The sequence below is a fragment of the Cnephaeus nilssonii genome (genome assembly GCF_951640355.1).
Source record: "Cnephaeus nilssonii genome assembly, chromosome: 7".
Lineage (NCBI taxonomy): Eukaryota > Metazoa > Chordata > Mammalia > Chiroptera > Vespertilionidae > Cnephaeus > Cnephaeus nilssonii.
Window position 1 is genome coordinate 72,228,142 of NC_137078.1, and position 113,630 is coordinate 72,341,771.

Sequence of the window (113,630 nt, forward strand, 5' to 3'; positions counted from 1 at the left end):
GGATCTCAGCGGAATATTCATTAGCTTTCCAGGTGTGTCCCCCTCAGGCTCCCGGCTTCCACTGATTGGTCCGTGCTAGGAGGGAGACAACAGTCAATGCAGCTGGTCCTGACGTCAGCTATGCTGTAGCTCCCTCTGGTTTTGCCGCTTTTCTGGGCCTGGAGCTGAAACACAGCTGAGGCCTAGATGTCATCTCTAGGGCTTAACCTTTTGCACTCGGATGTCGAGTGTGACTCGACACGGTTAGCATTAGAATAAAGGAATCGAGAAAAAAGCAAGCGAGTGCAAAGGGTTAATGCTTAAGACCAGGGGTCCTCAAACTTTTTAAACAGGGGGCCAGTTCACTGTCCCTCAGACCATTGGAGGGCCGGACTATGGTTTAAAAAAAACTATGAACAAATTCTTGTGCACACTGCACATATCTTATTTTGAAGTAAAAAAACAAAATGGCAAAAACACCCGCATGTGGCCCACGGGTCGTAGTTTGAGGACGCCTGCTTAAGGGAGTGGTTGTGCAAGGGCAGGGGGGTCCCCACGAGGCTACTTCCGGGCCCCCTTGTTCCTCCTCTAAGGGGATCTACCACGTGACATGGGGGGGGGCGAGGGGAGGAGAGGGTCAGGGGAGAGTCTAGACTGCATGACCAGCGATATGCCTGGGAGAAAAGGTTACCTTGGGGCAAGTTCTTTGTTTTCCCAGTTTTGCCCATTGCTAGGCACTCAGGGCTTTCCAACTGGTGACCTTCTGTGTGTAGCTGGCCCATCATCCTTGCTGTGCTCATGTCTGCCTAACAGCCTGCCACACAGCCTGGAGTGACGGGAGCCTTCCCCTGTGAGATAAGCAGGCGTTAAGCAGAAAACCAGGGCCCCAAATAACGTCACTCATGCTGGAAGTCCTAGATTTAATACCTGACATAACTATAATTTCAACCTTTCCCAGAAACATTAAATCTTCATCAACCAGTATGGAATTTTCTGGTCAAGCACCTGTAAGGTCATCTGTCCCCTGGGCCCTCTCCATTCCCATAGTAAGAGGCAGTCTGCTTGGATAAAAACCCTTCCCTTCTCTTTCCTCAAAGAAAAGGCATCACAGTCCCAACATAATCCTTTCTTTTCTTTTCTTAATAGCTCCCATTCCCCACCCTGCTGCCGATAAAAACTTCCTAATAAGATTTCCTGCCTTCCCCTAAGAAAAGGGGACTTTGCCTGAAATAATCCACTCTTCTAACGTCTGAGGCCCACCCTTTTTCTGCCCATAAAAACCTTCCATTTTGTACAACCCCTCGGAGCTCCCTTCTCTAATTGCTTGATGGGCTGCAGCTGATTCACGAATTGCTTAATCAAGCTAATTAGATCTTCGAGTATACGCGGTTAGGTGGAATTCATCTTTTTTTTTTTTTAATTTCTTTATTGATTAAGGTGTCACATATTTGTCCTCATCCCCCCATTCCCATCCCACACCCCTCCCCACGGATGCCCCAACCCCCTGTTGAACTTAACCATTGGTTAGGCTCATATGCATGCACACAAGTCCTTTGGTTGATCTCTCCCCCCTCCCCCCACCCTCCCCTATCCTCCCTCTGAGGCCCGATAGTCCGATCGATGCCTCCTTGTTTCTGGCTCTGTTCTTGTTCATCAGTCTATGTTGTTCATCATTTCCCCTAGATGAGCGAGATCATGTGTCACTAGAGATATACTTATAAGAACTGAATGTGAGACGAGCAATAATAGTTATGCTGACAGGCAAATGAATCAGTCTGTAGTGAGTTTCTTTCTGGACCAACAGTTCTTTTGAGGCCCAATATCAATGTCTACCAGTTCCTTATGTGTACATGTTGGCACTGACCTCTCAGCTCTGGATGGTGGACAAATGGTGGTAATGCAGGTCCGACTCCCTCTGGTTTGGTCTCGGCCGGACCCAGGAGCACGGCTTCACCCGGACTCAGGGGCACATGGCCTCACCCGGACCCAGGTGCACGCGGCCTCACCCGGACCCGGGACCCAGCCTCACCCGGATCCAGGGGCACACGGCCTCACCCAGGAACCGGGATCCAGCTTCACCCGGACCCAGGGGCACATGGCCTCACCCGGACCCAGGTGCGCGCGGCCTCACCCGGACCCGGGACCCAGCCTCACCCGGATCCAGGGGCACACTGCCTCACCCAGGAACCGGGATCCAGCTTCACCCGGACCCAGGGGCACATGGCCTCACCCGGACCCAGGGGCGCGTGGCCTCACCCGGACCCAGGGGCGCGTGGCCTCTCCCAGACCCAGGGGCGCGTGGCCTCACCCGGATCCAGGTGCGCGCGGCCTCACCCGGACCCGGGACCCAGCCTCACCCGGATCCAGGGGCACACGGCCTCACCCGGACCCGGGATCCAGCTTCACCCGGACCCAGGGGTGCGTGGCCTCTCCCAGGGAATTCATCTTTTGACATGAGACGCACTCAGCTTTGCCTTTTGGAGGGTGATTCCTGAAGCTGGCATTGAAAATGGCTTGAGAAGGCCCAACTTTTTCTAGCACCTGGGCCATCCTGTTTTAGCGCTGCCCAACCCCAGGCCCCGACAGAGCCACATGCCTTCCCACACCATTCTGCTCAGAACAACCAAATGCTCAATGATGAGAGAATCCCCAGGATCTGTTACCTGGGTTACTTTGCTCACCCATCCCCTGACAGACAGGGAGGTTGTCAGGAAGCACCAATATCTCAGATGTGGAGCAGCCTCCAGGGCTGGTGCTGCAGGAGGTTCTGCCCACTGGGCCTGCCCACTGGCTTCTGTGAGGCAGCATCCCCTCCAGTCCCCTCTCCATAGGGAAGCCCACGAGTATGGGGGAAAGCTGCCTAGAATGATCTCAGGAGAAATGGTTGTTCCTTATTCCAGCTTATGAACATTCGGCACCCACTAGCTGGGGTCTGCTCCCCAGAGTCGGACCCTGGCCAAGGCAGCTGGGAGGCAGGCATGTGAACTGGACCTTGAAGGATGGGTAGGATCTCTTACGACAGTGGTCGGCAAACTCATTAGTCAACAGAGCCAAATATCAACAGTACAACGATTGAAGATTCTTTTAAAAAATATATATATTTTATTGATCTTTTTACAGAGAGGAAGGGAGAGGGATAGAGAGTTAGAAACATTGATGAGAGAGAAACATCAATCAGCTGCCTCCTGCACACTCCCCACTGGGTATGTGCCCACAACCAATGTACGTGCCTTTGACCGGAATTGAACCTGGGACCCTTCAGTCTGCAGGCCGATGCTCTATCCACTGAGCCAAACCAGTCAGGGCTGAAATTTCTTTTGAGAGCCAAATTTTTTAAACTTAAACTTCTTCTAACGCCACTTCTTCAAAATAGACTCGCCCAGGCTGTGGTATTTTGTGGAAGAGCCACACTCGAGGGGCCAAAGAGCCGCATGTGGCTTGAGAGCCACAGTTTGCCGACCACGGTCTTAGGGGGAAAAATAAAAGCTCCTCATCTTTTCCCCTTATAAAAGTGGTACAAAAAATATGGGAAAATTCAGAAAAATGGGGAAAAGGAAGTATCATGGTTTTAAATTTATATTTATTAAAGTACATTTTTATTGATTTCAGAGAGGAAGGGACCTTTTTGTCTGGTGGGGAAACTAGATACTGTGAGCCTTGGCTGGTTTGGCTCAGTGGCTAGAGCACCGGCCTGCGGACTGAAGGGTCCCAGGTTCGGTTCCGGTCAGGGCACATGCCTGGGTTTCAGGCTCGATCCCCAGTGGCAGGCCGGTTCTCTTCTGGCTCTTCCACAGCCTTACTGGCCCAAATCTTAGCACCATGGATTCCGGAAGCGGCCATAAAGACAGACACTCGGCAGATAAATGGAGCCTCTTTGGACCAAAATCCCTCCACAAGTCTGATTCTGGAGGCTTTGCCACCCAGCCCTACCGAGGAGCCCAGAAGCCTCTCCAATGGAACTGAAGCGCATGCAGGCCGCCCGATGGCCCAAGATCCAGCAACCTTCACGCCGCCCACGACGGACCTCCCAGTGACGGAAGGGAAGAAACAACCGCCATGGACCCATGATCTCAAACCCCATGGCTTCAATGTGCTCACACCCACCGGCTTCTAGAGCTTTCTCTTCCAATGACACTGAATAGAGGGTGTCTTGCACCCACTTCCTTTATTACGCTGGCTCTGACCTGGGAATGGTTTGGGTTTGTTGTTTTTCAACCTCTTAACCTGGGGCTACCTAGAACTGGAGGCATAGTTGGTTGTTTTTAAAAATATATATATATTTTATTGATTTTTTACAGAGAGGAAGGGAGAGGGATAGAGAGTTAGAAACATCGATGAGAGAGAAGCATCGATCAGCTGCCTCCTGCACACCCCCTACTGGGGATGTGCCCACAACCAAGGTACATGCCCTTGACCGGGAATCGAACCCGGGACCCTTCAGTCCGCAGGCCGATGCTCTATCCACTGAGCCAAATCGGCTAGGACCATAGTTGTTTTTTGAGAAACATTAGTGCAAGGCTTGTCCTTGTGTGGAAGAAGCCATTGTGTATTGCTTTAATTTAGACTACATACTCTCAGCAGTGATGTTTGGGGGGGCCTCCTCACCAATTTTTGCATTATTTAGCCTAGACAAGAACTTGATCATTGCTTGTGAGGTAGACAATGTTTATGTTGCTCCCAAACCAAGGCTTCCTCCCCCTCCCCCAAACCTAGGCTTCTTGATTCCTTTACCAGGGTCAGCGAGGGCATGGACCAGTCGGGGAGCAGAGGTGCTCACTGACTAGTCTCTGGCCTTCTCGGCGGCTGGTGCTGTGCGCTCCAGCCTTGTTGGTGCGGGGACCTACAATCTGCTTGAGATCTGGGCGTGAAGAAAGCCACGCTTGGCAGGGACCCTTCTCCTGCGTGGAGGCCGGAGCCCTGGCTATGGCTGTTGGGCAGAGCTGGTTCTTTTTAAAAAAACATATTTTTATTGATTTCAGAGAGGAAGGGAGAGGGAGAGAGAGAATAGAAACATCAATGATGAGAGAATCATTGACTGGCTGCCTCCTGCACGTCCCACATGGGGGATCGAGCCCACAATCCTAGGTATGTGCCCTGATTGGGAATCAAACCTCAACCACCAGGCCACGCTGGCTGGGCAAGAGGCAGTTCTTACTGTGGTGCCTCCGGGGCAGTTCTGCTGGGCAGGGCTTCCCTTTCACGTGTCCACAAACACAAGTCTGGCCTATCTTTTGCTGCATGTAAAGTGAGATTAACTCCAATTTGGTGGACAAGTTTCTCAGGGAGATAATTCGGCCTACTGCTTTGGTACAGATAAATGGATGTGAAGCTTTTTGAAAATAAAGATGGTGGTAACTATACATGGATTCTAGTCCAGACTTTCATGTGAAACAAGGGTCACCAGGACCGGAAACTTTTCCTAAGAGCCATGTGGGAGGATGAAAAAAAATGCTCTAGAGGCAACCATTTCCCCCAAAATGAGCCTCATACCTGCATAAACACAGCGCTTACTGGGGACAGGACTCAGATAAAGCACCTGTTCATTCCTCCTGGCCGTGGGCATGTTCGGTCCTTGTCCTCACACTCTCAACCCTGCTGTGCTTGCTTTGGAGGGGTTGTGTCTGCATAGGGAGCTGGGCTGGGCCTTCCACAGAGAGGCCCTGAGTCTCGAAGGATGAGAACAATTAATTTATTTGTGTCTTCTGTTATGCTCATATCTCTTACTTGTTTTGACAATAAAATTCCTTACTACTTTCTTAAAAAAAAAAGAGAGAGAGAGAACAAATAAACTTAACTATCCTGTAATCCAGTCCTACCTTGCCTTCCCCAATCTTCCTTACATTCTCTCCTTAATTTCAAATTCATAAGAGAAACTGTGAACTGTTATTCTCTGGAGCATTTGAGATCTTGCTCCCCAGCGTATGTCACCATGTTGGGCTCAGGTAAACTCTTATAACCTTTTTCTACAGGTTCGGACATTTCTTACATCTAACCTGTCAAACGCTGAGGTGCCCAGTGGTGGGGACTTCGTGTGGCTAAGTGGATTTCTGGGCTGAAGAGCTCAGAATTTTACATGACGTACCCAGACTACCCTGAGATGTCATGACTGGGTGACTGGGAATAAAACTTAGTGGACAATTACATTATTGTTTTGGGTGGTGCCAGTGACATTTTTGTTGTTGTTGTTAATCCTCACCCGAGGATGTTTTTTTCCATTGAATTTTTAGAAAGAATGGAAGGAGGGGAGAGGGGAGAGAGAGAAACATCAATGTGAGAGAGACACATCAATTGGTTGTCTCCTGCACTTACCCTGGCTCCCAACCAGGGCCTGGGATTGAACCTGCAACCCAGGTTTGTGACCTTGACAGGGACTCAACCATGTGACTTCATTGCTCTGGTGGGTGCTCCAATCACTGAGCCACACTGGCCAGGGCCCCAGTGACGTTTTCCTAAGATTATCTAGTCATAGGTAATCTTAATTAGCTTAGTTATTGCTCATCCTTATCATGAAATCTAGGTTTCACTTCTGAGTCTCCCGGCCCGCCCTCATTCCCTTCCTGCTCCACCTTTACCAGTGCAGGGTTCGGGGAAGCAGGGTGGAGGAGGAGGGAGGTAAGGCACCCCAGCAGTGTCCTAGCTTTTGACTTTGGGCCAGTCCTTTCCCTCTGTGGGTCTGTTACCTCCTCACAGACTCCCTGGTTGGGAAGCTCTTTGCCCTCACCACACTGTGCATGGGACTCCAGCTCAGGTACCTGCACCCCAAACCCTCATGTTCCAGAGACCCAGGCAAACAGAGGCATAAAGTCAGCGGGGCTTTTGTGGAGAGGCTTTGGCACAGGCCAAGGAATTCTGTCTTCATTTGAGTGAAGTCCATTTCCAGGCAGTGGTGGAGGGTCTGGAGATAGATCCTTCTTTGGAAGTGTAACCAGTGATGTTGGTGGTGAAACTGTACCTCGGTTCTTTTTAAAAATATATATATATATTTATTGATTTCAGAGAGGAAGGGAGAGGGAGATAGAGATAGAAACATCAGTGATGAGAGGGAATCATTGATCAGCTGCATCCTGAACACCGCCTCCTGGGGATGGAGCCTGCCACCCAGGCATGTGCCCTTGACCAGAATTGAACCCGGGACCCTTCAGTCTGCAAGCCGACGCTCTATCCACTGAGCTAAACCAGCTAGGGTCTCAGTTCTTTTTTTAAAAATATATTTTTATTGACTTCAGAGAGGAAAGGAGAGTAAGAGGGAGAGAGAGATAGACACATCAATTGGTTGCCTCCTGCAGGCACCCTGACTGGGGCCCGGGGTTTGAGCCTGCAACCAATGGAGCTTGGTTCGTGAGTTCTGCAAAGAAAGATTCAGAGCCAGGAACTCAAATGATAAGAAAGAGTTTATTTAGAAAGTTACAGAGGTAGAAGGGAGCCACAGAAGAAATGGACTCAGGAAACAAGTTACAGAAGCAAAAGAAGGACCCTTGAAGCTAGGAGAGGGAGAGAAAAAGGCAACATGCCTGAGGGCAAGAACAGGGGGCCCAGAAGGTGCAGGTGTGTCCTGGGGGGAGAGCGTGCTGGATCCTTCCTCTTGAGTTTTTTTTATTTTTTTTAAGTATGGAAAATTTTACAAATTTGTGTGTCATCCTTGCTAATCTCTGTATCGTTCCAATTTTAGTATATGTGCTGCTGAAGTGAGAACTTGAGGGTTTTAAGCTGGGAGTTGCCCTAGCTCCGTGGTCGGCAAACTGCGGCTCGAGAGCCACATGCGGCTCTTTGGCCCCTCGAGTGTGGCTCTTCCACAAAATACCACGGCCTGGGCGATTCTATTTTGAAGAAGTGGCGTTAGAAGAAGTTTAAGTTAAAAAATTTGGCTCTCAAAAGAAATTTCAATCGTTGTGCTGTTGATATTTGGGTCTGTTGACTAATGAGTTTGCTGACCACTGCCCTAGCTGGTTTGGCTTAGTGGATAGAGCGTAGGCCTACGGACTGAAGGGTCCCGTGTTTGATTCTGGTCAAGGGCACATGCCCGGGTTGTGGGCTTGATCCCCAGTAGGGGGCGTGCAGGAGGTAGCCAATCAATGATTCTTATCATTGATGTTTCTATTTCTCTCTTTCTCTCCCTTCCTCTCTGAAATCTATTATATCCTATATAATAAAAGGCTAATATGCCAATAGACCAAATGGCGGAGCAACTGAACAACCGGTCGCTATGATGTGCACTGACCATCAGGGGGTGTGTGCAGAACACGGCGGGCGTTGGCTGTGGCAGGATGGTGGAGCAGGTGAGCTGGGGTGCCAGACCAAGGTGGGGCACTGGTCACTGTCATTGGGGCAAGCCTCTGGTGGTTACTGAAAATTCTTTGCTCCTGTGCACTGCAGTCCCACCCGGCGCTCGCACCTGCTGCCCGAGCCGGCCCTGCTCGTACCCGCTGCCAGCGCCAATGCCGCCGCTCGCACCCACTTCCAGTGCCGACCCTGCTCACACCTGCTGCCAGTGCCCGGCCCCAGTACCGACCACTTGGCACCATCAATGGGTGTGAGCGGTGGCTGCTGGCCCTGATTGCTCCTGAGGGCTTCTCCACCTCCCCCTGCTCCTGAGGGGCGATCAGGGCAGCAGCCGCTGCTCACACTTGCTGACGGTGCCGGCCCTGCTTGCACCTGCTGCTGGCGCTGACCCCAATTGCTCCAGCGGAGCTGGCGCCATCAGTGCATGGGAGCAGAGGCGGCGGCAGCGGGAGTGGGGCTGCTGGCAGACAGGGGACTGGGACCACAGCGGGAGGGGCCGGGCGGGGGCACGGAGGATGGGCCAAGACCTTACAGCCTTGTGACCCACAGTTTCTTTCAAGGTGCACGCATTTGTGCACTGGGACCCTAGTCTATACATATAAAAGCCTAAGTGACCTGCCAACCGGCTGACCATCCGGTAGCTATGATGCACACTGACCACCAGGGGGCAGATGCTCAATGCAGAAGAAGAAACCACAGGCATGGAAACATGAAACAGACTGATGAATCTCAGAGGGAAGGGGGGAGAGGGGAGGGTGGGAAGAGATTAACCAAAGATCTTAGATGTATACTAGAGGCCTGATGCATGGATTCATGCACCAGTGGGGTTCCTCGGCTTGGTTTGCGGGGATCGGGCCGAAATCAGCAGTCTGACATCCCAGAGGGGTCCCCGATTGTGAGAGGGTGCAGGCCAGGCTGAGGGATCCCACTGGTGCACTAATCCGTGCACCAGGCCTCAGTCTACATATATATAAAAGGCTAATATGCTAAGTGTCTGACTATCTGACTGGTCGCTATGACACACACTGACCACCAGGGGGAAGACGCTCAACGCTGGAGCTGCCAAGCTGCAGTGACTTGGCAGCAGTGGTTCTCAGGTGATGCACCCTGAAAACAGAGAGGAGGGAGCCCGATCCCTTGAGGGGCTGCACGATTCCACCTTCAGCCGTGGGTTATGTTGTTGCTGGGGCACTGTTGGCCCCGAATCTGGTTTACTGCACACTTGCATTTGCATTCCACACCCTGTATGACAGCAACTTTGCACAGTGCCCTCTTGAACTCTGGGACCCCTCGGGGGAAGTTGGAGAGTCGGTTTCGGCCCCATCCCCACAGGCCAGGCCGAGGGACCCCACCTGCCAGAGAGATCCCACTTACTCTGCAGAAGCATTTTGAGCAATGGTGCCACCCCAGGTGTGGCCGGAGGTTGGCTGTGGGACAAAACTGGGTGAGACAGTCGGGCCACCTTCTAATTAATTCCCTTTCAATGTGCACGAATCCGTGCACCAGGTCACTAGTACATATATAATAGAGGAGATCTTAGGGGCTGATCTCAATAGAATATTCATCAGCTTTATGCTGATGGGGCAAAATGAGATTTATTCCCTTGTCCTTGGGTGTGGTTGGCAGAAATGGCACTAATTGGATATCTGCTATCTATCTCCCTGAGTACTTTAAGCTATTTATCCTCTGGTTGGGAGGAGAGGTGTAAACCATTTACTCTTAAGTGTCCTTGGTTAGGAAAGATAGGATTTTGTGATTTACTAGATGGTTGTAAAACGCTTGGCCCTTTAACTATGTCTGTTTCCCTATTCCACTTGCCTGGCTCACAGCCTGTCTCAGAAGAACACCTAACTGCTTCTCCCTGCAGTGCCGGGGCCCTATTGGCTGGGAACTCCTGAGTCCTGGTGACCTCACAAAGACTGTAACACCGGCCTGGGCTCGGGGAGCCTAGGTAAGCTGAGAGGTGGCTCTGGGACCAGAGTCCCCGGGGTGGGGGCCTTCACAGTCCAAGGGTTACCACCTAGACCCCACCCCCTGGGTAGACCTCTCTCTCTGGCTGTAATTCCACAGTTAGAACTTCATACCTTTGGCTTACAGCTAAATTTTCTGTTGCCATGTGGATGCCCCAGGTGGAGGTAACACATTGAACTTTCCATCAGCAGCTCAAGGCTCATGGAGACAGTTTAGACTTTCAAGTTCTGAGAGCGTGGTGGGTGGGAATTGGAGGCAGGTGAAGAAGAAGAGAGCGAGACGACCAGGAAGGGAGTATCATAGACTGGGGGAAAGAAGGCAGATGACCCGGAAGCACCATACATAGTTATCGCAATATTATTAACTACCTTTCTTAGGCTTTACTTTACATCCCATGACTATTTTGTAACTACCAGTTTGTGTTGAATGAAATTTTAAAGGAAGATCTTTGTGGCTCAATTTGGGACCATTGTCAAGAGGGGAGAGGGCAATTCCAAAACCAGCTCCGAGGCAATGGGGGCTTCACTGGGGTCTGATAGAGACATGGGAAGATTAGATCTATCTATAGGTCATCTATCATCTATCTGTCATTTATCATCTGTCTGTCTATCTATCTATCTGTCATCTATCACTTATCAACTGTCTGTCTATCTATCTATCTACTATCATCTATCATCTATTTGTCATCTATCATTTATCAATTGTCTATCTATCTATCTATCTATCTATCTATCTATCTATCTATCATCTATCATCTTTTATCATTTATCACCTTTCTTTCTTTCTTCCTTTCTTTCTTCCTTTCTTTCTTTCTTTCTTTCTTTCTTTCTTTCTTTCTTTCTTTCTTTCCTTCCTTCCTTCCTTCCTTCCTTCCTTCCTTCCTTCCTTCCTTCCTTCCTTTCTTTCTTTCTTTCTTTCTTTCTTTCTTTCCTTCCTTCCTTCCTTCCTTCCTTCCTTCCTTCCTTCCTTTCTTTCTTTCTTTCTTTCTTTCTTTCTTTCTTTCTTTCTTTCTTTCTACATGGGAAGATATTTAGGAGCTTTTCTGGAGCCAGAATGAGCAGAGCTTGGCTAAATTGAAAGCAGCAAGTGAGGGAGAGAGCTGTCAAGGATGATACTGTTTTTGGCTTGGATAGTGGTGCCAGTTTCTTTCAATGGAAGAGAATAGAAGGATCCAATTTGGGGAAAGATGGCACGTTCTGGTTTAGATCGTCTAGATCTGAGGTGTCCTAATGCCAGATGTATGTGTGCACTGGCATGCGTGTGTGTACACATTCTCACATGAGTGCCTAACATTCTGGGCCCATACATCTCATAATCGTGTTCTCAGCGAGGAACTGGAAGACCCACTGAGAGTGCCTCCTCCTGAGGGCACCAGCAAGGGGCTGGCAGGGCTCACTGAGGTGGGGAAGACACGATGGGAATCAGTCAATGATTCTCCAGTCGTGGACAGGACTAGCTGTTTTATGGCCGTCCTCTGCCCTCCCTGTTTGCGGCTCCAGCTTTGGAGCAAAGGCCGAAAGGTAGCATGTGGCTGTCAAGATAGTAGTGAGTTCCTTTAGCTCCCCTGGATGGGCCCACCTAAGTCCCTCAAGAAACATCACTCTTCAATACACAATGGCCTTAAAAAAATCTTTTAAAATGTTTTTATTGATTTTTAGAGAGAGAAAAGGAGAGGGTGAGAGAGATAGAAACATCGATGAGAGAGAAACATCATCCATCAGCTGCCTCCTGCATGCCCCCTACTGGAGATTGAACCAGAAACCCTGGCATGTGCCCTGACCAGGAATCGAACTAGTGACCTTTTGGTGCAGGGGACCATGCTCAACCAACTGAACCACACTGGTTGGGCCTTTTTAATTGATGAGAGAGAGAGAGAGGGGGGGGGGGGGGGGGAGAGAGAGAGAGAGAGAGAGAGAGAGAGAGAGAGAGAGAGAAAGAGAGAGAGAGAGATCAATTGATTATGGTTGCCTCCTGAACCTGCCACCTTCTGGTACACAGGACGACACTCCAACCAGCTGAGCCACACCTGTCAGGGCATGCAATGGCCCTTTAATGGAGGGCAAATGTGGGCTGCCTCAGTAATTGTCAGGCAGCTCTGAAGTCATTGCAGGATGGAGGAGGGTTGCAGGAATAGGAGAAAGTGTGTGTGTGTGTGTGGGGGGAGATCTGCTCTTTTCTCATGGAAGAGGGAGAGTCAGCCAGGGCTGAGACCTGCAGTTTTCCGCCCAGTGACCTGATATTGTGCATCTGCTGAGTCAGAGGGGTACAGGTCACTCTCTTCCACAGCCCGCACCAGCGAGGCTTTCCAACACCTTACTCACTGCTTCAGGCTGGCTCTGACTCCTATTTTTTCTAGGTTGAAAATGCCTCTCTTTAATAACCATGGTGGGTGTGGGTGTGTGTATACACAGGTGGAAGGGGAGATCAAGGGAAGATCCAGGGCTTTTTGGAGCCTAAAGTTTTTTTTTTTATAATTTTGAGGCTCCTCTTTAAGTTAAAGAAGACAAAATTGTGAACGCAAAATTAAGTACAGTTGCTTTGTAAAGGGACTGCAAGCAAGGAGCCCTGGCATTTTAAACCGAATCAGCTTCAGGGTAAAATTGCTTCCGGTGCCGATGGTGAGTGAGCCTTTCCCGCTTCCGAGGCAGGATGCAAGGCTGTGCGCGAGCTGCTTGCTGGGAATGGAGGCAGCTCCCACTGTGCTCTGCCTCACTTTCCCCGCTGCACAACCGCTTCCTCCTCTCTGCCCCAGTGCCTGGCAGGGAGGAATAGAACACAGCAACCATTTATAGAAGGCCTTCGGTGGGCTGTGTGCAAAGGCCCCAGGTAGCAGGCTTTCTGCTCCTATTAGAGACAGGGAAGAGGGGGTTAGAGGGGAAAAGTCTCTTATTACCCAAGTTCGCTAATATTAGTAAGAGGATGAGTTGGGATTTGAACCTGGGACAGCATGACTCCAAATCTATGGCCTTTCCAAAGCCAAGTTATAAAGATGCACAGCAAAGTTTGTGGATCAAATGATTTAGTAAGTGAGTGCATGAATTAATAAATAAGTGATCAAATCAGCTAGGGAAAGAATGGGTGGGCGAATGAAGAAGAGATAAAAAGATGAAACAACAAGCTTATTTATTAAACATTCACGGTGTGCCAGACTCTTAGGGATCTTACTGTCTAGTTGGGGAGCCAGATCCCGTGTGCCGAGAAGGGGGAAGGGGACCAGATGCCTTGGGAACTCACAAGTGGACCTCACTTGTCTGGGGGGCCTGGAAGGCTTTTACCATTTGAGCTGAAATCTGAGGTGGTGAAGCTGTGGGTGCCAGCCAGGGAAGGAGGCTGGAGAAAGGGGTGCCCAATGTTAGAAGGCCCAGACTTAACCCAGGAGCCTGACTCCTTGGAAAAACTAAAGGGGTTGAGGGATGGTGGAAAGGAGTGGGGCAGGGAGTATGGATGGGCAAGAAGGGTGAAAAGGGAGTTGGATTGAGGATGCTGTCCTGAAGACAATGGGAAGCGATGGGGGGTAGGCAGACGGGTGGCATAAACAGACGGTCTTGGCTGCCCTGAGGGTCATTGGGGTGGGTGACCCTCCTCTCCTTGACCGCCACTTCAAGTGTATAACGCAGCAATAATGTCTAACTTCTGGGACTCTGTGTGTGTGTGTCTGCCTGCCCTGTAGGCTTTGCTCAGTAAGTACTGAAAAAGCCACTCTTCACCTGACTTGACCTCCTTCTGTGTCTCCTCCCAGGGGCCCACTCCTGCCTAAGAACACCATGCATGCAGGTGAGCTGTGGTCTCGGGGAGGGGCTGGAGTAGGGCGGGGGGATTAGGGAGGTGGCCCAGCAGTCAGCCTGCTGGCCTGAGGCAAGGCCGTGCTTTTGACGATGATCTCAGGGTCTCTTCTCTGTAGCCTGCCCCACTCGGAACAGGCACACTTTTAGGGGGCGTGGGCAGCTCTGCCAAGGCTGCTTTGGGGACCTCGGGCCACAGCCATTTGCAGAGTAGTTTTAGCAAGTTGGGGGTCGGCTGGAAGTAGTGTGACCAATAAGGCGGCTCCTCCTCCCCTTTTTCTACCCTCAGGCGGGAGAGTTCCTCCTCTGTCTGTGTTTGTGGACTTCCGACCGTGTCCTTGGCACAGTGCTAGGTGCTGGGGGTGCCCCAGGGACTAAGATTTGCACAGTTCTTGCCCACGTGAAGTTCATGTCTGGCAGGGGCTAGACCACTAATTGAGTCATTGGAATAAAGTGCATGGAATATTTTGTCGTGTAGGATGGGGCTGGGCAGGTGGGCTGGGCATGGGCATGGAGAGCCTTGTAAGTGACACAGGGGCCTCATTTTAAAGAGAGTGGGGGTCCTTGGGAAGATTGTAACAGGTGAGGCCTGGCTGAATTCGCCTTCTCTCTCTCTCAGGAACACTGCAGGGAGCCCAAGAGTCAGCTGTCGGAGAGAAGGGGGCAGTGGCATTGACAGACGTCTAGAAAGGCATGGCTCTGAGTCAGAGGGCTAGTCTGGTCCTCGGTGAAGACCCAAAGAAGACACCCAGCTTCAACTCCACTGGGGGCCCCGGTTTAGGCTCTGGCACCATCCCTGGGCCAAACCCAGACACAGACCTCGTCCCTGCCTTGAATCCACCCCCGAGTCCTGGCTTGGCTCTTGTTCCAGACCTTCATCCAATTCTGAGTCCTGTCTCCGAGGAGGCCCCTGGCCTCGTGTCTGAGAACACCCCCAGACCTGATGAGAGCGGGGCCGTGGCTCCAGCCGCTCTCCAGACCACCACTTCCCCCTCCGGCGAGGCCCTGGGCCTGGAGCTGAATCACAGCTCGAGGCCTAGCTCACAGGGGGCCCTACGTCCAGCCTCGCAGCTCGTTCTGAGCCCTGACTCCGCCGAGGCCCAGGGTCCGAGCTCGGACAACCACTCTGGGCTGAATTCTGAGGAGGCCCTCCAGCCCCACTCAAGCAAGTCTTTTGAGTTGGGTCAGAATAACTCCAATCCTTCCAGGTCTGAATCCGATCCATTTTTAAGGACCTTTTCAAGGGAAGCCCTCGTGCTGGGCCACTGCCTCTCCCGGCCATGCTCCAAAGCGCTCCTTATCCCTGCCTCAGGCTCCTTGGAGTCCAACTCCAATCACCGGCTCAGCGTGGGCTCCAGAACCGTCTCCAAGCTGGACCTGAAAGGGGCTCCCGGTTCCTGTGGGAACCTAAGCCCCAGCACCAACGAGACCATTGCTTTGGTCTCTCAGGACATCGCTGGGTCTGTTTCAAAAGGAGCCTTTGGTGCCGCCTGGAACACGAGTTCCAAGGCAAACATCAACGTGGCTTTAAATAGCAATTCCAGGTCTGATTTGAACATGACCGTCACCCAGGCCTCCTGCTTGACCCTGATTCCTGGCTTCCAGGATGATATCAGCCTGCGCTCCAGCACCCTCAGACCCAACTCGGCCCTTTCTCCAGCCTCGTGCATGACCCTGATCATGGGCTCCAAGGAGACCCTGAGCCTGAGCTCTAGCCTCATCTTTAGTGACACGTCCACCCTGACCCTGAGCAGCCAGCAGGATGATTCCGAGGACAACACCGTCCACACCGTGCCCCTGGAGGAAAGTCAGAGCTGGAGCGAGATGGCCAACGCCGAGATGAGCCGGTTCCCGCTGGTGTTCCCCACCTGCAACATCGCAGACAAGGGCACCGCAGCTTTCCACAGCGCCCCTGAGCGTGAGTATGGCCAGGGCGACAGCCCGAGAGAGGGCACTGTCCCGGGAGAACCTTGTATTCAGACTTGTGGGGCGGGGAGGGGGGAGAGAGAGAGGAAGGGGACAGCATTCAGTGGGTAACATGCAACATATTCATTATGCCCAGGGGACCCGGTGCTCAGCCTCCGCTTGTTGGGTGACTTGGGACAGGCTTTTGGGGTATCTCTGCGTTTCCCTAGTGGCTCCATCTTCCAGCAGCCTCTGGTAGCCAAGATGGCCCTGAAGTTCCAGCCTCATCAGAAGGAGAGAGATACACTCTCTTAAATAAAGAGCTCTGTTGCCCTGCTCACCCAGGAGCCCATCCTTGGACAAACCACTGTGGCTGAGGGCACGGGACTCTATTGGCCACGCTTGGGTTGCACACCCACCCCTATGTGAAGAGGGGTGATGGGTGGGGCTTGAAAATTCCGCTTCACCTAGCTTCATGGAATGGGTAACCCACAGGGAAGGCAGGAATTCTGTCCCCAAGAGAAAGAGGAGGAAATCTGGGGCTGACAAAACAGCAGGTATCATTTTAATTATAAAATGTGATAACGGTTGAAAAGAGAGAGTACGATGACGCACAAGAGGATCACACTGGGTCCCCTGTTAGCCTGAAGGTTAAGGGAAGCCTCTTTGAGAAGCCACAAGCAAGCTTAGACGTGAAGGGCAGGCACGAGACCTGGGTGAGGGGGCGTGGCAGTGGATTGGCCCAGGCAGAGGAAGATGCCTGCGCAAAGGCCGTGGGGAGGAAGTGTGTCTGGGCCTGGAAGCCTGTGGCCAATGTGGCCAGAGCATGGTGAGTGAGGGGAGAGCAGAGGGGCAGGGACCAGATGGGGAGGGGAGGCTGACCTGGCAGGGCCCTGACAAGGATGCTCAGTGAAATGAGGTGCCACCGACGGGTTTTAGGGAAGGGAGCTCAGTCTGGCTGCTGGGGGAGTTGGGATCGGAGAAGCCCAGCTGGGGAGGAGAGATGGGACTATGGCACCCTAGGTATACTGTATCTTTCTACCCCCTTCTCTTCTATTGAAACTATGACATGCAGGAGCCTTTGATGAAGAGACCTCATGCCTGGTGAACGTACCAGGGAAGAGAGCGGATGGCAACAAAATGACTCTGGTATGCTTCCTGCCCAACCAGCAGTGGACTTCCTGGGATGCCCCTTTCCTCCCCAGCCCCCACTCTCCAGCCCCAGCCCCGACATGCCCCGTTTCTCCCCCGGCTCCTCTTTTCTCCATGGTGCTCATCACCATCTGACACATAGTGTGCTTTGCTTCTCCATTTTCTTTCCTGTTAGTCTCTCCCACTGTAACGTTCCCCCTGTGAATCGGGGATGTCTGTCTGTCTTCTTCACATCTGTTTTCCCAGGGCACTGCCTGGCGCACCATAGGTGCTCAGTAGGATTTCTAAGCAACTGAATGAATTGTGAGAGGGTCTCTAACGGAGATAGAAAGGCCGGACACAGGCCGGACCCAGGTCTTGGCCATGTAGCAGACCTCGGGAGGCCAGAGAAAGCCAGTGTCTGCAGCACTTGGTGAGGGCCAGTGGGGCAGACTGGACAGGCTGGTGGGCATGAGTATGACACACAGAGTGTGGGCAAGACTGGTTGATGGACAGTCCGGAGGTTGGGGATCCATCCAGGCCAGGACTCCCAGGAGGGAGGCCTGCCCCCAGGCAGCTTCGAGGCCAGCTCCCGTCTCTGAGGCAATGCAGGGTGAGGGTGGGGGTGGGGAGGTGGTGACAGGACTAAGAACAGGTCTTGCATTTGGGGAGCATCTGTCCTTATCCCAGGATACTCTCCCAGTTGTTCACCTTGCTCTGGCCACACTACCTTCTTCTGTTTCTCACCCATGCCAAACCCATTCTTACTACAGGGCCTTTGCATTTGTTGTTACTTCTGCCAGGAAGGTTCTTCTACCTACAAGATAGGCATAATAAAGCCAAAGTGAGGTCTATATATCTATTTATCTATCTAAAAGCCTAACCAACAGTCCGACCAGCTGACTGTCCGACTGGTAGCTATGACGTGCACTGACCACCAGGGGGCAGACGCTCAACACAGGAGCTGTGGAGCTGCAGTGACTTGGCAGCTGTGTTTCTCGGGTGACGCACCTGGAACCAGAGAGGAGAGAGCCTGATTCCAGGGTGTGTCACCCAAGAACTGCCCTCTTGCAATCTGGGGCCACTCAGGGGATGTCAGAGAGCCGGTTTGGACCCAATCCCCGCAGGCCAGGCCAAGGGACCCCACCAGTGCACAAATCTGTGCACCAGGCCTCTAGTATTACAGTCCCTGCACAGAAAGGGTTTATTACTGCAACCACTCAACACATTTAACTGAGTCCCTACTATGTGCTAGGCACTGTTTCAGGCACCAGAGACTCAACAGTGAAGTGACATTCTAGTTTGGGGAGACAAGGTAAACCCTCCTTCTAGTTCTGCAAATGGCTATCTCTTTCTTGTCATTCAGGAATCAGCTTAAATGTTATCTCCTCTGAGAGGCCTTCCCTGACCGTTCATTCTGAATGAGCCATCTCTCTCCCATCACTTTTGCAGTTGAAGTTATCAACCTCTATAAAACAAACCACCCCAAAACTGGGGAAGTAAGGATGGAAAGGGCCCAATTTCTCATGATTCTAAAATTTGACTGGGCTTAGCAGGTGGTTCTTCTGCCCTGCATGGTGTAGACTGAGATCACTGGGGGGCGGGGTGGGGGCATCCAAAATGACTCCATATTCCAGTGTCTCTCTCCACGTGGTGTCATCATTCCATGGCAGCTGGGTTCCAGAGGGGAAGAGTTGCCAGTTCCTTTAAAGATTAGGCCAGGAACTGCATAGCATCACCTCCATAGCATTCTGTTGGTCCAAACAAGTGGTGAGATGAACCCAGATTCAAGGGCCATCTGTCCTGTTGGTAGGAGTGGGAAAGAACTTGTGGTATCTTTAACCTACCACACTGTCCATCTGATTACTTTGTTTTGCTTTCTTTATTATATGAAGTTATTTTATTTCATGTTTTCTTTCTTCTGCTTTAAGATAAGGAGAATGAATAGTTTACCTGGCATTGGTTAATGTATTCCCTCTCTCAGGTAGCAGAATACCTTAATCTGACTAGGACTTGCCCTTAAGAAGGTAGATAGCAGAGGCCCTTAAGAGGTCTTACTGCCCCTGTGTGGCTCCGTTGGTTGAGCATCATCTAATGCAACGAGTTCCTGGTCAGGGCACATGCCCGGGTTGCAGGCTCCAGTAGGGGGCATGCAGGAGGCAGTTGATGAATGTTTCTCTCTCACAGATGTTTCTCTCACTCTCTCTCTGAAATAAATAAAAGCATGTTTTATAAAAAGAGGTATTACTCATGGTGAGATTTCAGCTTGAGATATTGGGACCCTTTCTGTCCCCCCAGCTGGGCCCTTTCTGTCCCCCCAGTTGACTGGGGAGAGTTTAGCAGTTCCTCATATCTGTCCTCCCCCAAATGCTGTTCTTCAAGGATTATCCACACCCTCTTGCTGTCACCTTCTCAAATCTCACCCTGCCCCCCAGAGGTTCCCCCTGTCTTGTCTCATTTCCCTGGAGTGATGCTGGGGGCTGGCAGCTGGGGAGGAGCGGCCGGCATGCCTGCAGGTGGTGGGCAGCTGATGCAGGTGTGGGGACAGCCCCTGGAAGCCGGGTTCAGTGTGGCTCTCACCCTGTGGCTTTGCCCTCTGCTGCCCCCGAGGTCGAGAATGCCGTCACCCTCCAGAAGAGCCAGGATGTGCCGGAAGGTGAAGGAGAGAAGAAGACCATGATGAAGAAGATGATGGTGTGGGAGCCGCATCCTATCTGTGGCATTGGGGTGGGGAGGGAGCGGAAGTCCCGAGTCCACCCGCTGATGAGATGGGGGCTGAGGTGGTGAGAGGACAGATGGGGAGGCAGGAACTTGGGCTTGAGTCCCAGCTGCACCTCTCGCTACCCTCTGCCTGTGTAGAGGGAGCTCAGGCAAGTCATTCCCCTCCTCTGAGCCTCCCTCTTCTCATCCTGATCACACCTGCGTCACTGCTTGTTGGGAGGACACAAGCCAATGGTTAGTTCCCTGGAAGCATTATACGCCCGGGAGCAGTTATTATTTAATGCCAGCAATTCCTCCTGGTGGGGAGGGAATTTCCTTGTCGTTTTGCAAAATACAATCACTTCTCAGTTATCCACAGAACGGACAGGGTGGGGATAACCACGGAGGTTTCCAAAATTGCATTTAGCTTTGGGCCCCTTAAAGAGAGAAAACACCCTTGCCCTTGGTACCTTCGTTTAACTAGCATCAATTGCGCACCTACTGTGTGCAGGTACTAGATCAAAAGTGAGACGTCATTAGACCATCTCCAAAGGAATTCAACGGGATTTCTTTCAGGAGCCCTTCGCTATGTTTTTGCTTTGGGCCAGTCCATGATTTAAATACACCTCCCCACCATGAGGCTTCGGAAACAGTTCTTGCTGAGCCCCCATGCGTGTGGCTAAGTGGATTTCTGGGTGCAGCTGGTTAGAGCGCGGGTGGTTTTGGTGGCATTGAACTGCGCGCGCAGGGCAGTGAGCAGGCTCCCCTCACGGGAGGCCTAAGGGAGTGGAGGCGGGGAGTTCTGCCCAGGCGAGAGGCTCTGCCGCCCGCTCCCGGTAAGGAGGGTGGCCGCAGCCCTGTGGTCTGCAGCGGCCTGCCCCCCTCAACGGCCCAACTGTGGTCCCCGGTCCAGAGGCAGATCCAGGAGGAGCCGCTGGATTCCCTCTCCAGCTCCATCCGCCAGCAGGCCATGGAGACCCTGACGCAGCTGAGGTGTCCACACCCCCTTCCCAACCCCCATGCCCTTCTTCCCATGGGCTCTGCCTCTCTCTTTTGGGGCCTCTCTGCTGTGCCCCAACCCCACTCCCATGTCTTCTTCTCTCCCCTTGCCCAGTCCCTCCTCCCCACCTCATCTCACCCTTTGTGGGTCTGAATCTCAGGGCCACCCCTACACCTCCATCATCCCAGCCCTGCCTTCCTAGCCCCAGCCTCCGGCCACAGGGTCCCCCCCCCCCCCGCCCCCACTCCACGCCTTTGCTCTCTGTCTCTTCACCAGCCACACCCAGCCGGCCCTGGGTGTTCGGGAGCGGTCCGAGCTGGTGAACACGTGCGTGCGGAGCGTGTTCTCCCTGCCCTCGGTGCAGGCCATGCAGGAGAAGGATGAGGCCAAGGCTGAGAGCATACAGGTGAGCAGGGCCCTCCCACCAGGTCCTGGGCTGCCCAGGCCCTCGGAGTGAGGCACGTTCCAGGTGATGAGGATGTCCACCTCCTGCTCAAGCGGCGGGGCCTTGGGCAGTTTGCTGACCCTCTCTCGGCCTGAGAGGGATGTTTGGTGAATGAATGAATCTTTGGAATAGGGATCAACCCCTCCTCTGGAGTGTTCTGTCCACTCTGGGCCCGGCCCTGCCCTGCCCTATGAGAGGGATGTGGGCAGACGCTGGCCTGGCCAGAGGAGGCGGCCAGGGTTGAGAGGAGGAGGGCTGAGGACTGGGCCACGACGAAGAAAGGTTGGGCTGAGGCCTGGAGAAGTAGAACCTCCAGGAGCTCATCCCCACGAGCTCTTTACGCCTCTGCAGGGCTGTCCTAGGAGGCGTGGGCAGAGGTGACCCTCAGGGTAGGACGTAGGGTCAGTGGGGGAAGTTAAGGGGAAGGCGTTTCAGCTCAGGGTAAGGCACATTCCTTCATCCTTTCGTCCATCTAATATTAACCGAGGGCCTACTCCTGAAGTGCAGGGGTGAGATTCAGTAGGGGCAAGGGCAGGGGGGAGATAGACATGATCAGGGAATCTTACAATTAATGCAAAATTACAGTACCAGCAAATGTTGCAAGCAAGAAATACTTGGTGCTATAAGAGTCCAGAATGGGGGAACCTGGCCTAGATGTGGGTCAGGGGTCATGGTGCTGGAGCTGAGGTTAAAGAAGAGTTAATTAGACAAAGGGAATGGGGCTGGCACACCAGGCAGAGGCCTGAGGACAGAGAGAACATGGTGTCTGCAAGGGTGACACTGAGGCAGTGTGGCTGGAGCCCGGAGGGCCAGGCTAGAGTGCGGGGAAGCAAGGCAAGAGAGCTGTGGGAGCCAGACCAGGTGGCAGTAGGAGGGCTCTGGGTTTAAGATGTGTGTGTGTGTGTGTGTGTGTGTGTGTGTGTGTGTGTGTAGGGGGTGGGGGGTGGGGGGTGGGGGGAAGAGAGCAGTCTCCTTGTAGTACCAGCCCCAGCCAGCAGAGGTCAGCACTGCACAGTGATAGGTTGCAGATGAGAGGGAAGGAGGAGGAAGTTGGCGAGTGAGGTTTGCTTGGTGGCTTCGTTGTAACCATGAACAATGACAACATGAGAGACAGACACAGTGACTTGGCAGGACAAGGGAAAACAGGGGAGAGAGGGCCTTCCCAGCATGGCTCGAATCCACTGCTCAGCCTTGTGCATGTATAATGCACGCACTTACTAAAACCATTCCAGGGCTGTGGTGCAGCTGACAGAGGCCTGGGCAGGGTAGAGATGGCCCCTGAAGAGGCGACTTGGAAAATCTACTTAGGTCTAGGAATAGCAATTAAAAGAAGGATCAGAGACAATGATAAAGTTTATCTAGCTCTTACAGCTCTGGAGCATTTTTCCACCCACTCCTCATTGCTTACCTGGCCTATAGTAGATTCTCAGTAAATGTTGGGTTTCTGCTTTCTCCCCCTTTAAGGTAAGAAGTGGATGGATAATAATGATCAATTTGTTGATAAGGAAACTGTAACCCATGGAGGGGAAGGAATGTGTGCAATATCATACATCAAGTTAGTCTCAGAGGAGGGACCAGAGAGCAGCTTTCCTGGCCCTCCCCCTCCCCCTCCCCCCCAACACACACACACACAGGGGTTGCCCGGGGCTGGGGTCTGCATGTTGTCATTGTCCAGTGGCCTCCTAGTGGCTTGGTCCCCCTCCTGTCCACAGATACTCTACCGCCAGACCGTGGATGCCCTGCAGACACTGCTCAACGCTCTCTTTGTTGAGGACCCCACTCCTGCTGGGCTGAAGAGCATTTTGGAGGTGTGGGGACCAGGAAGAGAGGAAGGGAAGGGTGGAGGAGGAAGCAGAAATGGCTCAGGAGGGTGGGGGGAGCAGGGGGGAAGGGGGGCGGGGGGTGTGGTGCTAGATCCAGAAGGAGTGATTTGACTTCCGGATGTCATCTTGTGCCAGTGTTCTGCCTCCCTGTCTTTTACAGCCCGTCCCAGACTCCTGCCCCTCCACCCTCTCCCCATCTCTCATACTCCAGCTGCAGCCGCCCCCATGCCTTTGCTGCCTCTATTATTGCCCCTGTCTTTCTCTCTCATCCTCATGACTCTCCACCTTTCATCTCTCTCCTCATTGGTCTTCCAGCCTCATTCTCAGCTTCTGAACCCATGAGTCCGTAAGCTTTAAGAAGAGGAGAAGAACTGTGGGGAGTGGTCTTTTTCTTTTTTTTAATCCTCACTTGAGGCTGTTTTTCCATTGATTTTTAGAGAGAGTGGAAGAGAGAGGGAAAGAGAGAGAGAACTATCAATGTGAGAGAAACTCATCAATTGGTTGCTTCCTGAATGTGCCCCAACCAGGGCCTGGGCCGGGAAGGAGTCTGCAACCGCAGTATGTGCCCTTGACCGGAATTGAACCTGGAACCCTTTGGTCCTCAAGCCGATGCTCTATCCACTGAGGCTAGGGCGGGAGTGGTCTTTCTGCCCTCCCCAGAAGCTGGTCAATGGAGGCTGGCAGCCGGCCTGTAGCTCTGGGTCTTGCCCTTGTCCTCACAGCCCCTGGGGCCCTGGATGAACTCTGGAAAGGCCCATGAACGAGCACGCGCTGTGAACAGCAATGTCTCTTTGTTGAACCATACGCTTCTCACCCTGCCTTTCTTTGTGAGTGTCCCCTGGGAGGCGGGGGGCCCTTCTGGGGAGAGTCTTCCCAGCTCTGAGGGTGCCTGTGCATCTGTCCAGAGATTCCCAGGTGACCCTTACCACCCTCAGAGGGCTCTGCTCTCAGGGACAGGTATTCCAGCTCCGTTCACCATTTGCTGTATAGCATTATTGAACCTGTCAGACTCAGTCCCTAAGATTACAACGCAAACAGATGTCTTCGGGATTCCCTGCGCTGGGGCTTCTGTTGGGGAGACTCATCCTTCGCATCGGGGATCCTGAGGAGGACATTGGCCGGGAGGCTTTGGATGGCATCGCCGTCCTCTACACCATCCTGGAGCTCCAGAAACGTAAGCCTGGAGCACCTCCGAAGCCTGGCTTCTGCGCAGGCACCTGGCCAGGGACTCTCCTGGAGCTTTAGCTACAAGGCACTGGTGGGAGATCGTGGAGACCAGCAAAGGGTCTGATGGGGTCTGCAGAGGCACAAACACAGTCCCCACAGGACCAGGGGACAAAGGCTACAAACAAACCTATTTTGATTTAAGCATTCCTTCTATCTCGGCTTTTCCTCATCCTCCCAAGTTTAATTGGTGACTCGTTTTCACGTTCCCATGGAACCATATACACCCAGGCATGATAGCCCTAATATCTGGTCTGTCTTTCCCACTAGACTATATCCCCGTTTGAGGGCAGGGCAGGGCTGTGTCTGGTTCACCACTGAATCCCCAAGGGCCAGCACATGGTGGGTGCTCAGTGACTGTTTATTGAATGAACAGAAAACAGACTCTATCTTAGAATTGCGAGTGGTTCAAACCTGTTGGTGGAGAACATCCCTGGATTCAGCTTCAGGGAGCTAGAGATGCGGTATGGGCTGGCACAGGTGCCCCGATGGCACAGTGTCACCTGTTCCTTGCATCCTTCTTTAGTCCCAACATTGCCCCAAACCAAGGGACCTGGGCATATGGTTTAAACTTCCCTGGCTCCGGAGGCGGAGTAACCTAGGTACAAGATCAGCTCTACACCTTCCTAGCTGTGTGACCGTAGGCAAGTACTTCTCTCGTCCAGGCCTAGGTTTCCTCATCCGTAAAAAAGGGTGTAATAGGATATAACTCACAAGATTGTTGAAAGCTCAAATGAGATCATATATGTAAGAGACCAGCTCATTGCCACACACAGACATTTGTCAAATAGTTTTGTTTTCCCCATGCCTACAAGGATGATCAGTTTCAGCCTTTTGGGATCTGTCTGGCGTCCTTGCTTTTCTTGACCTCTAGCTTTTGGGACAAAGATCTGGCCCCTGGGCGACGTCCCCTGCTGCCCAGGAACCACTCAGACCTCCTGAGTGATGGGTGAAAGTGGTCTAAGTCATGTTCACCGTCAGCCTTAGGGGCAGGAATAGCATAGACCAAGTTAGTACACATGGCTAGAGTTAGCAAATGAAAGGGTAGGACACCCACTTAGCTGTGAGTTTCAGATAAACAATGAATAATTTGATTGAATATATATTTGAGATATACTTTCACTAAAAATTATTTGTTTCCCTGAAATTCACATTTAACTGGGTATCCTGTATTTTATCTGGCAACCTGAGGCCAAACCCACTCTGTTAGATTCTCCAGGAGCAAAGTGGTTTGTCCAGGCGCCTTCCCCCTGTAGGAAGCAGCCAAGCTAGGATATGAACCTGCGTGTGCCTGATTCTAGGTCGCAAGCTCCTTCCCTTTACATACAACCCACACACTTGGTCCATGTGGCCACTCCACCCTGACGGACCTTTCTTATGCCCATGTCTTGCCTATGCTGGGGGATCCAGGTAGGACCCAGGCCAGGCCACAGTAAGGGCTCAGAACATGCACCGGAAATGTGTTTCCTTCAATAGAAAAAACAGAGCCATCATGTGCCAGAGACTATTCTAGGCCCTGGGACACAGCAGTGAAGAAAAATATAAAATTAATGAATTAAAGGATCCTCCCTGTTGAGCTTGCCTCCTTGTTGTCAGGAGACAATAAAATAAAAAAGTAGTGCATATAGTAAGTTAGATGATGATAAATCCTAAAGAAAAAAGGGCATAAAAGGGGGGTTGGGAATGCCAGGGGGAGGGCGATTGCCAATTAAAAGAGGTATTGCCACACACCCACCAGAATGGCAAAAATGAAACATACAGACAGTACACATGCTGGTGAGACGCGAAGCCACTGGAACTCTCGTGCCCTGCGGGTGGGAGCACACGGTCCCCGCCGTGGAGAACTGTCAGGATCCCCTCACGTTGAACCTATCTGCCCCGACACATAGCAACTTCTCTCCTAGCCACCCACCTAACAAATGTGTACGTTTATTCACCAAAAGGCACGGACTAGACATACTGGAATGTTCATAGCAGCACGATGCCTGATAGCTGGAAACAACCCAAAGGTCCCTCAGAACCGGAACAGATACATACATTGTAGTAGATTCATACCATGGGAAACCATGCAGCACTGAGATGGATGAAGCAATGCTGCTTGCAGTGGTGCCAATGAATCTCGCCCATGATGTCGTGAAAGGCAGACATCAAGGATAACATATGAGGCCGTTCATAGAAATCCAACAGCAAGGATGTCCAATCTGTGGGTGAAGGCAGAACCGTGGTTCCCGGGTGCCGAGGGGAGAGCGGACCAGAAAGGGCACAAGAGGGGCTTCTGGGTGCTGATCGGGTTCTGTTTCTCGGTCTAGGCCCAGTTCCATGGCCAGGTTGAGCATCTGAAAATGCATTAAGCTGGTGCCTATGATGCATGCACTGCCTCCATGTATGTTTAACAAAACGTTTTAAAGGCGTGGTCTTCGGGCCTCACTGAGAAGGCCCTCTTCTTGCAGGGACCAGAGATAAGAGGGAGACCAACAAGAAGGAACTGTATGAGAGCAACAAGCGGTTCCTGGGGCCCTACAACCCTGCCAGCCCGTGCCAGAACATTCTGCGTGTCATCGCGGTACTGCTGGCTGCCCCCTGCTGGGCCTTCCCGGGGATGCGGGAGAAGGGCCGCGCCCATGCCCGATGCCTTCCCCACCCCTCCCATCTTTCCAGGTTCAAGTCCCCTTTCCAGGAAGCCTGCCCCGACCCCTCTGACCTGAGCCACAGCATATGGGTCACGTCGCCCCTGTTTTGTGGCTCCTCCCTGCTGACCTCGGCCTGTCTGGCGCATTTATGCAGCTGGGTACAGCTCATTCGGGGCTGTCCACGTGCGCCTGCATCTCTGCGCCTCTGTTTCAGGAGTTCGGAGACTTCCTGGGGCCCCAGCAGGTCAAGGACCTGCTGCTAGCCGCCCTGGAAGGGCTGACCGGCGGCTCGGAGGCGGAGGCCCGGAGCAGAGACTCGGGGGAGATGATGCAGCTGGCCTCGGAGGTGACGCTCAGCTCAGTGCTGGAGTGGTACCGGCACAGGGCACTGGAGGTGGTAAGGCCCTGGGAGCAGGGGCTGGGCGGGGAGACCTCTCAGGGCCTGCTCATCCCTCAGGCAGAGAGGGCTGGTGGTGGCTGAGTTCTAGGTGCTCCCAACTTGGGGCGAGAAAAAACTCACCCGTGGGTGTGGGGTGGGGTTGGGCAGTGAAGACAAAGGGGCTCACTTTCAGGGAAGGAGCAGGCATCTGCCCTCCCCATTTCTCTCTGTGTGCCCCTCTCCCCTGTCACTCCTCTCCTCCTCCCTCTCCCTGCCCCCACGCCTCCCTTTGCTTCCCACGGGCCTCCCCCTGCTCACGGCGCCCGCCACTGTGCTCCAGATTCCAGAAATCATGCAGGCCATCTACATGCAGCTGAGCCACATCCAGGAGCCCCGGGCCCGCGAGGTGGCCCTGCTGCCCATCTCTCTCCTGGCCAGCTCGTTCATGACCGAGGTCGTCGTGGCCCTGCTCATGTGCCCCCTCCCACTGGACAGGTACCAAGTAAGGGGGGCTTGTCAGCCACCACATCTCAGAGGGTCAAAGCAGCTCCCCCCCTCCCCGCCCCTCCGTCTGGGACTCTCCTTCTACCCAGAGGAGCCCCTTGCCCTTCCAGATGGCCCCTCCTCTGTGACCTGTGGTGCTATGACAACCAGTAAGCACTTCCCAAGCACTGCTAGCTGACTTTGCTCAGCATTAATAGTGCAGTAACCCCATTCTACAGACCAGGAGACTGAGGCTCAGGGGAAGTTTTTTATTGATTTCAGAAAAGAAGGGAGAGAGAGAGAGAGAGAGAGAGAGAGAGGAACATCAATGATGAGAGAGAATCATTGATCCGCCGCCTCCTGCATACTGCCTACTGGGGATTGAGCCCATAAACCAGCCATATGCCCCGACTGGGAATCGAACCATAGGTCGACGCTCAACCACTGAGCCATGCCAGCCAGCCAGCCAGGAAGTTTCTGAGCCAGCACCAGAATGAGGACCTAAACTCAGATCTGACCAGCTCCGAGCCCAGAGCTTTTTAATGGCGCCACAGAAAGGAAGCCTGGGAGACCATCCTGACTCAGCCTCTAGCCGCTGTGTGGTCTTGGTACCCTGCTGTCCTCTCCGGGCTTAGTTTTCCCCCACAGGCAAAAGGAGGAAGTAATCCCTGCGTTCCCATTCCACATGAGCGGTCGTGACAAGTAATGCAGCCAGCTGTGCTGAGTCCCTGCCGGTCCCGGGCCTGTGCAGGAGGACGGCCCAGGCTCTCCACCTCCAGGGAGCAGGTGGCCTGATGGGCAGAGAGGACTGGGCCCAGATGTGAGCTTGTAGGCAGGAGACACCAGTCAGACTGCCCCAGCCGCTCAGCCCAGGAAATGCCCCCACACCTTGGAATGGCTAAAGCAAGGCAGAAAGTGGGTGGCCCACACCTTACGATGTTTGGTTGAGAATGAATGTAAAAGAATTGTGGGAGCTATGCACATGGGGCGTGCTTCTAAATAGGAGTTGGCGTCATTCATAGAAACCAAAGGCTGCGCTCCCACCTGCGAGGGGTGTGCCCTTCGGACTGCACTGCCTGCCAGAGGGTTTTCTTCGGGAGCCACTACACATTCGGACTCACGAGGCCGCCGGGGCCACACTTGACTTAGAGTCGCTCAGGATATCCCAGTCGGAGGGGCAGTGTCAGGGGCTCCTCTTTGCAGGAAACCATGCAGCAGCCCAGGAAGCCACCGGACAGCTGGAACAACATTTAAGGAGGCCCTTCCTCTCGGGTGCCAGGCCTGCACTTGTATGAGCCTGAGAGTGAGGGACTCCTTAAATTTTGTGCCCCAGATGCTTCCCTTTCCTCACTTTCCTCTTGGCCTTGGGTCCAAGAGTTGGTCTCCTGGGCCTCTCAGGTGAAAGGTGCAGGAGCCGCCCTGGCTCACATGTCTCTGGCCTCGCAGGAACTAGTATTTCTTACAACAAATAACTCATAGACTTTGCTTCCAGGGTCCCCACAGGGACAGATCCAGTCACAAGAGTCCCTGCACCCCAGGAAGCTCAACGCTCCGGCGTCCCCATCGGTTCTTATAGTTAATTTACAGTTCCTCCCAGCCCAGATGCAATTTACCAATTGGGTCATTTTTACCATAAGCAACGGTGCCTAGCAACATAGTTGACATACTGTGTTTACCAGGTTTCCAGGGGAACAGAGCTGGAAAGTGAATGGAAGGTTCACCCTCACGCAGAAGCACTGGCCTCTCAGTGCTTTCAAGTCCCCAGGAGAGGCGTGTCCGCGGGCTGGTGCCGCCTGCACAGATGCCTTCCTGTCCCCTGCCTGGTGGACTGCCTCCTATGGGACAGGAGTGGGGCTCCTGATGTGGCAAATGCAGGCTCCAGGCCCCAAAGGCTTTGGAGACATCAGACCTGGTCACTTCATGACAATACAGCTCCTTCGCTGGGTAGTCTTGGACTGGCGATGCCACCTCTCTGAGCCTCAACTCTGCATCTGTGAAATGGGAATAGCAACCCACCCTGAGGTCATTGTGAGAACCCAGTGACTTTGAATGGCTTAATATCTTGTTCACACCTGTAGCCCCTGAAATTTGCTTAGTGCCTGGCAGACAGCAGACCCTCAGTATGTGCTGGAGTAATAACTTGTATGTAAAGCACCTGGCATAATATCTAAGAAATCAGGTTTTCTATCACTATTAGCCCCTGCTTCACAGGGAGTGTTTTCTGGATCGTTCCAGAAATTTGCTGGCATGCTCATGGATACCATTGGAAGGCCGGGTGGGTGCCCTGCCCTGGTCCTCACTGAATATCCCACCCCTGACCTCCCAGCAATGGAGCAGAGATGTGGAGGCAGCTGATACTGGGCAAGCCCAGCTGTGATGTCCGAGAACTCCTGGACCTGCTCCTGACCAGCCTGAAGGAGAGGCCTGTCACCAAGAAGGGCAGGGCCTCCATCATGCCCCTAGCGGTGAGACCTGCCTGCCTGCCCCTGCCCCTGCCCCTGCCCCTGCCCCTGCCCCTGCCCCTGCCCCTGCCCCTGCCCCTCCCGCCCCTGCGGGGCTTACCACACCCGGCTTCTCTTCTCGGCTTCTCGTGCCCTGCTCTGCTGGCAGCTGGTTGTGTGGCCTTGGGCAAGCCTGTGCCTCTGGGCTCTTGGTTATGACCCACTGATGACAATGGTAGTGCCACTCACAGTCCCATCAGCATCCCGGGGTAGTGAACGGGAAATGACCGGGGATGGCAGACCTGCGTCTGGGAACCGGCGTTGCTATGTTCCTTTTGTGTGGCCTGAGCAGGTCGCTGTACCTCTCTGAGGCTCCGTCTCTGCATCTATAAATGCAAAGCAGAGTATCTGTCTCGCAGGTGGCTGTGAAGACTAAACAACTCATTCCTTCATTTGGCGACAAAACATTTACGCTCTTCTTGCTGCCAGGCTCAGCGCTCAGCCCTAGGAACACAGAGGGAAGGGGCTCCGACTGCAGGAAGGTCGCTGGCTCGAGAGACAGCTTCTCTCTGCCTCTGTCACCGCTGCCCTGGTCCAAGGCAGCGGGGGAATACCCCTGCCCACTCCCTGTTCCCGCTCCCGCCCCTGCAATCTGTACTGCAGCCAAAAAATCTCTGAGGAATGCGCACCTGCTCTTCTCAGCCTCCTCAATGGTTCCCATTGCCCTGGAGAGTAGCACAGTGCTCCTACCCGTGCTGCAGGCCCCACCCCCTCACTGCCTCGCCACACTCCATGCTCCTCTTGCTTGCTCCAGCCTCACTGGTCCTGACCAGAATGTCATTCATGCTATGCTATCTCCTGTCACAGGGCCTTTGCACATATTGTTTCCTCTGCCTAGACTACTCTCCACCGAGCTAACTTCTATCCATTCCCTCGGCTCTCAACTCAAGCATCACCTCCTCAGGGCAGCCCTCCCCGATCTCCCTGACGAGATAAAACCTGTGCATATCATACTTTGCATCACATGCTTTATCTTGGGAGAATTTACCCCAGTTGTGATTTGACAGTAGTTGGAAGGGGTCATTCGATTAATCTGTGAGGTGCATGAAGACGGATAACTGAGCCTGTTTTGCTCACCATGATATCTCCAATGTCTGACATACACCTGGCACACAGTAGACGTGACACATTTTTGAACTGATATATTCAACAAATAGTTATTGAGCACCTACCATGTGCCATGCACACTCATAAGCTCTGGGCATACAGCAGAGAGCAAGACATTCTGATGGAGGAAAGCAAACAGACAAAGGTGTGGGGAATGGAGGAGTGGGTGGCATTGCCCTTTACAGAGGAAGGTACTCCTGCTCAGCAGCACAGTCCATGTCTTCCCAAGGTCACACAGGCGGGGAACAGTGGTGCCAGGACCCACACCCAGATCTCCTACCTCCAACCCTGTGCTTCACCCCTGATCTCTCTGCCTCTCCCCCAGCACTGAGTTCTGTGAACAAGCACCAGCACCCGTGCCATCCCTGCCCTGGGTGTTTATCCACTCCTCCTCCCGTCAGTGTGTGTTCGTCTGCTCTTCAGTCGGTCATTCATGCTTCTTGTTCAACCAGCATGGTAGAGATAGCCTGGACTCATTTTAAAAATATATATATCTTTATTGATTTTTTATTAGAGAGAGAGGAAGGGAGAGGGAGAGGGAGAGAAAGATAGAAACATCGACTGGCTGCTTCCTGCTAGCCCCCTACTGGGGCTCGAGCCCGCATGTGCCCTGACCGGGAATCGAACCGGTGACCTCTTGGTGCATGGGTCGACGTTCAACCCCTGAGCCACACGGGCCGGGCTGGACTAATTTTTATATTGTGGTATCGATAAACCATTTGAGCAAGAAGAAGCCAAGAGCAGAGCCCTGTGGCGCATCACTAGCGACTTTTCTCTACACCACGGGCTGCTTTGTTTAAACACACTCATTGGTTTTCGGGCTGCTGCTAAGTGTAAAGGCTTTGAGTCCAGGAGGCTCGTCTTAGCTCTGCTTGCCTGTCTGTATAACCTTGGTCAGTCACTTCCCCCTCTTTATTCTTCATATTTACGTCTGTAAAATGGGTAGTACTAACTCCTGCCTGTCTGTCTCACCTGTTAAGAAGAGCGAGGTAGTGTAGGTGAAGGGTTTCTTAAGCTGCGGATTACAGATAAGTGCCACTCATTGTTCTCATCCAGCCCACATTATGGCTTTTATTTCCACGGGAACAAGCCATGGGTTTTGGTGGCACAGATTTCAACCATTTCTTTAGAAAGCATTCTCCCTTCTCCTCCATTCAATTCCCACCACGCCTGTGAGCTGGCTGGAAGAGGACCACAACCTCACTTTATGGAGGGTGAATCTGAGGCCCGAAGAGGGGCAGGGAGTGGTGGAACCAGAATGAGCCATCAGGTCTCAGGACCCCGGCCCATCACCGCCCCCTCCCACCGCCCCAAGTTAGAGAGGACTTGGTGGGCAGAGTGTGAGGGGTGGGCCCAGGCCAGGACCGGAGAGGACTGGTAGGTGAAGTTGGGAGGTGAGTGCAAATTGGGTCCTTGGGAGCCTGGTGGGCCAAACGCCAACAAAGCCGAGTTTCCGGGACTTGGGAAGGCTGGTGTGGGGGCAGGAGGGTGAGGCAGGTGGGTTTGGGTGAGAGAGTCCAGGACTGGTCCCCCCTGGCTCTCCTCAAGGCTGGGGTTTGTTTTGGCTGCTGGCTGTATGAGGAGGCAGCGGGGCAGTTTAATGGCCCAAAGTCGAGGGTCAGCTGGTGCCCCTCGCGGTCTGTGTGCCTGTGTTACAAAGAGGAAGAGGCAGGGCAGCTACAGCCTTATCTCAAACCCTGGGCTCAAGACCCAGCTCTGCCCGCAAGGGGGTGACCTTGGGCAGGTCCCGTCCCAGATCTAGCTTGTCTCCTCACTGACGCAGTGCGAGCCATCGACACTCCACCTCCCAGGAGATGGGGTGGGATCCCTCCCCCAGGAGCGTCCAGGGGTGTGAACATCGAGCGGCAGGCCTTTGTTGTTGCTGTGGTGCAGGGCTCACCCAGAGAGCCGGGAGCCGGGCGGGTCATGGAGGGGATCTGGGTTTTCCCAGGCTGGGCCCCAGTAGAGCAAAGATCCAGGTGTGACCTAGAGAAGGGGAGCATCCCCTGCCGGAGATGCCGAGGCAATGGCGGGACGTCCCACCAGCCTCCCCTCTGCCCTCAGGCAGCCAGCGGCCTGTGCGAGCTCCTGTCGGTGAGCAGCTGCCTGGGCCGTGTGAGGCGCATCTACCCCCAGCTGCTCCTGGCCCTGCTCATTCAGGTCCATTACCACATCGGCCTCAACCTGCCTCGCCGCCCGCCTGCCCAGCCTGCCCGCAGGGACGCCAAGAAGAACGCACAGCCCTCCGTCTTCGAACCCGTGCGGTAGGCTCCTGCCGTCTCTGGCTCGGGGCGGGCCAGGCCCTTGTGAAGGTCTTTAGGGCGCCGACCCATAGCAATTAGCTGAGGGGCTAGAAGAGAGAACAGAAGCACACCTTGGTGAAAGCCAGTCATCTGTCCAGCACCGGTCTGTGTGTCAGACTCTGCTCAGTGCTGGGCCCCAGGAGAACCGGCCCGCCCCCGGGGCTCACCGTGCCATTCTCCTCTCTCCCCAGGGGTATTATCAGCATTAGGTTTGTATCCAAGACCCAACCATCGGATTTTACATTATTAATCAGAATAGGTAATATATGCACATAGTAAACATCTCCAAAGACATTAAAAGTGAGCTTCCTTTCCCCCTCACACAGTGACCCTCCCCAGGAGGACAGAGTTCTTCCTTGCCCTCCCAGAGGTGTGTGTGCAGAGATAAGCTCATAAGTTTATTTCTCTCGTTTTACACCAATGGGGCTGTGACCCTCACACAGGTGTACATTTTCTGCTTTTAGCATGTGCTATATATTGGAGATCATTACATATACAGCTGCTCATTTTAAAAAATATATATTTGTATTGGTTTCAGAGAGGAAAGGAGAGAGAGATAGATAGAAACATCAATGATGAGAGAGCATCATTGATCAGCTGCATCCTGCACGCCCCCTACTGGGGATCGAGCCACAACCCAGGCATGTGCCCTTGACCAGAATCGAACCCGAGACCCTTCAGTCCGCAGGTCAACCCTCTAGCCACTGAGCCAAACCGGCTAGGGCACTGCTCATTATTTTTAACAACTGCATAATATCCCTGTGTAAAAAATTTCAATGTACCACAATTTATTTCACCAGGGTCCTCTTTTTTTGTTTAATGTTTAAAATTGATTTCAGAGAGGAAGGGAGAGGTAGAGAGCGATGGAAACATCAACGATGAGAGAGAATCATTGATCGGCTGCCTCCTGCATCCCCCACCCCTACTGGGGATGGAGCCTGTAACCTGGGCATGTGCCCTGACCGGGAATTGAACTGTGACCTCCTGGTTCATAGGTCAATGCTCAACCACTGAACCACACTGCCTGGGCAGGGTCCTCTTGATTTAGGCCCATTGCAACTACACACAATGCCGCAGCCGTTTGCTTGTTCACATGTCTGTGTGCACACACGTGGCTGTCTCTGCAGGAGGAACTCCTGGCGGGGAATGGCTGCGCCAGAGGCTTCCTGCATCTAAATATTAAGGTGGAGCAGGAATATGTGGGGGAGAGAGTTCGGGGCCGTGAAGTGATGAAAGCAGAATTGGAATGCACCCGAAACACCAGGTTTGCCAAGCTGCTGCCCAGAGGGCACTGCCTCAGGAGTGTCTGAGTGTCTATTTCCTCACACTCTGCCAGTACAATGTAGTAGAAAACATTTTCATCTTTGCCAATCTGAAAACTGGAAAAAATGGTATTTTGCTGTAATTTTAGTTTGTAGGTGGCTCATTCTGTTTAAGTTAAAGGTGCTAATGCTTGAAATGGAAGATATAACTTTCCTTCTCCTACAAAAATGTATAAATCTCAGCTTAGCCATCCAGCCAGTGCTGGGAGTTTCAGGCGTGAGGGAGAAGGGTGGATGGGAGAGTTGGGAGGGTGAGCCGTAGGCTCTTCAGGTGGACAACGTCTGGGGCCTGCCTCTGTCTGTCCCTGCGTGTGTGTGTGTGTGTGTGTGTGTGTGTGTGTTTGCACGTGCGCGCACATATAACTTTACACTCTGGGGGCATCGCTGGTGTGGCTGCCACTGAGTGCATGTTTCAAAGCTTTAGCACAGAGATTACATGATTCTGAATGCCCTGGGTTCAGAAGCTTGAATTTTCACACTGGACTAATATTCATTACAAAACCAAAAATGTGAACATTGAGCCAATTAATATTTGATGCTTAGTCTTGAATGATGAGAACCACCAGCTCCCAGTATCATTTGAGGTGTGTCCACACAACTGCATCATAAACTCTCTTTTTTATAATCCTCACCAGAGGATATTTTGTCCATTGATTTCTAGAGAGAATGAAAGGGAGGGAGGAGGGGCAGAGAGTGAGAGAAATGTCAATGATGTGAGAGAGACACATTGATTGGTTGCCTCCCGAAACTCTCCCTGACCCGGAAGGAGAACCTGCAACCGAGGTACATGCCCTTGACCTGCAATCCAACCCATGACTCTTCGTTCCGTGGGCTGACACTCTAACCACTGACCAAACCAGCCAGGGCGCATCATAAACTCTTAAAGCAAGGGTTTAGGTTTCTGGAAAACACTGTTTAAATGTAAACTTTATTCCACACATTGTCATTTTTTTATTTTAATAAAGGTTTATATACACATGTAGATGTATATATATCCATATACATTCATACACATACATTATCCATACAAACACACACACACACACATATATATACACATACATATACATATACACATGTACACACTATATATCTGTGAGCGCCCGGTGCTGTGCTGGGCGCACAGTAGGACGACTCCCTGACAGTGCCCTCCAAGCTCACCCAGGGGCTTCAAAAGCACAGAGGCCGGGCCCAGCCTGGTCAGTCCGCAGGTTGTACAAGCTCCCCAGGTCCTGTTGTGCGTCTAGGTTTGGGACTCAGTACTCAAGTGTCCCAATCAGATGAAGGACTCGGGGTTGGACAGGAGACTGTGCCCAAATGAGCAGACAGGACTGTCCCGCAGAGCACCACCCAGCCATGGGCTCCATAGGGGTGGAGGGCGAGCATGAGGCAGGGCTGGGAGGCAGGGAGCCCCAGTTCCGACCTCTCCTCCCACTGAAGAGGCCCCGGGGAAAGGGAGGGTAAAGCACCAGCTCAGAGGGAGGGAAACTGCTTCTGTTTTCTCTTGCTCTCACAGCTAATGATCGTTTGTACAAAAGCCACTCTTTGTGGATACACTGAGCACAGTAGCCAACAAGTAGCGTGGCAGAGAGAAGCTCCTGGCTACAATGGGAGCTGCCCGGGGAAGAGGCCTGGGCGGAGGGAGGCCCAGCGTGCTGGGAGTGGGGTGCCACAAGGTCTCAGCCCCCTTGTCTTGGCAGCTGGGTGGTCAAAGTGGTGAAAACCCTGCTGCTGAAGATGGGCTGCTCATACGAGGCCACCTTTCTGGATGACCAGGGCGGCTGGGAGCTCCTGGGGCAGGCGGAGAACCACCACCGAGGCGTGTCCCTGCTGGCCAGGTGAGGCCAGGGCCCGGGCAGGGGTCGGAGGGAGGGGCGAGACCGTGGCTCCTTCAGACGGACAGACGTGGGTTTGCGTCTCTCTGGCAAACCAACCCCTCAGCCCACCACCTCTTCTCTAAAACCAGGAGACCTCGTCTGCCTCGCGGGTAGACGACACGTATGTGAGGGACGGCACACGCTCTGCGGAGGCAGCGTGGCTGCCACAGTGCCCGGCAGCGCAGAGCACTGAGGTTTACGAAGCCCCGTGTCTCACTGCTATGATTCCTTCCCACACGCAGGCAGAAAGGCTGGGGCCGTCAAGTAGTTCCGAGTGTGGCCTTGGAGTTGGTTTGCCGGCGTCTGAACCCCCCTTGCCATTCCCAGCTGTGACTTCCCTGTGTCTCCGTTTTCCCTTCATTAGTATGGAAATAATAACAGGACCCACACCAAGATTTGGGGGGAGGGTTAAATAAAGGACTTGGAACGGCACCTGGCATATGGTAAGAGCTCAACACAGGTGAGCTTTCACTATCCTTCTGCGGACTGCTGGGGCAGGAATGACTGATGCAGAGGAGGGTGCCAGAGAGGGACAGGTATGTGCCCAGAGTCACACAGCCAGGAAGTGGCAGAGCTGGGAAACGACCTGCTGACTCAGACCAGGGCTCGTCCCTGCCACCACACACCGCCTCCCCTGGGGTCAGGAGAGGGCCCTGGATGTCAACGAGGTGACCCCTGAGGGAACAGCCCGTTCCTCAACCCTGCACCACGCGCCCAGGATGGTGCTCTCCCTGGGTCTCAGGACACAACACATTTATTGAGCACTTATTATGCTCAAGTCGGCATGCAAAGGGCCGTGTGTATGTGGGTTATTCCCTTTAATTCTCACTGTGGCTGATGAAATAGCACTATTATTATCCCAGTGTTACCCAGGAGGAAACCGAGTCACAGAGACGCTAGGTGACCTGCTCAAGTCACACAGCCAATGGTGGGGCCAGGATTTGAACCCAGGCTGCCTCACTCCAGACTCTGCAGCGGCCACACTCTCTGACTCTCTGGTGAATGGAGCGTAGAGCAGTGGTCCTCGGACTTGAGCGAGCCTCACAGGCATTCACAGGGCTTGCTGAAACGCTGATTGCTGGGCCCCACCCCCAGAGTTTCTGATTCGGTCCATTGGGGCGGGGCCCGAGAATGTGCATTTCCCGGGATGCTGATCCTGCTGATCCAGGGGCCACACTTTGAGAAGCACTGACTTGGTACAATAAACAAGACAGCTGGAGTGGAGAGCCCTGGGTTGGGGCTCCAGCCCTGCCATTTCCCCAGCGCTGTGACCCTGAGCCTCTGTCTCCTTATCTGTGAAAACGGGGATGTAATGGTAATCTGCCTCGAAGCTTCGTGGTGAGGATCCAATGCAGCCACCTGGGCACGCATCAGGCTGCTGCCGGGTGCTCAGTGGGCGGGCCCTCACACTCTCTCCTGCTGTCTCCTCCTCCTGGACTGGGCCTGTGCAGTCGGGAGTCCTGAGCCTGTCTGTCTTACTGATTTGCCCTGTGCTATTGGGCAAGTCACTTTCCCATTCGAAGCCTCAGTTTCCCCACCTGTAAAACAAAGCAGCTAGCCTAGATGGCCTCTGAGATGCTGTCCAGGTGGGAAATCTTGGGAGCACTGATCCCAGGTGACCTGGTCTTGTCCATAGTTTTGAGGGTCATGGCCAGACCCCCACCAGCCGGTCTCCCAGGGGCTGGAGAGCCTGAGGGACTGCCCCTCTGCCCCCCAACCCCAGGGCCATGGTGCAGTACTCCTGCCAGGAGCGGTGCCGCATCCTCTACCTGCTCATCCCGCTTCTGGAGCGAGGCGATGAGAAGCACAAGATCACGGCCACTGCCTTCTTCGTGGAGGTACCAACTGGGCACTGGGTGCCGGTGGGCGCTGCTCCCAGGCCTCCCCCAAGGCCTAGGCCTCGGCCTCAGGTCACATTACTGGTCTGTTCTCCTGTGCAAACTGAGCTTAACATGTATAGTTTTTTTGTGAGCATGATTTCTCTTGAATATGATGAGCCCCTCTTCCCTCCCTTCTCACCTCCTCTCTCCACTCCTTCACCCATTCCACTCTGCTCAGCACCCCCCTAGTGCCCCAGGCAACCAGCATCCTTTGCTGGGTATGTCTGTGCACCAGGCACCAGATTGGAGACGCAAACACACATTTGACTCTGCCCTGCTCTCAGCAGATTCTTGGTGCATGAGCACGCGGGGAGTAATGGCCACCCTCCCTCAGCTCTTCCAGATGGAGCAGGTGCGGCGGATCCCCGAGGAGTACTCTTTGGGGCGGATGGCGGAAGGCCTGAACCACCACAACCCCATCATGAAGGTGCTGTCCATCCGAGGCCTGGTCATCCTGGCCCGCAAGACTGAGAAGGTGAGCCGAGGGCAGAGGAGAGCCCGGCCCGGCTCAGGGCTGGAGGGAGGATGGAGCTGGCCATCAGCTCTCGGATGCCAGTGCTGGAATCAGAGCCCGTTTCTGTCCCGTCTATAAAACCAGCTGCCCATCAGTAACATGGGTGGCTCTTAATAATTCCCTGCATGCTTTATTCTTTCTGAAATAGTTTCTAATCCAGACTTTTCACAATGATTTTCAAGGCAATATGTGTAAGAGGGGCTGGGCATGGCGGTAATTACTCTGGTTTTACAGATTAGGAAACCAAGGCCAGGCTTGTTGGGGAATCATTAGCATTTTTTAAAGTGCTTTGTTTTTTCCTACCGCTCACTGCGGCAGCTCAGGATGTATGTAGCGGGATGAAGTGACAGGATGTAGATTCACAAAGCTAACCAACAACACAAGGAAGGGGGCAGAGAGCAAAGGGCCTCAGGGGTCCAGGCCAGGGAGGAGTCAGCAAGGCCAAAGAGGGCTTCGGGGAGAGCAGAGCTTGAGGGAGGGCATCCGGATGGGTGGGCTGGCATGGCAAAGCCTGGAAGCAGGGCTTGCTCCACCAAGTTCTTCTCCGTGAATCAGAGGCTGGGTCTCCTACCCGTTAGCCCAGGTAGGAGCCCCACCCCAATGCTCCTGCCCCACAGACCGCCAAGGTGCAGGCCCTCCTGCCCTCCATGGTGAAGGGCCTGAAGAGCGTGGACGGGCTGCTGGTGATGGAGGCGGGCCACAACCTCAAGACCATCTTCAAGGGGCAGGACCGGAAGCTGAATGACAGCTCGGTCTACGTGGAGTTGCTGCAGATCCTGCTGCCACACTTCAGTGACGTAAGGAACCCCACCGGGGTGGGGGGTGGGAGGTGGGAGGGGTGGGGATCGGCATATAGAGGGCAGTTCTTTACTGCCCTGCGGGCTGCAATACCCCCACGGCCCGCAGGACCTGGGCAGGGCCAAGTCATTCCAACACGTCCTTTTGCAATAGGTTTGCACAGAGAAAGGTCCTTTTCTAATTGGCTCTCACAGCGGGAGCGCTCACAGAGGCTGGCTTCATTGCTATTGGTGCACCTACAGGGGGTGCATTTTTATCGGTTCTGGCAGAGGGGGGGGGGGCGCATTTTCCTACTTGGCACTTAGGTGAGCAGGACCCCTGGCTGGGAAGAGCGGGCGGAGCTCTGAATCTAGGCTCCGGTCAGGGGGAGGCCAGCCCCAGGTCAGCCCCACCGGGCGGCCTCTGCTAGTCTCTGTCTCCTGCGCCTGGAGGGCCACTCGGAATGAGTGGAAGGAAGGTCACGGTGCCTCCATGTGGGGCTCAGAGGCCCAGGCAGCCTCCTGGGAGGAGGGGACGCGCCTGAGCCTCCGCGTCTGTCCCAGTCACGCGAGGATGTGCGCTCCTCCTGCATCAACCTGTACGGCAAGGTGGTCCAGAAGCTGCGGTCACCCTGCACGCCTGCCATGGAGGAGCAGCTGGTCAGCACCCTGGTGCCCCTGCTGCTGACCATGCAAGAGGGCAACACCAAGGTGGGCCAGGTGAGTGCCCGGGGCCCTGCGGGCGGGCGCGTCTCCCTCTGTGGAAACGGATCCAGAACCACCGACCACATACCGTGGGGAGTCCCTTTTCCAAACGCACCCCTGTCGGGATTCCTCTTCCAAACAACCAGCCCACTTGTACAGTTCAGACGGGAATTGGTTTTCCAAAATCCAGTTTCACACAACTCTCTCCTGGGACGTTTTCTGGCTGTCCCGGGATGCCGCGGCTCTGACATTCTCTTCCTGTTGGTCCCCAGTTATGCGTGAAGACCCTGTTCCGCTGCTCTTGCTTCATGGCTTGGGAATTGCCAAAAAGAGCTTATAGCCGGAAGCCCTGGGACAGCCAGCAGCAGGCGGTGACCAAAATTTGCAGCTACCTTGTGAGTATGAGTATGTTGGACGTGGGCAACTCTTTCCTTTTTTCTTCTTTCTTTACACATCCTGACTGGCAATTCCACTGCCACCCATGAGTCGCTGGCTTCTGCATGTCCATCTCCGTCTCTGACGTGTCTCCTCACTCCTAGTGTTCGCTTTCCAGTGGCCTGCCAGACGCCTCCGGCTGAGCCCCATGCACGGCAAGCTCAGCATCCCTCTCCTGGCCTCCCCATTTCACTTCTGCTCGGTCCCTCTAGATCCCTAGGATCATCCTAGACTCTGTCATCTCCCTCACCTTCCACGTGGGATCAATCTTAAGTAACCGGAATACCCCTGAGTCTGTTTTTCCCTCCCCATCCGCAGTCCTTGCTTTTAGTTCAGTTGTGGATGTCCCTCTGCTGGGACATGGGTCCAGCCACCCAGTGGGCTCCCAGCCTTTAAACCCATCTTCTGCAATCCATTCCCCACCCAGGCCAGCAGGGTGGTCTGGTTAACACACGCATGTCTTTATCTTCTGGAAGGGCCTCCTTGGCTCCTTGTTTACAACCGAGATTCCCGGGTGTACTGTCTGGGGCACAGCTCTGTGAGACCTGCCCTACCGGGGAGAAGAGAAGTTCTCAAATAAGTTTGGGAAATACCACATTGTCATCTTCCTCTCGGGTATTTGCAGTGCTATCAGCTCATTAAAGTCTTGGAGATGTTCTGTGCTACGGACATGTTTCATGGTTGTTTAATGTATGGTTTCCCAGACTTATGTGACTGCAGATCCCCTTTCTAGGTAACACCTGAGAACACCCTAAGGTAGTGAAGTGCTGCATTGCAGGACACAGCCCGGTTCCTCCTCATGACACCTAGGAAGCTTTGCCATCCAGTCCTCTTTATCTTCCCTGTTGTCATGGACAGGGTTCCCCGGATGCAGACTCTAAGACAGAAATGAGCATGCCGGGGGTTTATGGTATGAGGGAGGACCCTTGGGGTCAACACCTGTGGAAGGGAAGGCAAAGAGCAGGAGTGACAGAGAATCAAGCCTCAGTGTAGTTCAGAGGAGGCCTCAGCCAACACTATGTGAGATTCTCCAACTGGGGCCGGGGGTAAGGTCTTCACCCCTCTGAGTGCACCTGTCTCTGGAGGCCAGCCACCCTGGGAAAGGACGTGACCTTGGATCAGCGGTTTTCTCCAGCCAAGGCAATGCCCAAAGCTGGGGGAATACATTTTTCATACCCAAAGGGAGAGCTGGACAGAGCATGCCAGCATCGCCCATACCAACCTAACAACTATGTACAGATGGTTACTAGAATCGAGAAAAGGGCTCAACACCACCATTATCAATAATGCTCAGAATCTCCTCAATCCAGTGTCTAATATTATTACCATCATCGTTCAGAGAGAGAAAGGCCTGGAGGAAGTGTTTGGCCAGGGCACCAATCCAGATCCCTGCCGGGCCCAGTGATGGGCAGATGCTGATCCTGAGTGACGGGCAGTGGTCGGGCCTGCGGCAGCCCGGAGGCCCGGCCCCGCTTAGAGCCTGCGTGGGTGCTCCAGCTCACTGTGCAGCCACTCTTGCCAGGTCTCTGGTTTCACAAGAAAAGCCAGAAACCCAGATTTTTGTAAGGCATTAATGAGCAATCAATTTAGCTTGCTTAAAACCCTGTGCTGGTCACTGCTTGGCTGGCCACTGTGGCCTGTGGGCTGCCAGCTTGCGACCTCTGTGTTAGACCCCACAGGATTCTCAGTCTCTTCTTTGGGCTCTGAGTGTCAACAGCTTTGCTCATGTGAAGGTCAAGTTCCGGTCTTAGCTTTAGGAGGGGTGGTAACCAATTCATCAGTTCATTCATTCACGCACTCATCCATCCATCCATCCTACACTTTCTGGGTACCGGCACCCTGCCAAGTCCTGCCCAGGGTGCTGAGTTGAGTGAGATGGCTCCCTCTCTTTGGGGAGCTCAGATCCAGGGGAGAAACAAGTATAAATAAGTACAGCACAAGGTCAAAGTGCTGTGACAAAGTGTGCAAGATGCTGCAGAAACATCAAGAGGGGTGGGATCGGCTCTGCCTGAGGGTTGAGGAAGCTTCAGGCAGGAGGTGGCTTCTGAGCTGAGCCTCAAGGCACAGGAGGGAATTCATCAGATGAGGAAGAGAGGGAAGGGCACTGAGATCAGGAGCCATTGCTGGTACCAGGCACAGACCTGGGGAGAGCTGGCGACCTCCTGGGCCTGGAGCACAGGGTGCAGGCGGGTGGAGGCAGTGGTGGAAGTTGAGGCCGAGAAGGAACTTGATCGTGAAGGCTTTGCACACCAGGCCCAGGAGTTTGTTCCCTGATGTGCAGATTGTCCACTGAGGAGTGATCAGATCAGACTTCTCTTCATCTCCCGCAACAGCCTCTTAGCAGGATGCCTGCCCCCAGTTTCCACTTGATCAGACTCATCCTGAACACCACTGTCAGACTATTTTGCCCCAAATTGCCTTTGCCCTGTCACGCATGGAAGCTGGCTGCCTATTTTCTAATGCATAAGTAAGCCCTGTTCCTGTCTAGTTTTCAAGGGCTTTTAAGACCCTCCTCACTTTCCAGTTTATTCCCAACTGCTCTGCAATTGAACCCTTCACCCTGGTCAGACCTGTCTCCTTATGGATCATGTCCCTTGCATGCCACGTGCATTCTCACCTCCGGCTGGACTTGCATTTTAGAACTTTCCACCCAGCTGCAGCGGGGGCATGGGGGGGCGGGGCGCGGAAGAGGAGAAACTGAAGTGATTGTGTAATCTGCTAAGACAGTGGTCGGCAAACTCATTAGTCAACAGAGCCAAATATCAACAGTACAACGATTGAAATTTCTTTTGAGAGCCAAATTTTTTAAACTTCTTCTAACGCCACTTCTTCAAAATAGACTCACCCAGGCCGTGGTATTTTGTGGAAGAGCCACACTCAAGGGGCCAAAGAGCCGCATGTGGCTCGTGAGCCGCAGTTTGCCGACCACTGAGCTAAGAGAAGATGAGGCTGGCCTCTGGGGGCTCAGGCAGGGATACTCAGGAGGCAGAGGGCCAGGGCTTGGCTGCCTGACAGAGTCCTTGTGAGGGCTCAGCGCTCTCGGGGTTCTCTTGTCCCAGGTGAACACCCACCGAGACAGCGCCTCCACATTCCTCAGCCAGAGCCTGGAGTACTCCAAGAACCCCCGGGCCTCCCTCCGGAAGTCCTCGGTCCTGTTCATAGGTAACCTGCCCTGGCTCCTGGGGTTCTCCACAGTCTCCAGTTTGCTTCCACCCCTGGGAGGAAGCTGCCAGCCCTGTAGGCACCTTTCCTTGGGTTTGAGGGCTGGCCAGCAGATAGTCATGGTGCAAATTAGAAAAGTCTTCTCTAAGATCAGTGCCTGGGAAGAGGGCCACAGGCTGCATTCAGCCTGGGTCCTTGTGCAGGCCACCGCCTTGGCGCCTGTACCCAGCAGAGCTGCTGCTGCCCGCCTGGGTCCAGGCCCAGCAGGAGGGCCACGCGGCACAGCGGGACAGGGAAGTCAAAGCTCAGCTCCTTGATCCCCTTTCTGAGCTCAGTTTTCTCATCTGTGAGTTGGGGCTCAACCCCTGTTTTAGATGGAGGAGAATTTTTCTTTTTAATGTGAAGCCTGGCTCGTCAAGGTGCTCATTCAGTGTTAGTCACCATCATTCTCCTGTTTCCCACAATCCCGACCTCTGCCTCTGTGGGGAAAACAAATAGCAGATTCCCCTCACCCAGAATCCCCCACAGGACCCTTCTGCTGGCACGCTGGGTATGTCTCCTCCCAGCCATTCCCCTACCCCAGTGGTCGGCAAACTCAACAGAGCCAAATATCAACAGTACAATGATTGAAATTTCTTTTGAGAGCCAAATTTTTTTAACTTAAACTTCTTCTAATGCCACTTCTTCAAAATAGACTCGCCCAGGCCATAGTATTTTGTGGAAGAGCCACACTCAAGGGGCCAAAGAGCCGCAGGTGGCTCGCGAGCCGCAGTTTGCCAACCACTGGTTTAGGGTCCTCAGAAACGGCCCCAGCCCTCCTCTCCCCAGTGGATTGAAGAACTGGTCTGGCGGGAGATCCGTAAATCACATGTGAAACACAACACGGTGTATACAGAGAGAGACACGCACAGGGACTCGGGGAGCCTCGAGAGGTGCTTCCCTTAGCTTGGGGGCAGGGGCAGGAAGGACTTCCTAGGCGAGCAACTCCGTTGAGCTGAATATTCAAGGACAAACAGGAATTAGCCAGAAGGACCATGGAGTCACCGAGACACAGGACATGACCCATCCTAGGGAGCTTGTAGTGTCGGAAGGGCCTTCCAAGAGGTACAGGCATGCAAGGACGTGCGGGCACTTTGGGAGCCAGGCATGCCGCCCCTCCAAGGGCCCTGCCAACGGCCTGCCTGGAAGGGACGCCAGGCACTCAGCGTCTTTCATGTTATTGTGGCTCAAACTCCCTAAACAAGGGGCAGCTGAGGCAGCACCGCCCCACGTCTCAGGTGAGGACGCTTAGGGCCAGTCTGACTCAGGGACCACCTGGGGCTGCCCGTCAGCATTGGCGACAGCCCACATCCTGCCTGTCCTGATGCCATCCCCGCCCTTCGCGCCTGCCCCCTCTCCCAGGGCCCCTCTCGCGGACTCTGTCCCAGGGTCAAAGTGAAGTTCGCCTTGGTGTCCTCACTTGTGGGGCTGCAGAAGAGTGGGAAGAGCTGCTCTGAGGAGGTCTGGTCCGCGGGCGGGACGGGGGCGGGTCAGAGTCAGGAGGTGGGTGTGCTGACCTCTTGCTTGGATTATACTCAAGGGTCCCTGGTCCCCTTCATGGATAGCACAATGACGGAAGAGCGTCTGAATGAAGTTAAAGCCGGTAAGTTGTGCCCTGTGTTGGTGAGAATTCAGGGGCCAGTGAGAGAAGGGTGGGCTCACAATGGGTCAGAGGAAAGGGAAGGGATGGGTCCCAAGGCAAGAGTCCTCAGCTCAGTTCAGTTGTCAGTCTTCATGCATGCGAGTACATGTTAGGTACCATGGAGTCACCAATACACAGGACATCACGATCCTAGGGGATCTTATCGTCTAGGAAACAGGCTCAGAAAGCCAGACCAAAACCACTTAGTTCAGAGCAAGCAGTTCAGACTCTCAAGGGGGGAAGATTACTTTTGTAACTGGGAAAGCCGATGGGAAAGCCGATGGTAGGCTGGGGCAGTCCAAGAAGCCTTCCTGGAGGAGGCACGCTTTGCTTCAGCCTTTGAAGTGTAAACAATTTGAGGAGCTGGGAGACCGGTAAGATGAGGGGAGGCTGAGCCGAGGGTGCCTAAGCCAAGGTGTGGAAGTGAGAAGGAAGGATGAGGCGTGAGACCCATGTGAGGACCTGGTCTTAACAAGTGGCCTCTTCCCTCCCATGACTCAGCTCTGGAAAACTTGAGACATGACCCGGAAGCATCGGTGTGCATCTGTGCGGCCCAGGCCCAGGACAACATCCAGGCCAGCTGCTGGCGGACCTCCTGGCCACTGCCACATGGGGACCTGTGGGTGTGTGACCCGGCCGCCACGCACCGCTGGAGCTCCAGCTGCGAGAACCTGCCCACGTCCCACCAGCCACGCTCCTGGATCATGCAGGCCCTGGGCTCCTGGACGATGTCCTTGAAGCAGTGATGTCCCTGAGCCCCAGCCCTCTGCAGGGGAGGCCCTGGCCCCAGCCATGCTCACTATAAATGCCACGTGGCTCACCTCTCGCCCCTGAGTGTTTCCTGGTGGGAGATGCCCCAGGGTCTGGAGCAGTCATTGCTCCACAGAACGAATCAGTGAGAGGAGCATGGCCTTCGTCGTTGACTCCGACAACATTTACGGACTCGCATAGGATGTGAGTCCACATGTTATAAGTGGGGAAGCTGAGGCTCGGAGAGGTGAAGCAGCTTCCTCAAGGCCACACGGTAAGTTTGCTGGGTGTTTCCGTTTCCCCTCCCCCACTGGGAGAGCATAAGTACAAAAGGAGATGATGATGGGTCTTTTTTGAGGGAGGAAAAGAAGAGACTCCTCCCACCTCGTGACATCATGCACAACCCAGAACCCTAAGCTCTGAGACCCACCCTCGGGTCTTTACCCAGAGATTGGTCACCATTCGTTTGGTTAACATTGATTGAGCAGCTAACCTGGGCCGTGCCTGCTCTGGGTACCCGAGATACAGACACGAATGAGACCCAGCCGAGCCCAGGGCAGTTTATGGTCTAATGCAGTGGTTCCCCACAGCAGGGTGATTTTTGAGCCCCCGGGAATATTTGTCAGTATCTTGAGACATTTTTGATTTCTACAACTTGGGGCAGGAGATGCTATTGGTATCGAGGGTAGAGGCCAGGGATGCTGCTAAACATCCTCCAATGCACAGGAAAGCCCCCACGGGGAAGAATTATTCATCCCAAATTGTCAAAAGTGCTGGGGTTGAGAAACTTTGGTCTAATGGAAGTATGAGAGACATACGGCCACCGGTAGCCCAGCAGGTCAGTACTGTGATGAAGGGAAGCGTGGAGCTCTGAGGTCCAGAGGAGATATATAGACCAGCTTGGGGTTGGGTGTCAGAGAGGGCTTCCCAGAGACAACGGCCCCCTCCAGGGGGTTTGGAAAGATGCCCGTATGGCAGATGCGTATGGAGAACAGGGCTCATAGAGCCAAGGCCCAAGGGCAGATACATAGGTGCAACAAAACCCAGTGGGAGGGAAGAGGAGGGCAAGGGTTGGTAACTGTGGCCTTGGAGGCTGTGCTAAGGAGGGAGACCTCACCAGGAGAGCAGTGGGAAGGCGTGATGGGGAGGCGAGAGGCAAGCAGGGGAGACACGGAGATTTCTGCTTTGGAAAGCTCCCTCCTCGTGGGGATACAGGAATCCCCAGGCACTGCTGATGGGAGGGAGAAGAGTGCAGCCATTTGGAACTGGGAATCTGTCCGTCTTCAGTCACGTTGTTTATATATACCCATGACCCTGAATGTGTCGCGCTCAGCATGGCCAGGGGTGAACCTGGGGGCGGGGGGAGGGGAGGCAGTGAAGGATTAAAGAAGACAGACAAGAGAATAAAGCTGGGGCTAGGTGGGACACTGCTTTCGGATGGAGAGACAGTGCCACAGCCTGCAAGCCGAGTCTTTATTTTATAGCCAGACTCCACGAGGCAAAGTAAGGGCGTGGTCAAGATGTTTCCAATGTTCTCTCGGGGTTCGAATCTACTCAATTACATGCACCTGAAGTCTATCGATTTGTTTTGGTAGCACTTGCTGCACCTCCCCCAGCCCACATCCCTCAGCCACCTGGGACCACAGGTTTGGACTATAAAGTCATGCTTACAATTACAGCCTTTGGCTATAATTGTGCTGGGAGGGCTTTGCCCTCCAAGGTGGGACCTGCACGTGGCTTTGCCACGAGAGGACTGTGCCCTCTTATTAGTCCGAGGCTCGAACCTGTCCAAACGCTGTAGCCGCTCTCCACACCTGAAATTCTACGTGGGCACACATCTCAGGGAACTCCTCCCACAGGTCCATAAGGAGCGATGGATGAGGGAGTCCATCACAGTGCTCTCTGTGATGCCTGCGAGAGCAGGACCTGGGCCTCCATCCTCAGGGAGTGAATGGGCGCCATGGAGTCGAGTCCCACAAAGCAGAGGTGGTGGGGGTATGCATAACACCATGGGCAGGACCTAAAACACAGTGCTGAGTGGAAAAAGCATGTGAAAAATGTATGCACACGAGTTGCATTTTGCAAGAACACATACAAGCTGAAAATACACATGATAGATAACACATTAGAGTGATGGGAGGGGTTGAGGAGGGCTCTGGGGCATAAAAGGGAATAATGGAAAAGAAGGAGTGGCAGAAAGCTCACTCTAAGTGGAACAAAAGGGCGGGGGGGGGGGGGAGTTGTGTGGACAAGAGCACAGGCAGGGAGACCTGGCCAGAGGCTTCAGAGAAGAAGGGCAGGGATGCTGGGGTGCAGTGTGGGATGAAGAGGGTGAGCAGACCTGTGTGAGATTAAGGGTGGAGAATTTTCAGAAGCTGGTGGTTGATGAAGGAAGGGGAGGAAGAGCAAGGTACTCAGGTTTCTGGGTGGATGACTGGGTCAGCGGTGTCCCCGCACTGAGTGGTCCCTCATAGCAGGAGCAGGTTTGGGGAGGGGTGAGTTCAGGCTGGACCTGGTGAACTTGATGGGCTTGTGTGCCATGCTAGCAGAGACACCCACCAGGTGGCTGGCTGCACAGGGGTGGAGCCCAGCAGAGGATCTGAGCTGGAAACAGACCTGAGACTCATCTGTGTACAGGGGTGAGGTGAGATCCCCGGGGTGAGTGTAGAGTGGGAAGAGACATAAGCCCGAGGAGCACCTACATTTAAGCTCCTGCTGCGGATAAGGAACCCATGAAGTTGACCACACGATCACCCTCCAATAAATGGTAGGCCAAGGCCATCAGGATACTGGGCTAAAGAGAGAGTAGGAAATGGGATGGTTCTTTTCCATTGCCAGGAATGTTCACAAGCATGGCCTCCTTGGAGTTTCATAGCAGCCATACAGAGTTATGGGGAGGGTAGACGGGCTTCATTGCCTATAGTCAACAGACGGGGCTCAGACGCTGGGCCTTGTCCAAGGTCACAAAAGGGAATCAAAGTGTGAGTCCCAGAGGTCTCCTACCCATGCCTCAACCCTTTCCTCCCGGAGACACTGCTGCTTTCATTGGCTAGAACCCAGGTTTGGGTGTGGCTTTCACAAATGACAGCGACCATATTCCAGATCTAGGTGGCCCCGAAGCTCAACAGAAGCTAATAGGCTCCGTTGCTGGCCAAAGCCCCAAGTGGTCGTCTTGAGTTGGAAGGGTCAAAGAGCACTGGGAAAGTCACTTCCCTTCTCCGAGTCTCCCCTATCAGCACCTTGGTTTTATAGGGATCAAATTTAAAAGTGGAAGCAAAAGGACTTAGTAGGCTCTGTACCCAAGAAGGGAAAAGATAATGAGAAGGTCAAGTACGGGAACCATGGTTAGGGAGCAGGCTGGAGGAGGGAGTGTGGAAAAGATCTGGGTTTGAAGGAAAGGGACCAGGTGTTCTGCATGTGGGCAGGTTAGAAGGGAAAGACACAGTCCTGGCCCTGGAAGGCTCATGGCCCTCCATGTGTCATCCTTAGCCCTGCTGTTTCTCCCATCCTCCACTACTGGGTTTTAGATCTCTTCTCTCCCCTGGTGTCTCACTAACAGTCTCCTTCTCAAGCTCTTAACCCAGCCTCCCCTGTCGATCTGTCACCTGGCAACCCAGGCCTTCCCGAGACAAATTTACCCTTAGGTCTTTTCCGTGGTTCACTATCCTCTGCAGAATGAAGGCCAATGTGCAATCAGGCTCTCCGGCCCTCTCCCACCTTGCTGGCCTTACTCTCCCCGTATCCAGTGTGCTGGCTGCTGTATACCTCCGTGCCTCTCTGCATCTGGGCTCCCACGGCCTGAAATGCCCAACTTTCCCTCCACCTCCATCCATCTGCAGAAACCTTCCTCGTCTCTGCATCGCCTCCTCTGTGAAACCTCCCCGAATCTCCCTGTTACCAGAGAGGAGACCTGGCCCTGAGTGGGTCTGCCTCGGGCTGGTCTGTCGTTTGTAGGTTCTTGACTTCATGAAGGAAAGATTTCACAATACAAGTCCAAGTGACTTTGAGAGTACAGTAAGTTTATTAAAGCTGGGGCTGGTGAAACAAGGGAGGGCCTAGGATAGAAGAAGCAACAGGAGAGAGAGCCTAGGCTCCCTAGAAACATTATAGGAAAGAAATGAACCTAGGTAGGCTGCTTTGCCTCACTGGAAAGTCAGAGAAAAGGTGGCCTTAGAGACAGGTTAGGGGGTAGCCCGGGACAAGCTGCTGCTGCCCATTGCTCCTCTGGTTGCAAGTCTCGTGGTCCCTTAGAGTTTGGGAGATGTGTGCCTGTGAAGGAAGAAGAGGCAGAAGGGAAAGATGCAGGTGTGCTCCCGGGAGGGAGAGCCTGTGCTGGGTCCTCTCTTTTGAGGATTTTTAAAGGCTGGGAATTTAGGGGAGGATTTCAATAGAATATTCATCAGCTTTTCTAGGTGTACCCTTTCGGGTCCTGGTTTCTACTGATTGGTCATTAGTCATAGTAGCTGGTCCTGGGTCACCCATCTGGTTTTGCTGCTTTTCTGGGTCTGGTTGGAATACAATGGAGATCTAGCTGTTACCTGTTCAGCTACCTGTTTCCTCATTCCCCTTGTCAAGGAATTTTCCTAGCTTCTTACTATCCTGCCTCACCCCCAGGTTAACACTCACTCCTCTGTGCCTCCTTGTGCAGGCTTGTAAGCAGCTCCCCTTCCCCTGGGCTGCGGCTGGGCTGCCTGCCTTTCCTTCCGGACCAGGCTGTGGCTCCCCGAGGCTGTAGCACCCAATGCAGGGCTGGAAGCCATTTGCTGGTAACAGTGGCTGCAGGAAGGCTCACCTGGCCTGGAGACCTGGTTTCCATCTCAGCGGTGGGGGTAGGGGGTGGTTAATATTGGAAATTGACACATCTGATCACATCACTTCTTTCCCCCAAACTCTCCAAAAGGCCCCATTGCACTGAGGAAAACCTGGTCCTCAGAATCACGGCCCATTATCCTCTCACCTCACCTTCTTTTTCATTCTGCTCCAGCATCCCATCCTCAAAGCTCCCCTCGCTGGGGTTCCGCCCAGCCTCCGTGGGGAATGTTCCTCTTTTTCCCCGCCCCCCATCCCCCCCCCACCCCCTTTCACTCCAGGCTTCCTCCTTTGCTTGAATGACTGTCCACAGGTTTAAAACTGATAAACTCTCCCATCTTATTTTATTGTCTGTCGCTCCCCACCACCTTATCACCTCCTACAGGGCCGGGATTTTATCTGCTTTGTTTCCCCAGCCCCTGCAACAGGCCTGGAGCACAGAAGCTCGGGAAATGTGTTAACCGCTAAACAAATGAGCGAATGAAGCAGTGGGCGCGCTGGGGAGCTGGGTCTATCCACCATCCAAAGCCTTCGGGGCGGGGCTGCGGCACCGCGGAGGGGAGGGCGGGGCGCGCAGGTGCGTGTCCGGGGGGCGTGGCTGGGGCGGGGCAGGCGCCGCCCCCGGCACCGCGGAACCCAGGCGCGCGGGCCGGCGCCGCCCGGAGGACTTAGGGGAGGGCGCCCGCACCGCCGGAAGCCGCGCGGGGACCGCGGGGCCGTGGCAGGAGGGCCCCGGAGGTGCCATGGAGCAGCCCGAGCCGGACGCCGCCTCCGAGGACGCCATGGACTCGTTCCTGGAGAAGTTCCAGAGCCAGCCTTACCGTGGCCGCTTCCGCGAGGAGCGGTGGGAAGAGGTAGGCGGGCCGTGGGCTCCGCGCACACGCGGGCGCATGGTGCGGGCTCCCGCCTCCCTCAGCCCCCGGACCCTGGCGCTGCCGGCGGACGGGTGGTTTCTACTCAGTGTTAGAAGTCGGCCTCGAGGGTCTTCTTAGCCTGCCAGTACATCTGGGAGTCCAGGCCTCGGAGTCGGACAGACCTGTGCCTCTGGTCCCGGGTCAGTTATTTAAGTTCTGGGAGCCGCCTCCCGGGTTATAAATGCCGGGACTGGAGCACCAGCCTCTTAGGCTTGTGGCGAAGATGGAGTGAGCGGCGGCCAAGTGCCGGGACAGGGAGCTCTCAGTGAGGGAGGATCACTACCGCGCTGGTAAGAAGGTGGTAACTGGAGAGTCTTTAGAGATCATGATTCTACACGCATTTTACAGTTGGAAACCGAGGCCTGGATAGGGAGCGATACAGCCAATCGTGATGCTTTGCAAATCATGATAAGTAAGAAAATTTTGATGTCGAGACTTGGAGTTGGAGCTGCTCAGTGGCAAATCCTATTTGTATAGTTCATTCTTCTCTTAACCATCTCCAGGAATTTGAAAAGATCCCCCTGTTTATGAAGAAAGCACCGTCAAAAATTGATCCCAAGGAGAATCCTGACCTGGCTTGCCTCCAGTCAATTATTTTTGATGACGAGCGACCTCCAGAAGGTATCTTCCATGACTCTAACGTTTGTTTTGTGTCTCCATAGAATTGAGGTCAAGGGTGAGTCGTTCTGATTTATAACAAGTAGTAGTTAGTTAGCCTGAGATAATTTGTCACTATTTATTCCATATACAGTTTTTTTTGGCTACCTACTAAATGCTAGGCATTAGGGATAGAGGGATGAAGAAGACTGCCCTCAAAGGTCATGACCCAGTGGGTAGCCAGATTGTCCTAAACAATCAGGATAAAACGTGTGTGGTAAGTGCTAACATGTAGCTACATACTAGGTGCTGCTGGAACACTGAGGGCAGAGAGGTAGGAGTGGGCTCACAATGGACCAGAAATTGGAACTGAATCTTAACAATTGTGTAGGCTCTTACTAGGGTGAGGAGGGAATTTTTATCTAGGGAGTAAAAGAACATAAAGCAAAATGGGGGGGGGGGGGGAGAGAGTATAATTTCCCCCCATTTCTTCAGTAACCAAAAAGAAAGTTCTTTAAGAGCTAGGGTAAGTACGCCTTTTTCTTGTGTGCTTCTTTTTTGGTAAGCACTTAATAATCTTCCTTGTAAAATATTTGGAATTAATTGTAGCATTACATACACAGGACTATTTTTCCATGTTAATACCCAGTTTTATAGGATTAATTTTTGAGTTTTCTTTCCCTTTTAGTTTCTTCTATTTGGTTTATTGTGTTTCATTGTTGCATGATTTAGAATATTTTTAACTTGAGCCTTTTAAAAAATAAATATTATTTCTTATTTTCTTTGCAGAACAAGCCAAGACCTATAAAGATGAGGGCAATGAATACTTTAAAGAAAAAGACTATGAAAAAGCTGTGATTTCGTATACTGAAGGCTTAAAGAAAAAATGTGCAGACCCTGATTTGAATGTTGTTCTTTATACCAACCGGGCAGCAGCACAGTTCTATCTGGGTAATTTATTTCATTGTTGAGTGCTTTCAAAAGAGTTAACTTATGATAAAGCTATTATGATGGCTAGTGGAGAGTTTGAGAGTGTCAGGAAAAAAAGCTACTTATCCCAGACTCCTAGGGTTCTTTACTCTAATGCAGCGGTCGCCAACTTTTCGGACCTCACGGACCTCCACCAGTGGTCCGCTGCAATGGACTCTGATCTTCCAGGTAGACTTGGTGAAAAGAGAAACCAGATAGAATGCATACTTTTTGCTATCTGAACCAAATGAGTGGCATCACATACCTTAATAATAGGAGTTGATATGATCTGGGATTTTTTTAGCACACATGCTTCTATTCCCTCAAAAAATGTCTCCTCTTCCTCCTTCCCCTGCTCTGGCCTTCCCAAGGATGCTAGAAGGATTGAGATCTTTGTATAAAACTATATTATCTAAGGGAGAATTTCTCAAAGAGTATTCTATGGGACTCTGAAAAAAAATTCTTTGGACAAGTTTGGAAAGTGCTGCTTCTCTGTGGGGGATTTGCAGTGTACATTAGTATGTTAAGGACTCTGAGGCAACTTACAGCAAAGAACTTTACCTGATGATTCTCAAGTTTTGTAAGCCCCATCTTCAAGTAACACTTACTAATATGCAGTACTGTTCTGCAGATGTGACTTTGGGAAATACTGATTATTTGCTGGTGGCTAGTCTTGGTCATTTTAAACCCATGTAAATAGAGGACCTAGGAATGAAACCAGGCATTTCTAAGGGTATGGGAAAGAATAGGCCTTGTAATCTAGCTGGGATGAGTCTGTTGGGACTCATCACCATTTGGGCACAGTTTCTCCCCAACCATCATCTACTCAAACTGTTTTCTCATTTAGCCTCTTTCATTATAAAATTCTAAAAAGTATGAGTGGTGCCTGGCCAGCATGGCTAAGTGGTTGAGTGTTGACCTGTGAACCAGGAGGTCATGGTTCCATTCCTGGTCAGGGCACATGCCCGGATTGCTGACTTGATCCCCAGTGTGGGGCGTGCAGGAGGCAGCCGATCAATGGTTCTCTCTCATCATTGATGTTTCTCTCTTTCCCTCTCCCTTCCTCTCTGACATCAATAAAAATAAAAATAAAAAAAGTGGTGTAGAACTTTAAAGATTAGTTGGGCTAGCCAATGCCCTCAATTTGCTAGGCCCAGAGAGGGACCCTTTCTTTAGTGCCAGAACCTGGACTAGAAACCCAGTCTTCTAATTTCTGGAGGAATACATTTTCTCCATTCAGTGTTTAATACTCTGTGCCAGGCACTGGCATCATAGAGATGAGACCTGACTTTAACTGTGTGTTAGGCACTGCACTGTGAAGAAGAGCTACATAGTTCTTTTCTTTGGGGAGATTAAACGATGTAATTTATAGGGCTAATAAGAACAAAAGCACCTTGCAAGAAAAAAATGTGTGTGTGAGGACACCAGAGGAGCAAATGGATAAATATGAGAGCCATTCCTTAAGTATGTCACTGGTATGGCTTACAAAGCACATTTCACATTTAATTTCTCTAAATTTGTTACCCCTCTTGACCTCATAGCAACTATGTAAGGTAGGATAAATTCTTAGAAGAATATTATTAGGTTACAATGTATCCACAAAGTGCATGCTAATTTGCTCTTTAATTTACTATTAGAGTGCCCTTTTTTCATATCTGGATATTATATAACTTTATTTTACCAATTTCATGTTAATCTTAATTTCTCTAATTCCTGATGTTGGGCATCTTTTCATGTGCTTACTAGCTAGCCATCTATAGTTTGGTGGGTTGGTTGCCTGATGTTTTAAGCGTTTCTAAGGCTTTTGATGAGCACAATTATATATTTTTTTCTCAAAACAGTTGCTTTGATTATATTTATCCAAGATTGTACAAGAGTGTCTTTGTCTCTACACATAAAATTTTGAAAATATTCTGATCTTAAACCATGTTGTTTCTTTTACTAAATGATGTTTCATCAGGCAATTTTCGTTCTGCTCTCAATGATGTGACGGCTGCCAGAAAGCTAAAACCTTGCCACCTCAAAGCAATAGTAAGAGGTAAGTCTTGTAGAACTAAGTATGATAGTAATTAAGGAAAAGTTAGCACTATGGTACCAAAAGTTGAGACATTTTAGATTTGGTATGAAGGTGCTAAAATACTAATGAAATTACCTTATTTTTGCAATCTTGATGTTAAGTTCCTAGTCCTTATCAATAGCAACATGCCATTTAAAAAAAAATTCTCCAGAAAATAATCCAACCCTTTGTGTTTTAAGAATTTGTAGAGAAATTAAAATTCCTCATTTCACATTAATAAAGGATAAAATTAATTAAAGCAGTTCCAAAAGCCACATTCTAATTTTTTTCCAAATTAGTTGATTGAACAGTGAAATCTTCAAATGTCATGTTAATGCTAATTAAAAGATAAGTTATGGAACCTTTGCTGATAACTCTGAGGCTGAGATGTTCCTGATTATTTTTTTTCTTGTAGTCTGACCTTTCTATGTAATAATAGTGCTTTTATTACTTTTTATACTTAACCTTTTTTAAAAGAAGCTCAAAGGTGCTTTGCAAACTTTTTTATTCCTCAAATATTAATTTTCCCTATATCCTCATGGACCAACTTAAAATGCTTTATCAAAGTTATGCTTCTTTAGATATTTATGATTGGGGGTGATAGGTAGATCCATGTGTCTCATAGGGAAAGAAGGTACTGAACAAAGATTGGCAAGTAAATTGAATGGAGTCCTGTGGAACTGTCCTCGTGTTGGAAGTCTATAATCCTCAATTGAATTGTCAGTTTTACCTTACCATGTGACCTTGGCAAGACACCCATTCTGCGTATCAGTTTGTTTATCTTTGGAAGATGAAGTTGGATTCTGTTGACATCTCAGCACTTATTGTTCTCATATTGAGAAGTTCTGTGGAAAGCCGAAAAACTGAGCATGATTAAAGGAGAAGCAGCTTAAACTGGGAGCCATCAAGAACAGTTTTAGGAGAGACCTAATGTCTTTGGTCTTGCCACTGCTTTGACTAATGGCTGAGGCAGATTCTGCTTTCTGACTCCATTTAGAAAAATGACCTGAGATGGACTTTATTCTTCTCATTTGAACCTGAAGCTCAGGGGTGCTGAGTCCTTTGTGTAATGCCTAGTTGGTAAATGACAGCCAGATTTCCAGCCAGATCTTCTTCTGAGGCCTATGCTTTTTGCCACTAAGCTGCAGCCTTCCCTACTTTAAGAGTCCTTAAGACTAAGGAGTCTCACAGGAGTTTTGAGTTGAGGGCCCTAGAGACCTTTTGATCTAAGATACAAAAATGGTCTTCTAGTCTTGGGAATACAGTACAAGGGTCTTTATCTGTTTTCTCTTCAGGGTGCTGCCTGGTGGCTGGTGGAGGTAGGGATTCTTCCTCAAGGGGGCTCTTTCCATGCATGTTGTCCATGGGTCCTAAGAGTTCTGGGTTCTGCAGGTGCCTTATGCCATCTGGAACTGAAAAACTTTGCTGAGGCTGTGAACTGGTGTGATGAGGGGCTGCAGATAGATGCCAAAGAGAAGAAGCTTCTGGAAATGAGGATTAAAGCAGACAGACTAAAGGTTGGTGGCAAAATCAGTAGCCACTTGGCATTTAATTAACTTTAATAACAAATTTGCATTCCCCAGATTGTGTCTTTTTGGACATTGTAAACTTTTTCTTCTTTAAAAACAAAAATCAAGAACCAAAAAGTTTTGACCAAGACGTACGTACGAACCCTCATCAGGCAGGTCCACCTTTCGGACCTGCATACAGAGACCCACCAGCATTCCTGGATGACAAACCACAACACGTGTTGACCCAAGGTCTATCTTTAGCTGCCACAGAAACAAACAAGGATGGAAGGAATGTCAACATGTACTGACTCTACAAATGACAAGAGTAAAAAGGAAGAAACAGAGCCTCCTGGAAGCGAGTCAAGTGAAGAGACCAGAGATATATTAACTGATATGAAGGAAATTAGAGATCAGCTACTGGAGAGAATTGATTCTATCCTAAGTGCAATTGATAGGTTGGCCAAGTTAAAGGAGGCTAAGTTTAAATCACTAGAGACAAAAGTAGATAAGTTATAGACTGATGTGTCTTTTATGTATTCCAGAGCAAGGCAAGATACTTCTCTAACTGGGAGGTGGTATCCAAGTCTTCCAGATGTAACCAACCCTCCGCTTGCTGTCACCATTCCTTTTGCTCCTCCTTCTCATGCACAAAGCAAGCCTCTTAACAAATGGGATGATTGGTAATCGTTCAACAAACAACAAATTTAAATGCCTAATAAGACACTATAATATCTTTACTTCAACTGGACAGTATTCTGCCATGAGATTATATCACTGCTACATGCTGTGTACAGTACCACTATTATGATCAATCAAGTAAATAAATAAATACATAAATAAGAATACATTGGAAAAGGAAGAACTAAACCAAGAGAAGAAAGGTGGCAGTTTCAAAAGACCCATAGTGGTATCCATTTGATGTCAGTCTCTCTACCGAGAATGCTCTTGCTCCTTCATCTGGTGGAATCTTCCTCGTATATCTAAAACCACCTCCTCAAAGGGGCAGAGTCAGTTACTCCCTCCTCTGTGGTTCACAGCACTTGGTTCACATTGCCAGGGTAACACATCACAGATCTTTTACTTGTCTGTCCACCACACACACACACACACCCGGCACCCCCCCTCCCGTGGACTGAATCTTTGGGTACAGGAACTGTAGATTTTTAAATGTTGATTGAACATCCATCTTAATGTAAACCACTGGTATCCCTTGACATTGGAGCCTGTATTGGATAGAGAACAGAGGTAGTAATTTTTATGAGCAGGCTGGGATAACATAAGGAAGCAAGTTCCTTGGAGCTGATGCATCTGAATTTATTTTCAGCGGACTGAACAGAGGGATATAAGGAAAGCAAAGCTGAAAGAGAAGAAGGAGCAGAATCAGAATGAGGCTTTACTCCAGGCCATCAAGGTAAGCTCTCAAACCTTAGGCCCTTATGGTCTTGCTAAACCCAAGAATCCTGAAGTCTCTTGGGAACCTTTCTTGGGATGCTTTACTTGAATGAATTTGTTCATTTTTTTCTCCTGCTTTGATAAAGTTTCGTGATGAAGGGGCTCTGGAGTCAGACTCCCTGAGTTCAGTCAGCTCTCCCACTTGTGTGCATATGTTGGTCTCGGGTAACCTATACTGAATAGTTGCTATGGGTTAAGCATCATTTAATCTTCACAGTAGCCTTCTGAGGTAGGATTTCTTGCTCCTGTTTTGCTAGCTGATGACATAGTCTCAGAGAGGTGAAGAAACCTCACATGGCCAATGTGTCAGAGCCAGGTCCTTGCTCTTAGCCAGTGTTCTACTGCATCCTGAAAAAGTCTGAATTTTAGGATGTTGTTCCTCTAACTATGGCAACAACAGCAATAAGTTCTACCTCCCTTTCCCTCTCTTCACTGTGTTTTAAATGAATGTAGTCTGATCCAAATCCTGCTTTTACCTGGTGAGCAAGTCACCTGCTGAGCCTTGGCTTGCCCCTCTCTTCATTGTATTTATCTATCTATCTTAAAAGAACCTGAGTTTCTGAAGACAATCATCCAGTTCTTTTAAAAATATATATAATTTTTATTGATTTCAGAGAGGAAGTGGGGAGACAGAGAGAGAAATATCAGTGATGACAGAGAATCATTGATCAGCTACCTCTTGCACATCCCACACTGGGGATTGAGCCCGCAAGCCGGGCATGTGCCCTGACTGGGAATCAAACAGTGACTTCCTGGTTTATAGGTTGATGCTCAACCCCTAAGCCACACCGGTGGGCTTCACTGTGTTTCACCTGGTGAGCAAGTCACCTGGTGAGACTTGGCTTGCTTGGTCTTGGTCTTCACAATGGACATAACACCTGCTTTGAAAGTGTGGGGTAGGCTCTTTGGTGAGTTAAATTGTGCACCCATTTAAGTGACTTCTTGACTTTGAGAACTTCACACTACTAAGATGCACTCCACTAGTCCCTCCTCACAACAAGCAATCTGCTAACATGTATTAACAGGCTAAACAAAATGGAATTCTCCCGATTTGCCATCTAATCATTCATAATGAGGGATTTTTAAAAATATATATATCTTTATTGATTTCAGAGAGGAAGGGAGAGGGAGAGAGAGATAGAAACATCAATGATGAGAGAGAATCATTGATTGGCTGTCTCCTGCATGTCCCCTGGGGATCAAGCCCACAACCCAGGCATGTGCCCTTGACCGGAATCGAACCTGGGACCTTTCAGTCCGAAGGCTGAAGCTCTATCCACTGAGCCAAACCAGCAAGGACCACAATGAGGGATTTGATCATTTTTTTAAAAGTAGGATATTGGAATGCCCAGATATTTGTACACAGACCTTATTTTGGTTCTCTCCTTTAGTCTAACTCTGCATCTCAGAAACTTCACTGTACAAAAGACAGTATAGACACAAAGCCATACATACTATATTTTAACAATAGCTTAGAGTAGGGGTCAGCAAACTGCAGCCCTGCCTGTTTATGTTACCTATGACTGTTTTTACACTACAATGCCAGAATTGAGTAGTTAACTTCAACAGAGACCATTTGACCCACAAAGCCTAAAATATTTCTTATCTGATCCTTGAAGGGAAAGTTTGCCAATCTCTGATTTAGGAGATAACATCAAAGGCAATTTGAATTGCATGTAATTTTCCCCTCCTTTGTAGCCTTAGAAATCTCCACACATACACATAAGAGGTGACCCCACTATTCAGACGTAGCTTTATCCTTATTTCCATAAGACAGTCAAGATTAAGTCGCTGTGCATTATTTTTAGTATTCCATGCCCTGGCTAAACTGAAGCACATGCCACACTCTTCGCTCTTGATCTTTTCTGTGCACATGTTCCTTTGGGTGGAATGCCCTTCCACCTTCCCCCATTTCTACTTCTCTGCCTTTCAAAGTCTTTGTTTAAGGCCTACCTTCCCCCAGTCACCTCCAGGCCCCAGACTGAATTAATTATTCGTGGTCTGCAGTTCTAAAGCTTTACTTCTTATTGTATATTGTACTTATTTCCATAGCTAGCTCCCCACTAGACCCCGAGCTGGTCTTGAGGGCAGAAACCATCTCTAGCCAGGCTCTGTTTTTGGTAGATGTTCAGGGAAGTTCAGTTAAACAAGTGATGCCAACTATGTGCTAGGCCTCAGGGATAATGACAGAGTCAGGAAGCTTGCAGTGTTATGGTTTCCCTTTTTGTGAAATGGGTTTGCATCCTTCCACACAGTACAGTTTCTGTCTCTACCCCAGGCTAGGAACATCAGGCTAGTCTCTGAAGCTGCCAGTGAGGATGAAGATTCTGCCTCAGAAGGTCTAAGTACGCTCCTGGATGGGCTCAGCTTTGAGAACCCCTACGGCACCAGGCTGAGTATAGATGACCAGGGCAGACTGAGCTGGCCTGTGCTCTTTCTGTACCCGGAGTATGCCCAGTCGGACTTCATCTCTGCTTTTCATGAGGACTCCAGGTACTTGCATGCCCAGGAACCCTGTGCTCTTGCTTGCATGCTCTTTTCCTGTGGTCTCTGCAGGAGGGACAGGTGGATTTTTGGTTGAGGGAAGAGAATAGTGTAGAGGGTTTCAGTCTGGTTTGGCATAATCTGAATCTTATAGCTGAATTCTCCCTTTGCTAACTAGCTTTGCAATGACAGACACAGTCTCACCACTGTACTGGCGGGGCTAGTAAGTATAACACCACAGTACAGTGTTTGTACGTATCTGGTGAGATATGAAATCATTGTAGGTAGTACATGCATAGTAATTTAAGTGTATATTTATTAGAAAAAATATAACTAGCTGTTTTAACATGTGATTTCCTAGGGTTAATGCTTAGAATGTGGCTAAATGTGAGGAATGTTGTTAAGCTTCAGTCAGGCTTAAATGTAAAGAAAATTACTTTAAATTAATTTAAAGAAATTTACTATGTCATAATAGGACAAGTGATACACATACACGTTTTGGGCACTGTTGTCAGAATGGCTTACACCTGCATTTCGTGCTTTATACATTATTGATATCTCTGATTTGGTGTCTGGGGACTGTTATGTGGGAAAGTAGGTCATGAGTTATTGATACCCAGAAAGTGCATGTTATATCCTTAGGTTTATTGATCATCTAATCGTGATGTTTGGTGAAACACCCTCTTGGGACTTAGAGCAAAAATACTGCCCTGAGAATTTAGAGGTAAGAGAAATTTTATTTTGTTCTTCTATGGTAGTGGTCACCAACCTTTCAGAACTCGCGGACCACCGGGTGGCGACCGCTGCTCTATGGGATATTTTGAGGGGGGGAGAGGGTTTCATTGCCCTTTTTTTTTTTTTTAATCTTTATTGTTGAAAGTATTATATATGTCCCCTTTTTTACATTCATTGCTTTTTTAAAAAATTGTAAAATTTTATACAGAACATAAACTTTATCATTTTATATTCCATATATTTACCATAAAATGCCATTTTTTAAATTACTTTATTGATTAAGGTATCACATATTTGTCATCAAACCCCCCCCATTCCCTTCCCAAACCCCCCCACACGCATGCCCCCCTCCCCCTGTTGTCCGTGATCACTGGTTAGGCTCATATGCAAGCACAGCCTTTTTTTTTTTTCTCTTTTTAAATGTATTTTATTGATTTTTTTTTTTTTTTTTTTTTTACAGAGAGGAAGGGAGAGGGATAGAGAGTTAGAAACATCGATCAGGTGCCTCCTGCACACCCCCCACTGGGGATGTGCCCGCAACCAAGGTACATGCCCTTGACCGGAATCAAACCTGGGACCCTTGAGTCCGCAGGCCGACTCTCTATCCACTGAGCCACACCGGCTAGGGCAAGCACAGCCATTTTTAATTTTAGTTATTAAATTATATATATGTAACTATTATTCATTATAGTTCAGTACATTCACATTATTATGCAACCATCACCACTATCCATCTCCATTTTCATCATCCCAAACTGAAACTCTGTACCCATTAAATAGTAACTGCCTATTTTCCATTCCCCTAGAAACCACCATTTTACTTTGTCTCTATTAAACTTGACTACTTTAGGTACCTCAAATGAGTGGAATCCTACAATATTTGTCTGTGGGACTGGCTTATTTTACTTAGCATGTTTTCAAGGTTCATCCATGTTGTAGCATGTGTCAGAATTTCCTTTTTAAGGCTGAGTAATATCCCATTGTTGGAATTAAAAAATAATCACAAATGACAGTATAAAGAGTCTGACTTCTAACCATTTCAGAAAGATTCCAGCTCATCCCCCATCACTACTGAATACTTCAGTGTCTGTTTGTTACAAGGACATTTTCCTTCATAATCCCATCAACCATCAAAATAAGGAAATTAACTTTGATACATTGAATTGTTAGGGTAGGGAAGGCTCATAGGCCTGGGCTTGAGTCTTGGCTGCTCTGTTTATTGTCTGGGTTTCAATGGTGAGTTATTTCCCTTCTCTGAGCCTGGTTCTATCTTTGGAAAATGGAGCCGATAATACCGTTCTTCGTATCATTGTGCAGGACTGAGTGCTTTATATTCCACAGCTCTGTGCTGGAGGCATTCAGCTAATAACAGTCACCATCTCTTTAACTGTTCCCTAGACTGGGCCTGAACATGCCTGGTGCTGCTGCAGCCATTGTTTGTATCTCACTCCCATTCCTCCGTTAATCTTGCAGGTCTACTTTGAAGATGAGGACAGGGCAGAACTGTACCGGGTGCCTTCTAAGAGCACCTTGCTGCAGGTGCTACAGCACCCCAGGTGAGTCTCTTCATGAGACTGAGTAGAACAGGGAAGATGCTCACCCACCATTCCAGGGATCCAGCCAGGTTCTCATTCCACTGCTAATTGCCTTGTACTTCCTACCTTCTGCCCTGGACATGAAACGGTGAGATGGCAACCATGGAGACTGGTCCAGCCATTTGCCAAACGAGTGGCAGTGTGATGACTGAGCTCATTGCACTGCAGTCATGGCGCCCTCAGCCTGGGAGATGTGAGTGGGACTGGTCTGAGGAGGAAAAAGCTGCGTGGCTTTTGTATCTGAAGGTAGCTGGGATGGCCCTACTGCTCCCAATTGTGCCTTGTCCCCTGATGTTGTTATAAGGAAAGAGCATTGGCTCTTGAAGCCAGACACCATTGTTTCATGGCTGTGTGATTCTAAGCACACACTGCCTCTCTGGGGCTATTTCCTCATCTCTAGAATGGGAATAACAACTCTTGCCTACATACTTACCAGGTATTTGAGAGCTGATGAGAGAGTAGGAGACAAAGTGCTTTTGTAAACTGGAAAGGATGGTCTTGCTCTAAGAGAACACCTTCCTTAGTAGCAGTGGCAGCCAGTTGGATTTGGCAGTTGTCACTTGCTTCTGCTTTGGGGTGTTCCTAGACTATAAAGATGCCCTCAGTAGACGTGTAAGTTGACTTTTGGACTCCTTTCCCTGAGCTTTGAGCAAATGCTCTTGCATTTAGGCTCAAAGAGCCCGATGTGCTAGGGGAATGAATGTGGTTGGGTGTGGGGAGAAATGAGGCTGGAGAGCTAGGTTAAGGCCATGTGTGAAGGCCTTGAATGTTCTGTCTAAGGAACATGATCTTTATTCTGATGGTGGTGTATGGAGCCACAGGGTAAAATTTATACAGGAATGTACAAATTTTTTAAAAATTTATATTTTTATTGATTTCAGAGAGGAAGGGAGAGAGAAACATTGATGAGAGAGTCATTGATCAGCTGCCTCCTGCATGCCCCCTCCTGGGGATTGGACGCGCAACCCAGGCATGTGGCCTGACCAGGAATCGAACCATGACCTCCTGGTTCATAGGTTGATGCTCATCCACTGAGCCATGCTGGCCAGGCAAGTGATTTACAGATTTTAAGTGTACTATTGATGGTGTGACCTGAAATAGGGGATGGATTTGAGAGAGGTTTAGGAGGCAGATTGGGTGGGAATTGCTGATGTGACTGACTCAGTACGAGTGTCCAGCTGCTCTTTATGCTTCTGTTTTGGGTTGACAAGCAGGAGGTGAAGATTTCTTTAAATATGATCAGTGACTTCTCTTGGTAGTATTTTTTTCTGGCCCCAAATCTCCTTTTTATTTTATTGACAAATTCTTAGCTGTTTATTTTCTCAATTGTTAGAAAATTACCTAGATTCTTTAAAGTCCTGAGTTCCACTCTCCCCTATCTCCTAAAGGGGGCGGGGGGGGGGGAGGGCTGTTTAACAGAAAACAGACTGATTTGTGGAAAAGACCAATTTGATGCTTCTCAGAAAATGTAAACGCTGTTGGAAGTCATTGCTTTGTAAATGACTGGTATAGACAAGAGGCTACCCAGGACAGGTGTCCAGAAATTTCAGTCCCTGGACTTGAGCCAAGATACAGGCCCCTCTGTCCAAATCCAAGCACATTGGGTAATGCTAACGCCCCTCAAGCTGGGAGGCCAAGGCCTTGCCTGTTTCTCCAACCTGCCCCACTCCGTTTGCTTTATGCCCAACAACAGCAAACATTCTAGTGACCCGCACTGCCTGGCTTCACATCCCCAGCACAGCCCCTTATCCAAATGAAAGTCAAGCTCAGACATGACATTTCCAAGAAACCTTTCCTGATTCCTCTTTCCCATAGAGGGAAACACACCTCTTGGGCTAAGGCTGTACCTCACCAGTGCTTCTACAGTTGTTCCTTGCTGTCCTGGATTGATTATTTATCTCCCTCCCTCTTGGGCTTGAGAGCAGGGACAGGGGTTTTTGTTTGTTTTTTAATCTCTGTTTTCAGCACAGTGCCTGGCTCACCCTGGGTATTCACTATTGAATGAATGAAAGCATGTTCTTGTAGTTTTTTATGTCATGTTTAGCCACCGACACTCAAGGCTAGAGGACTGGCTCAGAGGTTCTGGCGAGGTTATAAGGGGGTGGAGTTATGCCAATTTGCCAGATTTTTAAACAACCCAACAAATAAATATGCTAAACTTACATTGTAATGTTGACTCACATCCAAAGGTTCACCTTGAATGTTGTTGGGAAAGCCCTTGGATGATTAAGATTGCAATTCAATTCACTCCTCTCTTTTATTGTATTCACTGCAGGTACTTTGTAAAAACCCTGACACCAGCATTTTTGGTCTGTGTGGAATCCTCTCCTTTTTGTAGAAATTATCTCCGGGGGAGAAAGGTGCACCAGGTAAAGTGACTGAGCCAGGCGGCAGAGCCAGGCCACCTGGATCTCCTCCCAGACCCGCCTCTGCCTGGAATACAGCATACTTGAATCAGCTGGACATACTCCTAGAATCCAACACTTTTTTGTCACCCTGGAGACAGTCCTTCCTCACATTGTGGGTGGGGAAGAGCTGCTGACTTCCTTGAGCTGCAGCCGCTCTGATCAAAGTGCTGAGCCTCAGCTAGTCTTCATTCTCCTCTGTTGATACAAAACTCTCTGCCTTGGTCAAGGCATCCTTAAGGACTCTGAGCTGTGCTAACTACCAGCCTCCCTCTGAAGGGACCATGTGTTGCGGTTACCACAGCAACTGACCCATGGAACTCACTGAACTGACTCAGGATCTAGTGACCTGGTTCTGAACCGTTGTGGAGTTAGAGGCTTTGGAGAAGCTACCCCTCAAACTGCATATATACAAACCATGCATGTAATTTAAGGCACTAAAGCTGAGACTGACCTCCGGTTATTTCATGAGCATGGAGGGTTGCTCTGTGTGGATACTGAAGATACCTTGGGGTAAGATGGGGCCAGGAAAACTGGGTCCTGTTTCTACATCTATAAACACCTAGGCATTCTCCAGAACCCCTAAAAGGTTTGCCAGTTTTCCTGATCTTTGCAATATGGAGGACTATCATACACTTCGACAGTGGACTCTGCATTCTTCCCCAGTTTTTCACGTTTTAGGATTTTGTGCCTTTTAAACTGGAAAACCTTTTGGCATGTTGAGTCACTGTCATAAGTTGTACCTAGAGGGCTTTATATGTCCTTACCTGTAGCCGTGGGACTTCTTGCAGTGCCCACCCCTTCCCCTGGGGAGGAGTGTACTTCCCTGAAGAGCCATGGTGTGGAAGGTTCATGTTTTTTCCTTTGCCATGAAAACGTATTTCCCAGATTAGGGCTGTTCCTTCAGCTTGGGTACCAGAATGGTAAGACAGTGGAGCAGAGCTGCAGCAGCTGTCCTGCAGCCACCGATTGTAACATGAATGAGGAATAAATGCTTGTTGTGGTAATGGTACTGAGATTTGGGGGTTTGTTACTACAGCAAAGCTAACTAATCTTTAAACTGAAACCAGCAGCTATCCTTAAAATGTACTAATGTGAGGTTTTGTGCCATGTGCTTCCTTGTCTTTGAAGGGTAACTTGGTGTGGATTATTTACAAAGACCACGCTGCTTGTGGCCAGGAAGCTGAAGTTCAGCTTCCATCCTAAGCCGGCTGGGCAATATAATCCATTCTCCCTTGCTTCCCAGCTAGAGGCTCCTGCTTGGTTCTCTTTGTAAGAACTCCGCACTTTGTGCAAGCGGCCAGGCATTCAGTTAGCAACAACCCATGGAAGCTCACAGAAGCCTTGAGAGTTGCTGGCCTAACAGGAGTGGACACCAAAGTGGTGTCTGAATGTGGGGAGCCTAAAGGTGCCACCCCCTTCTGCTGGCCCACATGCGCTACCCACCCACCTACCGTATGCAAAGGGCTAACTGGCCTAACAAGGGCAGCTGCCACTTACTAAGCACGTGCTGTTAGCCAGGCACTGTTGTCTTCCTTTTACTGACCAGAAAGGGCTGGGAGTATGAGGAAGGTCATACTTGCACAAGGTCACATGGCTATCAAGAGGCCCAGGAAGTCTGACCTGAGTCTCTAGTATGGGTCACTATGATATAAGCCGTTATTTTAAGTCAAGTAAAGAACCTTGATTTTCTTCACGTTCCCTAAATTTGCAATAACATCATAAAAATATTTTCCATAGTATAGAAAACTATCCATAATTATAAAAACTTTATCTAACTTTAAAACAAAGCTTTAAGCCCAGCCGGCGTGCTCAGTGGTTAAGCACCAACCTACGAACCAGATCACGGTTTGATTCCCGGTCAGGATACGTGGCCCTGGTAGGGGGTGTGCAGGAGGCAGCCGATCAATGATTCTCACCATTGATGTTTCTATCTCTCCTTTCCTCTCTGAAATAAATAAAAATATATTTTAAAAAAAAACAAAAAAAACTTGACATACCCTTGGATGCATAACCCATTTGAAAAAGCATTCTGGTGCCTTGGTGTAGAAATGGAAGGCCTGGCACTCAGGTAGTTAAGGAAATGATAATTTCAACAGATTTCTGCAAAGCTCTTTATGGAGAGCCCAGCAGGTGTCTCTTCCATTAAAACACAGAATATTAATGGAGCCCTTGATTTACATCCTAAGCTTGATTTACACGATGGTTTTGTTATGCATCAACCTTTGTCCCCAAGTATTAATTCTGCTAAATATTTCCCAGCCAGTTGCTTCTAGATCTCCCCAAGGAATGAGCAATGATAATACAGTCGGTACCTGTTATTTTGCAAGCATTTCCATTTCATCAATTTATGGTAAGAGGTAACACTGGCAACTTCAGGGAGGAGAAAGGTACACAATTTGAATATTTCAGTCTCTTCTCTAAGGAGAACAGTTCTGCAGGTGCTGCTTGGTTCTGGCTGGTGGCATTCCCCAGGAAGCTTGTAAAGCATCACATCAAGAAAACATGATCCAGGTTTGGACATAAACAGCAGACCTGAGTTCCCATTGGGGGTATTTCCTAAGTCATCTGGTTGTGAGGGAAGTGTTTCCTGAGAGCACAGTAAGGGTTAAGCATTTCATAAGCTCAGCCAGGCAACACGGGGAGGTAGGTACCATTATCATGAGGGCATCTTATAGATGAAGAATCTGAGACACACTAAGGGCAAGTAATTTGTCTAAGGTGCTAGAGGTGGATCTAGGATTATATCTCTTTGGAACTTTCAACAAATTATACTGCTCCTGGCTACTGCCAAGAAACACTGGCTTAAGACTCAGGACACCTAGGTTTCCAACTTGACCTTGGGCAAATCACTGCACTCTCAGTTAACGGAAAGCAGAGGACAGATACCTATTTCATATCTACAAGGCTTCTGTAGCTCAAAGGTTGATCCAACCAGACCTCTCTTAATATAGTAAGATCAACGGGGTGTAGCCTAATTTAGGGGATGTAGCACCTGGCCTGCAATCAGGCCTTTGCCAGTCAGATGGTATGTGGCAGGTGAATTCCCACTTTGGGCCTGTTCCCATCTGGTAAGTGCGGGTTCGACAGGCAGGCTCCAAGTGCTCCTCCCACTTTAGACTTCCTGAATTCTATATCATCCTCTAATCATTCTATAATTCATATGCTTAGGAGAGTTTAAAATTAATTGGTTTTAAAAAGTGCTTACATTTGGCTAGCCTGCATTATAGAGTACAAATTTAAATATATATGCGTCTATGCACGAATTCTAATTTCTCATTTATTTTAGACTAACTTGATTAGATAGACATAAATCAGTTTTATTTACTGAAATCACTTTTGCACAGGCAGAGGCCATGTGGTATGGTTGAGGGGCATAGGTTTTGATCAGTATTTGGGTTCTAGCTCTGATACTTAAGAACTGTGCATCCTTAAGTTGCTTAAATTTCAGGTTCGCTCCTTGGTAAACTGGGAGTAACAGCACCTCCCCTGCACAGTTTCAAAGACTGAAAACAGTGTATAAAAGGGCCTCACAGCACAATGGCACATGGAAAGCCCCCAACAAATAAAAAACAGACCATTAAAAGCAGTGAGCTCACATCAGTCTGATAATGTACAACCGAAATTATTCAAAGAAATGCTCAACTACAAAGTGGGCTCAGAGAAGGCAGCTACCCGAATACCAGGAGCTCTCAATGGACTTTGTACATTAGAATCATCCAGGGGCTTTTAAATTCCTGACAGCTGGCCACACCCTACCCCATAAGCAGAACCTCTGAGTAGGACCCACATGATTCCAATGTGTAGCCAAGGGTAAGCTCCCGTGCCTCACAGTCCAGCCTTTCTAGGTTTGCTGTCAGAATCCGCATCTCCTGACCTACATGCTGGGCCTGAGCTCCGTGGTAGGCTTGGGAGTCATAAGGGCTTGGCATAGGCTTTACTGAGGGAACCTGATGGTGTGTGCTTAGGGTGGGTTACTCTTGCAGTAACAAGTTGCTTGGAAGTTGTGTGACAGATGGAACAGCTGGCCAAGACAAGAACTGCAGTGCACTTGGAATCCGCCTAGGACAGTGGTCGGCAAACTCATTAGTCAACAGAGCCAAATATCAACAGTACAACGATTGAAATTTCTTTTGAGAGCCAAATTTTTTAACTTAAACTATATAGGTAGGTACATTGTTATTAACTTAATTAGGGTACTCCTAAGCTGGCCTTTGCTAAAAACTCAAGGGGCCAAAGAGCCGCATGTGGCTCGCGAGCCGCAGTTTGCCGACCACTGGCCTAGGACCCTGGCCTCGGAGCTGACCATCAGCTACAAGAGGCTGGCTCACCAAACAAGGAGTTTTGTGGCCCCAAACAAGAAGGGCTGAACAGGAGAGTGCTGGGGAGCCGGAGGGAAAACCACTTCCAGATGTCGTCAGGTATGCTTTCAGGAGGTGGTGGCTTTGAGCTTGTCCTTGTCAGATTCTTATTTGATTTGGACTTGTCGAGACCCTAATCTGGTGAGCAGGAGCAATGAAAGCAGGTGGCTCCACAGTAGTGGCTCAAGTCAGCTCCTAGTTTTCCACATAATTCACGCAGAGACCTTAGTATTCACCCCTGTCATGGCTCTAGGATCTAAGTGCACTGAGGATAAGGTCATAGTGGCACTCAAAGCCTGCTATCCTTTATTTGTGGAAGAAATAGTTTAAAACACACTTTCCCAGACACCCATTTCCCCCCCCTTTTGGAATGGAATGTAGACATGGTAGAAAAAGAAGGGAAAGAAGATTCTCAAGACAAGGTACCACATACAATTAAGAAGGCAGATGTCACCATTGTTTCAAATGAGCATGCACAGCTCATCCCAATAGTTTGACTTTATTCAATCGTCACAACATGATCTCGTGCAGAGCCACCTCAATAGAGTAGATCTACTGGGGCCATTAGCTGATTATATCAGCTTTCTGTGTAACTTAGACTAAAGGGGGATTAGAGGAACCAGATCTGTCTGTTATGAACCTCTCGTGGAACCAGCCAGTGACAGATAGCTGTTAAAGACTTTACAGATCTTGTTCCATTTTCTCATGGCCTGCTCTCCAGACTGTATGCAGCAAGTGGCCTGTGGTCAGACTATGGAGCCGGGAGGGCCTTGGCCATCAGCCACCCCCACCCTACACATGGGAAACAGCTGAGAGAAGGGAAGTGACTCGCCTCAGGGCCAGGACAAGAAGGCTGCTCTTTCTTGCCTCCCTGCCTACTAACGGAAGATATCAAAGGAATGGTATGTGGCAGCATGGCCAGTCCAGAGAAAGGGACCAAGTTAATGACTTTAATACAAATAGTATGAATAAATGACTGGATGAAAATTGGTTTCCCTAACTTGTGCTCATCGTCCATGAGCTGCCTGTTTCTGAGAGACCAGCCCCAGAAAGGAGTGCAGGAAAGGCAGCAGCATTAGAACGAACTCCAAGGCGCGACATGAGGAGGGTGGGCTGGGGCATTTACACAACCTGCACGTGGCTCAGTAATTCTATGACTGCTTCTTCGGTGAGAAAGACCACTTCGCTGGTGTTCTGGCACCAAACCTCAAAATGGGCAGGGTCCTCCAAGGCCCTCTTGCCGGCGATGATCACAAAGGGGTAGCCAAATTTGTTGGCATCCTTCAGTCTGTTCCCAATGGTCAGATGGGTCCTGTCGTCCAGTAGGATCTCCCCACGAAGCTGCGGCACTGCCTCTGAGATGTGGTCGTACAGCTGCCCCATGAGCTCTGCAGCCGCCTCTTCCTTACTGCCCTTCTTCGGGGGGATGAGGCAGACTTGGTAAGGAGCCAGGAGGCTCGGCCAGCGAATGCAGTCTTCTGTAGAGAGAACCTCAATGGCAGCAGCCAAAATCCGTGTCACACCTAAGCCATAGCACCCCATTTCAGCCAGGGAAGGTTTGCCATGGACGTTAATAAACTGGGCATTGAAAATGGAGGAGTACTTGGTGCCCAGGTAAAACGTGTGCCCCACCTCAATGCCTTTGGTTTCAGTCAGTGGTCCCTGGCAAGCAGGGCAGATCATTTGAGACGAGTCTAGCGTCTCCACGTTGGCCGAGAAGCTGCAGCTGGTACAGACAGCAAACCGGTCCTCTCCAATCTCCACTGGGAGCTGGAACTCGTGAGACATCGTGCCCCCGATGCTGCCCACGTCTGCCTGGACCTTGACACACCGCAGCCCCAGCCTGTCAAACAGGCTGCTGTAGGCATCACATACCAGGCTGTAGGTCTGCCGGGCGGCCTCTGGGGAGGAGTCGAAGGTGTACATGTCCTTCATGTAAAACTCTCGGCCACGGAGAAGACCAAAGCGGGGCCTGGGCTCATCCCGAAACTTCCTTGTCACCTGGTACAGCAGGAATGGGAGCTGCTTGTAGGACAGTGTCTTCTGGGAGGCAACCAGGGCTGTAATGGCTTCCTCGTGAGTTGGTCCTAGGCAGTATTCCTTGCCGTGTCTGTCTCTAAGTCTTAGCAGCTCCTTGCCCATCAAGTCCCACCGGTTGGAGGCTCGCCAGAGCTCTGCTGGGCTGAGGCTGGGCATATTGACCTTCTGCCCGCCAATGGCCTGCATCTCCTGGTCTATCACCCGCACCAGCTTCTCCATGGCACGAACAGTATAAGGCAGGAGGTGGTAACAGCCGGAGCTCGCTGGGTGGATCAGGCCCACCTGCAGCATCAGCCGCTGGCTCTTACAGGTCAGGTCGCCAGATCTGCCCTCCAGTGGGAGCACCTGGTCTTCCCGAAGGTTCTGGGGCTGGAACAGGCAGGACAGCACCAAGCGCTTCCCTCTCCCTGGGGCACAGTGGGGAAACCTGCGGGGAAGGTACCCAGAGAGCTGGTGGTTGCAGGTGGCCAGAGCGGGCAGTGCTCTGCATCTTGTCAGCAGCCCTTCCATGACACCCCGGCACAGGGAAGCACTTGTGCCTGGAGAAAAATGAGTGGTGCAGAAATAGGTGTTAACTGTCTGACTAGGAAGTAGCCAGCTCAGTTTGGCCTCCAACAAACTTCTAAGACAGCCACTGATTCTGCAGATGCAAATCCTTTCATTTTGAATATCCTAGCAGATCCAAGTATACTTCTCTTCCCTCTACTGCCATGTAAAAAGTATATATATTTTCCCGCTTACAAAAATACAGTAGTGTACTGTGAAGAGACATGCACAGGTGGTGGACGCACAGGCTCTGACACCAGGCTGCCTGGATTCCAGAGGGCTTCCCGCTGCGGCGCCCGGTGTAGCTCGGGACATGTGACTTAACCCCTCTGTGCTCAGCTCCTTCATCTGTAAAATGGTAATAGGACCTACCTTATAGGTTCATTGTGGGAATTTAGAAGAGTTATAAAAAGTTATTAGAACAGTTATCTAGCACATTCTACGAGTTCAATCGATGTTTGCTATTGTTATAGAAAACGGGGGGGGGGGGGGGGGGCGCTAAAAGAAATGAAAAAGGAAAGGAAAGCAACTATAATCCCTCGGCTCAGAGACAACCGCAGCTGATGATCCCTTATCTTTGTCAGTCCTGTCCTTTGCCCACCCTTTTAAATGCCCACCCTCCTTAAATGTCTTGTTTTCCTCCCCCCTCACACACACTCCCTGGTTAGGCCGCATGCCAATGCTCCAAGTCAACATCTACACCCCCATCTCTCCAATTTCAGACCTACCTATCCCAACTGCCTCCTGGAGAACACACTGCACTTCACACTCAGCACCTTCCCCCCAAACCCGCCCCCCTCAGTGCTGCCTATCACTCTGAATGGCACCAGAAGCCACCCTTTGCCCAAACTAGAAACCTGGGTTCATCCCCTCCATCCATGTCTCATATACACCACCCCCCTTGGCCCTGTCATTCTTGCCTCTTCATGTGCTATTCAATCTATTCCTTCTCTCCACCTCCACAGCCTCCAGCCAGGTCCAGGCCATCATCATCTCACCTGGTTATTGCAACAGCCTCCTCACTGGGCATCCAGCTTCCATCCCCTCCTTCTCCAATCCATTCTCCACCCTGCAGCCAGAGAATACTTCCAAAACCCGTAATAGTTTCTCTTGCTTAAAGTCCTCCAACGGCTTCCTGCTATCCTTAGAATTGGGTCTAAGCTTCTGACCTTCACAGTGCCCACGGCCCCATGTGAGCCGGCTGCTACTCCTCTGGCCTCATATTACCATCTCCCTCTCCACATTCCAGCTGCACCATGCTCACTTTTAAACACACTTTCCCCCTTGCATACCAATACTTACCCATCCTCCAGGCCTCAGGATTGGCATCTAGTCCTCTAGGATGCCTTCCTGTCCCTCTCCCTATACCCCCAAAACCGGCTTCTCCTGCAGCAGCCCCTCACCCCCACCAAACGCCAATCACTCTTTGGAGTTACTGCTCAATGAGCTGCCTGTCTTCCCCCAGGCGCTCTGCTCTGTGCAGGCAAGGACCACATCTAACTTGCTCTCCACTAAGCACACAGCAGGGGCTTACTAGACATTGTCTGATGATTGAGCACGTAGGTTTCTCTACGATTTTACCAAATATTGACATACTTCTAATGAGAGTACATTTCATCCATTGATTCTATTAAGAATGATTCTCCTACTACCAGCAAGTTGTTGAGTTTTCTCCTTTATACATAATCTACAATGAACAGAAGGTTTTATTTTGTAATATATTTGGAAGAGAATTTTCAGGAATGAATGAAATTACTGAGTCAAAGGGTATAAACTTCCAAGGTTCTTGATTTCTATGTCAAATTTAGTGAGCACCTCTGATTTTCAGCATATGCCATGGAGCAGAGCTCCCCTGCAGTATGCTAAGAATGGGTTCCTGATCCCTCTTAGCGCTGGGAAGCTGGAATTCTCACATGGTTGCCTCCAGCTGGCCCCTCCAACCTCAGGCAGCTTCATCCATTTCCCCTGCGCACTGTACAGATACTCTCATTTCCTATGTGGCCTATGACCTGAAAAAGGTTGGGAGGCACTGCTATAGAGTCCTAGTGTGACTGCATGGAGAAGTGTGGGTCCTGAAGGCAGAAAGCGTGTGATTCACACCTGACTGCATCACCTGAGATTCCACCTCAGGCCAGTGGCCCAAGCCAGAAATGCCTTCACTGTTGGCTCCTCCTAAAGCAAGGTTTCTCTCAAGTCCACCCCATCCTTTTTGACCCTTACTGCCTCAGCCTTGAGTTAGCCCCTCAATACCACTTGTTACAATAGACCAGCGGTTCTGAAACTTTAGTGAGCATCAGACTCACCTGGAGGGCTTGTTAAAACACTGACAGTGAGGCCTCACACACACAGTTTCTGATTTCGTAGGTCTGGGGTTTAGGCAGAAAACCTGTATTTCTAGCAAGTTCCCAGGTGGTGCTGATGCTGCTGGTCCGGGGACCACACTGGGAGAACTGCAGAAGCCTAACTGTTCACCCACTCTGATTTAGGCTGTGAACTCCATGTGGGCAATAACCATGTCCATTCTGTCCCAAGTTATATTGCAACAGCCAGCATGGTGCCAGGATACAGCGGACATTCAATAAATGTCTACCAATGAATAAACTGAACGATTCTTGATTCCTATCTGTCCAATCTCCATATTTCAGATATACTGATTCAATCACTCCTGTTTATAATCTGTTAATCCCCCCTATCATAATGTTCTCAGAATGGTACCAAAGCCTCTTCATATTTTGATCCCAACGCATCTCTTCCAGCTTCTTACCCTACTACTCCCCTAACATGCCCCAAATTGCTCATCATTTTAAGAATAGGCCAACTTTACCCCAGCAACTCCAATTCATCAGGATGCACTTATTGCAAGAAGCCTTCTCCAACCCTTCCAAATAGACATAGTTACTTCCTTCTCTGTGCTCCCACCACACACAGCTCTTCATAGTAGACCACACTGGAACAATTTTTAAACATGTTTTTGAGAAACTGCTGTGTGCCAGGCATTGGGAGTGAACAATGTTTCATGCTCTATTCCTCCATTAAACCATGAGTTCATGAGGTTTTCTGCAATTTTAGATTTCAGGTCTATGGCAATGTTTAATATTTAGGCTACAGTTCATAATGTTTTTTGATCAAATGCATTAGTAAAAGATCAAAGTGAAGGGGTGCTATCTGGACAATTTAAATAAGAGCCTTAAGCCCTCTGTCCCCAGACCCCTCAGCTTACACCAACAGGAGAATAATTATATCTCAATTTTTCCACAGACAATACAACGTTTCTTGCACCCCAGACTCTGGTAAAGAGGCTGAGTCATTCGATCATTCCATACATTTTCAAAGAGCACCTACTCTGTCCTTCTAGCACATGCCTTTTTAAAGGTCCTTTTGACTCACAATGGCCTTGCAATCCAAGCAGGGAAGTTATGCATGAAGTGCTTATAACAGTGCTTGGTATATAATAAGTGCCATAAAGTGTTTGCTATTATCATTATGCCCAATTCACAGAGAGGGAGGCTCAGAGATGTGAAGCCATTGTGTCAAGTAACTTGGCAGGTGAGCACAGGGCCACATCTGGAGGCCAAGTCCCTGCGTCCGATTCCCACGAAGTCTCCATCACGGACCGTGCTGCATAAAACAGCAATGGAACCTCAAACCTCGTTCTAAGAACTGGCTCAGCCGACGCTGGCTGGTGACCGGGTCAAATGAGTCCACTTTCCGGACCGCAGTTTTCCCATATATAAAATGGGAAGATTGGCTCAGCCACCAGGTGATCCCTGAGGGTCTTTCCAGGGCTGGCATTTCTAGAGACACCGTGACACTCACAACAACCTGAGGTAGACAAGGGAGTAAGTCCTGACCTCAATTTTCCACGGAGGAAACTGAGACCAGGAAACAAGTATTATCCAGAAGTTCATGTGATGTGACTCCGCCCCAACCCAAAGACGGGATGCACAAAGGAAGGCGGACACCAGGATCCCAGTGTCCGCGCCCAGAGCCCTCTCTTCACTCGGCCGCCTCCCGCGGGCTCCTCAGTCCTCGCTGTCACCCACGCTCACCAATTGCAGTTCCAGCCAACTCCGTCCTCAAGACCGCCACGCCGGACTAGCCCACGTGAGCCTGGGGCAGGCTGGAGGGGGTTGGGGGTGGTGGTGGTAATGGTGAGAGGAAGTGCCCTCCCTAGCCCCGCCTCCCTCCTTTTTAACCAATCACAAGTCGATCTCAGGGGACTAGCCCCACCCAACTTGTAGGCAAGTGAATGGTTTTCCGGAAGCTCAGCTAAGGAGACATCACCGTCCCGGAAGTTTCTCTAGGATGTAAGGAGGTGTAACTCTATGGTCAAAGACTTTTTTTCCAGGTTTTGAATCTGGTGTTTCCTCCCCTGCCAGGGCTCGCCCCATTCTCAAACTGGGAGAACCACGGGCAAAAGTGTAACTGCGGGCAAAGTGTAACATTGTACATGTAATCCATATACGATGGACCAGGTTGTTTCAAATCTACCTTATTATTTTACACGCTTTCCATTTAAAGAAATTTAATTTTTTTTAAACAATTGGGAAAAGGCAATCTTTAAGACACTAAGTCAAACTTTCACTCATAAAATATTTTTTTAAATATATTTTTATTGACTTCAGAGAGGAAGGGGGAGGGAGAGAGAGATAGAAACATCAATGATGAGAATCATTGATCAGCTGCCTCCTGCACGCCCCCTACTGGGAATCGAGCAGCAACCCAGGCATGTGCCCTTGACTGGAGACAAACCTGGGACCCTTCAGTCTGCAGGCCGAAGCTCTATCCACTGAGCAAACCAGCTAGGGCACTCATAAAATATATTTGAGCAGCTTCCATGTACCAGCCACTGTTGTAGAAACGGAATAGTGAACAAAAACAAACAAAATTTCCTTCTCTAACCCTTCCAAATAGAGATAGTCGCTTCCTTTTCTGCGCTCCCACTGCACACAACTCTTCATAGTAGACCATACTGGAACAATTTTCAAACATGTATTCAATGTAGCTCACATTCTAGTTGATAAAAAAATACAGTGAAACTTAAGGGAAGGCCAAAAAACAGTAATCAAGAGAAGTGGTATTTTAATGCAATTAATTTAAAAAACTACTGCAAAAAGTCCATGGTGAACAACTTATCAAAATTTTATATGAAGACAGGATCCACCAGTGAGATGCTGTCAAATACTCTGGAGAAAAATTAATTAGAGAAGGGCACAGGTTGGAGGTCGAGTGGTTGAAATTTAAAATAGAATTATTAAGAAAACCTCATTGAGAAGGTCTCATTCTAGCAAAGACCTGAAGGAGATGAGAGAGCTTTGCAGAAATCTGGGGGAAGAATATTCCAGACACTGTGCATAACAAATGCAAATGTACTGAGGTGGGACCTGCATATCATCTAAATAATAACGGCAATAGTTTATTGAGAGCTTAAAATGTACCAGACCCAATGCAATACACCGGTGATGCTGATAGTGGCTCCGAGAACCTCTCAGCTCACCCAGGATCTGCCAGGAACAACACAATGTAATCAGTGGTGTAATGGGAGCTGATAAACCTCCTGTGGGAATGCCAGGAAGGAGGGCTTCACCGAGGAGGTGAGGTTGGAGCTGAGCCTGAAGGATGAATGGGGTTTACCAGGACAAGAATGCCAGTGGGAGTGGAGTACAATGTCCAGGCAGAGGGACCAGAACACTCACAGGCACGGCATCAGGAAATGGTGAGCAGGTGTGAGGTGGGCTTTACATCTTCTTTCCCACCACTCCTCATTCAGTGCTTGACACATGGGCCAAAGCGGTGGTTCTCAACCGTGACTGCCCTGGAATCACCGTATGCACCCAGGCCCAACCCTGAGAGGCTGGGTATTGATCTGGGCGGGCCTGGGCATCAGTACAGTATAGTCCCCCCGGATCCTACTGTGCAGCCAGGTCTGGATTTGCTGGCCTCAAGAAAAGGCTCTAGGCAGCCGGGTTGGGGGATAGCAGAGGTGGCGGAAGCACGTTATCATCTCAGTCTTACAACTGAGGAACTGCTATCGGTCCAACCGGTTAGGAGGCTGGACCGCGTTGGGCTAGACCTGAGCTCTTTTGAATTTAGAGTGTGGCTCAGCCTCTGCAGCCCTGCACTGTGGTCGAGGCTTTCCCCAACGAGTGCAGTCCCAAAGGTTTTACTGAGGCAATATTCCCCGCACTTCCTCCTTGGAGACAGGAGATGAATAATCTTTGGTATATTTCGGGATCCAAAGTGGCCTAATAGTTCTCCCTGCTCCCCGTGCACATTATTTCAGCCCTTCCGATCCTGGAAGAGCCAGCATCCATCGTCTGCACCCTGAGGTGTTAATTATGTCTCAATTAGCAGTTCCCAGGCTATGGAGCATAGTGGTATGGAGAAGCCTAATGACTGGCTGTGTTTATACACCCCACATCTTCAGAGCACTTTACCAGTGGTAACTAATTAATGCTCACAACCCCCTTGGGAGAACTGCTGCCTTTTACTGCAAGTTTTCAGGAGGCTTTCCAGCCTGGAGCTGCAGAGCCTGCTCAAGCCAGCCATGGTCAGAGTAAATTTGTTCCCCACTGAGGAAATCCAGGCTGGTGGAGACCCAGAATGTAGCCCTATCACTGCTAGCAACTTCCTATGTGACATGTCAATCAATCAGTTGATCAGTCATTCATTGTGTGCCTTGATTTACAGAGTTCATTCATGGTTAAAACTCCACAAGTTCCCTAAAACAAAAAATAAAATAAAATCCCACAGAACAAATTATTCATGGTCATCTAAAAGAAAAGGACCCTACACTTGCCTTGGTTCCCACCCTTCCCCTTCACTTCCTCCCCCTGCCCAGCCCTGGGGACACATCAGGCACTTAATGGTTTCCCTTGGCCCCTGGCCAGACTGGGAGTCCCTGGAACAGGCACAGATTTTGCTCTTTTCTGTACCTTGAATACAGAGCCTGGTCCAGATGGGGGATTAGCAAAGGGTTTTGCTTTTTGTTTAATCAACAAATGAATGAATGGTTTGTGTCTCCCTCAGATTGGAGCTCCTCTGAAGACACCCTGAGTCATTCCGGCATCCAGAGCCCATGCCTGCCACAGAGAGGCTCCAAGTGTGTGCTGAATGAACAAGTAAAGGCAGAGTTAATGGTGAACTCCCTGACCTCTGATTGCTCATAACCTCCTGGAGAGGCCGCCCCTCAAAACAGTAGTCCCAGCAGCCTGAGGTCAGAAGCTGTGAAGAAAGGAAAGCAAGATGCTGAGGGAGCAGCATTGCAAGGATGCAGGTGGTGAGATCAAGGAGGGCTTCTTGGAGGAGGGGACATGAATTGGACCTTAACTAGGAGCTTCCCAGGCTGAAAAGGGCAGATAAAATGACATTCTAATCAAGGGGACTAAGTCACAACTGGCTGTAAGTAAGAAGGCTTAACGGTAGTTCTGGAAGAAGCTCAAGAACACTTGGGTGTTGGGAAAGCACCCCAGTGTGGCGGGGCCTGCTGGACTAGGCTGCAAGTTTGTCTTCATCTCGGAGGCCAGTGAAACTTTTTCTGTGAAGAATGACACTCCCCTGCCCACCAACACACACAGTAGTAAGATGAGGTCACTGGGCAGTGTGAGAAGCAGGCCTGTGGGCAGTGGAAGGGTTTTATACGAGGAAAAGACATGGTCAACTGTATGTCTTTGTCTGAGTGAGGCGTGAGCGTGAACTCAGGTGGGAGGAAGAGGAAGGGGAGAGTCCCAATGGGAGACTCCTCCGATGGCCCAGACTGGGGCAGTGTGCCCGAGAGGAGGGGACAGACTCCAGAGGACCACTGGGACAGTCCATCTGATGGACTTCTGCGCCCAACCGCACCCAGTTAGCCCAGCCAGGCCAAGCCAGACTGGACTGGAGGTGGGAGGGTGGCTTGAACTGGAATCCTGCCCAGCTCCTTACTAGCTATGTAACCTTGGGCCAGTGACTTTATCGTTTCTTCATAAGTAAGACAGAAACTATAATAGCACCATGTAAGGTGTTCCGCGGAGTCGATGAAAGATGTAATTGAAAGCAACTTGCCCATCCCTTAACCTGTTCTAATTCTGGGGACCACATGGCTCCTCTAGCCCACCATAAGTGTCACCAGCAGAGGGGTTCTTGCCCTACTCCTCAGCATAGAAATCAAGAAAGTAGGTGAAACAGATTCAAAAGAGAAGAGGTTTACTAAAACCTGGGTGAGAGGGGAAAGAGAGAGAGAGGGAGCTTGATGCATCAGGGGAGTGCACAGTGACAGAGAATACGGCTCCCACACTGCGCTGGGGTCTGGCTTATAAAGCGCTGGGTTTCTTTGCGCAGGCGCAGAGTGGATCTCTGTTTCCAGGTTCCCGAGGTTGGGGGTGGGGCGGGGGAGGGGTGCTTGCATTGACTGGTTCAGGCGCAGATGCATTTGTTTGAGGAGTACCCGAAGGGAAAACTTAATCTTATCTAGAAGCTCAAGAAGTAACTGAAGGACATGCCCATCCAAGAGAGGCTCAGCCTGTCTCCTAAGGAGAGAATTATTTTGCTGCCGCCTCTAGTTCCAAAGGACTCCTCACTCTGCCAGTGCATGGAACGCCAATCCCCTCAGTCTTCAGGGACCTCCTCTCCTTGGGCCCAGAGAGCACCACTTGTTAATTGGTTCAATGCCTAAGTTTAAGTTGATTAGAGAACAGAAGGCGACTGGAAAGATAGGCCTCTTTTTTTTTTTTTAATCCTTACCCGAGGATATGCTTATTTATTTGAGAGAGAGAGAGAGAGAGAGAGAGAGAGAGAGAGAGAGAGAGAGAGAGAGATTGGTTGACATTGGGGATTAAACCTGCAACCGAAGTTTGTGTCCTGACCGGGAATCAAACCCGAGACCAATCAAACCTGAGACCTTTAGGTGTACAGGACGATGCTCCACCCAACTGAGCCACACCAGCCAGGAGGAGGTAGGCCTCTTTTTTATCAAGATTCCTCAGAATTGAAGTGTGGCCACCAGTCATTGTCATCATCACTGTTCACATTTATAGAGCCCTTGCTATGTGCTAGGGACAATATTAAACACTTAATATCCATGTTTGATTAAATCCCTACAACGACCCCATGAGGTATAAACATCACTCTTGTGTCCATATTACAGACGAGGAACCAAGGCTTGGAAAGGTTGGCTCTGATATGTCTGTGGTCAACACCACTAGTAAAGGGGAGAAAGGATTCATCTCCAAGTCTGTTTGCTGCACAGCCTGACCTCTGCACTCACAGCCCCTGATGGTAACTTACTTGTATCAAACATGTGTTGACCCATAACCAAAATTGTGGGAGCCATCGCAAACAGTCTTTCTTGTTGGGTCCCCTCTGTCTGGAGGCCTGATCTTTAGAGCCCAGCTCAATGGCACCTTAAAAAAAAAATTTTTTTTTTTATTGATTCCAGAGAAGAAGGGAGAGGGAGAGAGATAGAAACATCAATGATGAGAGAGAATTATTGATCGATTGCCTCCTGCATGCCCCTCACTGGGGATCAAGCCCGCAACCCAGGCATGTGCCCTTGACCAGAATCGAACCCGGGACCCTTCAATGGGCAGGCCGACGCTCTATCCACTGAGCCAAACCAGCTAGGGCAATAGCACCCTTTTGGCAAGCCTTTCTTGAAGTCCTCACAAGCAAGGACTCCACTCTCCTCTGAGTTACTCCGTTGGCCCATCCGCTCTCTGAGGTGTGTGACAGCTGAGCGTGTACATTATATGGGACAAACACACCTGGGAAATCCTGGTTTTGCCACCCACTTACTTTGTGCCCATGGATGAGATCCTCAGCCCCCCTGAGGCTCAGATGCCACATCTGTAAAGTAGTAGTGACATCTCCCCCAGGGAGTTGTGATGAAGATGCAGAGTTGGCCCATGTAAAGGGCTCAGCACGGTGCCTGGCACACAATAGGTCCCGCAGGACACACCCCTGCAGGCTGTGAGCTCTCCCAGGGGAGGACCACCGCTAGCCCAGCCAGAATAAACCTGTTTTCTACGTAAAAAAGACTTTGCATTTAGCAAATCTCAAGGCCTATTTGCTGAATTAATGGCTTTCTACTTAATTCCCTCAATTCTTAAGAATGACCTGCTAAAAAGGAAACCAAACGAAACCTCAGTAAAAAGAAACAAAACAAAAGCCTCAGCAATAGTTCATCTGGAGACAACTCCCTTTCGAGCACCTGCTCTGGGTTAGCTCTGCGGAGCACTGGGCACAGCCAGAGGTAGTCACTGATCATCAGAGGAAATGACCAAATGTGAGTTCTGGGGGTCACTTCTGTAGTTTATCTGGGCACTGTATCTGGAAGGATGATGGAAACTGAGTTCCTTCCAACACGACTTTGCCTTTTCTCTTTGGTGCAGGATTTGGGTGAGGTCTGGATGGAACGAGATGGCATTGGTTGCCGTCCAAAGCTGGTGGTTCAGAGAGAGGAATACGGCGTTTGGGTCCAGACAGACCTGGGTTTGCTTTCCAGCTCCAGCACTTACTGGCTGAGTGACTTGGAACAAGGGACTTGACCTTTCTGGTCTTTGGCTATACAACAGTGAGGTCAGGAACCTCATTGAAACGCTGTGAAGAGCAAGCAAACAACATTAGAAAAGGACTTCATAAATGGAAAATTCTGCATGAATATTAGAAATATATTCAGATCATTCTTTTGTAAGATTAAGTGTGTAATGAGATGAAGACTTTTAAGTAATTAAGTGAGATTATGTATGTAAAGCACTCGCAGGGCGCCTGGTACTTAGTGCTCATTATAAGATTAACTTGTTAATACTCCAGTATGGCTCTCACATCTGCCATTCCTCTACCTGGTGTCTCTGCTCCAATGGCACCTTCACAGCCAGGACTTCCTGGCACCAAATTTTTCACATCAATCCCCACTCCTTTGCCCTTAGCATTCCTGAAACTCCCTGCCTGCTTTATTTTTCTTCATAGCATTTATCACTGTTTAATATACTAAATATCTTACTTAGTTTTGGGTTTATACCTCTCCCCCAACCCAAGTAGAAGGCAAGCTCCACCCAGGAGGGTGGGATTTGTGTTAATTTTGTTCACTGCAGCACGCCCAGTGCCCCAGACCAAGGGCCAGATAGCTAATACCTTATGCTTTGCAGGACATACAGTCGCTGTCACAACTACTCAACTCTGTTGTTATAGCCTGAAAGCAGCCATAGAAGTATGTCAACAAATGTGCATGACTGTGTTCTAATAAAACTTTATTTACAAAAACAGGTGGTGGGGCTGAATTGGGCCTGTGGGTCACACTTTGCCAACCCCTGGCTTAGATCATTGTCTGCCACATTGTAAATGCTAAATAAATGTTTGTTGAATAAATTAATCAGTGACTAAATGGGTGAATGAGCACAAGATACTTGGTACAGTGCCTGGTGCACAGCTTGTACTCAATAAATGCATATTCCTTTCTATTTTATGCTTGTCAAATGAACTTATAAAAAAGGGTTTACTAGAAATAAATGATAAAGACTTATTCTAGGGTCTTATAATTTGCAAACTACGAACACAGCTAGGCAAAATCCTAGAAGTGTTCTGGAGGAGAAAGAAAAGAGTTCTTGTAGTAAAAAGGACATTCTTGAGAATTATCTGTCCTGCATGTTTAGCCCTAAGATTGGTTCACGATGGTTATCAGTCCGATGCCAGGGGTCTGGATAATCAATATCAGGTGGACCGGATATGTGAGTCCTTCAGGGAGTAACCAGAGGTTTATCTGGAGGTCTGGGGTCTGTCCAGATGTGTATCCAGGCATCGACACAGGATTGAAAAGTCCAAAAAGTTTACGTTCCCAAGCTAGTTAGAACAAGAATAGGATAGCTTCCTCATCACTAACCTTCATAATGTTAACAATTTTAGCAGCGTGGCTAAGCGACTCAATTTTATGTATTTCCTATATTCACCCTTTCCTCATACTTAATAAATACAAGATAGACCATGATGTATTGTATTGAGGTAGAGAGAAAGTGGCCAGGGAGTACTGAGGTGGGGAGTCCTCCTCTTGGGATAAAGGAGGACTCCAGGGGTGTCTCAAGCTGGGCTCCCCCAGAAGCAGACCCTGAATCAAGGATTCCAAGGCACGCAGTTGATTTGGGAGGAGATCCCAGGAAACATTAATAGAGGAGTGGGGAAACGAGAGAGGGAAGGGCCGAGAATAAATACAGGGCGTGATAATGAACAAGCAGGTTACTGCTGTGGGCAACCGGCCTCGATCCCAATGGGACCTCAGGGAGAGTGTGGACTTTGCCTCAGGATGATCCTACCTTCCCCCCAATCCTCCCGTGAGGCTGAGCTGTTCTCCAATGTTCAGCCCCCATTAGTTGAAGGCTGCTCTCGGGGGCATCAGCTACCCAGTGCTTCCAGTCACGTGGACAGTGGTGGGTGCTTGCAGGAGGATGCCTTCAGCAGGCACCTGGTAGGTGAGGGGGCTGGGAGATGGGCAGGCACTAAAGTAATACTTGAGCTGCCTCACAGGATAAACTGCCGTCTCGTTTAAGTTACTGTTTTCAGGTCTTCGATGAAGGCTAAGCCTAATCCTAATTGGGGCAGCTGCTAATAGCTGTTTCGGCAGACAGAGCATTTTCTGTCCCTGCACCCAGTTGGAAGACTCTCTGGGAAGGACTCATTTGCCCAGCCTGGGTCAGATGTCAGCCCTTGGGGTCTGGGTGTGGGGTATTGTGTCTGGCAGCCCTCCCCTTCTACGCAGAGTGGGGAAGGGGCAGTTCCTAGCCCAGGAAGAAGAGGTGTGTGGTTCCCAGCAGGGAGGGACTCTGGGCAGATGAAGCAATAGATCTCCCCCATACATATCGAGGTGCTTTTGTTAGTTTCTTTTACTTTGTAGATAACAAATTCACTCACAGAGGAGCTGCAGTTTAATGAAACCATTTACATGCCAAAACTGAACAAGCCCCCCACCGAGCTATTGCTGAGTTTGGAAACATGAACATGAAAAATACATTCAGATTTTTTTAAGTGTTCCGTTTATACAGCAACATATGTGACAGAAGAGAAAGCAATCTGAGCCCCAAATAGTTAAAAAGCCACTCCTCAGTACTCTTTCTCCTGCCTGCCATTCAAGGCAGTCTGGAGAGACCTCAGGCAAGTTACTGAACCTCTCCCAGCCTCAGTTTCCTTGCCTGTAACATGGAGATAATGCTGGATACATATCTTATGGGCTTATGAGGTTAAGCGAGGTAAAGCGTGTGACTGGCTCATGGCAGCTTCTCATTAATTGTGATGGTGATGACGATAAAGATGATTTTCTTTGTCCTCCCTGTGGGAAACTTCCCCGCTCTGTCAAATTGTTCTTTTGTGGCCACCTAGAGGCCAGCTGGAGCTTTCCGCAGCTCCACAGTTTTTTCTCACCACTGCTTGCCAAGAACATCCCTCTCCTCCTCAAAATCAGAGAGCTCGCCTTCTGGGAGGCCGGAAAGGTGCCCCGGGCAGGTGGACTAGGGCGTGGCCTTGCCAGTGGCTTCAGCCCCACAGAGCCAGGGCGGGTTTCTCGTGGAAGCATGCCGCCAGGCTGGGGGTCGCTTTCCACCTGCCCATTTCACTGCTGAGTTGTAAAGTGCTAAACGTCGTTACCTTCCCCTTCCTTAAACAAGAAGAAGTTAACAGCCTGAGAAAAGGAGATATTTCACTTCGTTTGGCATCCGGCCACCATCGTCCACACGGGCGCTGCTCCCTTGGGGCCGGATTAGGGCCGGGAGAGCCCTGTTCTGTTCTGCTGGCATCTGCTGGCGCCGCTGTGTGCAGGCCCCAGGCTGGGCGCCCGCCGCTGGAAGCCAGGTCGGAGCCGGGCCCGGCCGTCGGCGGAGCAGCCAGCCAGCCACCTTCTGAACAACTCAAACACTGCAACAGGTACCACAACAGAAAGAGAGGACGGGGCCAGACGTAAGTAACTTGTTCAGGTCACCATGCTTATTAGGGTCTGTTCCGTGTGGCCTCAGAAGCTGAACTTGAATCAGAAGATAGAAACTACAGAAAAGAGGATTTCAACTAATAGAAGGACAAACTCAAAAGACAGACTCGTTGAAAAATGGATTGGTTCCTTCAAGAGGTAGCGAGCTGCCTGTCTGGCGGAGTGTGCACGTGGTTTAGACCCTCCTTTCAGAACAATCACTGCTGAGAGGAGTCCTGCTTTATTTTTTTTAAATATATTTTTATTGATTTCAGAAAGGAAGGGAGAGGGAGAGAGAGATAGAAACATTAAGGATGAGAGAGAATCCTTGATCGGCTGCCTTCTTGCACGCCCCACACTGGGATCAAGCTTGTAACCCCGGCACGTGCCCTGACCGGGAATCGAACAGTGACCTCCTGGTTTATAGGTCAACACTCAACCATTGAGCCACACCAGCCTGGCAAGGAGTCCTGCTTTAGATGGAGAAGCTGGGGAAGGCGATGACTAAGGTTCTTTCCAACTAGAGATTCTGGAAACCTGCAACTGAAAAAAATCTCACCTGCTTTCCTTCACCACGCCTGGCTCACACTGGCTACACGGGCGTTTCGAGCCGCCTGAGGTTGGTGCTAGACGCAGAGGAAGGAGTGGGCAGGCAGCACGAGGCGTGATTTATCTTCATTACTCCCATTATGGGGTCATTAAGGCTTTTGCTCTGCCGCGCTCCCCTAAGGAGCTCCTGCTGCTTCAGTTGTGTGACAGGCAGTTGTTCCCCCAGCTGCCCAGTGGGCAGGGGTGTTTGCAAGGCTCAAAATTGTAATTAAATAAAGATCAGCCACCCACTAGCCTCCCCCAACCGGCCAGAGTCACAGTCCTGGGGGCGCAAGGTCTGGCTTCAGCAGGGGCTTGCTGGAGAGGGGTGGCCAAGGCCCAGGTCCCGAGGCCCAGGGACAGCCCTACTCTCCTCCCCACTGGGCTGGGGAGAGGCCACTAATACAGGATGCGTATGACTGGTGTGGAGCGGGAGGGTAGCCAGCTCTGCCAGCTAAAATCTTCCTCAGCTTCCTGTTAGTCTCCACTGCAGCCCACCAGGCCATGCGTAACCTGCTGTGCAGGGTTTAGCCTGTGAGTTCCCTGAAGGTAAGGGCAGGTCTGTTTTGTTCTCCACTGGAGCCCAGAGCTTGGCACTCGACCAGTGCTTGGTACGTGCTAGTTGAGTGAAGGAATGGAAGGCCGGTTGTCCTCTTAGACTTGATAGACGTAAGCTTGGCAAAGGAGGCAGCCCCGAAAGGGCAGAGAACACTGGCCCACAAGTCTGGAAGTGGGGCTCAAGTCTGCATCTGTCATCGGTTCATGGCTTGACCTTGGCCAAGTCCCTGCTTTCTTGTCTCCGTTTCCCAGTGGCAGAATTGGATCACTGGCCTGAGGCTGGAGAGGAAGAGGAAAGAAAGCCCATGCTTTCTGGTTGAATTCTGGGCCTCAGAGGTCCTTGGGCTGCAGACCTGGCCCCAGCCTCAGCCCTGGGGACCTGGTGATGGAGTCACCTGATTGCAACTGAGGTAGTTACATCACTGCTGTGAGTTCACTCAGTCCCACCACCAAACCGAGCCTGTCTCGTGTGCCAAGCTCAGCGCAGGGCCTGAATCAGTTATAGTTCCTGCTGGAAAGAATCCAGAGTTGGGGCAGGGTGGACAACAGGCATACTGACACAGTTACGACCCGAGGAGAAGGAATAAATGCCACGCAGTGGGACACAACACCCTGAGAGCTCTCTGTGCATAAAACGGAGTGATTGATGAGAGCTGGGAGGGTTTGATAAGACTTCTGGAGGAGGCATCTTTGAGCCTAGAACTTGGGATAGAAATCACAGGAAAAAAGCCAGTGGAGAAAGAGGATGTACAAGGTCACAGAGGGAAAGCAGTTTGGGAACAGAGAGACCAGGGCACTGGAGCAAGGTTTGGGACAAAGGGACAGTTAGAGTTGGTGATCACAGACCCAGCTCTAGACAGAGGTGACACATCTCCCAGGAAGAGCTATGTTCTAGGAGGCAGCACAGAACTGGGCAGGTCTGGTCCACATTCTGGCTCTTCCTATACTTACCCGAGACCTGGGTCAGTATCTCCGTGTCCTCATCTGTAACGTGAGGATTAGAATGCTACTCCCCCGGGCTGTTGAGAGAACTACATGTATGAAGTGCCGAGCCCACAGGATCTGTCCTGGAAATGGGGTTTCCCATCTCTTTTTGGCTTTTGGTCAATATGCAGATACCCTGAGAGAAGCTACACTAGTTAGTCGTTCATATGACTGGTGTGAAAGAGATGATCAGAAAGGAAGTTTACTGAAAAAGTTTGACAGGAGGAGGAGGCCATGGGGGAAGAAATGCATTACCTTGGGGACAGGAAAAGCAGGGAAGGAAACAAACAGGGAAGCCCGGGGAAGCAGACAAACTGCACCAACTTCCCAACTGTGCCAGCAAACTGCCTTGGATTCAGTTTGCCTGTTTGAGGAAGCAGGAGAAGAAAGAGATGGGGTTCCATCATGCGTGGAGAAGGGACGGGGAGGAGTGGACAGGGCTGCACCTCTCAGTCTGTTCTCCATCCGCCACTGGAGACATGAGAAGCAATGTAGGGGCTGGCCTACCCCTGGTTAACATCTGGGGGTCAGAGATACGAGGGAAGCAGTGGGTATCACTTTTTAGCAGGGGTGGGGAACCTTTTTTTCTGTCAAGGGCCATTTAGATGTTTATAACATCATTCGCAGGCCATACAAAATTACCAACTTAAAAATTAGCCTGCTGTATTTGGTCAAACATTAATTAACTCACCCCTAATGCTTGGGAGGGCCAGACCAAGTGATTTCTTGGGCCTTATATGGCCCGCGAGCCAGCCGTTCCCCACCCCTGCTTTAAAGAAAGGAACAAATGCAAAACAAATTACAAACCATTATGGGGGTCTTGCCATTGCAGTTATGTACAACTAGCTTTCCTGGAGTCTGGCAAGAATTTAATCTGGAATTTTAGGGTAAGCAGTTCTTGTAGGTAGGTCCACAAAAATCCAGGTCGGCCATTCTAAGATTTGGTGGCAATCAGAGTCTAAGTCTTTGACAATAAAATCGCACATCTAAGATTCCAGGCCTACGATTCCAAGAGTGTAAAATTCTAAGACATTCTTCATTCTCTTGGGGAAGGCTCAAGATTGGGTGGCATTTCCTGATGGGTGGGTCCCTGGGTTCTCAGAACAGGAAGTCAAGCACAGGCGCTATTGGTGGGCTTTATTCCTTGTCTGGGAGCCTTGCAGACCACTCTGTGCAAGGATGAGGCCTGCTGGAAGACTGCTAGCCAGGTAGGAAGAGCCCTGAGCACGCGGGTGTAGACCTCGGCCCTGCCCCTTTACTGCTCACGGTGCAGCTTGGCGCTCTGCTCCAGCCACGGCTTTTCTGGCTGCAGGACCCCGGAGACCCACTCCACTCGACTAAGGGCTTCATATAAGGACAGAGTGTTGCTCACGGGAATCCAAAGACTGGCACTGAGGCCTCAGGGATTGTACCGCGAACTAGAAACCCCACAAAACTGAGACAGTTTTCTTCTGTATCTCCTAGGAGACTCGCAGCCATCTTATTTTCTCGGCACTTCTGCCCAATTCTGTCCTTCAGTTGGCGGTCTCCTGAACCAGGTCCTACCTCCATGGGCAAAGTCAAAGTGCCCTGCAGTCTCCGAGGCCCCAGTCCAGTTCCTGAGAGAGAATCTGATTGGCTCTGTTCGAGCAGGGCCCAGACTTGGTCCAATCAGCTGTGGGCAGGGCCTCGAGGGCGGGGCCTCAGAAGGAGAAGGCCCGGCGGCCCGGAGGTGCCCCGGCGCCCTCACCGTCGTGTTCCATGGTCTCGAAGAGCAGCCGCACCAGCGCCGGTCGCCCCTGGGTCACCAGGGCCCGCGCCAGCCCCAGCATCTCGCCCGTGTGCCCGCGCCACACGCGCTGCAGCTCCTGCCGCAGGCGCGCCGCCGGGTACTTGCCCTGGGCGCGGTGCAGCCACGCGTCCACCTCGCGGCCCAGCTCGCCGTCGCTCAGCTGCGCCTGGCTCCACTGCGCCAGCAGCGCCTCGAGCAGGCAGCCGAAGCCCTCGGGGTGGCTGCAGCCCGCGTCGTCCAGCTCCACCACGCGTTTGAAGCAGGCCGCCGCGTTGGCCTCCTCGCCCTTGATGCGGAGGCACTTGCCCCGCAGCAGCTGCAGCTCAGGCAGCGTGGCGCCCAGCTCCAACTCGCCCGCCTTGGCCAGGAAGACCAGCGCCTGGTTCAGCGCCGCCTCATCCACTGCCAGCAGCTCCTGCATCGCGTCCACGCCCATGTAGTAGTAGACCTGCGGTGGGGTGGCCACGGTGAGCCTTTCAAACCCCCACCCCCACCACACCCCCGCTCGCCCTGGCTGCTCCCCGCTTCTACAATTATTCACCGCAAATTTTGGTCCCCCTTCCCTGGAAAAGGAGAGACAGTATTCTGATTCCAGTTCCAACCCTACCACTTTTGACCACATAACCTTGAGCAAGGCAACTTGTGGGCCTCAGTTTTCTTTTCTTTTTTTAAAATATATTTTTATTGATTTCAGAGAGGAAGGAAGAGGGAGAGATAGAAACAACCATGATGAGAGAGAATCATTGATTGGCTGCCTCCTGCAAACCCCCCACTGGGGATGGAGCCCACAATCCGGGCATGTGCCCTTGACTGGAATCGAACCTGGGACCCTTCAGTTCGCAGGTGGATGCTCTATCCACTGAGCCAAACCAGCTAGGGCCTCAGTTTTCTCATATATAAAATATGATCTTGTCACCTTTTGGTAATCATTCCCTGTGCACACTTCCTGAGTGCTTAGAAAAAATCAGGCCCGGTTCTAAACGATGTACGTGCATTTAATCCTCACCCGTAGGAGGTGGGTACTGTTATCAGGTAGGGCGATGTCCCCTATTACTCCCTGTGTCCTAGGATCCCAGGCCTGGCCTGGCAGAAAGTAAACAGGTTCTTAGTAAGCCATTGACTAAGCAGCAAGCCAAGAAGCTGCCTTACCTGGCCGATGTCCAGGTAGGTCTTGAGGCCTGGGCATACCTTGACCACTTCCTCGAGGTCTGCCTTGGCGCAGGCCAGGTGGTTCCTGTCAGGCATGCCTCCGAGCCCCATCTTGACCCGCTCCAGGTCGTGAAGGTAGGCTCTGATGTGGACCTGCCCACAGAGAGTTAGCTCAGGAAAGATGCTCTAAGCAAGGACCCTCTGCCCACCTTTCTACCCTAAATGAAGCCAGTCTCCTTCTCAACAGCAACTCGGGGAGCTTCTGTGGTGCAGCAGAAAGCCCCGAAGGTTGGGACCCAGGAGTTCTAGGTTTTAATGCTGTGCCAACCTGGGATAGCCACTCCCCCTTCTGAGCCTTAGTTTCCATCTGTGCAATGATGAAGAGCCCTTCATTCATTCACTCATTCATTCAACATATATGTATCGAGTGCCCACCATATGCCAGGCCCTGTGCTAGGCAGTGGGGGTGCAATGGTTATAAGACAGATGAGGCCCCTGCCCTGGTAGAACTTAACATTCTCGTAGGAAGATGATCATGAACAAGTAAACAGCGCCATTTCACGTGATAAGTGCTATTAAAATCTGAGCACGGTGATGGGTCGAGGTCACTGGGGAGAGCTCTGATTTACTACCTTAGGCTACCCCTAATCTACCCTACTGCCTTTCACCAGCACCTCCCATGCTCCAGGCATGGTGCATTGGATGTTATCCCATTTAGTCGTCTCACCACCAGTCCCAGAGTGATGAGTGGAGATGTCAGATTTCAACCAGGACAGTCTGACTACACTGGGTACCAGTCAAGAAGAGGCTGCAGGGCATTGACCACGTAGGTTATTGTGGAACGGATGCCTGCAGTGGGTGGGTGGGTGGGGGGAGGGATCCTTTATTCTTTCACTCAACAACTGTACAGAACCTAAACCGTGTGCCTCGTGACTCCTAAGCGCCTTTCTACCATGAAGGCCTCATTATCTCTGAGCTCCGGCAATAGGGTGTTGGCCCGTGGCCCCTGTTGTCTGATTCCCGAGGTAGGAGGAGGTGGAGTCAAAGGGTGACTCACCTTGGCCCTTGTGCAGTACGCCTGCCAGTTAAGCTCCGGATCGCGTAGGCTATCCAGGGCCATGTTGCAGGTGCCAATGGCCATATCCTGCTTTCCTAGGAAGTGGAAGATTTTGGCCAGGCGATTCAGGATCGGGGGTTGGTCCTTGGCAATCTCGATGGCCTGGGTGGGTAAAGGGAGGAGGGTAAGAGCAAACAATTTGTCTGTTTGTCTGCAAGAACTAGCTAAATAGTGCCTGACCTCCAGGAACGTCAACTCTGGACAGAGTCCGGTCGTCGCAATGCTTGTTGCCCATATCCACCTGCCGGGAAGCTCAGTCTTCTTCTGGAGCCCAACACTTGGGGTACAGCTCATTGCCACTTAACTCTCGAGAGCTCGACTCGCTGCTGTGCTCTCTGCCATGTACATGGTCATGTCCAATGAGCCTCTCCAGACCCCAAGCAAACCCCTTTCCTCAAGACACAGCCAGTGTGCTCTTCCCCATTGTCTCAGGGCAGGTGGGGAGGGGCCAGAGCCAGCCTCTCCCTCCCTGTACCCAGTGCAGGCAGTGTTTCTAGCTCGGCCACAGCACTGAGCCCCTGTTGTTACTGATGGCTGCCCCTGAGAGGGTGCGTTCCTGCAGGGCCGGGGCCCTGCTGAGCATCTCGTTGCCCCAGCACAGAGTAGGTGCTCAAGGAGGGGGGAAGGCCGTGTTTCTGTTAAATTGGACGTAACTCACAGAACACTCACGAGCCAGTGCTAATGCTCTGTCCTAAGACCTCTCATCAAGAAACTGCTCATCACCCACCAGCGAACAACAGGGACGCGCCCTTGCAGGGCACAGTGCTGCGTGCCCAGGTGGGTGGTATCACAGGGCCGGCCTCCGGGGAAGGCTTCAAAACTGAGCTGAGCGTAGGAACTGCCACATACACAAGGTGCCAAGAATAAGGCTTGAACAGCACTTTACAGTTTATAATGAACAGTTTTGTCAGCTCCTTTGAGTTTCTCAATCATCTAGAAGGCAGACAGGCCACATAGTTAACAGATAAGGAGGCTCAGAGATGGAAGTGACTTGCCTTAGGGTCACACAGCCTGTGGGCACAGCCGGCACTAGACCCTGGCTAAACCCATCCTCTTTCCACTAGGCCTCTGGAGCTGGGAGGGACAACGCGAACCAAGGCCCTAGAGGAAAAGCCTGAGGGTGTATCTGGGAAATGGTGAGGAGCATTTCCAAAGCTGGACACAGGCTTGGGCCAGACCGGGTGTGGGGACAACCTGGTTCTTCGGCCAAGAGGATCGATGACAAGGGAGCACTTCTGTTTTGTTTGGGATGGAGAGAGAGGCCTGGAGGGAGGGCACTTCCTGGGTGGGCACACAGTGGGAGGTGAAAGTGGGGGGTGACACCCAGAGAAGCAGTGGGTTCCAGAAGAGGAGGATGGGGTGGTAGGCTCCGTCCCAGTTTGCAGAGTGGGTGTGGCTGGGGGCACCTACCTTGCCAAAGCAGTCCAGGGGGTCGGTCCCTGAGTACCCGCAGTCGTGGACGCCCAGGGGGGTGGTGGAGAAGGTGTGCGTCCTCTCCAGCAGCATCCCGAGGTAGCACCAGGCCAGGGCTGGAGGAAGGGGGGTAGAGGGGTCTCTAGGAGGCAGCAGGGAGGAGGGAGGGGACCAGCTGCACCCAGGTGTCGGCTCCCAGGAAGACAAAGGGTCAGTGGCGTGAAATCCCGGAGGGCCACTCAGGGACCCACCGAAGGAAACAAAGGCGGGGAGAGGGGACGCGTGGGTGAATGGATGAGCACACGGTGGTGCCAACCTGTGTTTACTGCGTCCCTCAGGGGACCTTGAAGGTGCACAGCCTCTCCGGCTGCAGCTCGGAAGTTCTGGCCCCTGTTCCAGCCCCATAACCCTGTGGCAATGCCTGCACTGCTCTCCAGCACAGCCTCCGTTCCCAGCCAGAAGGTGGGCAGAGAGGCTGAGCTAGAAGCTGTTTCTCCACGTTAGGCCCGAGACACACACCTGAACACGTGCGGGTGCAGTGATTTGTGATTGGTGTATTCACCTGTGCAAGGCGAGTGAGCTCTCGAGATGAACAAGTGAATATATGAGACAGAGGGTGAGGGAGAGAAACAGGGTCCAAAAAAGGGAGGCAGTGCTGCGGGGGGGGGGGGGGGGGAGGACAGAGAGAGGCTGCTCTCCACCCTCCCTGCGCCCTACCTTGGTGGTGGGGGTCTGAGGACTTGAGGACTTGGCGGAGCAGGGCCAGGGTGCGGTTGAAGGCGGGCAGCCTCTTCTGCTCCTCTCTGCCCAGCTCCAGGAAGATGCCATCTAGCCTGTGGCCGAGGAAAGGATGCAGCTGGTTGGTACCCCCTCCAGGCTGTCCCCCGTGTGTTGTAAGTCCTCCCTTTCCCTGGCCACTGGCAGGGAGGGGGGCTTGGGGAGCCCTTGCCATGCAGATGGGCTCAGCCACTTCTCCCCTGGGCTCCAGGCCACACCTCCCCGCTCCCATCCCATGCCCCCTTCCCAGCCTGACCTGATGAAAAGCGTTGCCATGGTGAAGTACCAGCCCCTTTTCTCCTCCATGGGGATCTGGGGAAGCAGAGAATGGCCGGTGCTGCTGTTATTGAAGTGCTCAGGCTACTGTTCATAGAGCCCCACATTTCCCCTGAACCCCGAGACGCAGCCAGTCGTACAAGGGCTTTGGCCTTAAACATTCTTGATCTAGTCCTGGCTCTGCCACTGACGGGCCGGGTGACCTTGGGCAAGTCACTTCCCGCCTCTGGCCACAGAGGATTTGACGAGATGACCTGTGTGAATGCCCTGCACGAGGAGCCCAGCACAGAGCCCGTGCGGGATACAGTCCCTCCCCTCCTGTCCTGCTCTCCAAGCTCAGCTCCCCTCCTTGGCCCCCAACCGCACTCTGCATCCCCCCACCCAGGGGCCCACACTCCACTGGTCACCTCTCCCCGCCGTTCACCCACTCTCCCCATGGGCACCCCCCTCAGCTCCCACCTTCCTGAGAAAGTCCCTTTGGGCATGCTCAGTGAGCTCAGCTGAGGCCCAGGACCCCCCTGAACCACCTCCCATCGTTATTCTTGCCAACCTTGCCGTGCATTTAGACCGACTTGGGCACCAGATAAAATATTTATGCTGTTATTTATGGGAGTAGCTGTTCCTGCCTCGGGAAGGAATTTTAATGAAAACCAATAAAACCCCCAGTGCATATCAGCAGCTCCGCTCAGGCTCCAGCCCCTCCCTCTGCATTCATCTCCTGTCGATGAGCTCCAGGCTCCATCCTGCACTCACCCCCACCCCACTGTGGCTTCCTCAGCTCAGACCCCATCATCCCTCCCCCCGAATCCCCCACCTCCCGGCTCCTAGCAGCTGGGGTGAATGCATTCCGTGCAGCCAGCATTCCTGGGCATCCGTGGTGTGAGGCCCAGTGTTGGGTGCGGTGGGGATGTGGAACTGAAAGGGAGCCGCACCCTGGCCCAAATGGGCTGGCAGCCTGGCCGGGAAACAGACCCAGGCGTAAGTAACACAGCGTGCGGATGTGGAGTGCCTGCCACGTGCCAGGATCCTGGTACCGATGAACCCAATCTCATAACACCTGGGTGCCATCCCATTTTACAGAGGAACATATTAAGGCTCAGAGAGGTGAAGTGACTTGCTCACGTTCACACAGTGTGCGATGTCGGAGCTGGGATTTGAACCCCTTTGTTAGTCTCCAAAGCCCATGCGCCCCTCACCACCCCAGGTTGCCAATAACTATAGTACAAGGCGGAGTGTGACCGAGGCCCAGAGAGGGATGCAGGATGCAGACAAAGTCTAGCAGAGGATGGGCTGTGGGTGGGTCTTGAATGGCAGTGGTATTTCAGAGGGTGGGGTGGGGGACAAGGCATCCGCTGGAGGGCTCAGCATGGAGGTGTGTGGGCAGCCTGGTGAGCTGGAGCATGGCGTGTGAGGTGTGGTGTGGGGGAGCTAAAGCTCACAAGTTACGTTGCAGCTGCTCCGGGGAGGCCATGGATGAGCTTGGAGGGAGGAAGAGAGGAAGGCAGCCTGTGAGTCAGATCCCAGTGAGTGAACCAAGACAGACTACCAAGAGGAGGCCCCACTACGTGCATTTCTCAGCCACTCCTCCCCAAGTATCTTCCTGTGTGGCCCAGGCTGGGCCATGGGGAGAGGAGAGGCAAGAGGCAGGTCCTGCCTTTAGGAGTTCCTGGTCTGGCAGGAAAGTCAGAACCAAAGACACAGAGTGAAGGAACACCAGGGGTATGGGAGGAGGTACCCTACAAGATCCAGGGTTACCCCCAAGGCTTCCAGAGGAGGACGAGCTAGAGCAGGGTTCCCAAGGACAAGTAGGAACCAACCGAGTGGATATGATGTAAGGAGGCATTCCAGACGGAGGGGACATTGTGTGCAAAGGCTGAGATGAGTGAGCATGGTGTGTTGGGGGCTCTGCATGCAGCCCCAGGTGGCTGGAAGGGGCGGGGGTGGTGGTGGTGGTGGTGATGTGCCAGCAGGGCTACACCAGGAGGAGCCTCTGAGTGCCAGGCTTAGGACCTGGAGCTCATCCACAGGGCAGCAGGGAGCCACAGAAGGGGTTAGAGCTGGGGAGTGCCAAGATCCAATGTGTTTTTACATTCAACTTGGAGAGTAATCCTGTTCTGTATGAGGGGATATGTGTAGGGGGCTTTAGCTGGAACAGGCTGTCCGGAGGGGAGGGAAGCAGGTCTCAAGTGTTAAAGGGCATCCTTGAGAGCTCAGGGGGGAACACTGGCCAAAGCCACAGCTGAGGTCAGCTGCTGGGTAACCTTCCCTGCTGCACCTGCAGAGGACCTGGGATGTGGGATGGGACCTCGGATTCATGGGACAACGACTGTGGGCCAAGCTGGCTGAAGATCTGGTCCTGACCATGGAAAGATTGAAGGCATGTGTGCCTCAAGCTCCCTGGCTGCTGGAAGGTATGATCTCATGACCTCTGACCCCAGGCCCACTTTGAGGTTGGTCAAACTGAGTCATGATAGTCCTGCTCCTCATCTCAGGCTCCTTATAAGGAGGTGTGGCCACAAGCGAGAGCAGGGGTAGTAGACGTGGGGGCTGTAACACCAAGAGCAGAGGCCAGGTGGCCGGTGGCTGGCACTGGGCTGGAGTTACACCTCGGGCTGTGTCCTTATCTGCAAAGGAGGATAATAATACCAACCTCATAGGCATGTGCAGCAGCGCCTAGCCTGGAGTACTTGCTCCATTAATGTTTGCTCCCTTTCTCCTGGTTTGGGTTAAAGCTGAATGGAGTTAGGGGTGTAACTCATGCCTTCATAGTCCTAGCCTCAAGCCTTGTCCACGACACTCAATTATTTTGATCAACCTCCTTATTATATCTTGGAGGACACTGAGACCACAGAGGTGAAGCAACTTACCAAAGGTCACACAGGAGTTAGTATCAGGGGTTAAAAACCCAGTGGTTTCCCCACCACTCTGATGCTTAATTCAAGAGCCTGGTTATGGTTCGAACTAAGCAAGCAATACTACCACCTGGTGGCAGTATGCCTGAATTGCAGGGACAACTCAGTTGACGCTCCTTCCCCTTCAACTAGAAGACTGAAACTGATTTTCAGAAAAGTAGCTAGATGAGTGACATCTGTATGACATCACAAAAACAGTTCCTTCTTAGATTCCGGCTTATGGGGTGGAAGATACGGAATGGAGTTAATTGTTTAAATGGATCTGATCTGAAACTTTGTTGTGCCTGAGGTTTAATCTTCTAGCTCCATGATGAAGCTGGTGGATGCCATTCACTCTGCTGTGCAATTCTGGCCCTGAAATGGGCTGTCTCTTTAAAAATTCTTCTGGTTGTAGCTGAAGCAGCAGCTGAAGCTGTTACCAGGGGCAACCTGGCAAGCCATCTTGCGTTAAATTAAATTAAACAGGCCTCTGACTGCTCCCTCCCTCCTGGAGGAGGGAAGGGCTGTTCTACCTCTCTCCCGGAGAATAAAGTTGCTGTGAAACCTCTTACGCTGCAAGGAATTCACTTCCAGAGTTGATGGCCCCCAGAGGCAAGATGTTTGCAGGCAGCCTGGGAGGGGCTGCAAAGACCGCTGCCAGAGGGTGTTTACTGAGGGCCTGCCTGGCGTGGGATCTGGGCAGGACGGCTCACCCATTCTCCTGTTACAGCCTTATCATGAGCTGGGGCTTCTGGGGCCTGTAAGAGGGGGCTGGCCAATGTGTGAGTCAGCCCAGGCTTCAAGCTGGAGGGCTCTCAAATGTGGCTGCTCCTCGGGGCAGATCTGTGGGAGGGGACTGGGCAAGGTGCAGGTGCCAGCACTGAACCTGATTTGAAATCCTTAGACCCTGGTACTAACTGAAGGTGGAGAGTGAGGAATAGACCTCAGGAGAGGGGTTCGCAGGACATTTCCCAGCTTCTCTGAGGCTCTCACTATTAAGTCCCTCATTTTAGAGATGGGGAAACCGAGCCTCAAAGAGGCAGAGACGCTAGTATTTAAATAACCTGGTATTCAGGCCAGGTCTTCAAGTTAACGTTTTCCCATAACACCTAGCTGCAAGTGGTCATACAATGCTTATCGTTTAAAAAGTGCACGCACACAGATTCCACTCGATCCTCAGGACACCCTGTGTGGAACGTAAAGTGGGTTATCACTACCCTCTTAGTACAGATGGGAACATGGAGGCAAGATGATGTCCTTAAAGTCATGCGGCCAGTATGAAAGCCTGGACTGAAACCTAGGAATGGTGCTTTTTTTTTGCTATGCTGATAACAGCACGTTTTTTGTGTTTTTTTTGTTTTTGTTATATATATATATATATATATATATATATATATATATATATATATATATAATTGATTTTTCACAGAGAGGAAGGGAGAGGGACAGAGAGCCAGAAACATCGACGAGAGACATCGACCAGCTGCCTCCTGCACACCCTCTACCGGGGATGTGCCCGCAACCAAGGTACATGCCCTTGACCGGAATTGAACCCAGGACCCTTCAGTCCGCAGGCCGACGCTCTATCAACTGAGCCAAACCGGTTTTGGCAGAAAACAGCACGTTTTATGGAGCACTTGCCATGTACCCGGCATACAGTCTGCCTGTGTTAACGCTTCCTGCCCTCTCCAGACTCACCTACGAGGGAGAGACGGTCATTATCCTGATTGTATAGATGAAGCAGCTGTGGTGCAGAGTGGCCCCGCTAGAAGGTAGCAGAGCTGGGAACCCAGCAGCTTAGCCCCCGAGTTCCTGCACCCAACTACCCTAGACTAGTGGTTCTCAGAGTGTGATCCCGGGGCCCACAGCAGCAGCATCACCTGGGAATTTGATAGAAGTGCAGATTCCTGACTCATGAAATCAGAGACTCTGGGGGGTGGGGCCCAGCAACCCATGTTTTAACAGGCCCTCGTGGGGGAAACCTGTAGGGCACTGCGGGGAGCCCAGTGAGAGCAGGCTGGCTGGTGGGTCTTTGGAAAATGAGCCAAAGGATCAGACGTTGTAATCCTCAGGAAAGCCTGAAGGTCCTGCAGTGTGATGGGTAAGTGACAAAGGTGGGTGGGGTGGTAGAACCTGCAGAGACTAGTAGGGTGAGGATAAGCTATTACAGAGCAGGTCTGTGTTAACTCGGGGATACAAGGATGGATGTTAGCCATTCTATTGACTTTGAAAGGTGGCCCTCCAACGAAGGAAATGCAGGGGGCTAGGCTGTTTTAAAGGATGTCAATAGAAGATCTGTCAGTCTACCAGTGGTTTACCCTTCTATGGGCATCTGAATAGGCTATATAGGGACCTTGTTGGTTCTTAAGGAAAATATTCGCCTTGCACTTTGAACTTTGCCCCTGCTGACTGCTGTACTCTACATTTGCCAGTTAGTTCTTGACAGCTGACTCATTTTCTCTCAGGGAAGGGGCAATGAGCAGGAAAGGGAATGAACGTTTCTTGAGCGTGGACTATCCACCGGGCATTCGGCGCATCGTGGCCCTGGATCCTCACAGCAGCCCGAGGTGCAATGCATCCTCCTCCTTTTACAGGCGAGGAAGCAGCGGCTGAGAAAAAGCCATGGACCAGCCCAGCCCCACAGCCCAGGACAGGGCAGAAGTGTCAGGATCCAGTTCAGACCTGCCTCCCTCCAATGTCCCTGTTCTTTCCACCTCATCAAGCCAACCCTGTTAAAGCTGACACTGCGGAAAGAAAAGTCACAGCAAGGTGGCAGGACTCGGGAATATGTTCTTCCTGCACAACCGGAAAGTCCTCTGTGATGACACAGAGCAGCCTCCCTGATCTGCACACCGAGCCCTGCCCCCTCCCCACCTGGGTCTTCCCTGCCACCTGCGGGGCGTGCACAGGAAGGCAGAGCAGGGGTCTCTCCTCTTCAATGGGTGCGGGGAGTAAACAGAGGGAGGGGATTGGAGGCCACCCCTGCCTAGAAAGGCTACTGGCTCAGCCTGGGCCTCAGCTTCTGCCTTTACAAACTGGGATGGCCCACTTGGCCTGCCTGAGCCACAGGTGTGTTGGTGGTGGTCAGTGGGACCGGGTGGAGGGGATTTGAAGGATGGATGCTACGCCATGGAAGTAAGTCACTTGTGCATCCCTGACTTGTGTTCCCGGGAGGGTTCTGTGTGAATCGTAAGGTCCGATCAGATCAGCCGCAGCTCCCTGTTGTCACCCTTTCTGGTCCTACCCAGGTCTGTCCTGCAAACCCAGGCCCTGTGGGTCGCCAGTGCTTTGCACTGGTCCCCCAGACTTGCAGGACTGCCTTGAGCCACTTCTCTCTCTATTCCACTGTCCCCAGAGAAAAGGGATCCTGTCTAGTCCTGGGTCCAAATCCAGCTCTGGCACCGGTAGAGGCTGGGTGCGTCTAAGAAGTGACTTGCCCTCGGTAGTGATGCCTGCGTTTTCTCAGCTCCTCCCATAGGTCCCATAGTGCTGTGTGCACCCTTAAATAACTACATCTTTTCTCCTGTAAAAGAGGCAGTTGGGCCAGATGATGCTAAAGGCTTTGGCCCTGGGTCCTGTATCAATGAGGAGGGGAGACTCAGTTCCCAAACTTTGCCAGGTAAGCAGGGAGAGAAGCCAGCAGCAAACTCAGAATATGCTAATATGCAAATGTGAGTGACAGCAAGGCCATCCGAAGGATGGAGCTAGAGCCTCAGGAAAGCTGTCCCTTGGCCTGGGCTTTAGGTCCTAGAGACCTGAATCTACATCTTTCTCATTGCTCATCTATAGAATGGAGTTAACACCAGTTCTGATTTCCCAGCTACTCTATGGCAAGCACATGAGTGCACTGTGCCTAGCTCATCACCCAGCAGTCATACATCTTCTTTCCTAGTTGAACCAAATCAAACCACTCAGATTTATGGAGTGTGTGTGTGTGTGTGTGTGTGTGTGTGTGTGTGCGCGCGTGCGCTGGGGACCTCGGGGTTGCTGACTGGCTGTGTCCTTGGCCTTCCTGCTAGGTCCCCACCCGCTGGGTGTGGAGATGGGAATGTCCACACCTTTGTTTGTGAGGCCAGCCTGCCAGCACTGCCTGCCGCCCCACCCGCCCCTGCTGGCCGGGTGAAATCTGGTACAATGGGGTCACCTTGGGCAAGTTACTTCCATCCCTGAGCCTTGGTACAGTGGGGAATCACAATACTCAGCTGGCAGAGTGTCTGTGAGGGTTGAATAAAAATCAAATGCACCAGTGAGTGTAAACTTCTGAGCTCCGTGCCTGGGCACAGGCTGGGCGGAGGGCACCCACTGCGGGGCGGGCCTGCCCTGAGCCGGGTGCAGGGGTGGAGAACCTGCAGCCCTGCACGTGTGCCTGTGTAAACCACGGGGAGAGGGAAGAAACTCAAGTAGCTGAGTTAGCTTGGGACGGGGATATTACTTCTTTAAGAATTATGGGTTTGAGTCATCTTATTTACAAAAAAACTTATTTACAAAAATAGGGATTTTAAGACTTAAAATTCAGTTATTCAACTACATTAAATTTAACCGTAGTCACAAACTCCTTCTGGGTGTCCAGCTCTGTGCTAGACAGTAGTTGGTGGGGGAAGATAGAGGGAGACACAGGGTTCCCCCTCCAGGGGGCAGATCCCTTGGAGATAAGCCAGAGGCTGGGAATGGCTCTGCTCTCAGCGATAGCAAAGTGCTGTGGGGCCAGAGGGTGCAGGGAGACGGGCTGGGCCCCTAATGCGATCTGCATCCTGCCTGGAGCCTCTCATGTTCTCTCACTTCACCCGCACAGCAACCCTGTGAGACAGATGTTAGAATCCCATTTTGCAGATAAGGAAACTGAGGCTTAGAGAGGTGACATGATTTGCTGATGGAGACAGAATTTTAACTTGGTCTGTCTAATTCCAAAATATTCTTAACACCCACTCAACCTTGAGATTTGCCCCCAAGAATCCATCTGTGACTGTGTGTGTGTGTGTGTGTGTGTGTGTGTGTGTGTGTGTGTGTGTAGGGGGATGGGAGGAGGGGAGGAATGACAGATAAAAGCAATCTGCCTGATCATATTTTTGTAACTTGAGAAAGAGGAAAGGGAATGAAGAGCTGGGAAAGGAAGTCATAAACACTCGCCCACCCCCCCACACACACTTGGCTTATTTTTGGATTATGGGCCAAATTATTAGCTTTTGTGATGTTTTCTCTTGTAATTTTATTAGCAGACGAGCAGCTGTTCATTGGTTCTTCAGCTGCTCTTCATCCTTTGAGCGGCAGGGGCTCCTCCTGCCTGGGACAGCCCCACCCCATTAGGATGGCGTCCCTAGGAGCTGCAGCCCCGGTGGGTCAGACCACCAGCTGCTCACCCAGCGGTGCTGCTGTGGGGGGCGACCCTCTCAACTGGGTCCCACAACTGCTGCTCTGCGGTCCCCTCTCCTCCTCCCCGGGCCCCAACTCTGCCCTCATCCTTCCAGACCCCCCTAATGATACATGGAAACCCACCTTTTCTCCCTCGACACTTCCTCCACCCTAGATTCCCAGTGGTTTTCAAGGGGTCACGCTCACGACCCGCCAGCCATCTGCACGGCACTCATCACCCCCCCACCCCCCCCCCACCCCCACTTCTCTGACTTCTCCAGAAAGAGCAGAGGCTTTGAAGTCAGGCAGAGTGAGGTGGATTCAACTGCTACTGACAGTGACCTGGCGCAAGTTACCTAGCCTGGCTGTGCCTCAGTTCCCAGATCTGTAAAATGGGATCGGGGTTCTTGTGAGGACGGCCTAGGATCAAGCCCGGAAGGCACCCACAGAAGATCTTCATGAATATCACTGTGCGGAGCTGTGTGTGGGAGGAAGGAAGGCTTGGGGGCGGGGGGCGGGGGGGTGACGTTTGAGGTGGAGTCTGCCTTCTAGCTGCGCAGGGAGGGAGGAAACAGCACCGCGTGTTCTCGTGTTCGGAGAAGGATAAGTAGTTTAGACTCGCTGGCAAGTAGGTTCAAGGGGAGGAGGAGGAACCGTGGCAAAGAGGAGGGCGGGACCCAGATTCCAGGGCCCGGGCAGTCAGGGCCGTCCTGTGCTCCTCCCCCCCGAAGCTTCTGGCTGCCCCTTTCTGGGCCTCCTCTCCTGCTCCCCTTTGGGTGTCACCAAAGCCCTGGGGCTCTGCAGGTCCCCCCAGGCCCTCTGCTGGGCGTGCCCTCACCTCCTTCCTGCCAGTCAGCCCACTCCTGCCTGTTCCCAGCGGCCCTCAGCCACTGGAGCGGAGAGGGAGTGCTCCTCCTCCAGACGCAGGCACTCCCGCTCCGGCCCCAGGACCCGCACTCTCAGGGCACTGCTGACTCGACATTGGTCCCATGTCCCCCGAGTACACGTCCCTTGTCAACCTGGGGGCCTATTTGTGGTTCAGAAAGTGTGGTCTTCGGTGTACAGCACTCGGAGATGACTGTCACCTGGCCCAGGCCACGTCCTGATGCCTGTGACCTCAGCCAGTCGTAGGTACTTGTCCTTTGGCTCCTGCGCCCAGAGGAGGGGCCCAGGCAAGCCTAGTTAATGAAGAAACACCTCCTCCCTTTGTCCATGAGCTGCTTACAGACAGGGCCTGGCATGCAGCAGGTGCTCAGTACATGTGAAGATGCTGAGGACATGCCTCTCAGACATGCCCAGAATTGACCCGTTTATGCACACTTTCAGCTCACGATTCAACCGGATAATCAGTGAACCGGGATCACTATTGTTTAATGTTCACGGAGCAGACACTGAGGCCAGAGACGAAAGTGACAGCAAAATAATGAGAGCTGGGGGCTCAGACCCGAGCCCCCTTCCCCTGACTACAATGAAGTCATCGTCATTATGCTGATTGTAGCTATTTCTTGAGCACCTACTCTGTGCCAGCTACTTTACAAGCACGATCTCTTCTAACCCCCGGATGACGAAATTCCAAATTCCCAACTTTCTCCTAGGATTTGTTGCGGGGAACTGACCACAGCCGCTCTGTCCAGACCTGGGGAGCAGCGGCTGGGCCAGGCCTGAGGACACAGCACACAGGCTGGTGGCCACCTCCCACCTATGCAATCAGCTCTCTCCCCGGGGCACTGGGCAGCGCCCTGCTCCACACTCTCTCCTCTGGGAAGTCCCTCACTAGGTAGGTGGCCCCACCAGGGAGGGAGGAGCCAGCCTCCATTCCATCCTTACCCCCAAACCTCTGCCTTCCTGCTCCCCTCCTCCAGGAAGCCTTCCCCAGGAGCCCCTTCCGGAGAGCAGGAGGGGACCTTGGAGACCACCCTACCCCCTCCCTGTCCCCCTTTCACAAGTGGGGAAACCACAGCCCAGGCGGGAGAAGGCCTCCCACCCTTCCCACCCGGCAGGCCTCCCGGCTCCCAGCCCAGGGCATAGGCCCCACTCTGCTGCCGAGACCACACTCAACACAGACCTGCTGGCCATGCCTTCCCACGGAGGGCAGCTGTCATTCAGGGCCTCGGGCTTTAAAACAGGAGACCTGGGCCCCTGTTGGCCCCACGCGTGGCCTCAGCTGCACCCAGTGTGGGGTGGAGGTGACTCCCTCAGGCCGGGAGAGGCAGGGGTTGTCTGTGATCCTGCCGTCTCTGTGCAGGCTCTATTCCAGGTGCTTTCCAAATATCAGCTCTTAGCTATGACATCAACCAGATGAGAATGTCCCCATTTAACAGACGAGGAAGCCAAGGACATTAGTACCATTAGTGTCCCCATTTTACAGAGGGAAACAGAAGTCAGTGATGCTAAGGACGGACTGGAGGAGAGAGAGCATGGGGGAGCTGAGATTTGGACTGGACCCCTGACTGAGTACCGTCTTCATCTCCACCCTGTACTGCTCCTCAAGTTAAACCCCTGTGCTCCACCCTGCACCCCCTGAGGTCTGAACTCCACAATTCCTCTCTGAAGCCAAGAGCTTTGGTGGAAAAGGCTCTAAGGGGATGTGAGAGGCTTTGTGAGTGGAGCCCTGTGTGAAGGTGTGTTGTTATTTAGATATCACAAATCTAAACCATAATAAAATGTCATCGTTATCAGTTCAACTCTGCCTGTGCTGTGCCTTCACAGAAAAATCACGATACCTCTCCGAACTGAGTTCCCTCTTCTGTAGGAAGGAGGACAAGGCCTCTACTCGCCGGTCATCCAAAGCAGGTTGCCTCTGAGATGGCACCCAGTGATCCCTACCTCCTGATATTCGTGCCTCGTGGAATCCCCTCCTTTCAGTGTGGACTAGACCTACCGACTCGCTTCTACTGAACAGAATGTAGTAAAAATGATGGCTGCCCACATGGCAAGGATTTGAGGGAGGCCTCTGGCTGCAGCCAGTGAGGAACTGAATCCTGTCAACAGCCATCGGAACAAGCTTGGAAGGAGAGCTAGCAAACCTTCAGATGAGACCACAGCCCAGAGGCACCAGCTGAGCCACCAAACCCTGTGATAATACATGCTTATTGCTTTAAGCTGCTAAGTTTCAGAGGGTATTCGTTATGCAGCAATAGGTAACTAGTATACCTAGTATTTGTCTATTTAGTGCCAGGCCCTATGCTGCACCTACATTCATTCAAGATACATTTAGTGAGTCCGCTGTGTACCAGGTATTGGGTTGTATGTACGGCGGTAAGCCAGGCAAATGTCCTCACTCTCAAAGACCTCTAGGTTGAGCTGGGGAGACAGACTTGTAAATGGATGGCGTGAGCAGTGCTATGGGAGCCCAGGAGGCACCTGACTCAGCCTGGAGAAGTAAGTGGAGGGATGTCCGAGACTGTGGAGAACCTTCCAGGCAAAGGTAAGCGGAAAGGCACCTCGGAAAGAGGCCAAGAGAGTGACAAAGTGGGTGTAAGGAGACCTGGCTCGGGGGGACAAGGGGAAGTAGACCACAGGAAAAGCCTGGCTGGGAGGGGGACGTGGCAAAGGGGGGCTGCGATCACTAAGGGCCCCCCATGCCCACCGCAGAGCCTTGGACTTGTCTGCCAGGCAGTGGGAGTCGCTGGCGGTTGTAAGCAGCTGAGGAGCATGGGTAGCAAGACTGAGAACATGAACTGGCCGCAGGTGGAGGATGAGGCAGAGGGTCAGACCAGAGGGCAGGAACCCAGGCTGGATGATGGACTGGTTCAGACAGGGACTGATGGAGGCTGGGCTGGCGGAGGGAGGCTGGAGAGGAGCTGGCAGACCTCAGAGATAGGAGGCGGCGGAATGGACAGGATTTGAGGTCTGAATGGATGGGGATGGGGGTGAAGGGGAGAGAGGAGGTAGGAATGCTGCCCAAGTGTCTGGCGCGGTGTCCCATGGTGCCTTTTCCTTGGGTGGGTGTGCACAGACACGTGGACAGTTACTTGCTGGGAGGGGCAGGATGAGAGGGATGAGTTAGTCAAGTGGAGTTTGTGGTGTTGCCAGAATAAAAATCTACGGCAGACTGCCCCACTAGGAAGAGGGCCCACCCCTAGCCCAGCAGAGAAAAGTTCCAGAGTTGGCCTGGGCCCCAAGGGGGATGCTGGAGAGGAGAGGGACATGGAAAGGTTCTCTGGAAGCCAAAGGGCCAGGGTTGTCTAGGGGGTTGCGGGAACAGCCTTGCAGACCTTGGGGACCACAACCTCAGCCCTCCCAGCCTGGGGAGGAGTCACCCACCTGCTGCCCGTAGCTGAGCGCCTTGTCGTAGAGCGTGATGCCCGCCGCCAGCACCCGCGCGCGCTCCTCTGGGCTGGCGCAGCCCACGTCGAAGCCATGGGCATAGCCCTGCTCCGCCAGGCAGCGCGCGGCGCGGACGTGGGCGTCCCTGTCCGCCTCGGAGTCGGCATCGGCATCGGCCGCCAGGCCCATGAGGCCGGCCAGTCTCCCGGCGCAAGCCTCTTCCTCTTCCTCCTGCCCCAGCCGCCCGTACACGTGCGCCAGATTGGCCCAGGCGTTGAGGTTGCCCGGATCCTCACGGGCCACCTGCAGGAAGCTCTCGCGGGCCTCGTCCAGCTCCTCCAGGTAGAAGGCAAAGGTGCCCAGCAGGTGGCGCACCGCCGAGCGCCGCGGGGCGGCCGCCAGCCCCAGCTCCTGCCGCAGGCCTTCCCGCTGCAGCTTCAGGTCCCGGGCGCGCAGAGAGGCCGGCGAGCGCGGCTCAAAGTTCAGCTGCATCTCCAGGTGGAAGTGGCCCGGGAGGTAGTCCAGGTCGTCGATGAGGGCGTCCAGGTCCTCGGCCACGGCCTCGGGGTCCGCCATGTCTGCCCCGCTGCTCCCCGGGCCCGGCCCTTGCCCCGGAGGCTGCGGAAGGCAGTGGATTGGGCGCCCCGCGAGCCAGCCTGGCGCGGGGAGCTGAAGGTCAGCGCTCGGAGGCGCAGGGCGCGGCCACCTCCGGGTCCCGGGGCGCCTCCCGCCGGTGGGTAGGTCCCTGTGGGTGTTTCCGCTTTCACCACTCAGGTGCACAACCAGGTGTGCCAGACAAACAGGTGCATTGCCAAATGCGGGCGCGCAAAGCCCTGTGCATGGCAAAGGCGTGTTTTCACTCTGTGCGGAAGAGACGGAGGCTCAGGAGGAAAGGGACATGCCGAGGTCACAGAACTGAGTCGCGCTCAACCAGGCCTGGAACCCAGCCAGGTTCTTCCTCCGTGGGCACTGCTCCACCCTCCCTGAGTGAGCTCGCTGACTGGGAGAGTCAGGACTGGCCCTTCCAGCTACCGGCACCGGCCGCTCACCCCTGCTGCTGTCCCATCGCCACCATAGTTCCGCAGTGTTCTTCCTCTGCACAGAGCCTGCCACCTCCCTCCCGCTCCTCCTCTGGCCTTATTTACCAGGCTGCGCCACTGGGATTTCCCTGCCTTCTCTGCCCGCAGCTGGCCCCATTGCAAAGACGAAGGGGCTCCACGTGCTGGCTCGGATGCTGGTTCTCCATTGCTATTGTGCGACCTGCATCATCTCACACTGCGCACTTCCCCCATCTGACATGAGGGTGGCTTCCCCGCCCCCAGGGGCAGGGTAGATCTCCAGGGTTGACCTGGTAAGTGTCACTCTGGATAGCTGCCAGCTCCCACTCCTTACCCTTGGTCCCAGCCCATCCGGCACTCCACCGGTGGCCTTGTAAGGCGGGGCTGGGCTCCCTATGGGCTCCCTACCCTCCAGAAGGCTGGGCCGTCACCCCCATCCCTGCTGCAAGGCTGTCTGTCCTCCAGCGTTTGGCTTTTGCGCCAAGCCTGTCCCTTTTCACCGAGGCCGGGCTCCTGAGACCCTGTTGCTTCAACTTTTCGAAAAACAGAGCAGCATCTTCAAGAGGAGAAATAGAGCCAATTAGTAAACCTGGGGGAAAATATTTGACTTGAACAATAAAAAACAAAAAGTAAATTAAAACAACAGTCTGGTGCTATTTTTCACCTGTAATTTTAATTTAATAATTTTTTGGGTAATCCTCATCTAGGGGTATTTTTTTCATTGAATTTTTTAAGAGAGAGTGGAAGGGAAGGAGGGAGGGAAGGAGGGAAGAGAGAGAAACATCGATGTGAAAGATACACATCAATTGGTTGACTCCTGCACGCACCCTGACCAGGTCCAGGAATCACACCTGCAACCCACGTACATGCCCTTGGCTGGGACCTGCAACCCTTTGGTGTGTGGACTGACACTCTAACCATTTAGACACACCAGCCAGGGCTAAAATTTAATACTTTTCTGGTGATCATGAGATGAAATGTGGGCTCTGACCTTCTTGGAAGGACAAGGAATGGATTCCAGAGTGTTTAGCTTTTTAAAAATATTTGATTGTGGTAATATATACTTAACATAAAATTTACCATGTTACCATTTTTAAGTATACAGTTCAGTAGCATTAAGTATATTCACATTGTTGTGCAACCGTCACCACCACCCATTTCTAGAGTGTTTTCATCTTCTCAAACTGTAACTCTGTGCCCATTAAACAATAATTCTCACTCCCCCCTTCTCTAGTCCCTGGTAACCACCATTCTACTGCTGTCTCAATATACTTGACTACTTCAGCTGCCTCATATGAGTGGAATCTATATATATATATAAGCCTAATATGCAAAGTATCCCCTTGGGAGTTCGACCCACCTGGGAGTTCGATCACTTGCAATAACATGCGCTGACCACCAGAGGGTGGCGCGGAATGAAAGAAGGCCCCAGCTGGCAGCCAGCAGCTGCTAGGGACTCTACCCGTGCACGAATTTTGTGCACTGGGCCTCTAGTAATATAATATTTGCCCTTTTGTGTCTGGCTTATTTCACTTAGAATAATGTCAGTGTTCTTCCATCTTGTAGCATACTTCAGAATTTCCTTCTTTTTAAGGCTGAATATTTCTTTGTATGTACATTACCCATTTTGTTTATCCATTCATCCATTCACCCCAAGAGAGTGGCTTCTGTCTCTTGACTATTGGGTACAATGCATGTACAAATATCTACTTGAGACCTGCTTTCAATCCTTTTGGGTATATACCCAGAAGTGGAATTGCTTGGTCATATAGTAATTGTAAGTTTAATTTTTTGAAGAACTGCTATACTATTTCCCATGGAGCTGCACCATTTTACATTCCCACCAACCATGCACAAATGTTCTCATTTCTCTACATCCTCACCAACACTTGTAACTTTTCCTGTTTTTGTCTGCTTGCTTTTGATCTGACTCTGAGAAGACGAGCAGGAGTTGAACGGGGAGGTGTATTTCAGCAGCAGGAAAGGCCTGTGAAAAGGCCAGAGGCTTGCCGTGCAGGTGTGCCTAGGGACAGAGCAGCCTCCTGTGGTTGGCGCTTACAGCGCATGGGGAGGCGATGGCAAGGGATGAGGACGGAAGGCAGTGGCCAGAGCCCCATCACAGAAGCCTGAATCTTGGCCGAGAAGCTTGACTTGACTCCGTTGACCGAAGAGCTGGTTCCAGAATCTGGATGAGTTAGAAACTCTTGCAGCCAGGGAACTCTCAAACCTAGTTGTGAGTTCCATATCCACAGTGTGGTCCTACACCTCACAGATGTGAGCAGGGCAAATTGCTCTCCCCATCTGAGCCTTAGTGTCCTCTTCTGTGAAATGGGGGTAGGAGGGGGGTTGCAGCAGTACCTGCAACAGAGAAAGAGTGAGTTGCTGTGATGGGGAGGCTGTGGGCTAACTGTAGTCCTTGCTGCACAGCTGCCTCACCCTGGCCTGCTCTGGTCTGTCTGGCAGCCAGGACTCCCATCACAGCGGACCTTGGCTGATAGCCTGTGGTCACTCCTCCATGAGTCCTAAAGCCAGGAGGCTCAGGTGGGACAGAAGCAGCCCAGGCAGGTCTGGGACACCCTGAGAGTACCTAAGCAGGCCCAGGGCTGGTCACAGGGGCTCCCCTGGCACAGGACTTGGTGGTGTACACAGCCACCCCTCACTGACACCCCAAAACAGCTCCTCCAGGAGGCTGCAGTCATATGTCTGCAGGAAACAGAACCTTGGCCAGGGTCACTTGCCCAAGGCCACCAGCTGGGAAGCAGCAGGGCCAGGATTCAAACCTGAGTCTCTTTGAGGGTTTACGGATTCTTGGGAAGCTGGTCTAGGTTCATTTGTTGGTTCATTTGTCACTCAGCAAAGATTTACTGAGCATTTACTATGTGCCAGGTGCTGCCCAGGAGTGAATGAGACACAGTCTCTGCCCTGGACCTTCTGCAGGTCCCTTTCCGAGGGCAGTATCGGCCTCTCACTGAGCTTCTGCTGCATGCCGGGAGCATACTAAATCAGCCCACGGACCTCACAGCAATCTGGAGAGACGGAGACTATTCGCTTTGTTTTACAGGGAAGGAAGTTGAGAATCAGAGAAGGAGGTGGCTTGCCCAAGGTAGCGCAGTTGGAAGGGGCAGCATCTGTGCTTCAGCTCAGCAGTGCAGGGTGGACACTGCCAGCCATGCCTGCTGCCTGCCTGGCCTGCCTGGCCTGCTGCCTGAGCGGCACGGCTGTGCCGGGCGTCCAACTTTCCTATTGAAATGCTATGTTGGGATGTCAGCAGGGCATTGGGTGGGGCCGGAAAGGAGACCACTGTCCCAGTAGCCCAGTTCCACGAGGGGCTAGATGCAGAGAACGTCCTATTTCTGACTTAAGTCTGTCCTGTCATCATAAATGATTCCTTAATGTAGGAGGGGGTGTAGTTCTCTGCTGTGCCCGATAAAGGAGGAGGAGGGAAGAGAACTGTTGGGAGCATATACTCTCAACTCCTTTCTTCACCTAGTAGGTCATACATATACTTCATATACTCTCAACTCCTTTCTTCACCTAGTAGGTCATACATATACTTCAATGAGGAGTTTGGAATTCTCCTCCTCCAGGAAGCCTTCCCTGATCTACCCACCCACGGGCTGGGTCAGAGGCCTTCCTCGCTCATGGGCCTGGCCACACTTTGTGGTCACTGTTTCCCCTGCTAGCCTCTCCGGGCTGGGACCTCATGTGAGCCCCATGCACCCTGCACAGCCTCTGCAGAGAGGGAGTGTGTGGGGGGATGTCTGAAGGAGGATGAGTTCTGACTCCATCCTTGCCATCCTTCCTCCCTCTCTGCAGCCTTACTCATGCCTCCCCGCTGGCTCTCCTCTCCCCAAAGCGGGGGAAGGAACCAGGTGCCCTCTTTGGCCAAGTCGAGCCATCGTGGGTTCCAGGGTTCCCATGGGCAGAAGGGGAACACTCAGAGGCATTCCCTGAGCTGTGCTCTACCTGACCCGTTGCTGAGCCCGGGGACAAAGAAAAATCAGAAACGGTTCCTCAACAAGTAACTCTAAAACCCGACCATCGACCATCGACATCCATATTGACCACCAGGAGGGGCCATCAAGCCTGCGGGGCTCAGGGAAGGATGTCTGGCAAGGCGGCGTGTGAAAACGTGCACAGCGCAGTGAAAAAGTCGGGGGACAGCGCAGGCTGGCCTGTGGGGGCGCCACGTGGGCACAGACGCGCCAGGGTTCTCTGGCGAATCACAAATCTCAGGCCCGGTTGCTGTGGCAGCAGCGGAGGCCAGCGGACGAGGTCCAGCGACAGGCG

The 113,630-nt window shown here is 51.5% G+C and overlaps 4 protein-coding genes and 1 pseudogene across 5 annotated transcripts; 3 read left to right on the forward strand and 2 right to left on the reverse strand.

The window, feature by feature from the left end:
• The first annotated feature begins 3,798 nt into the window (after positions 1–3,798).
• On the forward strand, positions 3,799–4,093 carry LOC307102559 (putative monooxygenase p33MONOX; annotated as a pseudogene). The gene has a single exon. The product of its transcript is annotated as a putative monooxygenase p33MONOX (transcript).
• A 10,612-nt stretch (positions 4,094–14,705) lies between these two features.
• MROH7 (maestro heat like repeat family member 7) lies at positions 14,706–46,741 on the forward strand (the record flags this gene model as incomplete). Its single annotated transcript, XM_079776089.1, has 22 exons — positions 14,706–15,930; positions 16,993–17,066; positions 19,659–19,742; positions 20,662–20,741; positions 21,025–21,154; positions 22,906–23,001; positions 23,739–23,843; positions 24,055–24,190; positions 26,691–26,803; positions 27,085–27,267; positions 27,590–27,744; positions 30,059–30,197; positions 33,405–33,604; positions 36,666–36,803; positions 38,566–38,680; positions 39,057–39,197; positions 39,854–40,033; positions 40,577–40,732; positions 40,990–41,112; positions 44,212–44,314; positions 45,894–45,956; positions 46,497–46,741. 22 exons carry the CDS (start codon positions 14,706–14,708, stop codon positions 46,739–46,741), a joined length of 3,984 nt encoding a protein of 1,327 aa, XP_079632215.1.
• Positions 46,742–52,160: 5,419 nt separating this feature from the next.
• Positions 52,161–68,161, forward strand: TTC4 (tetratricopeptide repeat domain 4). The gene is made up of 10 exons (XM_079776041.1): positions 52,161–52,408; positions 52,972–53,089; positions 53,855–54,016; positions 55,995–56,072; positions 57,483–57,607; positions 58,926–59,012; positions 61,332–61,546; positions 62,180–62,261; positions 63,746–63,828; positions 66,143–68,161. The coding sequence occupies exons 1-10, from the start codon at positions 52,298–52,300 to the stop codon at positions 66,243–66,245; spliced, it is 1,164 nt and encodes a 387-aa protein (XP_079632167.1). The 5' UTR covers positions 52,161–52,297; the 3' UTR covers positions 66,246–68,161.
• Positions 68,162–70,938: 2,777 nt separating this feature from the next.
• On the reverse strand, positions 70,939–77,375 carry PARS2 (prolyl-tRNA synthetase 2, mitochondrial). Its single transcript, XM_079776040.1, has 2 exons — positions 77,269–77,375; positions 70,939–73,212 (listed from the first exon to the last, which is right to left on the reverse strand). Exon 2 carries the CDS (start codon positions 73,181–73,183, stop codon positions 71,756–71,758), a length of 1,428 nt encoding a protein of 475 aa, XP_079632166.1. The 5' UTR covers positions 73,184–73,212; positions 77,269–77,375; the 3' UTR covers positions 70,939–71,755.
• Positions 77,376–86,176: 8,801 nt separating this feature from the next.
• TTC22 (tetratricopeptide repeat domain 22) lies at positions 86,177–109,261 on the reverse strand. Its single transcript, XM_079777137.1, has 7 exons — positions 108,280–109,261; positions 95,754–95,809; positions 95,438–95,553; positions 94,718–94,836; positions 93,248–93,409; positions 92,191–92,343; positions 86,177–91,489 (listed from the first exon to the last, which is right to left on the reverse strand). The coding sequence occupies exons 1-7, from the start codon at positions 108,856–108,858 to the stop codon at positions 90,953–90,955; spliced, it is 1,722 nt and encodes a 573-aa protein (XP_079633263.1). The 5' UTR covers positions 108,859–109,261; the 3' UTR covers positions 86,177–90,952.
• Between the last annotated feature and the right edge of the window lie 4,369 nt (positions 109,262–113,630).

Coding starts and splice junctions, on each gene's coding strand:
- TTC4 (XM_079776041.1), top strand. CDS start 52,298: ATGGAGCAGCCCGAGCCGGACGCCGCCTCCGAGGACGCCATGGACTCG. Junction 57,608..58,925: donor TTAAAGCAGACAGACTAAAG/GTTGGTGGCAAA, acceptor ATTTATTTTCAG/CGGACTGAACAGAGGGATAT. Junction 61,547..62,179: donor GCTTTTCATGAGGACTCCAG/GTACTTGCATGC, acceptor TTATATCCTTAG/GTTTATTGATCATCTAATCG.
- PARS2 (XM_079776040.1), bottom strand. CDS start 73,183: ATGGAAGGGCTGCTGACAAGATGCAGAGCACTGCCCGCTCTGGCCACC.
- TTC22 (XM_079777137.1), bottom strand. CDS start 108,858: ATGGCGGACCCCGAGGCCGTGGCCGAGGACCTGGACGCCCTCATCGAC. Junction 92,344..93,247: donor CGTACTGCACAAGGGCCAAG/GTGAGTCACCCT, acceptor CTCTGTGGGCAG/GTCCACATCAGAGCCTACCT. Junction 91,490..92,190: donor CCTACCTGGACATCGGCCAG/GTAAGGCAGCTT, acceptor ACCCCACCGCAG/GTCTACTACTACATGGGCGT.